This window comes from Lepidochelys kempii, chromosome 24, assembly GCF_965140285.1.
Source record: "Lepidochelys kempii isolate rLepKem1 chromosome 24, rLepKem1.hap1, whole genome shotgun sequence".
In the NCBI taxonomy this organism is placed as follows: Eukaryota; Metazoa; Chordata; order Testudines; family Cheloniidae; genus Lepidochelys; species Lepidochelys kempii.
In genome coordinates this window covers 6179842-6285234 of record NC_136403.1, presented here as the reverse complement: position 1 = coordinate 6285234, position 105393 = coordinate 6179842, and the positions used below count along the sequence as shown (strand labels likewise).

The window sequence follows — 105393 nt, the reverse complement described above, 5'->3', positions numbered from 1 at the left end:
AGCATCGCTCAGTGCTGGCCAGACTCTGCTCTCAGTGAGTCTGACGGGAGTTTTACTGTTTGCGTTAACAGACCAGTGCGGAGTGATTTCTTTTTATTTCACACATACATTCCACCCTTGTGCCTAATCCTGCTTTAAGGAGAGGGCTAGGCCTTGTCAGGTTCGCTTTCTGCTTCTCCAGTGCTAGCATAGTTGAGTGTTTCTGGCACCCAGGAGGAAAAGTTAATTAAGAAGAAACCAGCTCCTCTGTTTTTCATCCCATGAGGTTTAAACTGAATGGAAATGTTTCTGCGCCCATTAGGCGTTGTAGAACTTTGTTTTTATGTAAGTTCCTACACTTCAGGGCTAAAGGACTTGACAGTTCTAACCTTTCCCCCAGACTGATTCTGCTGTAGCTCCTTGATCATGACCCATAGACGCCCCCCCACGCTATCCCTGGGCCCCTACACAGCACTGCCATTTCACCCTAATCCTGACTCACAATTCTTCTCTGCCGATGCCTCCAATCCACAGCTCCCCTGCTATTCAAGTCCTGGGGTTCTTCCCCCCACCCCTCTCCACATGCTGATGCCCTTCAAATACAACCTGCAGCACCCCCTGCTATTCTAGTCCTGGGCCATGAGGCAGCTCTGATGACTCACCTCAATTGTGACTCCCTTGCCTCTGTTTCCCCATCTGTAAGATGGTGATAATACTCCTCTACCGGCTGGGAAGCTTTATGAATGTTTACACAGTATCTGGAGACCCTTGGGTGGAAGTGAAGTTGTTCTAGAAGGGCTCTAGAGGTGATCCTGGCAATTACAGACCAGTAAGTCTAACGTGAGTACTGGGCAAATTAGTTGAAACTGTAGTAAAGAATAAAATTGTCAGACACATAGAAGAACATAAATTGTTGCGCAAAAGTCAACATGGTTTCTGTAAAAGGAGATCGTGTCTTACTAATCTATTAGAGTTCTTTGAGGGGATCAACAAACATGTGGACAAGGGGGATCCAGTGGATATAGTGTACTTAGATTTCCAGAAAGCCTTTGACAAGGTCCCTCACCAAAGGCTCTTATGTAAATTAAGTTGTCATGGGATAAGAGGGAAGATCCTTTCATGGATTGAGAACTGGTTAAAAGACAGGGAACAAAGGGTTTGAATAAATGGTAAATTTTCAGAATGGAGAGGGGTAACTAGTGGTGTTCCCCAAGGGTCAGTCCTAGGACCAATCCTATTCAGCTTATTCATAAATGATCTGGAGAACGGGGTAAACAGCGAGGTGGCAAAGTTTGCAGATGATGCTAAACTGCTCAAGATAGTCAAGACCAAAGCAGACTGTGAAGAACTTCAGAAAGGTCTCACAAAATTAAGTAATTGGGCAACAAAATGGCAAATGAAATTTAATGTGGATAAATGTAAAGTAATGCACATTGGAAAAAATAACCCTAACTATACATACAATATGATGGGGGCTAATTTAACTACAACTAATCAGGAGAAAGATCTTGGAGTCATCGTGGATAGTTCTCTGAAGACATCCATACAGTGTGCAGCAGAAGTCAAAAAAGCAAACGGGATGTTAGGAATCATTAAAAAAGGGATAGAGAATAAGACGGAGAATATCTTATTGCCCTTATATAAATCCATGGTATGCCCACATCTTGAATACTGCGTACAGATGTGGTACGCTCATCTCAAAAAAGATATACTGGCATTAGAAAAGGTTCAGAAAAGGGCAACTAAAATGATTAGGGTTTTGGAACAGGTCCCATATGAGGAGTGATTAAAGAGGTTAGGACTTTTCAGCTTGGAAAAGAGGAGACTAAGGGGGGATACGATGGAGATCTATAAAATCGTGAGTGGTGTGGAGGAAGTGTCTAAGGAAAAGGTATTTACTGGTTCCCATAATATAAGAACTAGGGGCCACCAAATGAAATTAATGGGCAGCAGGTTTAAAACAAATAAAAAGAAGTTCTTCACTCAGTGCACATTCAACCTGTGGAACTCCTTGCCTGAGGAGGTTGTGAAGGCTAGGACTATAACAGGGTTTAAAAGAGAACTGGATAAGTTCATGGAGGTTAAATCCATTAAGGGCTATTAGCCAGGATGGGTAAGGAATGGTGTCCCTAGACTCTGTTTGTCAGAGGGTGGATATGGATGGCAGGAGAGAGATCACTTGATCATTACCTGTTAGGTTCACTCCCTCTGGGGAACCTGGCCCTGGCCACTGTCAATAGACAGGATGCTGGGCTGGATGGACCTTTGGTCTGACCCGGTATGGCCGTTCTTACGTTCTTATGTACTGTGGTTTCCTGCAGCCTGAGAATTTGGTCTTTTCCTCACGTTGCTGTGAACCTCTCTGGTGGAAGAGGAGGGGAAAAGATACTGGTTCCTCTGCCTTACCTCTTCAGTCTAAGGTCTTGCCTGCACAGGAAGGCTTTTTCAGTATCCCCTAAAATGGGAGTTTGTGGGTACCACATGTGTTTGTACCTGCCCGCTCCATGGTTGGGGAGCGGCTGGTCTTACAGAGCTGGAAGAAAGAAAGATACAGATAGTAAGAAGGCAGGCAAGCAGAAGGTAAACAGAGCCCATGGCAGAAATTCAGGGGAAGATGAACTTGGGGCTGGAGAGCACAGGTTTGAGATAGACTGGATGTGTGATGAGAACAGCCAGCAAAGAAAACACGGGAGGAAGAGGACAGCGAGAAAGGACATGCAAGACTGAGGATCTGATGGAAAGAATCTGTCAGTAGTAGTCTGAAAAGGACTGGAACTCCATGGCCTGTGAACTAGTGCCATGGACTGGAAGGAGTGGCAAAGAATTGTGGGCACTTTGATCCTGTATAACCAGGAAAGGCATCAAGAAATGAAGTGATTGTGATACCAGAATAACCCCCGTGTGGACACTCTTGTTCTGGTATAAAGCTTTGTCCATGCATGGAAGTTGTAATGCTTAGCTACACCAGTATAGTTGAAGCTGTAAAATCCCTTAATGTGGAATTCAGTTATATTGGTATAAAGGGAGTTATTCTGGTATAGGTTATCCCCATATGGAAGGGGAATAAGGTACACTGGTATAAGGCACCTTTGTATCAGTGTAGCTGCATCCACACTAGAGGCTGCATTGCTAAAAATTATACCCCTACATTTACATCGGTGCAAAATCTATGTGTGGGCCAGGCCAGTAAGAGTGGCTTTTTTCGGTTTAGTTTATATTTGGGGAGGGGTTTAAGCTAAACTAAAACAGTGTTTCCATCAAGGTTACACCAGCATAACCAACCTGTATAACTAGCTTGGTGTAATTTGGAAAACTTTCTAATAGAAGTATCATCATCATCGAGACAAATTGCAAAGGGATGTAGCCTTCTTGCAGATCAAACACCATCCGGATCGATCTCCAGCTAGGTCCTTCAGGTGGTCTGACTGGATGGTCAATGTATGTCCGTCACTGGCGATCTTATCATGCCTCCAAAGCTTTTAGTGTCCCTGTGATCTCCAGCTGCGTAGCGGCATTCCTGGGCACACATGCTTTGTAATGCGTTTGGTCTTCCATCCTGATAATACTGAGAAAGCTGCCGAAACTGAACTACAGCGGCAGCTGCTGGGTTCAGCTTTGGATGTTCTTGTTGCAGATCTTGTCCTGCCACTGACTGTGGAGAGGCTGATGAAGACGGCAAGAATCATAAACAGCCACCTGGTGTTCTTCAGCCTTGCTCAGCACCCGCGTTTCAGTGCCGTGCCATCGAGCGGCTATACCTGCGGTTCTGTAGATCCACAGCTTCCTAGCAAACCTGATGTCACGGCGTCCCCACAAAGGCTGATGAATAGCCCAGAACGGGGCAGCAACTGGTGCTATACGAACATCCGCATCCTTTGTGCATCCTCTCCCACTCTGACATTGCCCAGGTATTTGGCTGTTGTCACCTGCTCCATGTCCCATCCAGACAGGTTAATGCTGAGCTGTTTATACTCTAGAGCTCCCATGGTAAAGGCCGGGGACTTACTTTTACCTGGATTAATAACCAGACTGATGCATCCTGTTTCTTGCCTGACCAGGTGGGCCATTGGCTGCAGCGACCCACCAATGTGAGCCAACAAGACCATGTCATCAGCGTGTTCGAGATCTCGCTGCAGCTTTCCATTCTGTTATCGAGCTCTTCTGTCAACAAAGCTATCTGCCAAGTCACTGCCTCAGATCCGGCAGGCTTGCTTGATGCCCTGAATCAATGGTCTGACAGAAGCCTATAGAAAGTGCTCATGAAAGTCAACCATCTTCTGCAAAAATAAGCCCCAAGCTGTATAGCACGAATGGTGTCTCGGTACTGAGGCACAGTGCTAATCTATATGGACATTTTTGTGCTGTGGGTGAATCTCTCCTAAGGACAAGGGCTGATCTATGTTACCTAATTATACCAATAGATTATACAGCCCTTCCCCGGTGACATCCACTGAACTTCTGGTACTGGATTAAGTGTGCCCACATGGGCGAGTGGGTTAATGCCAGTGTAACAATGTCCGTTTAAATTCAAACCATAGGTTATACCAGAGAAAAGGTTCCCGTCTCGATGCGGCCTTAAGCTGAGACTCCTCAAATCCATTTCACTTGTGGTCAAAGCTGGGATTTGAACCCAGGGCTGGGGAAGCCATTGCACCAGCCGTCTACCCTATCTCTTCCCACCTGCTTGCACAATTATGCTTCACCGGAGGCCATGTCACCTGCACGGCTGTCACACTGACGGGCAGCAGAGTCTCTGCAGAGACAGTTGTTGAACTGTCAATCATTCGCCAGGCGCTGCAGAGTTGACCTGCTGAGACTGCAGCCATGTGTTCAGGAGTCCTCCAAACTGGCCTTGATGCTGCAGTCTGAGCAGGGTGGATGTGAGTGGCCAGGCAGAGGCGCTGGGATAGTTACCTGCTGCGGTGAACTGACCTTGCTGGTCAGTTTCACCTGCCCCATTTCCCTGGGCTCCCAGGAAGATCGTTCAGTTCAACAGGAAGTCAGTCTCTGGCTTCAGCCCTGCATGAGAACCAAGGCCTTTTTTTTCAGAGGTGGATTTCGCAGCCTGCATAGATCCTGGATGATGTCACACTCCTCCTCTGTGGGGACTGATGGGCCCGCCTTTCCCTGCAGCTCATGCCTAGCTGCACTGCAAGCTTCCTCTTGCACTGCCCCATGTGTGCCCTTCCCCCCCCCGAAATGCAGGCACCAGAGGGGAGTCTGGTCTCTGGGTGGCTGATTCTCCTTGGCGTCTCTACTGAGGGCACTAGCTGAGCTGGCATTTGCAGCAGGAACAGACGCAATGTCTCTCCTGGCTTTGTACCCTGGGGAGGGGCCCTGACTCAGGAAAGCACTTAAGTGTGTGCTAAACTTTAAGCATATGCTTAAGTCCCCCTGGCTTCAGTGAGACTCGCACATGCTTTAGTGCTGTCCAGACTAGAGATATTTTTGTGAGTTGGGTCTCCGCTGGCCAAAGCACATAAGCCATCAGCCCTGGAGTCGTAGTGGCAAGGTGTCCTCTGCTCTGGAATGGCCCAAGTCACAGGGTCAGATTCTTCATTGTCCTGGGTTTTTGAGAGGTAGGATGACATAGTGGTTAGGGCACTAGCCTGGACCGAGGAGAGCTAGGTTCAATTCTCTGCTCTGCCACAGACTCCCTGTATGACCTTGGGCAAGTCACTTAGTCGCTCCGTGCCTTAGTTTCCCCCATCTTTACAATGGGGCTAACAGCACAACTGTAACTCACAGGGGGGTGGCAAGGATAAATTCATCAAAGATTGCGAGGTGCTCAGATACCACGGTAATGGGGGACAGATAAGGACTTTAAATAAATAAACAAACACCTCTTGGGAAGTCTATATGATACATCCCCATTCTGATGCAGTTGCACTTTGCACAGAGGTGAATAACTGTGTCAGGCCAGGGCAATGGAAAATTGGGCCCGATGCGTATGGCTATTCAAAGGCCCCACTCCGTGCTCAGCCCTTTGGATGAGGTTGGTTGGAGTTTGGTTGGCGAAGGTTTGTACAGAGGCCGGTGGAAGTGTCCTTTGTCTGCCATTGGCTCGGGGCGTTCGTTGTTAACCGTTGCTTGTTGTTTGATTATCTTGGCGGGAAAGGCATGTGACCCACGGAGTAGGACACCGCCCAGTGGCTCAGCAGACCTGGATGCTAGTCCCAGCGCTGCCACTGATCAGCTGGGTGACCTTGGGCAAGTCCCCTTCCCCTCTTGTCTATGTCAATGAGACCCCGATCTTGGGGAGTGGGTGGGTGGGAGGGGCATGCTTTGAGTGCTAACATAATACAAACAATATATGTATTTGAAGGAAACTTGATGACTGTTTTATAAATCTACCTAAACAAGGTGTGACTGCTTAGAAAGATCCTCTGAGTTCATGGCTCTTGGGTTTTGAGTAAAGATTGTTTCTTTTAAGCTTGTACAAAGGAGTCAGCCTGGACAGAGGGCTGGGGAAGGTTCTAGGCAGGAGCGGAGCAAGAGATACGGGGGAGCTTCAGGGATGATACCGTTTTACTTATTAAAGTTCCTTGTTCAGTGTTGGAAGAAAGTGTATCTCCCTCTGATGCTTTGTTACCTGAGGCTTGGGATCCAAATAAGATAATTTAAGGAGCTGGCTACTGCCTGCACCACTGCCCTCCCCTGTACATAATTGGAACTGCTTAGCTGTGTGTCATTGGCCCTATACTGCATACAACTAACGGTGATTCTCCTTTAGCTCAAGTGGCAAGGCCCTACACATTTGGCACAGGAGGATTAGAATTCTATCCTTGCTGTTTCTGTGAAGTCCTGAACGGTATCATGGCAGTAACAGTGAAGTCCTCTGTAACCACAGGTTTTTTACAATATTATTTCAGGTTTCAGAGTAGCAGCCGTGTTAGTCTGTATTCGCAAAAAGAAAAGGAGTACTTGTGGCACCTTAGAGACTAACCAATTTATTTGAGCATAAGCTTTTGTGAGCTACAGCTCACTTCATCGGATGCATTCACTGGACTCTTTGCTGTAAACTTTCCCCCGCTTAAAAAACCAACCAACCGAAAAAAAAAACCCCCAAACCCAACCCACTTCCTCCTCTCCAAGGGAAATGAAACACCATAACGAAGAAACTTTGGTGGCTGATTGAAAGGTAAGCCCTACTAATGCCCTGGAAGTTGGAAGGTTGTGGCACTGTTGCAGACCGCAGTTGATCTTCCAAGCCCACTGTGCACCCTGCATTACTCAGGGTTTGTCTCCGCAGCGGGAACTCCAGCGGCAGAGATCCCCATCGTGTCAACTATTCTGCAGCGGCTGAAGGTTTTTTTTCCAGCTCTGTAGGAACTGCCCCTCCCCCAGCGGTGGCACCAAGGTCAACGGAAGGATTATTCCATTGACTCGGCCACCTCTACCCCAGAGGTTAGGTTGGCACAGCTGCAGCGCTCAGGTTGCCTTTTTTGCACCGCAAAGCGATGGAGCTCTGTCAGTCTAAAATGTTTAGTGTGGGCCAGGCCTTAGGCGGTGGCTGTGTGCAGCTCATGCACAGAGGAAGGATAATCCCGCAGTTAGGATGCTAACCTAGGATCTACAAGACTTGGCTTCAATTCCCTGCTTCACTACAGACTCTCTGAGTGACCTTGGGCAAGTCAATTAATCTTTCCGTGCCTCAGTTCTCCATCCTACCTCACTGGAGCGTGGTGAGGATAAAATAACTCCAAGACCGAGCCGCTCGAATACCCCCAGTAACGGGGGCCAGAGAATCTAGATAGTTTAACTCTGCTGTATTGAGATGTGTAATTCAAATGGCTAACATCAAGGATTTGGGTTTGTTTGGTTTTCCTCCCCCCCCACACAAAAAAGCCACTGATTCCTGTTTGAAAAATCACATTTAAATGCAGCGTGCTGTGTCTCTGCGGTTGTGATGGGTTGGGGGGGAAGAGGGAGGGCGAAAAATTGCGATAGGTGACTGCGAGCATCTCCGAGCAAAAACAAACACAAACACAAAGTATCTTTCTGCTGCTGCCATTCCTCCCAGCAAAGCTGTCCAGGGGCAGCTATCAGATGAAACTGACTAATAATACACCATCAGTCAGTCTCACCTCCTTCAGTGCATTTCAGTGAAGCAGGTTAAACTGAAATCTCGTCCCTGACGGAGGCAACCTGATCTTGCAGAACATTCCCACATGGATGGGTAACCGGCTGGGGGAGGCATTCTCTTTTTTTTTCCTGGTTCATTAAAAAAAAAAGACAACCCCTCCTCCTTCTCTGTTTCATTTTCTATAGCAGCCGGTCCTGCCACCACCCTTCCCTGGGCTGTTACAATGGACTCTCCCAATGTTCAGTGTGTGTGTAGAAGGCTGTGATGCTAATGCTCGTTCTGGTACCCATGAGCTATTTCCTTCCTGTATCCCTGCCAGAGCATCCTTCATAATATCACGCGAGACAGATACTTAAAGAGGGCTGTGGCAGAGCGGAGTATAGACCACAGGTAAGGAGGAAAACAAATGTCTTTGTAAAAACAAGGTGCTTTAATTAGTATAATTGGATACATAGTTGTTGATGTAGAAAGGTTTTTTGGGTTTTTTCCCCCCTCCCCCTTTGGTGTAGCCATTTTGTCCTGAAAAACCTTGCCTCTAGGTTTTGTCTGTCTTTTTATTTGTGTATGAGTGTTAATAGCGTCCGGTCATCTCACTTGCCCCGGTTATTCCAGCTATCCTACAGCTTGGAATCTATGCAGATAGATCTTTGGTAGGTTGGGTGATAGGCATCTCATTGGAGGGATGGTTATTTATATCGATGAAACCCACGCGTCTTGAACAGGGGAAGAAATCTGTACCGGATTTGGGAGCGAGTGTATGTGTTGGAAAATGACCTTGGGGACTGTAGATTTAAAAACTCTCATTATCTATTGTCGCCATGGTTTTTGTTGGTCTATGAGGAGGTCTCTAAAAGAACAGAGAATGCCTTCCCCAATGAAGCGAAATCACTTGTTAACTCAAGTCCCAACCCTTTCCAATCCAACCAAACAAATCGTCTTTGGCACATTTGGGATTTATAAGTGTGTGTTTAACTAAACCACTCTTTTAAACCCAGGAGTAAGTACTGTATTGATCAACAGCTCTGATCAAAGAAATGGCAAAAGGAAATGGGTTCAAAAATAAATAACCTTGTCTGGAAACTGCTGATAGTGTTTATTTGCTGAGATGCTCAGCTTAAATCTTGGTACAGATTTTAAATAGCAGCAATGTATTTATATGCGTAGGAGGGTATTTTGGGGGATTCCAACTTTGACGATGAAATGTCTGCTTGTAGATTCTCTTAAAATCAAAACTAGCTCTGGGTTTAAACAGCTTCAATCCTTCATAAACTGCCTTGACACAGCTGCTAAGAATTATGGCTTAGATTATGGCTTTAAAAACCATCATTTCTACCAGGGAGGAGAAGAGCCTATGACCTTGTTCCGATAGATCTAATTACATCTAGATTTCCCCTTCTCCCTTGTCGAGTCCCTAAGTGTACAGCTGCGTCGCAGTAAATATAACTGCCTTGACATGGCTTTAGTGAATATTGAAAGGAAAAAAGGGACTGGTGAGGAGACTGGAGATGGTGTTAGCTGGGTGAGAATGACCTTGTCATAAAGAAGCGGGTCACATTGTTTTCTTCAAGGACGCTAATTTGTTTATTTAAAACTTAGCACCTTTCGTCCCTTCTCGTATTATTTGAGCCCGCATAAAGGAACTTGGATGGGGTTGTTCAGAGAGGGGGAATGGGCATAGGAGGTAATTTGTGTTCGTTAAAAGCACATTGCGTCGTTCATTCAGAAATGAGCTGTTGCCAGCTCTTAGAATCATAGAATATCAGGGTTGGAAGCAGGGCTAACTCCAGGCATCAGCTTTCCAAGCAGGTGCTTGGAGCGGCATTCAAAATGGGGCGGCAATTCGGCGGCAGCCCCGCTGCTCTTCCCGCCGCCGCGGCTTTTGGGCAATTCGGCGGCAACTGCTTGGGGCGGCAAAATTGGTAGAGCTGCCCCTGGTTGGAAGGAACCTCAGGAGGTCATCTAGTCCAACCCCCTGCTCAAAGCAGGACCAATCCCCAGCTAAATCATCCTAGCCAAGGCTTTCTCAAGCTGGGCCTTAAAAACCTCTAAGGATGGAGATTCCACCACCTCCCTAGGTAACCCATTCCAGAGCTTCACCACCCTCCTAGTGAAATAGTTCTCCTAATATCCTACCTAGATCTCCCCCACTGCATCTTGAGACCATTGCTCCTTGTTCTGTCATCTGCCACCACTGAGAACAGCCGAATTCCATCCTCTTTGTAACCCCCCTTCAGGTAGTTGAAGGCTGCTGTCAAATCCCCCCTCATTCTTCTCTTCTGCAGATTTACATTTTTAATAGCTTTTTCGAGTCGGTTTGTGTGAACGTGATCTACCTAGGGTGTGCAGGGATACGTACAATGTGTACGGATGTGACTGTGGCTCGCACACAGAGAATGCAGAGTCAGCACTATCTATTTTTGACTCCCTAGTTTGCATTTAAATCCTGCCTTCTCTCTCACACTCACGCACACACAATCTCTCAGAAGATGCATTATCCCAGCTGTCTGCTTTGTAGGAGCCTGATCCACACACGCACTGGCCCTGCTCTGCAAAATCCCACTGGCCTAGGTCAAGTAACAATTCATCCCCTGCCCTTTAGGTGAGTGAATTACATAGAATCATAGAATATCAGGGTTGGAAGGGACCTCAGGAGGTCATCTAGTCCAACCCCCTGCTCAAAGCAGGACCAATCCCCAACTAAATCATCCCAGCCAGGGCTTTGTCAAGCCTGACCTTAAAAATATCTAAGGAAGGAGAGGTTTCAGAGTAACAGCCGTGTTAGTCTGTATTCGCAAAAAGAAAAGGAGTACTTGTGGCACCTTAGAGACTAACCAATTTATTTGAGCATGAGCTCATGCTCAAATAAATTGGTTAGTCTCTAAGGTGCCACAAGTACTCCTTTTCTTTTTAAGGAAGGAGATTCCACCACCTCCTAGGTAACACTTTCCAGTGTTTCACCACCCTCCTAGTGAAAAAGTTTTCCCTAATATCCAACCTAAACCTCCCCCACTGCAACTTGGTTACCCTTGGTTTCTCCATCCTTCTTGGAAGGGTGGGCAAGTAGATTGCATGGCTGGACGTATAGGTGATGTGGTCAGGCTGCGCTGCTTGCTCCCACATCCAGGGGTGACGGGAGGTGCAGCCATTATTATTTTAGAAGGGCTAATTTTAACTTGAAATCATGCCCCCCCACTCTCTGACACACAGTACATAAATGGCCAGGTCTGTTTCATCCTGCTTGACTTACACTTTTATTCGTGCATTTTTTTCTCTCCCCTTTCCTCCCACCCCATCTCTCTCTCTCACACACACACACACTGTTCTCAGGTGTGTTTGTGCTGCCGAAGATAAAAATAGTCTTTCTGGGGGAAGTGGCTGGCTGGCTGAGAGACTTGGCTGGCTGGCTGAGGGATGCGTTCCTGAATGTATCTTCCCTATTTCCTCCTGAGATCTCACCTTCAAACACATCCCGTGCCAGTGGAGCTGTACCCGTTCATGCCAAGTGGCCCAGGCTGGTTTCTTCATCCTGGCTTGGCTCCCGTTGGCATCAGCAAGAGGTAGGCATGTGTATTGGGCTGGAGCGTTTGACCACTGCTCTGGCAGTGGTTTGATCAGGCCCTGAAGGGAAAGGAGAGTGGGGCAGTGGTTAGAACAGAGTCCTGGGAGTCTCTCTAGCTTTGCCATGATGCTGGGCAAGTCACGCCCTTCTGTGCCTCGGTTTCCTCTTCTGTAAAATGTGGACAGTGACCCCACCCTCACAAGGGGCATTGCGGCCTGAATTCGTTGGTGATTGTAAAGTGTTATGAGCCCCTCAGAGGGAAGTGGCTGGACGGGGCAAAGAACTGCTGTGGCCATTTCTGTAGCATGTCTCCTCCCACTGCCACCGAGTCCCTGCAATCACTCTGGTCCCAGCTTTGTCACTGGGGGTGATCTAAGTGTTTCCTTGGCTGCAGGGGGGATCCTCGGTGAAATCCGTTTGTACGCGTCTCCCTGTCAGACGCATCCCTGCCTAGCGACCCTCTGTAGGGGGCATTCTGCACCCCTCGCTTTCCAGTAGCCTCTGCCAGCAGGCCCTGCAGATCCAGTTACCAGCCTGCTCAGCTGTAGGAAACAAGCAGGCCTGCCTGTGAGACCTGGGGGAAGAGCCCGGCTTAGTTCTGTTCTCTGCAGTCCCTCACAAGCCTGACCTGCCAGCACTGCCCGAAGGGGAACATCATTTGCAATGAATGAGCTGAAGCTTGTGAAGATCTGGGCATTTGCTCGTCTTCCAACCTGCCCTGCACCCCGCCCCCCCAGCAATTCGAGGCACAAACGCTCCGCTCTCTCTAGCTGCCGGCCTGGATTCTGCCGATATTCATTGCTCCTTCAACCTTTTCTGGAAACATCTCCCTGAAAGTGACCGTGAATTAGTATCCTGCCACACACTGGCCTGTCTGTCATCTCCGCAGGGGTCTCAGCACAGCAGGGCGGGATCTGGTCTTCCCGTCCTGCAAACATTTTTGGAGAGGTCGAAAAAAATGTCCCTTGCCAAATCAGGATGAAAAGTCCATCTTGAAAACTTGCGCAAACTGACAGCTTGCAAAAAAAAAAAAAAATCTGGCTTGGGTCAACTGCCACATTTTCATTGTGGTTTTGACCATTGTTACCCCCCTATGCTTTAGCGTTCATTTCAAAACAAAAAAGCTGTTTGTCCAGAAAACGGGAATTTTTCATGTAGAAAAGGTTGAAACTCCCCCCGCCCCGCCCCGCCCCCGCACACACACACACGCTGCCCCTTTCCAAACCGAAACGTTTCTGCTGGAAAAATTGGCATTTTGCTGACAACAACAACGACAAAAAATTAACTGGAAAATTCCCAGCCTGCTCTGGGTTTTTTGGGACTGGCAATGCAGTGGGTGCCCAGATGCATTTCAGAGCCCAGGTCAGGGGCGAGGCTGGGTCACCAGGCAGGGTGCTCTGCTAGAAGAACGAGATGGCGCTGCGACCCCTCTAGGAAAGGCTCTTTGCCAGCACCGCTCCCCCACTGCCTGTCTTATCCACCTGGTAAATGGCCTATATTTTTGCTTGGCTAGGGACAATTTTTATTGCCAACCAGGGCAAAAGGCAGGAGGGCCAGTAGCTGGGCTGGGATGCTTTTGGCTGCCTAAGCAGAGCCCTGCGTGGATACAAAATTGCGGATTGGATGTGGATGCCAAACATGGTTTGTGGATATCTGCAGATTTGCAGGGCTCTGTGCATAAGAGCACTGCCCCTCACTGGGGGGGTTGGGATGAAGCACCTGGAATGGCCATGTCCTTTTCCCTGTGTTAGTCAGCATGGGTGCAGCTTAGGCAGAACTGATCCTATCTAGGTTCGTATCCCATGCCCACCACCGTGGTCTCTGGGTGCCACACACCCAGGTCTCCCAAGGCGGAGTTGGTGTAGATGCTGAGAGCTGGGGAGTAAGGTTGCCAGCCCTCCAGGACTATGTCCTGTGATGAAACCTCCAGGAATATGTCCAATCAAAATTGGCAACCTTAGTGGACGGTGAGCCCTCAGCAGCCCAGCTGCTGTGTCCGGACCAGTCAGTTTCATCCCTGAGCAGCGAAGGGAGCAGGGTATCATGGGGACCTTTATTTAACTGTTTCCTCCATTGCCCTGCACCTCGGGCACCAGTGGAAGCTGGATGTGGGAACACGGCCGCTCTGACCTGGCGATGGCAGACACCCCTCGGCACTGGTGTAAATGGATGCAGGGCATCAGCCCAGTGTGGCTCCGTAAACTTACTCATACCTGGCCCGCAGTGGCAGCAGGGTTGAACCCAGGCCCTCTGGATTTAATGGCACGGGCCACTCCGGCCTGAGCTCAAAGGCCCCTCTCCAGTGTCTCAAGGCTGTAGCAGGCTCTTTGTGGCCCAGGCACCCACCAGAAGGGGACAGGTGGGCGAACCACGCAGTGGCCACAAAATGGTGCCAGGCCAGGCTGTGTGTTATGGGACAGCTGGGCTCAGTTGCTATGCATGCGGGTCACTGCTGGCAGGAGGTGTGTCCCGAGGGCTTGTTCATTTTGTCATGTTTCTGACAGAAAACCCCTCGCCCTCCCGCCAGCCCTCATGTTACTGCGCCTTATGGGGCAGCCCCTTCCACAGGCTGGAGGGGCTGGCGTGATCAGACCATGTGCTGGGGGATGGGCAAGGTGGGGTGACTTTCTCTGTCATGAGGGCAGGGAGTTCTATGGGGGACAGGACCGGGCAGGGGCAGGGAGCTGTGCCTGTGGATCCAGGGCTCCCAGCTTCACAGCTGCCCCATGGCTCAGGGGCTTGGATAGCCCAGGAAGGTCTGTTCTCTCTAGGTTTGACACAACATGAGGGACAACTTACTGGCTGCCCCACTGAATCCATGGGAAGCTGGGTGCTGGGGAACCTGAGAGATGCTGCAAGCTGGCTGCATCACTCAGGGGGACACGGACCCCCTCACTTCCATAAGGCCACTGACTCACTGACCAGGAGGACTAGGCAAGTCCCCTAAAGCAGCTACTGGCCGCGCAATGTGGAAGGGTTAATGCAGCCTCAGGGTTCGGATTAGCTCTGTGACAATCATAGAATCATAGAATACAAGGGTTGGAAGGGACCTCAGGAGGTCATCTAGTCCAACCCCCTGCTCAAAGCAGGACCAATCCCCATTTTTTGCCCCAGATCCCTAAATGGCCCCCTCAAGGATTGAACTCACAACCCTGGGTTTAGCAGGCCAATGCTCAAACCACTGAGCTATCCCTCCCCCCACAAGCAGCCCTTCTTGTGAGCCCAGGGCCTCAAGGGCTCCAAGGTGGCAAAAGCACCATTAAGTCGTGAGCTGGGTTAGGGTCCGGTGAGTCTGTGATCTGTGTTTGCTCCAGGGGCTAGACGGCGATGGCAAAATGCCAGGCTTCCTCTGCTCCGGCTGGTCTCTTGCTCTGGCATCCTTCTCCTAGAGACTTGGGTTTGTAACTGGGGATCGGCTTATGGGTTTGTTGGCCTTCACGCCCCTCCTCGTGGATGTCTCTGTTTCCTATAGCATGACTGGCAGCTTCCTTTAGGAAAAGTGGTGGGATGGCAGGGAGCGGGGCCCTGCAGGGCAGGGTTGGGGTGCTCTGGCACAGCTGGGTGGGTGGGTGGATGGGCCTCCAGGTTGGGATTGAGGGGCAGCGGCAGAGCTGGGGAGCAGGAGGGGGCCCAGAGCTGGCCTGGCTGAGGGCTTGTGGGTTGGGATTCGGGGGGGGGAGCCCAGGTGTGGAACATTAGAGGGGGCTGCAGGTTGGGACTGAGGAGCATTGCAGGGCTCTGCTGCTAGGGAGAGGCCCCTGTGATTCCCAGTATCCTTTAAGAAGCATAGGAAATGAATACCCAGAAATGTGCTTTTAAATGAGGTTCAGCTTGGGAAACAAAGCCAGGCCGGCCTCTTCTCTCTCTCCCCCCGGCCTCCGCCCCGTGCCAGGCTGCAACTGGGCCTGCGACCCTGCTGAGCGCTTCCTGCCATGCCCGGAACTGCTGCAAACCCGGGCCCAGCTGGGTGCATGTGGGGAGAACTAAAGACAATCCCCCCATGAGCATCAGTGGCGGCAGTCATGTCCGCATGAGTGAGATCAGCATCCGCCCAGAGTAGCGCTCTGAGCTGCAGATGTCCTGCCTCTTGAAGATGGTTGCCACCAACCATCTGCCCGTGTGTGGGTCTGGCGGGGCCGTTCTCCCACTGCAGAGTCCAGATCTGCCCCCCACCTCCGCCCCCGGCAAAGGAACGGACCAGAACTGAGCCGAGGGCAATGCCAGCTGGCCCTGGGGGAAGCTCCCTGCTAGGGAGAGCTGTTTGGCTGTGAATTCATGCTGCCAGGGTAGCGGCACATGACTCCTTGGGGAACACAAGCACTGCCAGACTGGCTCCGACCCCAGGTCTGCCTAGCTCAGTGGCTGACAGAGGAAGGGGTAAGAATCCCACAGTAGCAGAGGTGGGATAATCTACCCTCCCAGCCCATGGGTCTCACCCTCATCTGGAATAGGTAACAGTGGGCTCCAGCCCTGAAGCGTGCGCTTCTCGAGAGGTCTGCGCAGCACCCAACAGGGCCCTGGTCTCAGGTGGTGGGGACCTCCAGGTACTGCTGGAATGCCCCTGATAATCCTCCCTCTCCCTCTCCTTCTCCCTCTCTCAACAGTATCTAGGGCACTTGCGGCTTGGGTGAAAGATGTTCCTCCAGGAGTGCTGCTTCCGCCCCCAGGGGAGTTTGGGGGCAGGGGCTGGTTCTGGCTGGCCTGGCTCTTCAACTGGCCCTGTCTCAGAGAGAGAGGCCCTCTCTGTGTTACTGGCTTTTTGGCGAGATAGTATAGGTGTGTGGGGCGGGCTGTGGGCTGGCCAGGGCTTGGGGAGATGGTCCCCTGGGCAGGGAGCTTTCATAGTACCAGAGGGTTAGTAGGGACTGCAAGGATTTGAAGACCGCTACCACGTCCCCCTCCTTCATCTCCTCTTTTCCAAACTAAACATACCCAGTCCCTTCAGCCTTTGCTCCTTCAGCTCTAGCATTCCAGCCCCTGGACCACCTTGGTCGCTCACCTCTGGATCCTTCCCAGTTTCTCTACATCCTTTCTACACAGCGATGACCAGAATTGGATGCAGCCCTCCAGGACTTTCTCTGGTGGCCTGCTGGGGCTGAACTGGCCGCCCCCCGCTTCCCCGCAGCAGCCCCTTCCTGGTGAGGAGAGAGGGCGGCTGCGCATCCTTTAGGGCGCTGCAGGTGTCCCCTGGCAAACAGGCTGGGATCAAGGAGCTGCTGCTCCCTCGCCCGCCATGGTCTGGTGCCAGTGACAAGCGGTGTAAATAGTCACAGGGTGGGGTGGAAAACAGCCCCCTGGAGAAGGGACGTGGCTTGGCCAAGGTCAAACAGCAGGGCCCTGCTGAGTCTCAGGCCGGCGTGCTGCCCGCTAGGGAATCCTTCCTCCCCCATTAGCCATCCCTGCTGTCCGTAGCCGGGTCCTTCCCCCACCCGCTGTCCCCTCTTCTCGATGGGGTGCTCTGTTGATGCTGCCTGTGGCACAGCTTTCCCACTCCTGTAGACATCCTGCTCTGAGGTGACGGCTCGCCAGACTGGCCTGGACAGCACCAAGCCCCACTCCGCTAGGCCCCTGGGCCAGCATGAGGCTGCGAGGGAGCAGGGGGCCAGTTGCCAAGTCCCTGCTTGGAGTCTACAAGCAGGAAACGGGAACTCTTGCCCAGAAGCCATTGACAGCCTTGTTATCTGTGTGTTATCTGGTGCTCTCCGGGCTGTCACCAGGGCTCATCTCCCCGCCCTGGCCAGGTCCCTGATCCCAATCGCGCGTCGGCCTCCCTTGTTGCCGTTTTCCCTCCGACGTAGGACAGCAGGGAGTGAGGCCGGCCTGGCGGCAAACGCGCAGGCTTGAGAGGAGGGAAATCTGGGTTCAAGAAAAGGTTCTGCCCCCGACTGCCTGCGTGATGCTGGGCATGTCTCTTCATCTCGGTTCCCCCTCTGTACGATTCCTCCTCTGCCATGTGCGTGTGAGGCAGAAGAATAGAACCCAGGAGTCCGGAGTCCCTGGACCCCACTATTTCCATCGTGGTCAAGGTACAGTGACTGGGTCATTTTCCCCTGCAGGCTTTTCACAATGCTCCAGCGTCAGCTTGCTAGGGCTTCCCTGCAGGGGCTGAGCTGGGGGGCGTGTGTTGCAAATCGGTTCTCATATACCTCTTGGCCATTCATGAACTATCCCAACCCCCTTCCCCTATGGCTATTGGGCAAGGAGGGTCCTCGGGCCAGCCTAGAAATGATTAAGCCTTGCTCTCTCTGGTCTGCCTGCCGTATAATTTATAATCGGCATATTAAAGTATACAGTGGCAGGTTTATTTCCCACTAGCTTCGGCTGGCACAGAGTCGTTGGCATCTCCATTATGGCCAATTGGTCTGTGATTTGTGTGTAATAGGGTCTTTGTGCCTTGCTGGGATGTTACCGTCCTTTTGCGAAATCCACTTCTTATTCCAATGCAGGGGATCTTCTTCAAGAGGCTTGTCTCGGAAGAATGTCCCAAAGCATCTCCCAAATGTATTGGCCAAGATTCTCACAAGTAGGTAGGGTGAGCTTGAGAGGATCACAGGTCTCTGACTAAGTCACATCTTCAAAGGAAATCAATGGGAATGGGGCGTCTAAATCCCTTTGGGGATCCGGGCCCTGGCTGGTTTTGTAAATCCCATCCTTAAATCCTTATTGAAGCTGCTAAATAAGTCTCCTGATGTTTCAAGTACGGAGTCACCCAGCAGCTCCTATCTGAGGCCAAATGGGGGCTCTTGGGTCCTCAGCACTTCTTAAAATCAGGCCCCTTATTTAGAGACTTAACTGGAGATCTAAGAGCCCAACTTTCACCACCGCTCTTTGAAAAGTTTCCTCCCCCTTAATTAGAAGGCTCAGCCCTGTTAAGCGCTGTCTCTTGAGCCCTGGAATGGCTGCTTAAGGGAAATTGCACTGTAAAATATTGATACGAGCCAGGGATATTGTTTGGGGGGAACCTTGATTATTTACCACAAAAAAAAAAAAATTGTCCTCAGAGTCCTGGTTGCCTGAATCCGGGAGCAACAAACAGCAGGCAATTTCCTTGCTCAGAAATTCCCATGTCTGCCACTCCAGCGAGCACTGTGCCCAAGCATCTCTCTCTCTGCTTCCTCCCAGGATCATGCTCACAACTGCTTCTCCTGCCTCTCTGGCTCCAACACACAAGGCCTTCAAAACTGATAACTTAGCCCTTGCACTTGCAGCTAGGGAATACCAACCCCACCCCCCTTGCTCCCAAGCCCATCAAGCTCAGCTCTGACCTGCCTTGGGCAGTCCTTCCATTGTTTGTAGCTGTCTCGACTACATAAAGGGGCTTAACTGCTCCTTCCATTGATTCTGAAAGGGAGTTCTTGGAACAGCCATGGACTATGTCTGTGAGTGTCAGCTGATGGCACCTTTGAGAATAACTATATATAAATAGTGAGATCTCTCATCCCAATATTAACCTATCTGAACCGTACTTGGCTTGGGAGAGTTTCTGGATAGCTTGGGGATGATCAGAGCTAGATATGGGGATTCTTATATAGACAATATTAATAATCAATTTCCATGCTGCCACAGGTCATCCCCAGCTATGACTCGGCTTTTCCAAGCTAAGCATGATTGGGCTACATTGATCTTTGGATGGTAGATCTCCAAGCAGGACCCTGGTGGCATAGGAAGTGACACTGGTGATGCCGTAGGGGCGCTCTTCCCTTTGGTATGGAGTCAGTGGCTCAGCACGGTGCTAGGGAACTGTGCAGCTGGAGGGGCCACCTGTTTGATGCAGTGGGAGACCAAGATCCTGAGCTCTTGTGGGTGGCTAAAGCCCTGGTGATATGTTAGTGTTTATGAAGCTGACTTCTGGGGCCAGGAAGACAGGGCCTTTTACATTCTGCTGTCCTACATCTCCACTTGCAGTTGTGGTCTCATAGCATTCTTCAATTCCTGTCTCAAATGTGTGCTATGCGGCTGTTAAACAGCCCCTGTGTCCCACCCCAGGGATGTCTGCATTTCCACAGCAGATGGTTTAGAGGCCAAGGCCATTTCATAGCGAAGCAATGGGGCTGAGTTAGCATTGGCCAAGCTCCTTCTGTTTCATGGACAGAAGGTGCTGGTTAAAAGCAAAATACCAGCCAGGCTTTTCAAAAGGAGCACCCAAACACACTGGCAAGACTTGACACCTAAGAGGGGCCTTGTTTTCAGAGGACAGGGCTCAGCACTGTCTGAAAATCCGTCTCTTCCATGGTGTCATAAATTGGACCTCCAAAATTACTAATGACTTGGAATCCTGGCTTGGAGAACATGGGGATCTTTTAAAAGTTATTTATCTGTAATACCGTAACACCTAGGAGTCCCAGCCATGGGCCAGGACCCCATGGTGCTAGGCGCTGTACATGTTCATTGCTATTAGGTGTATTATGGTAGCACCTAAAGCACCAGTCCTGGATCGGGTCCCTGTTATGTTTAGACATAAGCACAGGAAAGTTAGATAAAAACCATGAATACTCTTGGTGGAAGGTTGCCCTGGGACATGACTTTATTACTTAAACTCCAGAATGGTAACACCCAGGGACCCAAAACCAGTGAGAGACAAAGCAGGCTGCTCCCTAAAGTGGAGCAGCACAACTCACCCCACCTTATTCTAAGCTGGCTCTCTGCAGAGCTGACTCTGACTGGACACTTCCCGGCTGAGCCCTCTAGCTTGCAAATTCAAATGATAGCTTGTGATTTTAACACAAATTCAATCTACCACAGAGCCCATGGTGTTAGGCTCTGTAAGGTGGGAAACTGAGGCATGAGTCCACTTAATTTAGGCTTAATCAATTTTCATCTTTATTTATACATTTTCAGACAATTGTCACTTATAGTTTCCGATCATATGTTTATGCCAGACAATAGAGAGAGAAAATGGAACAGGTGCGGACCCAAGTTCTGGGACGCTTTCCTATCCTTCCTGATGGCTGTCTCACTCTCTGGCCTCCAGGCTTTTCCTTCAGTCTCATTTCTTCCGTTTCCGGTCTGGTATTTCTCTGACTTGGGCCCTCTTTCACTTGGTTCTTCTACATTTCCACGTTAGAGTCGTTAGCTTTCCTGCAGCCACCGTTATTTAACATCACACATACCCAGTTCTCCATCGACCCACGTTTTCATGATTTGTTTTTCCATCCTCCCGTCTATGCTGTCTGTAGCAGTGTGGCTGTTTATTGTGCCCGGGGGAGTGTTTGAAAGGGTTTTACTCTTGTTAGCCCCCTCTGGCAGACCCCAGAAGTACTCCACATAGCCTTGTCAACTGCTGGAAATGGTCCACCTTGATTATCACTACAAAAGGTGTTGTTTTTTTTCTCCCCTGCTGGTAATAGCTCACCTTACCTGATAACTCTCACTACAGTGTGTATGGTAACACCCATTGTTTCATGTTCTCTGTGTATATAAAATCACCCTACTGTATTTTCCACTGCATGCATCCGATGAAGTGAGCTGTAGCTCACAAAAGCTTATGCTCAAATAAATTTGTTAGTCTCTAAAGGTGCTACAAGTACTCATAGAATCATAGAATATCAGGGTTGGAAGGGACCTCAGGAGGTCATCTAGTCCAACCCCCTGCTCAAAGCAGGACCCATCCCCAATTAAATCATCCCAGCCAGAGTTTTGTCAAGCCTGACCTTAAAAACTTCTAAGGAAGGAGATTCTACCACCTCCCTAGGTAACGCATTCCAGTGTTTCACCACCCTCCTAGTGAAAAAGTTTTTCCTAATATCCAACCTAAACCTCCCCCACTGCAACTTGAGACCATTACTCCTTGTCCTGTCCTCTTCTACCACTGAGAATAGTCTAGACCATCCTCTCTGGAACCACCTCTCAGGTAGTTGAAAGCAGCTATCAAATCCCCCCTCATTCTTCTCTTCTGCAGACTAAACAATCCCAGTTCCCTCAGCGTCTCCTCATAAGTCATGTGTTCTAGACCCCTAATCATTTTTGTTACCCTTCGCTGGACTCTCTCTAATTTTTCCACATCCTTCTTGTAGTGTGGGGCCCAAAACTGGACACAGTACTCCAGATGAGGCCTCACCAACGTCGAATAGAGGGAAACGATCACGTCCCTCGATCTGCTGGCTATGCCCCTACTTATACATCCCAAAATGCCATTGGCCTTCTTGGCAACAAGGGCACACTGTTGACTCATATCTAGCTTCTTGTCCACCGTCACCCCTAGGTCCTTTTCCGCAGAACTGCTGCCTAGCCATTCGGGCCCGAGTCTGTAGCAGTGCATGGGATTCTTCCATCCTAAGTGCAGGACCCTGCACTTATCCTTATTGAACCTCATCAGATTTCTTTTGGCCCAATCCTCCAATTTGTCTAGGTCCCTCTGTATCCTATGCCTACCTGCCACCGTATCTACCACTTCTCCTAGTTTAGTATCATCCGCAAATTTGCTGAGAGTGCAATCCACACCATCCTCCAGATCATTTATGAAGATATTGAACAAAACCGGCCCCAGGACCGACCCTTGGGGCACTCCACTTGACACCGACTGCCAACTAGACATGGAGCCATTGATCACTACCCGTTGAGCCCGACAATCTAGCCAGCTTTCTACCCACCTTATAGTGCATTCATCCAGCCCGTACTTCTTTAACTTGCTGACAAGAATACTGTGGGAGACCGTGTCAAAAGCTTTGCTAAAGTCAAGAAACAATACATCCACTGCTTTCCCTTCATCCAGAGAACCAGTAATCTCATCATACTCCTTTTCTTTTTGCGGATACAGACTAACACGGCTGCTACTCTGAAATCTATGGCCTATGTTGTGACTCACAGCACCCCTGACTCAGGCTGACTTAATGGCAAATAAAGTTCATGCAAACCTCAGAGTCCTTAACTGCAAAATAATCCAAACCAGTCATCAAGGAAGCCCCCAGTCATGAGCTCCATCTGCTTCTGCCAGCTCTCTCTGGCTGGAGCTTGCCCTTTGGCCCTGCTTCCAAGTTAGTGTTTGTGTGTTCGTTCGTTCGTCCTTTCTCTCTCTCTCAACCAGATACACCCCTGCCCCTTCCTCCTGCCTTTTATATTGGACCACCTGGTTCCCCTCAGGTGGGCCCCATCTTGTAATCAGGGTTGGTTTAGCCCCAAGCTCTCCAGCCTCTGGGCAAGGCACCCTGTTAGTTATTCGAAAGTAAACCACTGACATTCCATCAATATCAAACGAGCGCATCCTCCTCCTTCTTTACCATTCAGCAATTGGCCTCATGTTTTGGTATCATCGTCCGCTCTGCCTGGGTCATCCTCAATTATTCATTGTCATCTTGCTTTTTAGCTACTGCTTCTCACTGTGGTGCCAACAGGAGAGCTCTCGCCCCTCGGCTTAGAGCGTCTTCCTCAAAGTGCTACAACGGAGCAGCTGCCCTGTCAGCGTATTTTAATCATTTTCCAAATGTGGGTTTTCAGGGGACCTCTGCCAACGTCTCGCATCCTGCTTGGCAAACCACTGAAAAGCCTTGTCTGTAATTTTGCCTGTTGCGTTTTTGAGGTCCTTCATTCGACGTTAGGGCCTAGGTATTGAATTGTTCCCCAGCCACGTGGTATTGAATTGAATTGTTCCCCAGCCACGCGGTACAGCCAGCAGCCTCCTCCGCTGGGAACTGGCTCTTGAGAGAGGGAGCACGGATGCCCTTTCCTGCCTGATAACGCCCCCCTCTGTGTTTGTTACCCTCCCAGGACCGTCTCCATCTACTGCCACCCAAGGGAGAATCGCCCAATCGACCTGCCTGGCTGCTCCGGCGTCTCAAGCCTGGATTAAGCGAATGGGTCGCAGTTCAGTGACCTCGACTGGCCACCGTTGGAAAGCTGTGTCCTCCTTGCCCGCCGAAGATTCCCACCGCTGTCCCCTGGCCTGAGGAGACGGGGAGGGGCCCTGCGTGCTCATCCAGGAAGACCTGCCCTCCACCCCCCGCCCCTCGTCAAAGGCGGTTCCCATCCTCTTCTTCCTCACGCCTGTGAGATCTGAAGGTGGGGCGTCGGCCAGGGCAGAGCCATGGATGAGGGGTTCAGGGACCGCACGGCCTTCATCCGAGGGGCAAAGGACATTGCCAAGGAGGTGAAGAAGCATGCCACCAAGAAGATGGGCAAGGGCGTGGATCGCATGCAGGATGAATACACCAAGCGCTCCTACTCCCGCTTCGAGGAGGATGAGGAGGATGAGGATTACCAGCCCCAGGATGGCTACTACCGCGGCGAGTCGGCCAACGACGAGGAAGGGGCCTCCAGCGATGCCACCGAAGGGCATGATGAGGACGACGAGATCTACGAGGGCGAGTACCAGGGCATCCCCCGAAATGAGTCCCTGAAGGCCGGGGACCACCTGGCCGACAACCAGCAGGTGGTGAGCGAGTTCAGAGACTTCGAGGACTTGGAAGGGGACAAGAAGAAGGACAAGGAGGAGCTGGCCCAGCAGTATGAGCTCATCCTGCAGGAGTGCGGCCACGGGCGCTTCCAGTGGACGCTCTACTTTGTGCTGGGGCTGGCCCTCATGGCCGATGGCGTGGAGGTCTTCGTGGTGGGCTTTGTCCTCCCTAGCGCCGAGAAGGACATGTGCTTGTCAGACTCCAACAAAGGCATGCTGGGTAAGTCCTTGGGATGCCAGGAGGGCGGGGGGATGCTGACCCTCGAAGGGGAAAGAGGCATTCTGGGGGATCGTGTTCCCGGAGGGAGCCTAGCCACTATAGGCCCGAAGCAGTGCATGCTGGGAAGGGAGGCAGGGAGATATAGGCACTCCCTTTGGCTCAGTGTGGAGAGGGGTCCTCGTGACTGAAAGTTAGTTTGGCATCCCCACCCCTCTTGGTGTCCTGCTCCCAAATGCACGTGGGAGTGCTCTGCTGTGGAGAGCTGTGTGAAGTCATTTTGAGTGCACAGCACTCTCACGGTTAGCGCATTGCCGGTTCAAGCCAATGTTTTGGGGAGCCCCCCTGGCTACAAAGCCTTTCAGTTGGGTCTGCCCACCACCACCACGACCACCTGCAAGGCTCAGGATTCCATGTGCAGAGAGCCCCCTCACTGTCCCAAGCTCCTATGAGATTAGCGTAATTGGTGTGTGCAGTGGGATAGCGGATGGGGTTTTGCAGAAGCCCCGAGTTGCACTTCCACCAAAATGGGGAGGACGCTGGCTCCGAGTGTGAATTCAGATTATTCTCCCTTCTGGGCTCTCGACTGGTGTGCTGCAGCTCTGTACCATGCTGTTGGGGGCAAAAGTGGTAAAAGTGGCTCCCAGCCCCAGGCAGACCCCTGTTGGTTTAATAGCACAGGTTGAACCCACCATGCACACAGGGCATGGCCAGAATGGGATCCGGGCCCCGATTAGCCAGGCATGTCTGCAATTTGTGTTTTTCTTTTGGCCCATGGCTGCAGGCCACCTTGGAAAGCTGGGAGAGGCTCAAGCAGCTTTCTCTGCCTCTCCCCTAGCACATGGCAACTGGGGAGTGCTGTGCTGTGTGAACCCAGGGTAGTCTTTCTCCACAAGAGTCCTACAAATTGCTTTCCCAGTGGGTGCATTGTACCCTCCTCCCGCCCCTCCAATGGGGGTTTTCATTTTTGGCTCACGTTATTTCTGCAGCAGCTAATGAGCTGCTGTATGTATGTGTGTCTGAGGCATGCCACTGCTCTCTGGCAGATGGAATCGGATCTCCCAAGCTCTGTCTCATAGCCCCTGTACTGCTAACAGCGGACGGGGGTTCTAAAGAGGCAGGGACTTGGTTTTTGGGGTGAGAGGTTGAGTTCTATCTGCCCTGTGCCTTATTGAAATCCACCAAGTCCTTGGTAGTCCTGGATTTGGTTTGTCACGGCTCGTCACCTCTTTGCAGGAGAATCTCAAAGTGTCTTGCAGGTCAGGCCCCGTGATCCATCCCCTAAGGCTGGTCAATATCCTTCCCCTGGGAAGCAGCAAAGTGAAATGACTTTGGTCTCGCATACAGTTAGAGAGCTGGGAATAGGACATAGGGGTCCTGACTCCCACAGGCTGCTGCTCTAATCAGTAGACCTCACACTCCTCCCAGAATTGGGATTGGAACCCAGGAGTCCTGACTCTCAGCCCCTCCCTCGGCTTTGAGACATGCCCACTCTGTCCTGAGTCCGTTGTGTGTCCCTGACTGTCCGTCCTGGTGGCTAAAGGCCAGCAGCTCTCCTCCCAACCCCTGCACAGCCATGAAGATAGGGTCTCGGGAACTAGCTGTCTGGCACCTGGCTCTCTCCTGAGTGTGTCCCTGCGGGCTTTGATTCCTGCTGAGTCAGTGTTGGTGCCCGCGTGACGGGAGCCTGGTGGGAAAGGCCAGTGCAGCTGGGAGACGCAGGCCCAAGGAAGCTGTGAGGGGCGGCAGGGGAGGGAGAGGACGGACCAATATCGATAACTTGTAGATTTGGTCCAGCTTGGGAGGAACCGGCACACCCCCCCCCCCGCCACCTAGAGTGTCTGCTGCCTGAGGTGGGAGAGCCTCCTCCGTGGCCCACAGGCCTTCCTCGCCACGCAGCCTGAGGAGTGAACGTCCCAGACAGAGCCAACAGCCCACCTCGACCCTCTGACACTGGCAGTGTGGCTGGGGAGCCTTGAGGGGTGGGGGCTACCTGTGTCCTGCTGCCACATCTCTGGCTAACTAGAGCATTGGAGTCTGGAGGGGCTTTCAGTCCACAGCTGAATCCGCTGCAAGATTCTTGGCTAGCAGCCCCCGGCTCCAAGACCAGAGGGCACGGGCCAGGGAGGATGCACTGGCTTCCCCTTGGAGGCAGTGTCCCCTAGCGGGTAGAGACGGCATGCCCCAGCTGTGTGGGGGAAGGGGGTACAGCTCCTGAGGCCCCCCCCCAGGAGGCTGTTTCAGGGGACACCCTCCCCCACCCCCCGAGCTGGGTATGACAGTATCCCTGCCTGGGCCAGGCCTTTGCGTTTGGGTTGTATGGAGGTGGTTAGCGGCTCTTTTGGGCCATTGATTTTCTCTTCAGCCCAGACTGAGATCCCAGATCTCCCTCCATGTCCGTGCCTTTGGAGGGGTGAGAGGGCTCCGTCCCCGGTTAGTGCAGCCACGCTTGCTGCTGTCAGAGTTGCACCCTGGTCGCCACCTCCTCTGGGGGATGGGGTGTTGCCTTCCCAGAGCAGGCAGGCAGGGATACGCGGCAGGCAGCTCTGCCGTAACCTAGGAGCCAGGAGAGGAAGCCCCTTGCCCCCTAGGGAAGGGTTCTGGGTAGGTCCCTGGGGGACTAAGGCTGCACTGTCCCTCCAGAATAAGCCTCCCCAGGAGATGGGTCTGTATCGTTATCCCTGCTTTACACATGGGGAAACTGAGGCAGATATTGAGGCGGCAACTTGCCCTAGGTCACCTAGCAAATTGGTGAAGGAGCTGGGAGTAGAAGCCAGGAATCCTGACACCCAGTCCTCTGCGGAAACCACTTGCCCCTACTCCCCTTCTAGAGCTTGGACCAGAACCCCAGGGCCAACTGTCTGCAGCACAGTAGTTGAAGGAGCAATGGGACCTGTGCGGGCAGGGCTCTGCCTGACCCTCGCCACCATAGTGTATCCGTGCCTCAGTCATGAAAGGACTGGTCCTCCCAACCCCCTGTGAGCCATAGTTACAGGTGGGGAAACTGAGGCACAGAGCAGCAAGTGACTTGCTTAAAGTCACGCAGCAAGTTACTGGCAGAGCCGGGACTTGAATGCGGGCCTCTTGAGGGTTAGGGCTGGAGCCCTAACCAGTAGGCCGGCCTTCCTCTCGAGCAGCTCTGCTGCCTGATATGCTGTCCTTTGCTGCCTCCCAGATTCCTTTATGCTGGCCCTGGCTACAAGGAAGGCTCCTGGCTTGGGAGGGAGGGGGCAGCCTGGGGTGGGAGATCCTGTTCCATACAGGCCTGGTCAGTAGCTGTCTCTCCCTAGTGAGGGGCAGAGTGCTGGCCAAAGGATCGAGCGCTGTTGGGTTGGTGTGACGGCCGGAAACAGCAGAGCTTTAAATGAAGTACTGCTCCCCCCACCCCCCCGGAGTGTTACAGCTGGTGAAGCAGAGCATGGGCTGGAGCCCAGGGAGCCAGGGGCGAGGGAGTTCTCGTGCCTTTAAGTCTAGGTTCAATAACTGGGGAAGGGTTCATCCCCCTCGCTTCCTTCGAGGGCGGGCTGTGAGAGGGAGAGTGGTCTAGTGGGGAGAGCAGGAAGGGACCAGGAACCCCAGGACGCCTGGGTTCTAGTCGCCGCTCTGGGAGGGCAGTGGGGTCTAGTGGTTAGGGTCAGGGGCCTGGGTGCCCCTCAATCCCAACCTGCAGCCCCCTGCTGTTCCAGCCCCGGGCTTCCCCCAGACTCCCCGGCTCAGCCCATGTCTTTCCATCCCAACCCCATGTAGGATAAATCCCCGGTGGACTGTGAGGTGCACCCAGATCAATACCCTGATGCCCTAGCCTTGTCCTGCGAGGGATGAGAGTGGACTTCAGTCTTTATGGCCCTTTTTTTGTTTTTCTTTTCTGGTGCCGGTAGCTAGGATTTGTAGCCAGGTCTGTGGAGGCTGCAGCCCTCACCCATGGCACCTGTCAGCTGCTGCCCCCCGTTTCATTTTTGTTTTTTAAGTTCTGTTTGCCTCCAGTAGTTGAGCAAGGCCAATGACCAGGCAAGTAGCTGGTGAGATGAGGTGCTGCTCCGTGGAGTGTCAGGAGGACTCTTGAAAGTCAAACTGCAGTTAGAGCCTGGATCTGGAAGTTAGGACTGCAAGGTTATAGTCTGAGAGGGGAATGGGATCTAGTGGGGAGAGCAGGGTTATTTGGGGAGTCAGGACTCCTGGGTTCTATTCCTGGCTGTGCTACTGTTTCTCCTAAAAGATCTGCTCTCGGAATTATTTTGGAGCTCCTCCCTGGCCTGTGATATACAGGAAATCAGACTAGAGGGGGAAACTGAGGCGCAAAGAGGCCATGTAAGAGGCTGATGCCCTGTAGGATTTGCTCAGTGGCTGGGATGTAGACCAGACCTCTTGCGTCACCCAACAGGCCTGTAGCCCAGGTGGGATTCGCACCCGGATAATAGTGAGGCTAATGACAGCGAAGGGCTCAGGCAAGCACCTCGCTTGGTAGAACCGAGCTGGAAATAGGGGGTGGGGAGCTGGATTTGTAGCTAGGGGGGCTCATGCTCTGAAATCCCTTTGGATGCTGCGGCGGGCAAGAGCTCCCGGCTGGCAGTGACAGTCGGTGACTCCCCCCCTGTGTCGTCGTCCTCCTTCCCCTGCCGTCCTCGAATACCGGCATAATTTAGCCAATGTGAATGGGCCCCCAGCTTATCTCCCTGCACCACTGACAGCCCCTCCAGGCTTCGGCACTGTCGCAAAGAGCTTAGTGGGAATTAAATCCAAATGAAAGCAAGCAGGAGAAAATCTTGCCTGAACGGCTGCGGAGACGAGAAGTGAAGGGGTGGGGCTGCTATAATTGGGGAGAGAGGGGAGGGCAGGAGCCTGGGAACCTGGGGAAGGCCCAGAGCAGCCTGGATTTCAAGCAAGTTTTGTGCTAGAGGCAAGCACAGGATCGACACCCCCCGGCATGTGGCGATTTGAGCAGGCTGCACTGCGGCAAAGCTCGCTCCCCCTCCCACCTCGAGCATGGCCCGTCACAGTCCCGAGCGGGAGCTACCCCCCCTTGAAAGAGCCGTGGAGACTGGGGAGGGAGCCCCCCCCATCTCCCACTTGCGGGGCGCTTAGTCTCCATGGCCCTTTCAATCCTCGGCCGGTCTGCGTAGTCCGTCTGCCGAAGGGCTCTGAGTGGGGGACCTCTCTGTCCTGCTAGGAACTAGAATGAGCCCCAGCAAACTCATCGCATGCAGGCGTCGCCATACGACAGCAGGGCCGACTCTTGGCCATGCCTGTCCCGGGCCTGAGTGTGCAAAGCGCCTTCACCCCATTCCCCCGGCCCCGACCCCAGGAGCTGCTTGGTCACTGCTTGGTGTGGCCCTCTGCAGCTTCCCCTCTGGAGATCCCCAGCTGGGAGAGCTGTTGCTGGCCCCGTGCATGCGTGGGGCAGGGCAGGAGTGCGCGTGCATGGGGGTGTGTGCAAGACGAGCACATGGGCAGGATGTGTAGGATGAGCACACGTGGAGGGATAAGTGCGGGGAGGCATGTGTGTGCCCGTGCCAGGGGCCGGGGGAACATGCTTTTCTCTGTGTGGAACCACGAGGCCGTGCCCAGCTGTGCGGGAGGCTGATTCCCATTAGGGTTTGGCCGGCCCGGCCCCTTGCGTTGCCCCTCCCAGGGTGTTACGGGGACAGTCACTTGCACTGACAGGATCTGGGCTGCAGAGTGGTTGGTCAGGGAAGCTCCTCGCTCTGCCCCGTGCTCCCCATCCTCACAGGACTCCGGCCCTTTTGCTGAACTCACACTGGCAGTGCCCAGCGTGAACTCTGGAAGGACCCTGCCTGGCAGCAGTTGCCAGGAATGTCTAGCTGCTAATTCAGTGCGATTTGCTTGGGCCTCTCTCCTTGGTCCCACTCCCCTCCCAGAGCTGGGAATAGAACCCAGGAGTCCAGTCTCTGGCTCACCCCAGGACTAATAACTGCAGTTCCCTCGCCGCTCACGGTTCCCAGGACACGTGTTCTGATAACAGCCCCAGTCCTGGCCCATGCCTGGCTGTCTGCGCATCCTGAGGACTAATTCCTTAGGCTTTAGGGTCTCCCCCTTTGATAAGCCATCCGCCCGTAACCATGAGGCTGCCAGTCACTGGCATTTTCCCTCATCGGCTCCTCTCTTTCCCCCAGCACCCTTAGCAGCAGCCTGTGCATTTCCTTCCTGAGCTTTGCACTGGGTCTGCACATCTCATTACAGGAGAGTCTGGCTTTATTCTCTGCCTCCCTCGCTGATCCTTCAGGCTTCCCGGAAAAGGCCCATCTCTCATGCCCCCCCCGCCCCCCAGCCACCTCTCCAATGAAAGGGTCTGAGTCAGGGGCGCGGTCAGGACACTGTCTGTCTTCTGAGCATGGTGGGGGGGAGGCTGGGAGCTGTTTCTGCAAAGGGTCAGATCAACTCCACTTCCACCATCGCTCTCAGAGCCCGTGCGCTGGGGGATCTTGGAGCTCTGGCTGAATGTGCTCGGGGGGCCGGGGGGGAGCCGCAGACACACTGCTTGGAAACCGTTCTGCTTCTAACTCACGTTTTCCCTGCGTGTCTCCCTCCGCTCCTCGCTTTACTTGCTGTACCCCAGTATGCTGCAGGAACGGTTACCCCGTAGCCCCAAGCGCAGCTGAGGTGGCTGGGGGCTGTTACTGGCGACCAGCATAGTGTTTGTCTTTAGGGAGGCTGTGCATAAAAAAAAAAGAGTGGCTTGTTCCCTCTCCCCCATTTCTGAGCCCCCAACTCTGGTGGGATTTGGGGGGCACCTCTGTCAGTGTCGAAGAGCTCCTCCGTGCCAGCTGCAGGGCAGAGTGGTGTTGGGATGCCACGCTGCGGTGCTTGCCAGTGCTGAATTCAAACATAAGCATGACCGATAAAGCCAGTGGGTTTGTTACTACTCCCAGCTCACGGGGCGCGGAGGACTGGCCACCTGCAGACCGGCGATCTCTCTTGTGAGCCCTGCAGAGCTGGCTGGTTCTGCGCCCGGGTCCCACCTGGGGCCATGCCCTTGGCAGCTGTTGTGAGCTCAGCAGGCTTAAGTGGCATCGGAATCTGGCTGGGAGACTTCCAACGGGGCCACTTGACCACGGGGCCCTTCCCTTCGACACCATGGCCTGGGCAAGGTGGTGCCAGGAGCGCTATTGTCACATGTGGCTTTGCCCCCGTGTAAGTAGGGGAACCAGGACCCTAAACAGCTGCCTTGCGCTTAAAGGCTCCACGGGCTTAAATGGAAGGGTCAGAGGAAACGGAGCTGGAGAGAGGGGAGCCCCTGCACTGCTCAGCAGTAAATCAGGATGTGCGGGAGTTTGGAGCTGGATTGGTGGAGGAGCCAGGGGGCGAGAAGGAAGAATCTGCCTATTCAGCCCTTGGCTGCTCCTGGTTTGGATCCTCCAGGACTTCATTGTGGAGGCGGCGCCAGGCAGCCGTTGGAAACCAGAGTGGGGGTTTCTTGCCTCCCATGTCAGTGCTCAGTGCAGCATGCAGGGCCGTGGGGATCCCGCGGCAGGTCAACCTGCTGAGCACGGGGGCTGCTACGGACTGAGCCCCGGGGGAACCTGTGAAGCAAGGGGGCAGTCGGTGGAGCCTTGCACACTGGGCGGGACATGTGGCCGTATTGCAAGCTTCTTGGAGGATATGGTAGAGGATCAGCACAGGTCATGTTCACTTTGAATCCTATGCAGGGCAATGCAGCTGGGTTTCCCTGGCATGAAGGGGGAGATGGGCCTCATGAGCCCTGCTCTGGCTGGCGTGTGTATTCTGCAGTGGGAGCTGGGTCCCATCAGCCTGGAGACTTCCAGGTGGATCTGGCAGCTGGGAGCAATACGCTGCTTCCAAGCAGCAAGTAGGGTGGACAGACTCCAGGGCCAGTGGTGGAGGAACCAGATGGGACATGAGTGGGATGCAGCAATGGGGAGCGGAGAGAAGGCCCCCCGCTGCGCCATCTCTGGATTCTGCTGCTGGAGGAAAGGGGTGGCTGAGAGGGGACAGTCCCCATGTCCCATCCCCTGTGCCAGCCGTTTGATTATTTACTGTTTATATTGTGGTAGCATCTAGGAGCCACAATCATGGATCCCTATAGTGTGGGGTGCTGTATGGGGTGTGGCCTGGGACACTTCACACCCCCCCATACGGGGCACTGTACAGGTACATAACAAAGAGCTGAGCCCTACCACAAAGGGCTAACAATCTAAGATGGGAGATTTGCTCCTGGGGCACAGAGCCGAGAGCTCGCAGCGAATCAACATCCCTGCAGCATGGGCACAAAAGGCTGCTCCTGAAGGAAACAAACCAAGCCCGAGCAGACAAGCTCAACCTTTTCCATTAGGGTTGAATGGAAGGGCAATCTCTGCTCTCCTTGTGTGACCCCCCCAGCCTTGAGTTCAATGGCATGGCGCCTGGGTGGAGGAAAGTTTCTGGCTGGAATAAGTGGGAGGGTGGGAGCAGACTGGACAATCTGCTGGAAAATGCCCCTACGGAACAATCCTGCACCAGCCTCGAGGTTCTGCCAGGTCGTTCCATCTCTAATGTCTCTGGCCCTGATTCTCAGGGTACTGTACGTCCGTGCTGCAATCATGGGGTGTGGTCTGAGCTAGCTTCCATCTAGCCAGCCTGAGTACCAATAGCTGTGCAACCACAGCAGCATGGCCTTCGGTTCAAGCCCACTCCAGTACCCTGGCTCCTTGCTCGGATGGCTAGCCTAGGCTGTACCCTGTGTTTCTGCAGCTTCACTGCTATTGGTACCCGAGCCAGCTAGATCAAAGCTCACGCCTCTGCTGCATAGACATACCCCTAGCCACACTCCGGCAGCACAAAGGGGGTGGAAACAGCCCTCTGAGGATCCCACCCCCTTGCGGAGGCCTCCCCAGCTGGTGCAGAGCTGGCATATGGGCCTTGCACCTGCCCTGTTCCCAGCCCCCTGGCATGGGGGTGGATTAGGGGTGTGGCTAGAGAGCACAGCATTATGGGTATCCTTTTGATTCCTATGGGAAACAGAATGTGAGTTAGAGCAGCCCCAAGGCTGCCTGTAATTTACACCAGGGGTTGGACAGAAGCTTGCATGACCCAGAATATGGAGGGGGGGGACATAAGGGGGCTTAGGAGCTCTCTTACCTCCCTGCCCCAAGTGTGGGAAGGGCATGACTATTAATCAGGCTCCCTGGTCCCAAAGCTGCTTGGCTCCTGCCAGCTGTACTCAATCGCTGGAGGCATACGGTTCTTCCTGGCTCCATTTGGAAATGCAGATGCCCCCTTGCCCCGTATGCCCCCTGCCCTGAATCCCCCCCAATCTGTCCAGAAGAAAATCGTTGTGGCTCTTTGCTCTTCCATGGGGCCTGTCACCTTGTATCATGCTGATGCATGGCCCTGTGACTGCAGCTCAAATCGAAATGAAAGGCAGGATAAAAATAGCTGCTTCTCCTCTGCGTGCGCTCTGCCTCCCGGCACTCCACTACTTTGCTGTGGTGGCTGGCTTCCCACCCCGCCAATAAGCCAGTTCTTCCAGCCCAGGACCCCATCTGGACTTTGTCTCCTCGTCAAGGCTGGTTTATGATTTCTCGTTGGGCAATTTTCTCCGTGTTTTAAGTGGATTCAGCATTGGGGAAAGGGCTGGATTGACCAGCCTGGAGACCAGCGCCTCCTATACACACAACTAGGATAGGCATTGGGGTGAGCGTTCCCTGAATACAGCCCGTCATGGCCATGCTCTAAGCCTGCCCTACAGGGTTCACGTTCTGGGCCAGTGCAGTCCCCTTGGGAACCCAGTCTTCCAGCTGGAGCCACCAGCTGCTGCGTGGGCTGGAGAAGGATCAAGACATCACAGATGCTGTTCTAAGGCGTGATCTTTAGGGTAGGGCATGGGTGCCTGTGCTGAAGTTGGCAAGCTTTGTACAGGTTTCCCACTGATTCTCAGGAACAGGATTAGGGTGAAGGGATGTGAGATGTGGACAGCTCAAGCTAGTACTGATCCCTCTGGTGTCTGCAGACATTGAGAGCACCTGCTCTACGTCCTGACACCGGTTTGGTCCAAAGAGCAGCAGCCTCATTCTCCCCATGAATACACTGGTGTAAAACGGGAGTCCTGGGGTTGCAGGAGTCTTTCCGTTGTCACTCTATTGCAAGGGTGACTGGTCCTGCAATCCAATCCTTGAGCCCGGACAGACCCATCCTCAGACCTGCCTGCGTGGATCGATTGCCGGGTTGGGGCCATAGCTTTGGGTTTCCTTTTGAAATGAAAGCTCCTCTGGAAAGGTCAGGGAGTTCAGACTGGGTCAGTTCTGTTGAATGTGTCAATTATCCGGCGAGAAGGGGCCGTTCTGATCATCTCGTCTGCCCTCCTGAATAGCACAGCCTGGAGAACCTCCCCGAGCAATTCCTGCATGGAGCCCGTAACTTCTGGTTGAGCTAGAATGTGTCTCTGAGAAAGAGATGGCCAATCTGGAAGGATGTTGGTAGCTCAGAGAGGGTTCAGAGAAGAGCCACAAGAGTGATTTAAAAGATTAGAAAACCTGGCTTGTAGTGATAGGCTCAATGAGCTGAATCTATTTAGCTTAACAAAGAGACCGTTAAGGGGTGAGTTGATCACAGTCTATAGGCACCTAAGTGGGGAACAAATACTGATACTTGATAATGGGCTCTTCAGTCTGACAAAGGAAGGTCTAACATGAGCCAATGGCTGGAAGCTAAAGCTAGACAAATTCAGACTGGAAATAAGGTGAATGTTTTTAACAGGCAGAGTAATTAACCCTTGGAACAACTCATCCAGGGTTGTGGTGGATTCTCCATCACAGGCCATTTTTAAATCCGGATGAGATGTTTTTCTACAAGATCTGCTCTAGGAATTATTTTGGAGCAATGCTCTGGCAGGTTTTATCCAGGAGGTCAGACTAGATGATCACAGTGGTCCCTTCTGGCCTTGGAGTCTATGCATGTAAAGACCCAAGCGATGGAGAATCCCCCACATCCCTATATGTGGTGTTCCCGGGATTCATCCCCCCACTGTTGAAAAATTTGCACCTTATTTCTAGTCTGCATTTATCTAGCTTCAGGCCGTGTCTACACTATGGGGACTATCCTGGCACAGCTACAGTGCCAGGCTCTGTTGGCATAACCCCATAGTGTAGACCTGAAGCAATGGAAGGGGTTTTTCCACTGGTGTAGGAACACCACCTCCTTGAGCAATGGTAGCTCGGTTGATGGAAGCATTCATCCGTCACCCTAGATGTGTCTACATTGGGGATTAGGTCAGTATAGCTACAGTATCTTGATACTCTTGCTGTGAAACAGGTTTTCCAGGCCTCAGATCATTCTTGTAGCTCTCTTCCAAACCCTTTCCAATTTATCAACATCCTTGTTGAAGTGTGGACACCAGGACTGGCCCCAGTATCCAGCAGCTCTGTGCAAAGAACTGATCTGCAGTGTCTGAAACTGAAAAATTTGGGAAGGGGGCAGGGAACAGTGTCAGGTTGCCCCAGAATGAAAATTTTTCAGATTATTTTTTCGAATGAAATGATCCATTCAACTCATTTTGGGTGGGTTTTGAGTTCTTTAACCTTTTTTTAAAAAAGCTAAAATTGAAGTAAAACTTGAAATGGAAAACCGTTTTGAATTGAAAAATTGAAAAGTTTTGCTTCAAAAATGTGGAAATGAAACATTTCAAAATTTGGGGGGATTTTTTTGGGGGGCAGGGTTGATTGGAACAATTCAATGAATTTGACACAAATTCACAAAAATGTTTGGTTGACGAAAAAAATGCAGATGTTTTTGATCCTGAAACGATTTCAGACGGAAAATTTTCCCCAGGGCTAGTATTGGCTGATGGTCTCACTAATGCCGTATACAATGGTGATAACATGTCTCTGCATCTGCTGAGTATTCTCCAGATTATCCATCCAAGGATTGCATTTTCTCTTGTAACCACCATCTTGCAGCTGGTTCTCCACTATGGCCTTTAAGTCTCTTTCTGAGTCCATCTTTCCCCAATACAGTCCCCAACCCACTACATCCCAGTCCTGATGACCCCGCCTGCCACCAGCCTTGGTGACGCTCTCTGGTTTTTTCATGTTTCGGGGATGGTTTCATGGCTGTAGCCTGGAATTCAGACATTGTAAAGTTGTTACACCACCTTGAGTGATTTATTGCTAATAGTCACAGGCTCAAAGTTACCTCATTGTTTTGCCTCCATCTGGTGTCTCTTGCTTATACTTAGAGTGCAAGCTCTTTGGGGGCAGCGACTGTCTCTTTGTTCTGGGTTTGTACAGCACCTCCCACCATAGGGCCCTGGCCCATCACTGGGGCTCCCAGTCGCTGCCGTGATACAAGACAATTAACACTGACTGTCCCGTGGGGCTTGGAGAATGCATTTTGTGGCTGGAAAATTGGGTTTGCCCTTGTGTCCTTGCATTGGGGAATTGACTTGGCGAAAGTCACCCAGCAGGTCAGCAGCAGACCAGGAATAGGACGCAGGCCAGCGACCTCCCCAGGAGCCCATGCAGACTCTGTAGGTTGCCTTCAGCCCGCTGTCTGGGTGCCGCCTGGTTGCCTTCAGCCCCGCCTGCCACCTGATAGGTGGCTTGTTCCACAGGAGCAGCCAGTGCTTAATTTGGGCCAGGGCTGGCGCCTCTAGGCTTGGCAGTTCATAGACCCGGCGCCTCTGGGCCTGCTGCATCGGTTGGGAACGTAAAAAAAATTGCTTGAATTTCATTAGAAGTTAAATCCTGGGAGTAGCTGCCTGGTGGGGGTGTGAGTGATTCCAGGCTGGGAGAACTGAGGGGCACGTCACTGGAGGGAGAATCTGGGCTCTGGCTCACCACGGGCAGCGATCTGGCAAGCAGCAGCCGCCTGTACTTGCCACGTGTCCGCCTTGGGCAGTGTCCCCTGAATTGACTGTGCAAGGCGAGATCCCCTGCTGTGGGGCAGCCGCGGCATCTCCTGAAAGTGACGTGAAGGGCACAGCGGTGGGGGTCCGGGAGAGCCTGCCAGCTGCCAGGAGGAGTGACTCAGTGTGGGGGGAGGCGGGTTCGTCCTCGCCTCAGGCCGCTCGCGGGGAGAGGAGCTGGGCATGACGCCGATGAGGGTCTGGCCTGCGGAGGTGGGAGGATGTTTCTCTCCCCCGGGCTAGGCCGACAAGCCCAGGCCGCTGCGAGGGCCGAGTTAGCCCTCTCGGCTTTAGCTGCCCGATGGGCCGTGAAATCCCCGGGATGAGGGATCAGGATCGTGCTAATCACACAGGTCGACAGCTGCTGGTCGCTGGGGTGTGAACGTGCCGCTTCGGAGTCCCCGCCCCCCCTGCCACGTCAGGATCGGAGGCTGGGGGTGAAGGGATTCGTTTCCCCTCTGTACTTCGGCGGCTCAGAGCCGCACTGCGACACAACTCCTCCCCCCCCCATGCCCTTGTCTTCCCCTGTGCTCACCCCTACCCTGCAACATTACAGGGACACCCCCTTGCACCCGTGTGCTCTGCCCCCCAACTCAACCCTGCAGCGTGACACTGTCCCCCCTGTTCCCTCCAAGCTCCCCCTGAGCTCAGCCCTGCAGCCTGACATGGTCCCCCCGGCACCCTTATCTGCCCCATGCTCTGCCCCCCAACTCAGCCTGGCAGCATCACAGGAACCTCCCCGCCATCTCCATCTGCACTCAACCCCGCCCCCCCACTCATCTCAGCCCTGAAGTGTGATACTGTGTCCTCTGCTCCCCCATTGCCCCCTTGTGCCCAACCCCCCTGTTCAGTTCTGCAGCATGACACAGTCCCCGCTGCATCCCCTATTTCCCCCCAGGCTCTGCCCCCCCAGCTCAGCTGTACCCCGTAGCACATCGCTCCCCATTTCCCCCTTTCCTCCCTTCCCATCTCCTGCCCTGCCCTGCTCCCAGCTACAGCAGCCCCCTGACTGCCTGGCTCTCAGTGCCCCACAGTGGGTTGGAGGGAGCCCCGTGTGGCCCAGGGCTGCCCCTCATGCCAGTCCCGTTAGCCGGGGCAGCGAGCAGGGCTCCCCTCGCGCCCCCATCCCCCAGCGGCAGAGAAGTGCAGCAAGAAATTAGCCACGGGTTGCTGGGACAGCTTGGGAGATCACAGCCTTTGCTGGAGCGGCGGGTGGGGGTGGGGGCACTGGGAACCACACAGAGCCATCATCCAGAAGAGTGATGGGCTGCCCGCTATGGGAAAGAGGGATCTTCATCTCCTATGAGCTCCTAATTCCTTGGGTTTGGGGTTCAGACACAGCATGGGTGGCAGGACTGCTGGGTTCTCTCCCCTGCTCTGGGAGGGGAGTGGGGTCTCGTGGTTAGAGCAGGGAGGCTGGGCCTCCGGACTCCTGGGTTTTCTCCCCAGCTCTGGGAGAAGCATGGGGTCTAATGCTTAGAGCATGGGGTTGAGAACCCAGGAGTCCTGACTCTTCTTCCCCTCGTTGTCACTGCCTGCCTCCTAGAAGCTGTTGCCCTACCCACCTGCCGCGCTCCACCCCAGCACCTGCTGCTTGGTGTTGGCGGCCGCACAGCGCCTGGACGTGCTCTGCTGAGCCTCGAGGGAGCACTGCAGCCCGGGTATGGGTGGGGGGGCGCTCTAGGCCTGTGCATTACTGCTGACAGGTGCCACTCTGTTTGCTGTGTCCCTCCAGGCCTCATCGTCTACCTGGGCATGATGGTGGGAGCGTTCCTGTGGGGCGGCCTGGCGGATCGGATTGGCCGGAAGCAGTGCCTCCTCATCTCCCTCTCGGTCAACAGCGTCTTCGCCTTCTTCTCCTCTTTCGTGCAAGGTTACGGCACCTTCCTCTTCTGCAGGCTGCTCTCCGGAGTGGGGTAAGGGAGGCCTGGCAGGAGCCAGCCCGCTCGTCCTGGATGCTCTGCCAGGAGGGTGGCGTGTTTACGCCCTCAGATGGGATCCGGTCCCCGAGGGGGCCAAGTGGAAGGTCCACCTCTGACCGCGTCATGGCTGGTGGATCGAAACTGATCCTGAGCCATTTCCAGTCTCTGTGCACCATGTTTTTAGGCGGAGTGGAAAACCCATTTCCTGGAGCTTTTAGAGGCACTGAGGTCTCCTCTGGGCCAGGTCAGAAGCTGGATGGTCTAGTCTGGGGTGCTGGGTGAGTGGTGGTATCCGAAGAGAGGGAGCTAGGTAGACCTGCAGTCAGAGCTGCTACCTGAGAGGCAGTTGGGAGGCCATAGCAGATGGGCCAGAGGCAGAAGGAGAGAAACTGTTATGGCAGAAATGTTATGGCAGAAGGAGGGAAATGTTATGGCAGAAGGAGGGAAACTGGCAGAGATGGACCAGTGGTCAAATGGGTGGGAGCTGGCGGGATGCCAGTAAGGTCTGACCTGAGGTGGCAGGAGGTGGGGATACCAGACTGTATAGATGAGTGGTTTGATCTGGAATGGAAATGTCCCTGGAAATTCTGTAATACTTTCCCATCTGCTCCACCTTGGACATCCTGCCCAGATTCTCACTCCCTCTCCTTTGTCTGACAATCTTAGCACAGCAACTACCAGCTCAGCCAGGGGGCTCTGTCCCCTGTTAGGGTCCCACTTTGAATTCCCGCTGCTCACGGTGATGGAGGAGCCTAGCTGGGAGATCAAAGGTGGCCACTGATATGGAAGGTGCGACTTGAAGTGACTTGTCCAAGGTCACCCAGGAAATCAGTAGCAGGTCCAGAAATTGGACCCAGAAAGCCTGTCTCCCTTCCCCCTCCTCTAAACCCTAAACTCTCTTCTCCCAATGGGTTTATAAACTAAGTTGCCACTTTGCTGATCAAGCTAGCTCCCACATCTGGGCAGGAAAGCAGGTGCCATAATGAATTGAGATGCTAATGCCGCGTGCACCTCTGAATTCCCCTTCTTGGGGAGCACCGCCTGGAATCTGCCAGCAGAAATCTGCTGGTAATTAAGGTAATTAAGAGCAGGCTTCCCCGTGGCTGAGAAAACCAATGCTGTGGAATGAAACGTCCAGACCCAGTGCCGGAATCTGGCCAGCCTGGTGTCTCTGCAATGGATGTAGAACAAGAGCCTGTAATGGGGAATCCCTCCAGTCTGGGATCTCTTTTCCCCCCCCGTTCCGCCCTAAGCAAACACATAATTCATCTAGCCCAGGTATATGACCTGCTCCACCTGTTGCCTATCTAACTTTGTATCCTCCAATACCTGCTGCTATTTTGGATCAGGCTGATGGTGCATCAGGTCTGCTTTCCTGGCTTCAGAGGACGGTGTTAAAACCTCGGCACCTCGCAGTAGGGTGCAGACGAGTCCTTTCTGACCCCCCTCTCCCAGTTGGCAATGAGTTTATGCCTTGAAGCATGAGGATCGCCAGCCCTTGCAGGCTCTCTCCTACTGGAAGTTGTTCTGATCCATGTCTTCTTCCTCCCTTTCCCAGCATCGGGGGCTCAATCCCCATTGTCTTCTCCTACTTCTCGGAGTTCCTAGCTCAGGAGAAGCGAGGCGAGCACCTGAGCTGGCTCTGCATGTTCTGGATGATTGGGGGCATCTATGCATCAGCCATGGCTTGGGCCATCATCCCTCACTATGGTAAGAGAAAAGGGGGACAACTGGTGCTCCCGTCCCCCTTGTGCTGGGAAAGCCACCATTGTTTCTCCCCTCTTGCTCCAGCAAAGATTGTGTTAAAGAATGGGTGGGTCGGGGGGGTGGTAGTAATGGGCAATGGATAGGAATGGCTGAAAATTTTCCATCCAAACTGTTTTCTGCCAAAAAAATTGCTTTTTTACTAAATGATTTTTTTTTTGCAAGAAGTGTCTGCTTCCCTCAGAAAATCCTGTAGTGCCTCAAAGTGGAAACATTTTGATTTAGAAATGCACCATGGTGCATCATGGGAGTTGTAGTTTGGGTGCCTCCTGTCCCCCATTTTCCTTTATGTGCTGGACTCCTGACCTAGACTCCATCTCCCATGATGCACCATGGCTAGGGCTTCTGAAGATGCACCACCTCCCCTTTCCAAGTCGGGGGGAGACTGTGGTACATCATGGGACAGGTAGTCCAGTCAGGCAGCCTGGCCTATAGAGAACAAGGCACCCGAACTACAGCTCCCATGAGGCACCAGAGTGGCATTTCTGAATCGAAATCTTTTGGTATTCAAATTTCTGCTGAAAAATCAAAATTTTCCAGGGGGGAAACCCCACATTTTTTGGACCAGCTTTAGCTCTGTAGCCCCTGCCACTCTGGTTCACACCAGTTGTCACCGTCTAGCTGTCTGCATGGGTTGTGTTTTGCCATCCCAGCCATTCACACGCCCAGGCTGGCAGCCTCAGCAGAGACATCTGGTGAGGCTGAACTCCCCTCTTGCACCTGCTCTGGGCCAGGCCACATTGGTCATACAGGAGCAGAGGGCATGTGTTTAGGGGGCGCTGGCCCCGAAGCTGACTCTGAGACGTACCCAGGCTGGGATGTGGATGCTAACAGCATCCAGGGCTCCTGTGCGTGGGACCAGGGGCTTTGTTATGTGCACTAGGCTGAACTGATTGCAAGATACAGAGTTGGGAAAGAAATTCCCTCACCAAGGGGGCGTGTTGGGGCAGCAGGCGGTCTGGGGTGGCATTTAACCCCCTGAGCACCAGGGTCTGGACTGCTCCAGGGGTGTCAGTCACTGCCTGCCAGCCACTGGGACCCAAGCTCCTCCCCTCCTCCCACACTCTTCCAGTTCCTGACCACGCCCACGGGATGGGAGCCAGCTTGGGTGGGGGAATCGGGGTCATGCTGGCGAGGGCGCTGTGCAGGAAGGGGGGGTGCTGCTGCTTAACGGGGGTAGGCAGGGAAGCCCTAAGGAGGTGGAGGAGGGAGGAAGGGGGCAGGAGTGGAGATGAAGATGCAGCTGCTGCTGACGGGGTGGAAATCTCCCCCCATGCTCCTCCACTTAAGAACCAAAGAACTTAAGAATGGTCACACTGGCCCAGACCAGTGGCCCATCTAGCCCAGTGTCCTGTCTCTGACGATGGCCAGTGCCAGATGCTTCTGGCAATCGGAGGTTTAGGGACACCCTGAGCATGGGGTTGGTCCCTGACCATCGTGGCTAACAGCCATTGCTGGACTTATCCTCCGGGAACTGATCTCATTCTTGTTTGAACCTGGCTGTGGTTTTGGCCTTCACAACATGCCCTGGCAACGAGTTCCACGGGTTGACTGTGTGTTGTGTGAAGTAGCACTTCCTTATGTTGGTTTTAAACCTGCTGCCTATTCATTTCATCTGATGAACCCTAGTTCTTGCATCAGGTGAAGGGGTAAATAACACTTCCCTAGTCACTTTCTCCCATTCATGATTTTATAGACCTCCCTCATATCCCCCCTTAGTCCTCTCTTTTCTATGCTGAACAGACCCAGGCTTTATAGTCTCTCCTCGTATGGAAATCATTCTATTCCCCTAATCGTTTTTGTTGCCTTTCTCTGCACCTTTTCCAATTCTAATCTGTCTTTTTGAGATGGGGTGACCAGAACTGCCCGCAGTATTCAAGGTGTGGGCGCACCATGGAATTATATAGCAGCCCGATGATAGTTTCTGTCTTATTATCTATCCCTTTCCTGACGGTTCCTAATATTCTGTTCACTTTATTGACGGCCGCTGCACATTGAGCGGAGGTTTTCAGAGAACTATCCACAATGACTCCAAGATCTCTCCCGTGAGTGGCAATGGCTAATTTGGACCCCGTCATTTTGTTTGTATAGTTGGGATTAGTTTGTCCAATGTGCTTTATTTTGCATGTATCCGCACTGAATTTCATCTGCCCTTTTGTTGCTCAGTCACCCCGTTCAAGGAGATCCCTTTGTGACTCTCGGCAATCAGCTTTGGATGTAGCTATCTTGAGTTCTACCACTTCCCGCTCCTCCTCTCCTGTTTTTCGCTCCTCTTCTCTTATGCCTCCATCCTGTTCCCCAGGCTGGAGTTTCCAGATGGGCTCCGCATACCAGTTCCACAGCTGGAGGGTCTTTGTCCTGGTCTGCGCCTTCCCCTCTGTCTTCGCCATCGGCGCTCTCACCACCATGCCCGAGAGCCCACGCTTTTTCCTGGAGGTAAAGTCTGTGCAGCTCGATCGGCGGGGAGGGGAGTCAGAAAGGACTCATCTGTGCATGTCCGTGTCTGGGGCCCTGGGCTGGGATGCAGCCGGATCTAAGGCAGAAAGGGGGCACAGGCTGGCTCTGGAGCATGGGGACCAGGTGCTGAACTGGCCTCCAGCTCTGCTCCAACCTCCTGCAGTAGAAACTAGAGACGGGCCAGGAGCAGCCGTCAGATGTGACTATCTGAGACGGGGCTTTGGGGATCACAGCCCTGGGCCTAGCAATGAATCCATCAGCCTCAGCCCTGAACAGGTGCCCCAGGACTGAATCCCCTGCCTTTGCCCTGAATGGGGGCAATGCAGAAAGCTGGTGCTTCCATATGAGCTCTGGGGATGGAGAGATGGCTCCTGTATCCAGGACCTGTCAGTCCCGCAGCACTTATTTCCAAATTAGCAGCCTGGGGCAGGAATGGTGCTTAGAGCCCGCTGGCAGCAGGGGCTGTCCCATGGCTATACTGTTTGCTTGGGCGACTCGTGGCGATGCCCCCGTGCACAGGTGGGGTGGGGCTGGAGGGGGGGTGCAGGGAAGGAAGGGCCATTCTGGCTGCAGCGGTGGGGCATGATACCTGGAGGGCGGCGACATCTGGCTCAGGGCCTGGTCTGAGAGGTGGGCCAGCACTGTGGCGAGGTGTGGGGTGCCTAGGTCAGGGGTTCTCTACCTTTTTCTTTCTGAGACCCCCCACAACATGCTATAAAAACTCCACGGCCCCCCTGTGCCCCAACTGCGTGTAAAAGCGCAGGTGCTGGGGCGAGGGGAGCTGGGGGTGCAGCTGCACCCCCTGGCTTGAAGTGGTTTCCCTTATATCCAGGGTTTACAGTTTGGTTCAGTGGCTCTCAGCACCCCCACTGTACACATTATTCCAGCGCCCCTGTATAAAAGCCAGGGCCGGCATTAGGGGGTAGCAAGCAGGGCAGTGGCCTGGGGCCACACGCCACAGGGGGCCCCCACGAAGCGAAGTTGCTCAGGCTTTGGCTTCGGCCCCAGGTGGCAGGGCTTGGAGCTGGGGGAGCTTCAGCTTTCTGACCTGGGCTGTAGTGAGTCTAATGCCGGCCGTGCTTGGCGGACCCCCTGAAATCTGCTTGGGGGCCCCCCAGGGGGCTTCAGACCCCTGGTTGAGAACAGCTGGCCTAGGTGACCCTAATTCTTAGGGACATCTCCTGCATGGCTGACCTCCCTTCAAGCCAGGACGCATCAGGCAGTGGGGTGCCCCTTGAAGGCTGAGTTGCAGTAGCCCAGGTGCCTGCCCCCTGCACGGCTGCATGGCAGCTGGGTCAGTAGTGGCCTTGGCTTTTGTCTTGCAGAACGGGAAGCACGATGAGGCCTGGATGGTGCTGAAGCAGGTTCACGACACCAACATGCGAGCCAAGGGCCACCCCGAGAGGGTGTTTTCGGTAAGCGCCGCTCAGTCGCTCCCCTTGGCTGCTCTGAGACCTTTAGGCTAGAGGAGCGAGGGGCGAGCCAAGGGAAAATGCTTGTTGGTGGTGACAGAGGAGGGTGTCGTGAGTAGGCTATGGGCTGGGAGTCAGGAGACCTGGGTTTTATTCCTGGCTCTGCTGCTGAGTTTGGACAAATCGCTCCCTCCCTGAGCCTGGGTTCCCCACCTGTAAATAATGACGATGATCCCTAGCTCTTTCCATCAGCAGAGCAGTATCATTATCTCTATTTCACAGCTGGGGAAACTGAGGCACAGAGTGGGGAAGCGACTTGCCCAAAATCACCCAGCAAGCCGGGAATAGAACGTGAGTCTCCTGAGTCCCAGCCCAGTGCTCTATCCGCTAGGCCATTTCCCTAACTCTTGGGGGGGTTGAGAGTCTAAAACCCACTCATGGATTGTGAGGGTAGTATGGTGCCAGCTGCCTCTATTGGGCCATTGGTGGCATAGGCACCCCCTGTGTGGAGGTTGTTAACACTATTTTGGTTTGAAATTATTTCTATTGCCCCATAAATATAACAGGTCCTGCACCATGGGCCCTCAGCAGGGTTGGAACCTGGCATCTTCCACACCAAAGCACAGATCCAGACCCCAACCCCCTGAGCTAAAGGAGTAACTCCGTTAGTTGGTAGCAGTAATAGGCCATTATCCTCTATATGGGCCAGTTGCTAGAGAGTGACGTGCCGGGCCAGCGTCCAACATCTAGGCCGGGATTGGCTCGAATGGGGAGAATCTGAGCCCTAGGATGAGGTGTGCTTGCCGCTGCTAGGAGCTGCCCGGCTGCGGTAGATGGCGCAAAGCAAGGCATGGCAGCTCAGGTGCGGGGGGCGCTGGGCTGTGAAGAGTCTGCAGCATCAAGGCAGAGCGGGGTGGTGAGAGGGAACCAAGGGAGGATGTGAGAGGGGGAGATTCATTCCCAATGTGAGGCACAAAGCCGTGCGGGGTGGAGGGAAAGGAGCGGGGCTGTGGGGGAGAAGACCCGAGGTGCTCCGCTTGGATTTGGTGTGATTAGTGTTTCCAGTGAGCCAGCGAAAGGGGGGTGGGGAGACGTGGGGACTGTTGGGGCAGCAGAAGAGGGGGCGGGGGGTTGAGACGGGGTGTTTGGGGGCAGGAGAAGTACCGCAGGGACAGTGAGGTGAGGCCCCGACTCTCCAGTCTGCATTGCTGCGGCAGCAGGGGCAGAGATCGGGGTGCAACCTGGCACCAGTTCCCCTGGCACGGGGCGATGGGTCTTCGGCTGGTCCGAGGCCCCATGCTGGAGGGGCCGGACCGGCTGACGTCTCTGCCCTCTGAGCTTCCCATGGCCTGTGCTTTATCCCTATCCTGCCATGCCTGGCGTCGGGCCCCACCCTGTGCCAGGGGAATGTCCCCATTCTGCCCCACGCCGCCGGTAACCTGCAGTGCTCGTCTTCCCTCCCGCCTCACAGGTCACCCACATCAAAACCATTAAGCAGGAGGACGAGCTGATTGAGATCCAGCTGGACACCAGCACCTGGTACCGGCGCTGGATGGTTCGGATCCTGAACCTCTTGCAGCAGGTAGGGCCAGCCCCTGGGTGACCGGGACCTTGTCATAAACCCAGGAACTCAGGGGCCAATTCCACCCCTGATCTGAGCTACACCGGGGCTGGATTCAGGCCAGAGGACGGCTCCACCCAGCCAGAATACTCCCCCAGCATGGCCAAGAGCCATGTGAGGCACTTGGCCCTATGTGCTGGGCCCTGGGGGGAAGCGGGGTCCTCCCTCCCCCAAGATGACCAGCTTTATCAGGACGTTTCAGGCAACCTCACAGCACCCCTCTTCGGGGGTCAGAGGTCAAAGCTGAGTGACACCTTGCAAAGTGAAGGGGATTTGCCCAGCGCGGGGCCGGGTGTGTGTCACGACCCCGCTGCCCCTCGGCTCCTCTGCCCAGAGATCCGAGAGCACTGGTCCCACGGCGACTTGGATGTGGTCCCCGTCCCCTCAGGGGGTGATTCAGGCTGGATTTGAACCCGCAGCTGAGCGTTCTCCAAGGGCTGGGCACCTGGCTCATGCGGTAGGGAGTCCCTTACCAGTGTCCTAGTGCGCCCCCCACTCTGCCAAAATCAATGGGGATTCCTGGGGGGTGGGGTCTGCACCCCAGCCCTCTCTGTGCCCATCCCAACCCCCCTGTTGGCCCCTGTCAATGCACATGCATCAGCTCGCCCCATCTGCTGCTGTATTTCTCTCCGTCTCTGTCTTCTTCCTCCATCGTGCCCCCCCATCCCCAGCTGCCCCTGCTGGGAGCTGGGCATGTCCCCGTCTGTGCCCATCCCCCAGCAGAGCTGGCGTGGCGGTGAGTGGTCCCTTCACGCGCCCCGTCTCTCCCTCCTTCAGGTCTGGAGCAACTTCCTGCAGTGCTTTGCTCCCGAGTACCGGCGCGTCACTCTCATGATGATGGCTGTGTGGTTCACCATGTCGTTCAGGTGCAATGGGCGCGGGGACCCCAGGGGGAGGGGTGGGCGAGGGGCCGGAAAGATGATTTCGGCCCCAGTGCTGTTTGCTCTGTGTGACTTGCTGGGTCTGTTTCTTCCTGGCTCTGCTCCTAGTGGGGGAGGGGATTGGCCAGGGTCTCCTCTGAGCCACAAATTATCCCGGGCTCAGTGATGCTTCCCCTTTGCATGGCGCGAAGGCCACAAAGTGCTTTGCAAAAGGTGGAGGAATCCTGTTATGCCCATGCTACGGCCAGGGAAACTGAGGCATGGAAGTGAGGGGGAAGTGACTCCCCAAAGGTCAGGCAGGGTGTCAGTGGTAGAGACAAGAGCGCAACCCAGGAGTCCTGCCTCCCAGCCCCAACCCTGCTCTAACCTCTTGGCTCCACTCCACACAGAGCTGGGACCAAAACCCTGGAGTCCTGGCTTCCAGCTCCCCTTCCACACTCTAACCCCTAGACCCCGCTCCCCACACAGAGCTGGGAACAAAACCCTGGAGTCCCAAGTCCCTGTCTCCTGCTCTAACCACTACACATACTGTCTCTGTTAGGGAGAGATGGTCACGCCCTGGTGTAGATCTTGTGAGGGATGCGAGTATAATCCATGCAGCCTGAAGGAGGGGGACATAAGATGTCGCCACTGGGAAGGGGAATGGGGCGTGCCCAGGGAAGGGATTAATACAATGTGGTTGATGGGGATTTTCCAGCAGCTGGGTATCGACGTTCCCCTGAGCCACTTTGGTGCCTTATCAGACCCCCGCCCCACCCGCTGTAGGGTTGGTGCCCAGGGTCAGAGGACAGCTCTGCAATCCAGAGGGGGTACGCACCCCCTGCTCATGCTGCCTGGCTTCGCATGAGGTCCTCCGTGCACGTCCCTTCTCCCGAGCTCCTTCTACAGCAGCCAGTCGGCGCCGTGCTGTGGTCGGCAGCGGGTCATGCCCAATGGGCTGGCGTCAGCCGCGGTTCTGGTTAGGGCCAGCAGGAGAACAGCTTTTTCAGTTCTCCGGTGGTTCCGAAAAAAGTGTGTCGGGGTCGGGGGGGAGGGACCTGTTTGGGGTAGAACCGAAAATGAAACTTTTCTAACTTTTCGGCAAATCGAAAACTTGGGGCAAAAACCCCAACAGAGCATTTCAATCCGGGTTGGCTCCTGCCTTGAACGCGGGGAGGTGGAGGAGTGTGAGCGTCGGGGCGGGGACAGCTGGGCTGGGGGGTGGGGGCTGAGATCGGGGCAGCAGCATTCTGTCCTTGCTGGGGTCTGGGGAGCTGGGGCGGGGGCTGAGAAAGGAGCTGTGATAGTCAAGGGGAGGAAGGGGCTGAAGAAGATTCCAGCACCGCTCAGGCTGAGGTAACATTTTCAGGGCCTAAACTCCTCGGGCCAGATCCTCACCTGGTGTACATCGGTGCGGACACAGCGGAATGAGGCCGATCCACCCTGGCTGGGGTTCTGGCTCAGCAACTCCTCTGGAGCGGTGGCCAATTTACACCAGCTGGGGATCTGAGTCCAGATCCTTAAAAGTATTTAGGCGCCTAGCTCCCCTTGATTTCAGTCTTGTCATCGCTGTGATTAAATATTTCATTGACTTTAATGAACATGGAGCAATTACCAGCATCATAAGGAGAATCAAAGGCCACCAATTTGCACAGTGGCCCTGCGAGGACAAATCTGCCTCCTTGGCTTTTTTGGGACAAATGAGCTCAGCTGCCAATATCAGCCGAGGCCGCGGGGAGCTGGTGAGGACTCCAATCAGGAACCGTGTCTCTGTAATTGATCTCTGCAAAGTCCTGTCAGTTGGAGCTGGCAGAGAGGTGATTGTCGTGGCGTTCCTCTTGTGCAATCAGGGTCTTGCTTGCGGGCGCAAAGGATTGAGTGTCTTGCTCCTGTTCTAATTCAAGTTAGCTGATTGCCAATTAACTTTAGCAAACTGATCTCTGGACTACTCTGCTAAAGGGTGTTACAGGACAAGCGTGGGTCCGTTATTGAGATGGTTGGATAATTGCTGAGGCCGTGTTCGCGGTGAGCAACACGCCAAGGAATTGGGTGCTGAGTGCTTGCAGCTCCCATGAAATCCACCCGCTGGGCATCTCTGCAAACGGGGCCACAGGCTGTCCTATTCCTGTTGGCGGGATGTCCCCATGCGTTTGCTGTGGGGGCCATGTCGCTTTGATGCGACTGGTCAGTTGGGTTACATGGTATCACATCTTTTCTTCGATTGGATGAGCGAGCATAAAGGCTCCCAGTGCAGACATGGGGGGGTAATCGATTATTTTTTGTCAAGGTCCAAATTTCTTGGTCAAGGTCCAGATTCCAGAGGAAATTATACAAAAATATTAACAATAATGGTGGTAATGAGTAAATACAAAGATTTTGGTGCCTGTTCAAAAGCATCTGGCAGTCCGGCTTTGGCTCGTCTGCCTATTGCCTACCCCTAGGCGGGCAGGGTGAGGAGAGAGGATGGGAGTCAGAGACCCTCCCCACCATGACCCTCCAGTCTCCTCTCAGTCAGAGAGTTCAGATCCGCCTCCAGAACGCCACGTGCTGACCCAAACCAAGACATTTCCCCGCCCTATTGCTGCCAACAAAGGGGGATGGCGCTCAGCTGGCCCCGATTCTCCTTGGCGATGTACAGTGGCTTTGTGTGATGGTAGCTCCCCCATCCCCTGGGCCCACAGCAAGCTCTGGCTCCAAACATCTCTCGTTCTGGTTGGCTTCAAACAAATGAACTGACCCCCTCCCTATAAGCCAGGATCCCCCTGGTGCCGTGCCACTCTCGCGGTGCTCCCCAGCCCCCAGCTGACAAGTCCAGACTCCAACCACGTTCCCCCTGCCTCCCATCCAGCCCGTCGCCCCCACTCCCAGGGCACTGCTGAGCCTTCCCCCCTACCCCTGGCTCGAGTGCTGTGCTTCCTTGCCAGACGCTATTCGCTCAGTGTGGGATCCATCTCGCTCACAGAATCCGCCCTCCTCCTCCCCTGCCAGCTGCTGTTCCCAGAACAGGATTTCATGCTAGGTTTAGCTGCTGTCAGAGAGGCTGGGGGGTGGGGAGGGGGGATGTTTCAGAATGGGAGAGGGGGTGGAAGGGCTATTTGCCGCACTCCTTGACTTTCCCGGCACAGGCCCGGTGCAGCCCGAGCCCTGCCAAAGCTCTTACGCTCCACCTACAGCCGGACGGGCCTCCCCCAGGAGGGAGCTGTGCACAGGGAAAACTGGGAAAGCCGTGCTAACAATGAAAAGCCTTTTCTGCAGCCGCGAGACTTGCTAGGCTGTGGAATAGTCTCTGGCGGAGAGGCGGTGGCTTCCCCGTTGCGTGGGGATTCGCCATTCACGTCCAAGCAGCCCCACTGAGTTTAGCGGCCAGACTTTGACTCTGTGGCTGCTGTAGTTAACTGGCTTCTCTGTTTTCGGCCACCTCAGCAACAGGGCCGTGCAACCGGGGCAGGGTGTCTTGTATCAGAGGGGGCTTGTATCCCAGCACAAAGCCTACATGGCTGGGTCACATCACGTAAAGCCCCACAGAAGTCCATCGGGTTGTCCAGGGTCTGTCTGTCTATCTATCTCTCTATCTATCCCCATACACCCCCCCATCTATCTAATCTATCCCCATACACCCCCTCTATCTATCTATCTATCCATCCCCATACACCCCCTCTATCTATCTATCTATCTATCTATCTATCTATCTATCTATCTATCTATCTATCTATCTATCTATCTATCTATCCCCATACACCCCCTCTATCTATCTATCTATCTATCTATCTATCTATCTATCTATCTATCTATCTATCTATCTATCTATCTATCCCCATACACCCCCCTATCTATCTATCTATCTATCTATCTATCTATCTATCTATCTATCTATCTATCTATCTATCTATCTATCTATCTATCTATCTATCCTCTTTTTGAAAATTAAGAAGAAAGCCTATTAACTCCCCATATGTTGGCAGAAGGCGGGAGCGTGATCCAGTGGCTGGAGTTGGAGCCTGGAGATGGATCAGGACTCCTGGCTTCTGTGTCTGGGAGGGAATTTGCTCCCGTGACTATAGTGTAGGGCTAGGAGTCAGGACTCCTGGGTTCTATTCCCGGCAGTGTTATTGACCGCACCTTGGGAAGGATTTCAGGAAGACTCTGGACTCTAGTAGCTGTCCTTGGTGCTGAAGCATGGAGCTCAGTGCAGAGAATCCGCCATGAGAATCGCTGCAGGAAAGGCCATTTCTTTCTCCCCTTCTCTCGCCCCCTTTTTTTTTGAACACCCCAAGGGCCCCCAGCTATGAAGGGGTTAGTACATTTTCCTGCTGTCTTTAAGCCAACATTACAATCAGCGGGGGGCTCATCTGACTGGTTCAGGGGTCAGTGGGTGGAGGGGGCGGGGGGCCAAGCAGGCCCGGCTGGTGCCTGTGCTCTGGATACACAAAAGATCCCAATCTACAGGGCTGCACTCTTGATGAGCATGCCCGCCCCTCCGCCCCCACAACCCAGCACCTATTTATTTATGCACACCCCACCGAGCCCAGAGACCTCCTCCCACCACTGGCCATCCCCCAATGCAGGGAGAGCCAGGTGCACCCCATTCTATGGGGCAACTATGGGGCCTTCAGGCAGCTGGTTCAAATCCAGCCTTGGATGGCAGAGAGCAACAAGTGTTTGGGGAAAAGGCTTGGTGGGTTTGAGCCCAGATTTAGGGGTGGAGCTCCCCAGTCACAGCCAGCCCCTTGTGGGCAGCCTCAGGACAGAGGCCAAAGACAGAATGGTCCATGGAGAATGGATGCACGCAGAGGCATGCTGTCAGGGCAGCATGCTGGGATAGGTTGTCCTGTTATTAGCTGAGATTTAAGAACCAGATCCAGCACACATTGGAGACAGAGCCCAGGACTGGGACTCGAGAGACCTGGGTCCCTTGTCTGATACTTAGATTGTAAGTCAAGCTGGTTGGGGATTTTTCTGAGAAATCTATTTATGAAAAAAAAAAATTGCAGATTCATGGAAACCGAATCATTCTGCAGGAAAGGGGCAAGGTGACGAATTGCCCAGCTGGGAAAAAAACCCTCAGAAGGATCAAAATGGGATGTTTTGACCTTTTTGAAACCAAAAGTTTAGTTTCCAGTTGGAAACGACTTTTCGTTTGGAAATTTAACTTAATTTATACTTTTTTTAAAAAGTTTTTAAAAAAGAAAAACAAACAGGTCAAAATGGAAATGAAGCATTTCAAAAGATCAAAATGAAGCAGTCTGAGTGACCTGAACTGCAGGGGTTTTGGGTTTTTTTTTCAGTTTGTGAAAAAAAATTGAGATTTCATCTTTTCATCCTGAGTTGAGACCGGAACATTTTTCAAAAATCTCCCAGGAAACCATTTTCAGCGCTAATTGTGAGTGCCTTGGGGCAGAGCCTGAGTTTTGTTCCTTCTTTGTACAGCTCCTAGCACCCTGGGTTCCTGTCCCATGAGTGAGGGTCCTCGTGCTACCATAATGCACCTAATAGCAGTGTACAGCATGAAGCACACTGGGCGCCTGCTCCATGACTTAGGGTGCTAGTGTTACCATAATGCACCTAATAGCAATAACAATGTACAGCTCCTAGCACAATGGGGTCCTAGTACATGACTCAGGCTCCTAGCCACTACAGACAATCAGTACTGATCTCTCTCTCTCTCTCTCTCTGATAGTTACTACGGCTTGACCGTCTGGTTCCCAGACATGATCAAGCATTTACAGAACATCGAATATGCCTCCCGCACCAAGCTTTTCACCCGCGAGAAGGTGGAACACTTCACCTTCAACTTCACCCTGGAGAACCAGATCCACCGCAACGGTGAATACTTCAACGACAAGTGAGTAGTGGGTCGTTCCTCCTCACGCCCAGGGCACTTAGCCAGAGCCCTCTTTGACCCTTGATGGGCCGAGGTGCTGGGGCGGGGAGCAAGGGGACGTGCTCACGGAAAACAACCAGGCATCCCTATACTGGGCAGAGCCTGCAAAGACACTGGGAGGTTGGTGGGGTCTAACATGGCCCCGTGGTTGCAGAGAATGGGCAGCATGTGCCTGCACTGTGGGATAGCGAGCCTAGCCAGTGCTGGGAGGAGGTCTCTGGGCTCGAGAGGAGGGGGGTGCATAAATAAATAGGTGCTGAGGGAAATGCAGCCAGAACCTCACCAGGAGTGCAGCCCTAGAGGTTGGGATCCTTTGTGTATCCAGAACGTGGGCATCAACAGGGCAAGCTTGAACCCCCACCCTACCACACACCAACTCCTACCTTTACGGACCCCCAGAGTCCATGCAAGCCTTGAGTTATCTGCTGTGCCAGTTGCAAATACTTAATTAACTCCCAGTTGTGGCTACTCATCCAATAGGGACTGAACTGAGACCCACCAAACTCATTGCACAGAAGGGTCACCAAACATCCAGTGTCTGGCTTAGCAGGTCCAGAAAACATTTTTGTTCCCCCGTGATGGAGGGAGACCCACATGTCCCACACCCTTTATCCCAGTCGCTCTTGGGTTGCTCAGTCCCTGGGTTCGTCCCTGGTAGGTTCATCGGCCTCAAGCTGAAATCCGTCTCCTTTGAGGACTCCCTGTTTGAGGAGTGCTACTTCGAAGACATCACCTCCAGCAACACCTTCTTCAAGAACTGCTCCTTCATCTCCACTGTCTTCTACAACACAGGTAACTTCCTGCTGCCCTGTAACAAGTCGATGGGCCATCTAGACCAGTGGTTCTCAACCTGGCCCAATCAGCACAGAGCTGCGGCCCATGTGACATTCTCAGGGCCATACAGATAGTATAGGATGCGGCCCACAATGGTAAATAGGTTGAGACCCACTGAGACAGTACCAGACCCACTGGGCCACATTGACTCGCTGGCTTTTAGGTTATGTCTTCACTGTAAAGGTCTGTTTTGAACTTGGGTTCACTGACTCAAGGTAACATAGCAGTACAGCCCTGGCAGTTTGGGTCAGCAGCTCAAATTCAAGTTTACAGGGCAGCCAGGTACTGAACTTGAGACACGAAGTGCAGTTAAAAGCCAAGTTGCCGTGTCTTCACTTCTATTTGAACCCGAGTTAGCTAATGTGGGTTAGTTAACCCATGTTAAGGACGCACCGTATTTTGAAGTGTAGACATGCCCTTAGAGACAGGCTGAAATCTCCAACACTGGACCTTGCTGGCTAATAGTATACCTCACAGGGGAGGTTCCTTCCTGACCGGCCAGCTGGTGGTCAGCTTGTGCCATGGAGCATGAGGATTAATAGCCCTTGTGTTCACTAGCCTAACCAGTGCAGATGCTACATTTGGGGTCCCTTGAAGGGGAGGGCAAGCGACATGAACATGATGGGGGAACAAACAGGGGGCCTGATTCTCCACTGCCCTGGCCCCATCTGCAGCCATTTACACACACTGATGCAAAGGGGGTGTAAAATGCTACCAGGCAGCATCTGGGAACCATTTTGCACTGATGGAAATGGCTGGGCAAGGTTCAGGGCGGAGAAGGATTGGGCCAGGGCTGTTTTGTTTTAGGGCCTTAATTCTCCACCCAGCCCTCTGTGGGGCTAGAGATTGCTGCACTTGCTGTGAGGCTGCTGCTCAATATCCTCTGGGCCGTGCTAATTAGCTGCTTCGCGGTGACTCAGCACTGAATAGACTCTGATGGGCTTTGGGAGGGGAGCCCTAGACAACGAGAGATCAGGCAGCTGGAGCTGCTAACCCACGTATTTTCTGAAAGGCATCAACAAACACTGTTGAAGGGGGAGCAAACAGCTGGTAAATTTATCCCCCCGCCCCAAAAAAGCCATCTTCAGCTGGGACAGACGCTGCTCCAAGGCTGGCCCTGTGTGTGCGAACAAATGACCATTCGTGACTTCTGTGTCCAACCCTCCGTGTATTGCAATGTCGCACTGACTGATTCTGCCCTCTGGTGGGTTGGACCTAGCCATTAAAACCCAGGCGCCCGGCTGTTCATATTGATTAAGAATCCCTGGGCTGGTCTGCAAAACACAAAACTGTTAGTCCCGGTCAAGTTCCCCTTGATTAATGACACTCTGCTGGCTTACAGTTCCCCTGCATTTCTATCTCCACTCCCAGCACTGCTGCATGCTATTGAAAAGCCTCTGTGTTCCACTTCAGAGGGGGCTGCATTTCAGAAGGGGGTGAGCAATCCCTGTGAAGCATTGCTGTGTAGTCCCTAAACAGCAGCCGTGTTCTGTCCCAGAGGTGGCTGCTTTTCAGTGGTGGGTGAGTGTCAGTGTGCGGCATTGCAGTGAGGCCGCTAAACAGCAGCCATGTTGCATATCAGAAGTGGTTTCCTTTTCAGTGCTGGGTCCATCCATTAAGCAGCAGCTGTGGTCCAACCCAGAGGTGGCATGGCTGCATTGCAGAGCTGGGAGAGCATCCCTGTGCAATGCTGATGTGTGGTCATTAAATAGCAGCTGCGCGCCACCTCAGAGGCGGCTGCATCTCAGCCCATCTTCCCGCATCCCCCAGTGCTTGGTGGGAGGGGCAAACAGCCTGCCAATTGCTCTGTAGCTCAGTGCAAGGCCATGCCCAGTGTCGTCTCCTCCCTCTCCACAGACCTGTTTGAGTACAAATTCATCAACACCAAAATCATCAACAGCACCTTCCTGCACAACAAAGAAGGCTGCCAGCTGGACTTCAGCGACGACAACAACGCCTACATGATCTACTTTGTCAGCTTCCTGGGCACCCTGGCCGTGCTGCCAGGGAACATTGTCTCGGCCCTGCTCATGGACAAGATCGGGCGCCTCCGGATGCTGGGTAAGGGGCGGGGATGCTGCCTGGGAACTGGCGGGGGGAGTGGTGGTGGCAGCATGGGGGTATGGATAGTCTGTTCCTTCTGCACTGATCCCCCTGTAGACCCTGGCTGCAGGAGCAAAAATTGACCCCTGCCCCTTTAATCCAGCTTTCCTGTGGCTTGAAGTTGCCTCTGCCCCCTGCTGGCTAGAGAGGGTCTCACCCCTTAACAGAGTCCCCACGCTGGCTGCATGCCTCCTTGGGAGAGCTGGGAAGGAAAGGTTTCCCCAGCCCGTGAGAATTTTTGAGATTTCAAAATTTCCCCCCCATCCAGATTCGGGACGAAAATTTGAAATCTTAAAAATTGTCCCGCACTGAAAATCGGAATATTTTCTTTCCGAAGCCGGTCAGTGACACATTATGTTTCAATCGTTTCAAAATGTTTCGTTTTTATTTCCACCTCTTCTCTTCTGAAAATATGGGTGTTTATCATCAACAAACACTGTTTCAAAATGAAAAGTCCTTTTAAGCTGAAAGACAGAGCTCCACAAACTGTTTGAAATGGGAAATTCATCAGATCTGACCCTTTCCCAAGAACAGGTTCAATTAATCCATTTTCCTACCGAAAAAAAAAAAAAGTTGAGTTGAAAAATTCCCAACTGGCTCTATTCCTTGGCTGATGCTTGAACTGGACCCTCTTGGTCCATAGGCATCAGCCGTTCCCACTGAAACTTTCCCAGGGGAAACTTCTCCATGCAGAGCAGGGGCACAGCTAGGATTTGCAACCCTGCACCATTCGGGCCAGCTGCCCCAGCTGCCTCTTGTAGCCAGAGGGCCTGGCAGAATTGCAGAGTCAGTGGTTTTTGCACCGGCAGAACGAAGGAGCAAAGAGGAAGCTGGTGAGAGATGGTGGGTAGGGCAGGGAGGCTGCAGAAGAGAAGGGCCTTGCACTGGGTTGTGCAGAGGGGATGGTCAGGAGGCCTTGCAGCACCGATGGAGGCTGATGCATAGGAGAAGGCTCTTGCACCAGGCGGGTGATGCTGGCTCTGACCAGGTACAGTTCCAGCGAGGCCTGTACCCGTGCCTAACACGCCTCTCCTCGTCCTGCTGCAGCTGGCTCAAGCGTGATGTCGTGCATCAGCTGCTTCTTCCTGTCGTTCGGGAACAGCGAGTCAGCCATGATTGCCCTGCTCTGCCTTTTCGGGGGGGTCAGCATCGCCTCCTGGAACGCCTTGGATGTGCTGACGGTGGAGCTTTACCCCTCAGACAAAAGGTACAAGTCCCCGCCTCCGTTATCCACCCAAGGCAGAGCAAGTCCTGATCCCGGGACACCCAGTCCAGACATGGGCTGGTCCCATGAAGCCACCTCAGGGTGGCTGAGAAGGAGGAATCCTGGGTCACCGCCGCAATCTGGTAGCTTTGGGGACACAATGCAGTAACGATAAATACTTGTTAGGGCTCGAAGGCCCCTGCATGTTGGGGGGAGGGAAGGTGGCCCAATGGCTAAAGCAGAATGACTGGGAGTCAAGACTCCTGGGTTCTATTCCCAGCCCCAGGAGGAGTGTTTAGTGGTTAGAGCAGAAGCCACTAAACTTAATTTTGCTGGAAAATGCCAATGTGGCAGAGTGAAATCTTGAGCCAAATCAGCCACAGATTTGACCATACCTTTGTTGAACGCCAGCTCTAGGGGATAGAGACACAAAGACCAGGGTTCCCCTGGCTCCCCCCACACCCCGGCTCTGTGGGATGAGCAGCAATGCTCTGGTGCTAGGGTGACCAGATGTCCCGATTTCATAGGGACAGTCCTGATATTTGGGGCTTTGTCTTCTATAGGTGCCCTATTACCCCCAGCCCTTCTCCTGATTTTCCACACTTGCTGTCTGGTCACCCTCTCAGATGCCTAGAGCTGAGGGCGGTTCACAGGGAGGCAGTGTGGCAGGGCTCTTTGCCCCTCCAGCAGTGGGATGGGAAGGTACTTGTCAATTTCACACGAAATTAACTAGAGCCTTCCCTGAGGGCAGCTGGAAAGCCAAAAAGTTCCATTTCAGTTTTTAACAAATGGAATTTTTCCTTAAGCTCGTTTCCATGAAAATTTCCACAGTTTTGACATTTCACCCTGCTTTGGGAGTGCACATTTTGATTAATAAGATTCAGACTTTTCAGCTTGGAAAAGAGATGACTAAGGGGGGGGGATATGATTGAGGTCTATAAAATCATGACGGGTGTGGAGAAAGTGAACAGGAAGTGTTATTTACTCCTTCTCCTAACACAAGAACTGGGGATCACCCAAGGACATTAATGGGCAGCAGGTTTGAAACAAACAAAAGGCAGTATTTCTTCACACAACACACAGTCAACCTTTGGAGCTCTTTGCCAGAGGATGTTGTGAAGGCCAAGACTATAACGGTTCAAAAAAGAACTAGATAAATTCATGAAGGACAGGTCCATCAAGGGCTATTAGCCAGAATGGGCAGGGAGGGTGTCCCTAGCCTCTGTTTGCCAGAAGCTGAGAACGGGGGACAGGGGATGGATCACTTGGTGGTTACCTGTTCTGTTCATTCCCTCTGGGGCACCTGGCATTGGCCACTGTTGAAAGACAGGACACTGGGCTAGATGGACCTTTGGTCTGACCCAGTATGGCTGTCCTTATATTCTTAAAACTGGACACATTTTCACAGAAAGGAAGCCCCCTTCCCTTCTTTTTCAGCCAGTTCTAGTCCCAGCTCTGGGTGGGGAGCGGTGTCTACTGGGCAGAGTAGAGCACTGGGGCACAGGACTCCTGGGGAGTCCTCTTCCCACCTCTGCCTCTGCCTGGCTGCACAGACTTGTCACTTCCTCTTGCTGTACCCCAGTTTTCTCCTCTGTGAATTGGGCACTGACTGTAGATGGCATGGGTGCATTTGACTCTGAGAATGGGACCACTGAGGAGATTTTATGCCAATTCCAATAAGCCTGCCAGCTGGCATCCCCTGCATTTGCAATCGGCTCCCAACCCCTCTCCCTGGCCTGCCAATTTGTTCTGCCCCCCTCCCCGAGATGCCAGGGGTTCCCCATAAACCTTTGTGCTTAGGAAAGGCCCACAAAGGATTCTGGGAGCACATCAATATTTGCATGCGGGGAGAGGGGAGGGAGGCTGCTGCTTTGAGACTGAACATGGACAAGGTATTGTCAATGCAGTCAACTAGAGGGGCGTAAGGGCGCCACCTCCAGGCCAAGCCATGACGCACATCCCTTTCACCTGGTGCTGTGAGTCACTGCAGCTGCCCCCTGCTGACACCGCTAATTGCAGGGGAGAAATCGCACAGGCACAACTGATGCCCAGAGCTGCCAGGTTGGGCCTTGGCTGCCTGGAGGGCCCGTCACTGAGAGCGAAGGGCACTGATTCATGGGCAGCAGGTGGTGGTCTGGGCTGCCCTTGTGCCTGATCCATTTGTGCTCGGCTTTTTGCAGACCCGTAGGAAAAGGGGATCTTTGACTGCAGCTTGCCGAAGGCTGGAAGTAGACAGTAGGAAGGGAGAGGCGGGCAGGTGGCTGAGTACAGAGACTGGGGAGCTGCTCCAGGCATTAAGGCATTAAATGGACCAGACTTTGCTTTAGCAGGGGGTTTGGGGGCTCCTGGAAGGAGGAGCCCCCACACCCAGCAGATCGGGGGGAATGGAAGCTGGGCCCTTGTGCTGACTAGAGGCGGGCTGCAGAGTTTGCAGCTAAAGTTAGAACGCAGGGACTGTCGTTGAAGCATTTTACAGTAGCTTACACCAGACACCGGAGCTTTGTAGTAATCGGTGTTAAATACACTGGGGCGACTGATTTCCTGATAGAAAAATACATGCGAACAGCAGAGCTTTAAACAGAGAGCGAGCGAGAGAGAGAGAGTGTGTGTGTGTGTAAAATAAAACTCCTTTCCCCTCTCCATCATTGGCTGTTATGGGTAGCATCTGCGCCCCAGCTGAGTTCAGGGCCCCATTGTGCCGGGTGCTGTACATATATCGAGAGAGAGGCAGGCCTTGCCACAAAGCGCTCACAGTTGAAATGGCGAAAGGGTGCGAGGGGAAGGGACTTGGCTGAGGTCCTGCAGTAGATCAGTGGCAGAGCCAGGAATAGAATGCAGGGGTCTAGGTTCCCAGGCCACGAGGCTGAAATGCAGTCAGATTACTCTGGACGGCTGCTGCTGTGACCCTGCTTGTTCTCCACCTTTTAGGGAGAAAGGGGCCATTAACCCCCCCCCGCGCACATACCAGCCTTCTCCCCCCGCCCAAACCCTTTAGCTCGCCTCTAACCTCAGCCTCTCTCCCCGCTTCTCCAGGACGACAGCCTTCGGCTTCCTCAATGCCCTCTGCAAGCTGGCGGCCGTCCTGGGCATCAGCAGCTTCACCTCCTTCGTCGGCATCACGAAAGCCGTGCCAATCTTGCTGGCCTCGACCGCGCTGGCCGTGGGCAGTTCGCTAGCGTTGAGGCTGCCGGAGACGCGGGGGCAGGTGTTGCAGTGAGTGGGGCGTACCCCGCCCCTCCCGATTCTCCCCCGCTCCAGGGAGATTAGAGTTGTTAGACACTGTGAAATGTCTGATTTTCTGATTTTGACTATTTTATTTTTTCGCTCCCCCCCCGCCCGGCTCCTCTTCCCTCTTTTTTTGATGTCATTACGTGTGTGAGAATCGGCTCATTCGTTGAGGGAGTCGGGGGAGGAGGGAATAAAACTTGACTGAGAAGGAGAGGGGGGGAAATAACCCCTTTGCACTAAATTCAGGCTGGAAACGGTCCAGCCCCGGCAGTGTGAACTGATTAACTGGGCAGGCGCCAATTGACCTAGCTCCTGATCAGAGCTGGATGCTAGGGGCTAGGGCCAACTCCTCAAGGGGACATCTAATGTCTAGGCACCCTGCCACTGGGCAGTAACCTGGAACCCCTCTGTGGCACTGGCTCTAGGGTGTGTGCTGGTGAACACGTGATCCATTTAATTTTACACACGTGGGTGTAAACGAGTAGTACGTGCAATGTGTGCTCATGGATCTTGGCTGTGTAATATTTTCCGAATCCTCATTTATTTTTTTCATCGGGCACCTGTGGTGTGTGGAGAGCAACGCAAACACCCCCCCCCCACTTCCCTCCCCCCTGCTTTTTCGGGGCCCTTTGAGTCATATGTAAAGTAGCATCGATTTCAGGTGTTAACAAAGCATCCATTTCAGGCTTCTAAACCAGGTTTGCAGGAGCAAATCGGCAGAGCTAAGTGGTTCCTCTGTGTCACGTGAACCGAATTTGAAATCCTGATCCGCACGTGCCCTTGCATCATGTCTCGCTGGTGTCACAAATGTCTGGTCGAGCCACACCAGGCACGGCAGGCATACACCCCTGTCGGCTCTAATGGTATTGGGCATTCATACATTTTGCAGGCAGCAGGTCTAGGCTCTCATCGGCGTGGCAGAAGCTGTGTCAGAGCAGCGGTTCCATCCTTGGCTCTGGTGGGTGGATTGTCCCAATGTGCTGTGCCTCAGTTTCCCCATCTGTAAAACAGGGATCATGATACTGGCATCCTTCTGTTGAGTGCTTTAGAGAAACGGTGCTGTATGTGAGGGCAAAGTAGCATTTTTTTTTCTCCTTTGGACCCACATCAGCTCAGACATCCCTCTGTAACTGGACCGAATTTAACATGCTAATCCAAGGAGATTCCCCTCTTCCAGTTATCCATTGCAGATGAACAAGACAGCAATGCTCAGTTTCTTTTAATATTGTTTATTCAGAGATTTTAAATGTTGTTTTTTCTGTGTGGGGGGAGAAAATTTGACTTTGAAGCTTAGGGATTGTGGTTGTTGTTGTTTTTTTTAATTCTCCCCAAGCCCCTCCCCACAGCGGCCATCCAGAAACACACCTGGGGCTGGGGGTGGGGGGGTGGGAAGGGGTGTGATAGTAGCACCTGTGATTCCCCAAGATGAGATCAAGGCTCCACCATGCTAGGCCAGCAGCCCAGCTGGCCTGAGAGTGACGCTAACCTCTGTCTTGTCTGTGGGTTGCTGCTCATTCCGATTAGGCGTTTCGTGTATTTAATTCTGTAGCCGTCTGTCTCTCTGCCCTCCCCCCATTCCATGGTCGACACCAAGGTCTGGTCTACACTTAAAAGAAATTAGATCGACCCAGCTATGTCGCTCAGGGCCAGGAAAAATCTCGTACCCTGCGTCTCTTACTTAGGTTGACCTAACCCCGGAGGTAGCTGCTCCTAGGAAGAATTCTTCCATCAACCTAGCCCCGGCCTCTCAGGGAGGTGGATTGACCCCATTGATGGAACGTAATGGAAAGCCCTGGTGCAGATGCAGCCTGTTGGCACCGGAAGGGGTTTTCCCATCCATGTAAGAACGCCACCTCCTTGCACGCCGGTAGCAACGTCGATGGAAGCAGTCCTCCCATGCAGTCTTCCGCACGGCACGCAGGGCTGCCGATTTTTCATGTCCTCGACTGATGCAGCTGGCCTGGGGAGGGGGTGCATTTAGCGTCACCCAGCAGGGGCGTTGGGTTGTAGATGTGGGAAAAGAGAGGAAAGCCCATGAGTGCCTAGGGCTCTGTCCCATGTCTCAGCAGGCCCATGATTGTGTTTTGCTACACCCCCACCCCCTCCACCTCCTGTCCTTTTCAGGAACGCTTGCCTATGAATTCACCCTCCGCCTCCAGATTTAATTAACTTGCACCCAGGCCTGCCCAGAGAAGGGGCCCTGATACGTCAGGTTCACTGGGGTCTGCCTCCTCTGATTTCACCCCAGCTATAGACGTTTTGGGAGCCCGCTGTGCTCGGGTCCCCAGGACAATTGTCCCTCTTCTCATTCCTACTCAGGAACAGCTTTGCAAGGCTGCAAACCATGCATCCAGCTCAGAGCAGAGGGGGTTTTTTTGTGGGGGGGGCACTGCTCATTGAAGGGTAGGTCAGTTCCACCCCTTCAGACAGGTCTACCAGGGAAAATGGAGCAATGGCATCTCTTAACCACCAGGGCCACAGGGAGAGTAAGATCCTTGAAAATCTATTACCTTGGATGGTTGCCAGAGGGAACCCCCCAGAGTCTGAGGGCAGCTAAAGCCAGGGGAGGATCAGAACGTAGCACTTAAGGCGCAATGGCTCCACGCAAGCGGGCTCTACTTTTGCAAAACCCAAAGCACCGCGCCTTGCTCATTAGAGACGGGCCAAGCCCCAAAGGCACCCAGAGCCCTTGCCCCAGCTCTGGCTGGCTTTTCTTGCTTTCCTCTTTCCTGCTGCAGATGAAGGCAGAGCTAGGGCGGGAGGAGCAGTGCGGCTGCCCAGGGCTTGGCGTAAGATGCCTCGAAGATTTTTGCTCAGCGCGTGTGTCCAGGACTCACTGGGTGAAGGTATTGCTCGGCTGAAGGAGCAGTGAGGTCAGAGGTATAGAATCATAGAATATCAGGGTTGGAAGGGACCTCAGGAGGTCATCTAGTCCAACCCCCTGCTCAAAGCAGGACCAATCCCCAATTTTTGCCCCAGATCCCTAAATGGCCCCCTCAAGGATTGAACTCACAACCCTGGGTTTAGCAGGCCAACACTCAAACCACTGAGCTACCCCTCCCCCCAAACCCTACCCCCCCAGGTAGTTAGGGGCCACAGGGGGCTATTTTAAAGAAACCCTGTTGTGGGTTGCAAAGGCCCCACACTGATCAGCAGCAGTGGGTGTTGGGTGGAGAACAGCAACCTCGTTGTAGCAGCCATCTAGCGCCATCTATGGGCACAGAGTGGATGCACACCCTGGCCTCCTTCTCCCCTTAGGACCAATGTATGGTTTTTATTCCAAGGTCATGGAGTCAGCTCAAATAAATTGGTTAGTCTCTAAGGTGCCACAAGTACTCCTTTTCTTTTTGGAGTCAGCTGGGTGTCACATGCTGGCCCTTTAATTCTCTGCGCTATAAAGCCAGCACTGTCCAGGAACCAGGAGGCTAAGAAGCTTTCTTGGGGGGGGGGGGCTCCTTTCGCGCACGCGCTGGTTGTAGCTGAGAATTTAAATGTTCTTTAAAACCCCAGCTGACCTGAGGCGGATGTCTCAGCATCTGCCCCATCTTGTAGCTTGGAAACAATGAGGGGAGGATCCCTGCCGTGTCCTTTCTGCTGTCAGCAAGGGGGTAGAGGCACTTGAGTCTGTTCTGACCTTGCGCTGGAAGAGACACAAGCCTGTTGCCTTGCCCAAGAGGGAGGCTTGAGCCCAGATGGCAGGAGAGCGTTTTATGCACATTCACCCACTGAGGTCAATAATATTTAAGTGCGTGCTAGAGGGCCTAAAATCCGGATGGTGAGTGAGTTCCAACCCAGATCTTCAATGAACCTAACCCCCCACCCCTGAACTCTAACAAGCAGCAGGACCTCCAATGGTGGTGTGGAAGGAAATAAGCTTTTTAAAACCAGATCTCTACCTTGCACGGCGACAGTGCAATTCTTAATTTCAAAACATCATAATAATGCCCTGGGCTAAGTCTTTATGCTGCTCTCTGTTACCCTGGGGTAAATCTTGGAGTAAATCCCCATCATACCAGTCTAAGAGAGCAGAATCTGGACTTCAGGGCAACTTTGATTGGAGGAAGTGGGGGGGGGGGAATGTCCAGGTTCTCTGGTTGTATTTTATAACCCATTTGCATAGCAAAGCCCACTAATTGTCACATTGTAGGTTAATCGCTCAATGGGCCCATGAAGGTTCCATGCTTTAATAGCTAGATGTGTCTCTTTGTGTCATCATCCAAAGATCTGAATGGCATGTGGTCCCCGGTGCCCATTAATCTAATTATAGCAGCTGGACACACACACAGCCAAAATTTTTATTTTAAACAAGGGATGAAATTGACCAGCACCTGTGTCGGTTTTGCTGGGGCTCTTTAGTGTAATGCATACCAGCCGAGCTCCAAAACGGGGAATTAAATATCTTGCCTTCGCTGCAGAGCTAAACAGGGAAACACACTGCACGTGGGGAGGGGGCTGTCAGTTTAAGGTCACTTCGGTCTGCATTAGACACAAGAGCTAGGTCGCCAATTCTATTCAGATACGTAGAGAAGCGTGGTGTACACCAAGGGGGGAAACGTCCTGCTGTATCATTTTAAGTGAGAGTTGTATTTTTTTACATTTTAGGAGATATTTAAGAGTAGTATATTTTTCATTATTTATAATTTTATACCAGATCTCAGTTTCCCCTCCTCGCACAAGCTTGGGACCAAGCATACCTGAAAGGAAGCGTTTTTTGTGTCTCTCTTAGCTACCTAGCTCCCCAGCTGGGCTATCTGAGCACATCACAATGTCTAATGCTCACAGCCCTACTGTGCAGCAAGTTACAGGTAGGGAAACTGAGGCCCAGAGAGACAAAGAGTCTGTCTATCCTGTGATCAGAGGAGTGAGTGCAGCATGTGTCGACATAGCCAACCTAGCTGTGATCTGGCTCGCTTGAAAAATAATAGCAATAAAGCTGCAGCACCAGGGGATGTACAAACCCACTCAGCCCCCCCCGGACTGTGCTCTAGCCTTCAGTGCTCCAGTTAGCTGGATTGGGCCTGTCTATCCACGCTGCAGTCATACTGCCGCAGGGAATGTAGACATCCACTAAGTGACTTGCCCATGGTCACACAGGGAATCTGTGGCAGAGGTAGGAATTGAACCTAGCTCAGGCTCCCTAGCCCAGCTAGTACTCTAACCACTGAGCTATCCTTCCTCTACTTCTCTGGCAGCATGAAAGGGCACAATGTTTCTTCCATTAACAAAGCTTAATTAAACAAAGGTGTCATCTTTTATTACAAGCTAAGGATTTGCCCTGGAGAATCAGGGCCGCTGGCCAGGTGGAGGGTGGCATCAGTTTGAGAGTGATTTTTCATCTCGTGCAAAATGCTACGTGGACACAGTTCAGTTTAAACTAGGCTTATTTGGGTTTAGCTTCGGCTGACTGAGAACAGGGTTAACGTAAACTGAACCAGCAGTATCCACACAAGGGTTTGTAGCACTTTAAGAACCAACTTACGTTAAACCCGTGCAGCTGCTATGTAAGAGCTAGGTATTGTCATTATCTTGGGTGTAGACAAGGCCAGGAGCCTCTGGGCCCAATTCTTCAGTGCCTCGTGCCTTGCATCATCATATACAGCTGGGTAAAAGGAACGCATAAAAGGAATGCTCTGATGCGGTGGCACTGCACACCCATCTTGTCACTTGCGCAGTGGGTGCGCACCACTCCCTAGTGAGAAAAGTGGTGATTTGCAGTAAGTGGCTGCACAAGGTGAAAGGAAAGAGGGAATCAGCCCCTGGGCCTCCCATGGTGGCTGATAGCTGGGGGATCAGAGAAAGGACATGCATCAAGCACCTGCATGTAATGGGACTGAGAATTTCCTTCCTGACCCATGCAGCAATCATAGCTCCAGTTCTGAAGCATGACAGTTGATAGATGTTATTTTAGCAGCTAACCACAAGGTGACTGCTGGGTAGCCAGTCCCTTTAATAAAGGTACCAAAAGGCCAAGCACTATAGCAGGACAAAGGCCCCACCTAGGAGGAGGCTCAGATCAATCTACTGGTCCCAACTATGTTGGCTTTTCCACCCCACTGTGAATGGGGCCAGACTGGATTATGATCACACTGTAACCTGAGCCAGAAGGGAGCATGAGTGTAGCCCACACAAGCTCATTTTAAAGGGCTGGTGTAGATGGGAGATTAGAAAACTTGTCACCTAGGCTGCAGCATCAGGACCACCAATGCAACCTGCTCCAGTGAGGAAGGGCTGCAAGGCCCAGTTGATCATCAATGTTTCCCTATCCTAACCAGGCTGTGTTTGCCTCCCTCCTATCGGATCGGCAGGCGCGCTTGACTCATAGCTGCCTAAGCGACGAAGGGGACTGATTTTTAGAAAGATTTAACTCGAGACCCTGGGCTGAGCTTGTTCCTATTCTGGGTTACACGTGTCTCACCGTACAGACAAACCACTCTGGGCCCAAAGCGTGCGGCCGCGATCAGAGGGAATAGCACAGCTGCTGTGGCTGGTCTTGTACCATAATTTACACCAGACTAACCGAACGTTGGCCGGATTTTCAAAAGCACCTGCGTCACTTGGGATCATTTTCAAATGTGACTTTGGAGCCTGAGTTTTATGGCGTTTCAATAGGATTTGGGCTCTTAAGTCACTCAGCTGCTTTTAAAAATTTTACCCCCTCAGCTCCAAAGTCCCATTGTCAGAAGAGACTCATGAGTCAGAGCATCTGAGTTCTGTGCACACAGCTGGGCGTGGGTAAGCGAGCGGATTTGCACAAAGCGTTGCACGCCCACCTTCTGCGCGGTGAGCCGCGTTAAGATGGCTTGACTTGGGTATGCAAAACATAAGGGGGGCGGGGACCAAAATTACTCGTCACTTTTTTCAAAACGTCTCCTAAATCTCTTTGAAAGTCAAGAGGATTTAGGCTCCCAAGGGTTTAAGTCACTTTTGGAAATGGGACTTAGGCACTTATGAAAATATTACCCCCAGTCTCCTTTTAAAAAAAACAATCCTCCTCGTATCACGCTTTTAGTTTAAAAATCTAGTTGCAAACTGGAGCCAAAGACGAGAGGTCAGTAGGAGAGTGACGTTCTAGGCAAGAGGGATTTTTATCTTACTGGAGCAAACTGGTCCCAGGCCGGGGAAGGCCAGCCCCACCCCTGCCCCCTTTTAAAAAAAATTATTTTGAAACGTAAAAGATTTAAAATAGGGATCATTTTGGAAAATGTTAATTGGCTGCTTGAAAAGAAAAGAGGGGAGGGGAGGGGATAAATGTCACAAACATTTTGAAAATGGTCACTTCCCCTTCCCCCCCCGACCCAAAACTGGACCAAACTTAGGTCCCTCCCCAGCTTGGCCCCAGCTCTTCTGCAGGGTCAGCCTGCTGGCCCTGGGCTCCCTATAAGTCACCAGCACCCCAGTCCTCTGAGGTCAACAGAAACTCCCTGTCGTCCCCACAAACCCTGCTGCGATGGCTCGTGCACACCCCCGCCTGCCGGGTGCCTCGCCGGCGTTTGGGAGCAGGAGCGGGAGCACCCCTGGGTGAGCACAGCGCAAGCCACACATGATGTAGGAAAAAGCACGACTCCGGACACATTCTCCCCTGCACCCTGCTGCCACCCAGAGCTGCCGCTTCCGCCTCTCCCCCGCTAACGCTGCCCCTCAGCCCCGACCCCCGGTTCCTCGTTCCCAGCTAACCCCCGAAGGCAAAGCTGCATAGACAATCCAGGAAGTTTTTGGAAAGCGTAGGGGACAATTTCCTGGCGCAAGTGCTAGAGGAGCCAACTAGGGGGGGAGCTTTTCTTGACCTGCTGCTCACAAACCGGGTAGAATTAGTGGGGGAAGCAAAAGTGGATGGGAATCTGGGAGGCAGTGACCATGAGTTGGTTGAGTTCAGGATCCTGACGCAGGGAAGAAAGGTAAGCAGCAGGATACGGACCCTGGACTTCAGGAAAGCAGACTTCGACTCCCTCAGGGAACGGATGGGTAGGATCCCCTGGGGGACTAACATGAAGGGGAAAGGAGTCCAGGAGAGCTGGCTGTATTTCAAGGAATCCCTGTTGAGGTTACAGGGACAAACCATCCCGATGAGTCGAAAGAATAGTAAATATGGCAGGCGACCAGCTTGGCTTAACGGTGAAATCCTAGCAGATCTTAAACATAAAAAAGAAGCTTACAAGAAGTGGAAGGTTGGACATATGACCAGGGAAGAGTATAAAAATATTGCTCGCGCATGTAGGAATGAAATCAGGAGGGCCAAATCGCATCTGGAGCTGCAGCTAGCGAGTGATGTCAAGAGTAACAAGAAGGGTTTCTTCAGGTATGCTGGCAACAAGAAGAAAGCCAAGGAAAGTGTGGGCCCCTTACTGAATGAGGGAGGCAACCTAGTGACAGAGGATGTGGAAAAAGCTAATGTACTCAATGCTTTTTTTGCCTCTGTTTTCACTAACAAGGTCAGCTCCCAGACTGCTGCGCTGGGCATCACAAAATGGGGAAGAGATGGCCAGCCCTCTGTGGAGATAGAGGTGGTTAGGGACTATTTAGAAAAGCTGGACGTGCACAAGTCCATGGGGCCGGACGAGTTGCATCCGAGAGTGCTAAAGGAATTGGCGGCTGTGATTGCAGAGCCATTGGCCATTATCTTTGAAAACTCGTGGCGAACGGGGGAAGTCCCAGATGACTGGAAAAAGGCTAATGTAGTGCCCATCTTTAAAAAAGGGAAGGAGGAGGATCCTGGGAACTACAAGCCAGTCAGCCTCACCTCAGTCCCTGGAAAAATCATGGAGCAGGTCCTCAAAGAATCAATCCTGAAGCACTTACATGAGAGGAAAGTGATCAGGAACAGTCAGCATGGATTCACCAAGGGAAGGTCATGCCTGACTAATCTAATCGCCTTCTATGATGAGATTACTGGTTCTGTGGATGAAGGGAAAGCAGTGGATGTATTGTTTCTTGACTTTAGCAAAGCTTTTGACATGGTCTCCCACAGTATTCTTGTCAGCAAGTTAAAGAAGTATGGGCTGGATGAATGCACTATAAGGTGGGTAGAAAGCTGGCTAGATTGTCGGGCTCAACGGGTAGTGATCAATGGCTCCATGTCTAGTTGGCAGCCGGTGTCAAGTGGAGTGCCCCAGGGGTCGGTCCGGGGGCCGGTTTTGTTCAATATCTTCATAAATGATCTGGAGGATGGTGTGGATTGCACTCTCAGCAAATTTGCGGATGATACTAAACTGGGAGGAGTGGTAGATACATTGGAGGGCAGGGATAGGATACAGAGGGACCTAGACAAATTGGAGGATTGGGCCAAAAGAAATCTGATGAGGTTCAATAAGGATAAGTGCAGGGTCCTGCACTTAGGACGGAAGAACCTAATGCACAGCTACAGACTAGGGACCGAATGGCTCGGCAGCAGTTCTGCGGAAAAGGACCTAGGGGTGACAGTGGACGAGAAGCTGGATATGAATCAGCAGTGTGCCCTTGTTGCCAAGAAAGCCAATGGCATTTTGGGATGTATAAGTAGGGGCATAGCGAGCAGATCGAGGGACGTGATCGTCCCCCTCTATTCGACATTGGTGAGGCCTCATCTGGAGTACTGTGTCCAGTTTTGGGCCCCACACTACAAGAAGGATGTGGATAAATTGGAGAGAGTCCAGCGAAGGGCAACAAAAATGATTAGGGGTCTGGAACACATGACTTATGAGGAGAGGCTGAGGGAACTGGGATTGTTTAGTCTGCAGAAGAGAAGAATGAGGGGGGATTTGATAGCTGTTTTCAACTACCTGAGAGGTGGTTCCAGAGAGGATGGTTCTAGACTATTCTCAGTGGTAGAAGAGGACAGGACAAGGAGTAATGGTCTCAAGTTGCAGTGGGGGAGGTTTAGGTTGGATATTAGGAAAAACTTTTTCACTAGGAGGGTGGTGAAACACTGGAATGCGTTACCTAGGGAGATGGTAGAATCTCCTTCCTTAGAAGTTTTTAAGGTCAGGCTTGACAAAGCCCTGGCTGGGATGATTTAGTTGGGGATTGGTCCTGCTTTGAGCAGGGGGTTGGACTAGATGACCTCCTGAGGTCCCTTCCAACCCTGATATTCTATGATTCTGATTCTAACCCAGGGCAGAACTGGGCCCCTAGGAAGCCAGAAAATACAGATTAGGAGCCTGATTCTCCTTTCCACTGAGGTTACCTTTGCACCATAAAGGAGCCTTAGCTCAACTGATCATCAGGCCTGTATCAGGAACAGCAGCTGCATCACCCAGGCCTGAAGTCTGATCTCGCTTATGCCAATGGAAATGTGACAACTCCAGCAGATGTGCTCTGGGAGGTAGCTCATTGCAACAGCAGCCACGCTCCTCCCTTGGAGGAACAGCAATTGGTGGACCCTGCTGGTGCCTGCTCCATGCGAGCCACGCTGGTCCAGTCACTGATGGTGTGTTTTGAAAGGGAAGGGGTGGGTACATAGAACAGGCCAAACAGGACCGACAGAAAGCTCTGAAATGTACCGATCGCCCAGGGCAACCCTTACTTGACCCTTACATCCTGTTCGATGACACCGTTCGGCGGGTCAGATGCACACACCCCCAACCGCCAAATATTTTTCGACTTTTTTTTTTAAAATGTGTTCATTTCTTCTCAATCAACTAAACCGAAGCAGCAGTCCCAGCTGACGGGAAGTGGGAGGGTTAGGGCAGCACAGGTGTGTTTGGGAGGGGAGGCGTTTGGTCCAGGTGGAGGGGTTTGCAAGAGGTGCTTTGGGGGAAGGGAAGGTGGGTTTTTTCAGAGCCCACAATTGGATTTCCCTCTTTCCCTCTGCGGAGCGGATCGTGGGGTTCCCAGAGCATATTTTAAACGAGCAGCTAAAGTCTTAAAACCAGCAGCTGTTGGGAAAAGCACAAAGGTACCTGCACCAACCTGGGACAAGACCAACCCCAAACCAGCCAGGCTTCCCCTTACACTGGAGCCCAAATCCCCCCCTCATACGCCTTTGGGAATGCCTGGAAAGAAACAGCTGCTGAGTCTCAACCACACGCCCCCACCCCCACGCCAACCAGCATCCTCACTTCAGCCAGACTGATGCATCTTGGCAGAGGGACAAGACAGTTTTTTTTGGGGGGGCTCTGTATAATGAGAGCCGAGCTAGAACCGGGTAAAAGCACAATCATAGAATCGTGGGACCGGAAGGGACCTCGAGAGGTCATCTAATCCAGTCCCCTGCACTCGTGGCAGGCCTAAGTATTTATCTAGACCATCCCTGACCGGTGTTTGTCCAACCTGCTCTCAAAAATCTCCAATGACAGAGATTCCACAACTTCCTTGGGCAATTTATTCCAGTGCTTCACCACCCAGACAGCTAGGAAGTTTTTCCTAATGTCCAGCCTAAACTTCCCTTGCTGCAATTTAAGCCCATGATCATACGTCACCCCTTAACCCTGCTTGGGTGCAGCCTCGCCCAGCGGCTGGGCTAGCACCCAGGGGGCTTCTTAGAAGGATAAAAGCATGTGGGAAGCAAAGAGCTGCAGTCACAATGTCCGTTCCCGTAGCGGGAAGGCCAGACTTTCAGCCCGAGGTCTGCCCCATGATGGGACTGCGTGTCCCCGCCTGGCTTGTTGCCCCCAGCAATGATCAGTCACAAGGGCAGACACAGCATTTCTTCCCTCCCACAGTCCCTTAGTTTAGGGGCTCTCCTGCCATTCTTGGGCGTCCACTGACTCAGACGTTCAGCTGCATGGAAAACGGTCTTCCCGCCCCGTGAATGTGGTCGAGTGTTTAAAGTTTTTGCCACTCCATCTCATGTGGGGATGAAAAGTCAAAATGGCAGAGATTCGCACAGCCAAGCCCTGACGCGATTCGCCAACTGAAATGTTTTTGTCGTGCTACTTTCTGTCCGTGTCCTTTCTCCTCGGCCTTTTTTTCCTTTTTCTTTTTCAAACCTTGTTTTCGGTTTAATGAGCTGAAATGTCCAACCCAAGAGGCAGGGCAAATGGGAACGTGTGGCTTACAAAGCATCGAGTGAAGGGCTTCGATGGTGTTTAAACATTTCCCTCCACCCTGTTCCGAGTCGGGCGAGTCGCCAAACCCAACCCCCTTTCAGCTTTGACAAATCGGCAGGCAGTGACGAAAAACGATTCATCGCAAAATTCCCCGCAGAGGGCGCTGCAAAGCCCTGCGGTCTCACATCTTAACGTGCATGACTGTGCCCAGGTACAGGCCAGATTAACGCCCCAGCAGTTGGCCAAGGCATCCTCCCCTGCCCCATGCAGTTACACCATGCTCCCCACAGGCTGGGAGGCTCCAAATCCTCTGGCCTCCAGGCTGTGGCAAGCATTTCGTGTGCACAGTCTTCGGAAGTGCCCTCACACGGAGGATGCCGCACAGGAAACCCCTTCCAAACCAAGCACTCGGAGTGATCCTAGATTTGATCGTCTCATCTGACTTCCTGCAAAGCATGGGGCAGAGAAACCCCTCAGTCAAGGATTCTCCAGGACTTGAGGCTGAGCTGAGTCAGATCTTTTGGCGAGACCATCCAGTGCTGATGTACTCTGCCATAGCCCTGTCTCGATTTTTAAGGCAAAACGCCCATGGGGAAGATCTGCCTGCATAGAGCATGCAAGGGAGCATTCTAGGTCTTACATTGCCCCTCGCACAAGAGCATTCGGATGGGGTAGCGTTTTGACACCCAATCTGCCCTGTAGGACAGGCTGCCTTCGCTGCAAAAACTGCTCTGGTTTCACATCTCCAGGGGAAGTCTTGGTGGATGAAGCCACAGGTAGTTTGTTTTACCCTGATGTCGCTAATCAAGGTCAGTGCTACACCCTCCACCTGGGGGATTTCCCTGCTAGCTGCCTCATCTCCTCTTGGGTTTTGCATCGAGATGCAACAAACTACTTGTTTTTGGCAGTAAAGAGCGTGCGAGCCGGTGCAATGGGTCCGTACAACGTGCATCAGTGCTGGTTTGAATTCAGCAACTCCCCTCCCCCCAAAAAATCCAACACCCCAAAATAAAACCTCCCCCATCAGTTTACACCCTGGGCTCTCATAACTAATCCCGTGCAGAAAGGATCCTTCACTGATAGCAAGCAGATCCAGAGCTGGTTCCACGTGACCTGCGCCAGCCCGAAGCAATCAAACAGCACAACCCATCCTGTTTTTCTACGTACCCGTCTCTCTCGCTCTTTCCATTCTTCGGTGTAGCTGGTCTTTCTAAGAGAACATGCGTAGTACTGTCCGTATGCAACCCTGTGCTGTGGTGTAGTTTGTAGATGTTTGTAAAGAACCACAAAAATGTACAAAAAAAAAACCCCTCCCCTCCAAAAATCAAGCAAACTAATAATTCAGCTGTGGTCTTTGGTTTGTCCATTTTGTATAAAACAGAGTGATTAGATATGACAGTTATTTTAAATGTCATGCTGGGAAAAAAATCAACTAAAAATATATAAGGTGCTGGGAATGGGGAGGGGGAAGGCCGTGTGTCGGGTTTGTTTGGCTGGTAAAGGCCATTGTGCCCCCTGCTGGCTCAGTGACCGTTTTTTCCAGCGCTATGAACGACTATTCCACAAAAATCAATGTAAAAAGATTAAAAGATTAAAAAAAACCCAGCTGCCTCGGAGTTTGGTTTGGGCTGGGGGATGGTTTTAGGGGTGCTGGGAAATAAACGGGTTTGTGCCCCTTTTCATTTGCACACAGGGGGTGTACGGAACTGGGGGGAGCGGGACAGATCTTATGACAATGGCCAGCAGGGAATATAATGCAAGATGATTCACCCCGCCTGTGTTTCCACTCGTGGGACTGAGAGCAGAATCTCCCCAGTTCTTCAGAGTTGCACAGTCATGGACAAATCATTTTTATTTCCTAATCGGATTCAGCTAGCGACCCGGCCAAGAAAAACATCCTCCAATGGTCCCAAAGGAGAAAGATAACGAGAGCTTCAAAACTTCCCAGGCCCTGTAACGTCCGGGAGCTTTCCAGCCAAGTATCTGAGCCAATTGACGAAGAGTGAACATTCCAAACCGCAAACACACAGTCCAGACCTCGCTCATTTTGTCACCAGTGTGCCTGCTTACGCTAAGCCTTGCCCTAAGAGTTATGGGGAAAACCCAACTGGGCTGCTACAGATCAGCTTTCTGCCTGGATTTTAGCTCCAAACTGAGTTTTTAGTGGGGAGGGTGTAAAAAATACAAAACAAAAAGACTCAAGATCAGGATAACTTTGAGATCAAACAAACATCCCTATGAAGTCTGGGGTGGGGTGGGGGAGTTTCCGGCCCCAACAGTGTTTTGAATGTTTCCCTGTGTTGTTTTTAACCCCAACATCCCAGCCTTGTGCTAGCACAGGAGAAGTAGAGGGCAAAAGTGACATCCTCCAACTGGCGGGGGGATGGACACTCTCATGGTCACAAAACCAACCAGTCTATTTTCCATTGCCCCAAGCTGAACACATTGCAAAACAAAGCAGAAATGATGAAAAGTAACATTGAAACGAAGCAGAAATGATGAAGATTCTTTCAACCCCTAATTTCTGTTTTCCTCTGTGCAGCTGCTATACCCCAGCTAGGGATTAATTATTACCATTATTCACCTGCTGTCTGTGTGGATGCAGAGTTCATAGCTGATGGCAGAAACGACTTCCCTCTCATGGCCTTACATATATTTCAGTAGCCCAGCAGAGCCAGCCCAAGCCAAAGGGCTTCTACGAGACTTGCAGGGCCAGCTCGGAGACAGGACGGGGGAAGCGAGAGTTTATTCTGGCTCCAACATCCTCCACAGAACTATTAACTGTGTTCCAATGACCGTCCCAAACTGCATTCCCGGTCACGAGGGGCAGGGTCTGCTCGGCAGAATTCTTGTCGCTGCAGACGATGCGCACGGGGAAAAAAAAAAACCAAACCAGCATGTCGCAGTTTCCCGAGTGAAATAAAGATTTTGCAGCTGCAAACTCAACCTGGGTCAACCAAATCCAGAGACATGATGTCATTGCTTTCCAGTGTGAAACCGTTCTTTGCTCAGTCAAGAGCTTTATTAACAACACAAGGACCCCCACTCCCCCGCACTTTAAATGCACGGCACTGAGCTTTTTAAAGCCACTGGAGAGATTTCGGGCACCCAGTCTCCATTAAAAATAAGGCTTCCCAAATCTCCCCCAGCTTTCCAGACACAGCTACCATGAACACATGCGTTCGCGCCCGTCGGGAGCCCAGTCTGCCAGCCCGACCCGCCAGCCCGACCCTCCTGCTACCATGAAAGCAGAGGAGCCAGGGATATTTCACACGACCAACCGAGAAACCGATAACCCGCGGCCAAGAGCAAGGGGCAGGCAGAGTCTGGGGCTGACCCTGGTGGACTCTTGGCATTGGTGGTGCAAGCCCAGCCTGTGAATGTCCCCACTTCCAGCACTAGGCAGCTTTGCAAGGCTCTGGACGTGGTCACAATGTGAGCATCAGAGTCACCCTGGGGAGTGAGCCAACACAACACAACACAACACAACCCAATCCCGTCCCGTGCCCCCCGCCCCCCCGCTGTCCCTCAGGGTCACCCCTGACTGCCCAGTTTGGTTGCCATCTGCGGGTCGTGCTTGGATCCCCCGAGGCACCCTGGACTCTGGCTCACGCTCTGGTTCTCTTCCCACTGCTGGGGGGTCTTGGCTTGGATGGAGAGGGCATGGACGGGCCCGGCCAGTTCCGCCTGGAGGATCTCATTCACCAGCCGGTGGCGCTGGAGCAGGGGCAGGCCGGCGAAGCGCGGGCTGGCGATCACCACCTTGAAGTGGGTCTCGGAGCCCCGGGGCACAGCGTGCATGGAGCTCTCGTTGAGCACCTCCAGGTGCACCGGCTGCAGGGCCTGCAGGAGCTTGGTGCGAATGGACGACTCCACTGGCTTCTCCTCCATGGTGGGACCAGCTGTCGAGTACCCAAAGCTGGGGGCTGGCCGAGGGAGGGCTTGGCGAAGGAGGCGGGCGGGGAGCATCCGGAGCGGGGGGGGACAGCGCCCCAAGGCTGCAACACAGTGCGGGGGGGGAGGGACAGACTGAGACAACATCCCCTGGTACAGCATCGGCTGCCTGCTGATTTGGAGGATAAGGGGCAGCTGTGCATGGGGAGGGCCGAGCCTGCTATCAGGAGGGGGAGCACAGGGGGCAAGAGAACGCAGGGGGGCATGAAGGGTGAGCATAACGACAGCCTGGGATTTGGATTTGGGGGGGGCAGGGGGATATTTCATGCAGGGCAGGGGGAGAACCTAGGAGGGGAGCCTGCATGCAGGGCGGGGGAGAGCCCAGGTTTGCCTGGAGGGAGAGGGAGCCTGGGTTTGCAACTGGGGGGCGTGATTTGCATGCTGGAGGGGATGATCCTGAGTCTACATGGTAGGGAGATCCTGGGTTGGTGGGGCTGGGGGGAAGGGGGGGGCTTGTAATGGGGCGGGGCTACCCCAGCTCCCAGGCTTGGCTCATCCTCGCCTGCCCCTACCTGGGCTTCTCCGCAGGGACCCGCAGCCGCTCCCGTGCTCAGGCCTCCAGTCACCTTCCCGCGGCCCCAGCCTCCGGGCACTTGCGGGCAGGACTTTGCATCCTGGGAAATGTAGTTCCCTCCCCTCCAGAACATGGGCGGGAGAGCGAGCGAGAACTACAGCTCCCAGGAGGCCTTTCGCCAGCCCGCCTGCATTTCTCCCCCGCCTATTCCCCAGGTGCACTCTGGGAATTGTAGTTCTGTCGGCAACCTGCCCAGGGCACCCCCTGCTCCACTGACCCCAGTGAGGCAGCAAAGCCGGCCTACAATCCACCCCAGGCTGCCCTGGCTCACCCCCCTGCACCCTGGGTGTCCCTGGGGAAAGGATGGAGCCATGCCTGGTTGCTGACCCCATAAGAACGGCCATACTGGGTCAGACCAAAGGTCCATCTGGCCCAGTATCTGCGACAGTGGCCAACGCCAGGTGCCCCAGAGGGAATGAACAGAACAGGTGATCATCAAGTGATCCCCCCCTTGGCCCCAGCCTCCCCCAGGGCACCGTGTCAGGATGAATTGCACCCTCTGTCTAGAGTTGGGTTACATTTTTCCGATAAAACTTCGGGGGGCAAAAAATGCAGATTAGTCAACGCCGGAACATTTCATGCATTAGGGCCAGCTTTGCCGAATTGTTTATGATGCGGGGGGCGGGGAGGGGGGGCTAAAAAAATCCTGAAAAAAATCAGAATGTTTCATTTTGGTGTTTTCTGAACAAAGCCTTGTGGTTTTTGTTTTGTTTTTTAACTTTTTGTCTCGAACTTTCCTTTAATTGTATTTTTGAAACAATCAGAAACATTTAAAAATGCTCAAAATTGAAATTTTTCATTTTGGGTCAGAGGAAACGTTTTCTTTGACCCCAAATGATTTTTTTAAAAACTTTCTGATTCACTGAAAAATTTCAAAAAATTTGATTTCTTTTTTTTTCTTTTCTTTCTTTCTTTTTTTTTTCTTTTTTTTTTTGCCTCTGATTTTCCGAAAATTGCCAGTGACCTGAACAATGCGCGGGTGGGCACAGCTCTCCCTCTGATGCTGGGGGAAGAATGCTGCCATTCCGATCTGGTAGCAGATTACACACACTTTGCACGGGCATAAAAAATACCCATGAGGGACGATGGCCAAAGAGTTCCTAAGAGGTGGCCGTGTCCTGCTCTCCTGTCTGAGCTGTAGTCTAACATCTCCCCACTGGGAGGAGCCATAGCCCACACGTTTTACTTCAAGTCACAACTCGCCCAAGCTTTAGAGGTGCTCTGCAGGACACGGGCCCACCTAAGAGCAAGGGAGGGTTGAGCTAAATGGATCGGAACCAGGTGACACGTTGCTGCTTTGCAACCCTGCTCCAGGGAGAAACTGGGTGATGCATCTATCTGAAAGTAAAGGCTATTTTAGTTTTTGCTGCTAAAGGATCTGCCGGGTTTCTGCAAAGTTCCGACTAGCTCCACTGAAGGCATCAAAGCCAATGGGCCTGATTCTCATTTACCGTCCCGTCCCTCAAAGGTATTTAAGCGCCTCGCTCCCATTGAAATCAATGGGCTTCAGGCCAATTTAGACTTTTCGGGAACGCAAAGGGAAAGGGCCTACATGTAACTGAAGATGATGCTGTGCCTGTTTACACCAGCTGAGGCTCGAGCCCAGGCAATCCAGATTCAGTGACCCACAAAGTCCAGGGAACTTCCAGTTCGGCTCCCACTTCTGCAGCTCGATCTTGATAAGAGGGTGAAGCAAACAGCTCAGTTTCCCTGCAATCTGGATCCGAGCTCTGCCTCGCAGGCTCATTTCAGAGCAAGGCAAGCGAATGCAAACTGCATTGAACCGTCAGCGCCGGGTGCATGGGGGCCAGATTCGGGGAGGGTGCTCGTTTGCAATGAGCCGTCCCTAACACAGAGTTCCCTGCGCACACTGGCTCTCCACCTGTCTACCAACCCCAAACCGCCACCACCACCAGCCCTTGACAACTCACAGGCCGGGTGGCAATTGACGAGGCCATCTGCCTCCTGGATCGGGCCCTCCTGATGGTTCTTGGCCAGGCCCCTTTGGACTCAGTCCTAGGAGAACTGATTGATGGGAAGCAAAGACCAGGCATGCAACACCCTCCCTCCCCTGCCTCTCAGCGAAAGACTCTAATCACCTTTAATGATGAGCTAGCTCAGGTCCAGGGCAGTCGGCATCCTCTGGCATATCTCACAGGGCCTTGTGGGCAGGTCAGTCCCTTGACCCAGGGGCAGGAGGGGAAAGGAACATGAGCCTGATACTAGGTGTGTGCCAGAGGGGCGAGGACCGGTCCCATCGGAGCTCCCTCTCCCTCCCCTTGTTCTTCATTATTTGTGATGAATTAATCAGCTCGCCCTCTCGAGTGCATGTTACAGGTCCCACGCTGGGCCTAACCGGCAGCTGAAGTGAGCCTTTTACAGCCGCTGCTAGGGCGCTCTGGCCATTTGTCCTTTTAGCTTTGGGGATCCCTAGTTCAGTCCCTGCTATGCCACAGCAGAGACGAGACAAGGTGCAGACCCGTAGCAAATGGGAGAGCAGTGCCTGTTGCTGGCTTGCTGGCAGCCTTGCGATGCCTGGCCTCTTTCATTGCCTGCTGCTCCCTACAATTCCCCTGTTTCCCCCCTCCCCCCTATCCCCCCCACGTGGCTAAAAGGGCCTTGTCAGGCAAGGAAGAAACAGGCGGCTGTCACTGGGCCACGGTGGACAGATTAGTGGGAAATCGGGCGTGCTCCTGGAATCGGCTGGGTTAGGGTTGGATGTTCCCTGTGATCCAATCTAGCTCATCCCTATCAGGTACCAGCCCAGGAGCCTTCCCTATACTCTATTCCAGGGCCAGTGTGCTATTGCCTAGGCCAGGTCTGAGCAGGTGGCAGGGTGGATTCTTCAGTCTTTCCCGCACAGCGTGAACTCCGGTGGGCATCAGGAGCAGCCTCATTCAGCAAGGGGTGAATGATCCCCAGGAGGGCTGACCATGGAGTTGGGCAGGGGAGAATGGGCTGATCAGCAGGCTTTGGCCTCCCTCCTCCTGCAGGAGGGTCCAGGGAGTGTTCACGGCTGTTGGCTTGGAAGCCCCTGCATGAAGGAATGTGTCCACCTGGCAGCCAGAGCTCAGCCTTGCTGTCAGCAGATGCTGGGCACGTTCTGGTCAAGTGAGTCAAGACAAGGTGACAGAAGATGAGAAAAGGAAGAGGGAAGGGAGGATGTGCGCGCGTGGGGTTGCCAGCGTCTGTGCATGAGTGTCACTTGGCGGGTCCTGGCACAAAGGGTGTGTGTGTGTGAGCACATATGCACACACGTGTGTGCCCACCTCTGTCTTCTGTACCAGATGAGTGTGTGCAGAAGTGTACAGAGGCATGTGCGAGTGTGCGAGTGTACCTGGGTGTGCACACAGCCTGGCCATCCTTGAGCTCGCCAGGTGTGTGAATGTGCCCTTTGCACATGCCTGTGTATTTGCACGTGTCTATGCACTGGGCATGCTTGTCAGCATGTACATGTTGGCCCTTGGCTGGGCAGGTTACAGCAGAGGTGACTACGTAGGTATCTGCACAAGCATGCTTGGGAGGGGTAGGGGGTGCACTGAGTGTGTAAGTCAGGCACCGCTTCCCCCTCTAGCCCCGCTGCCTTTGCAGCAGGCTGACCAGCTCGGGGATGGGGGCGGGGAGCAGGACCTTTGAAAGCCCCTCGACCTCTGCTGGGAACGGGGCCTTTTCATCCGGGCCCCTAAATGGACAGGCCTTTTCCACACTCGCATTGTAGCCCGGGCTCCCTACTGCACCTGCCATTCAAAGCCCCGGAGGGGTCCAGGCAGCCTCAAACAGGCCCATTCTTCCCCTGGATTAAGGGCCAGTGTTAGCAGCCAGCGGCGTGTGAGCCCGTCCCACCCCGCTCTTGTTTGGGCTGCGTGGCCACGGGCTAGGAGCACAAAGCCCCAGCAGGGCAGGGGCCGGGTCTTTTACTAAGTGACTTTGGGATTAAGGGGTGAGTTAAAAGGCCCTTTAGGGAGAAAGCCGCCCAGGCTGCCCTGTGGGCAAACAACGGGCCCCGGGGAGTGTCTGGCAGGGCAGGGGGCTTCCCGCACTGGATCGGGCATGGACCAGGCCAGTCAGGTCTCCTCTCTCTCCCTGCTGTGACTGATGGAACCGCTGAGCCTCACCTCCCCCGCCCTCAACCCTATGCTCCATGTTGGACCCCTGAGCCCTCCCCAACCTGTTGCACACAACTCACTGCACTGGACTGGACCAATGCACCCCCCCCCCCAATCTATTGCATTGGATCAGACCAAAGAGCGCCCCCCCCCCCCCCCGCATTGCAGTGAATTGGACCAACAAGCCCCTGCAACCCACTGCACTTCATCAGGCTAATGAGCCCCTGCCCCAGCACAGTGCATGGGATCAGACCCATGAACACCTCTCCCAATCCACTGCATTGGATCATAGCAATGAGTCCCCCCACCCATCCACTGTATTGGAGTGGACCAATGAATGTCCCTCAACCCACTGCACTGGATCAGCCCAATGAGCCCCTCTCCCAACCCACTGCACTGGATCAGCCCAATGAGCCCCTCTCCCAACCCACTGCATGGATCAGCCCAATGAGCCCCTTCCGCAACCCACTGCATGGATCAGCCCAATGAGCCCCCCCTCCCAACCCAGAGCACTGCACATAACTGGGATCAGCATCTCTGCTCTCCGGTGCTTCTCTGCAGGGAACCCTGGAGCTGTGCGAAGTTCATTCCTCCTCAGTTTTCTCCTCTCTCTCGCCTCTGTTTCCTTCCCATTTAACTTCCTGCCCAAGGAAGGAGGAGAGAAGCCAAGACCTGAGCTGTCTCTTGGTTTTGTGTTTGTCCAGCCCCTAGCACCACAGGGTCCTGGCCCACGTCCCTCGCTGGAGGGAGAGAGCACTGTCCCCTTACTCCCCAGAGACAGTGGGGCTGACGCTCATTCACACTAGGGCCCCTTCACACCACTTTGGCCTTGACCCTGCCTTAAAGTGCATGTCACAGACATGCAACCACTAGGTGCTGCGGTGGGGGCAAGCCCGTACGTGGGACACAGGGGATCTGGGTTCAATTCCTGGCTCTGCTCCAGGCACCCTCTGTGGCCTTGACTATGTGGCCTCTCTGCGGATCACCTCCCCACCCTGTAAAAGGGAGTCACGGCGCTTGCGGCCACGAGATGGTTTATTCTGACCTCCAGCATCTCCACACTAAACCCAACCACTGAAATTAGACCACAGGAGACTAGCCCGCTATGTGCCATGGGCAGAGAACAGGAGGGACCAAGGCGCACCAGGGACCGAGGCCCCCGCAGTGGCCAGGAAATAATTATGTGAGATACACCCAGATAAACTTGCACCCTACGCTGTAAAGGAGGCAAACTCCCGCCCTCAAGGTCCCTGCTAATCTGACCTGGGAGAAATTCCTTCCTGATCCCAGCTACGGTGATCAGTGAGACCCTGAGCATCAGACACGCCAAAAATGCAGCAGTTGGGCTTGGTTTTGGCTTTATTGGCTTGTGAGTGGCTTATTGGCTAGTTTTTGGCTTGTAGATTTTTTGGCTTGTTGTTTGTTGTAGCTTGTTGCTTCTTTTTTTTGATCAGCTCCCAGCAAGCAGGGGCAAGGGGGGGACAGAGTCGGGCTGCACAGCGGGCTCACCACAGTCCGAGACTGCACACCGGGGGGATCTAGTCACACAGAGTGTTGGGCTTCTTAAGGATTGGCTTGTTTTGGCCTTGTTTTGAAATGGGATTAGCCTGTTTTTTTGGCTGATTGTGAAAGTCAGGGTGCTTGTTTACAGTGTGAAAGTTGGCAACTGTGCTGAACGTGTGAGCAAGAGCCACTCCGCCAGGCACCAGAGAGAGAGGGAGGGACTGCACAGTACCACCGCAGAGCCCTGTCCGATCTCCCACCCCCCAGCCATGGCCATCCTGGAGGCGTCAGGGGAAGGATAGGGGCTGGAGGAGGTAGACGCCTGTTTGAACGCCCCTTCCCCGCTATAAATGAGAGTCCGTCCCGCAAAATGTCCCGTTAGCTTGTCTCTGCCGTAAACGCATCACTGCCCTGAGCGTGTTATTAACGCGGCGGACCCTAGCTGGGGCTGTAACCCACTCGGATCATGTGTGCACCGGGGCTGTCATGCGCAGTCACCCGTGGGGTACCACCGCGAAAAGCATCGCGGCTGGGCAAGGGGATGCCGAGGTACAGCTGTGACCGTGACGGCGGTAACTGTACCCGGGCTGGTGGGGGGAAACTCATCTCATTTCCTTCCCAGAGCAGTAAATCTGTCTCCTCCGGCAAGGGGCAAAGCAGCTCGGGAGTTGGGTGTCTGCGTTCGCCAATGCGTGTCCTGAAACCGGATCCATCGCGGGTGGGAAACCAGGGAAGCAGCAAATATTTCTCTCCTCCTCCGCCGGCCTGTCGCTCCCCCTTTCTGCTTGTATTGTGGCCTTGCACAGCTGACTTGTATCCTGGGGGAGGAGTGACAGCTGTGCCTTCAAAGAGCCCTAAATGAAATAGAAACAAACGCACCCAGAGCACAGGAAGCTCCTTTACCCCAGTGGGTGATGTGTGGTCTCAGCCGTGCACGTATGCATGGGGGGGAGTTTCTGTATATGAGCATATGCTCATGGGTAGGTGTATATGCAGGTACGAGCATGTGCATAGATTTGTGCAGTGCACGCGTGTGGGCATACATGTACGTTTGCACAGATGTGCCTGTCCCATGATGCGTGGGCACACAGGTAAAAGTGCGCACGCATGGGCCGCTGTGTGTGCCCCGATCTGTGAGCGTACGTTTGCATACATATGCCTGCCTCCACGGGTGCCTGTGTACATATGACTTTGTGCATACCCGTCTACACGTACATGTGTGTTGGCCGGTTTGAGTTGAAAGCTACTTAGACAATTTAATCCCCCTCTGTCCTAGCTCCAGCCACGAAACCTTTCCCCATTGACCCCCGGATTTTCACACGCGCTCAGCACACAGGTGAAAATTCAGAACATGTTGCCCATCGGGGTGTCTGAGCCCATTGGAAAATCTTTATTCAGGAATCTAAAGAGTGCTGGGCTTCTCTGAGAATGCAGCCCCTGAGAGCGGGTGTTGAGCCTGTCTGAAAATCCGGCCCTAGCTCCTCATTTGCTGATTAAATCTCCTTTGGGTCTCTCTCCTTCTGTGATGGTCGCTCTCCCCACCCCCTGTCTCTTCCCCACCTCCACCCAGGGCAGGCTTTGAGCGTGTGTGGGAGATGGGCTTCTGATGACCCTGTGGTCTGACCTCACAGACCCCAGCTCTGGAAAGTGCATTAACTTGTCGCGGGTTGTAGTGTCAGGGGTCGGCAGGGCAGGGGGCGGTGACGGGGTCTGTTCCTTGCGAGAGCCAGCGTTGGTTACGTTGGCGAGCGGCATTGCCTGGGACAAGCACCCTTGCATAGGAGCGGGTGCTTCATCTCCCAGCGGCTTGGGATGGAATGCAATACCGGGGCTTTAACCTGTAATGACCAATGCTTTTCTCCTTTGGGGGCGGGGGGAAGCAATTATTGCAGAATTCCCTGGTCCATTACTTGTTCACGAGTCCCAGCTAACACCCTCCAAAGAGAGGCAAATGCTGAGCTAAGCCCATTCCCTTCTTATACTTCCAAATCCTCTTCTGGCACCTCTTCCATCTCCCCCTCCCGACCCCGCTGCCTCAATTCTTCAAGGGCCGGAGAACCCGGCCTGGTTTTTAGGAACCATCTGACCACTCGCTGACCCCTTCTTTTGAAACCCCTCCCGCCAGCAGAGGAGAGAACAGCTAGAGGTCAGAGGGCTGAAGCTGCTGCTAAAACGGTCCTCCGAAATCATTTCGCCTGCCAGAAAGTATCAAAGCGACAGGGACGGGGCGACCCCGGAGCGGGACGGGGGGGGCCCACGGGGCTGCTGAATGGCAGCAGTGTTTGCTCTCCTGAGGCGGGGGCGGGTTGCGCGGGGTTAATATAGTCTTGCCATATGGGCTACAAATGTTCATTAAGTACTTAAACAACTGGAGGAGACGCAGGTTCCTTTCTCAAGCAGGGATCATGTCAGGCACTTAGTCACCGCCTCAAATTAGCTGGCTGATCCGCCAGTGAATAGGGTCTCCAGAGGAGTGGGAGGGGGGCAAAGTGTGAGGGTTAAAGGAACTCCCCTCGCCCCTTTTGCATCCCCATCAAACAGCCACTGCGGGGCTGTGACAGGCTCTGGCCCTGAATCCTCTCCCTGCCCCGCCCCCGATCCCAAAGCCAGCAATGGGCAGATTATCTTCCAGCGCCCCCCCATCAGTGGTACTTGGGGGCAAGGGGTAGTGAGAGCAGTTAGCGCCTGCCCTGAGCCACGTCACTGCATCCAGAGCATGGCGGGGGGTTGGAGCCAGGTATTTGATCAAGCCCCAGTTGATCCTTCAAGGCTAAACTTTTCCAAAGAGGCTTCTGATTTTTAGAGAGTGTCTCCATTTTTTTGCTGGAGGGGGGGAGGGAAGAACCAACTTGAGACACCCAGGGCCGACTTGGCAGAGGGGCCGTGCACCTCTGGGTCCCATTGACTCTGGGGTGCTGCTGTGAAATCAGTCGAGGGATCTTTTGCAATCTCACAAGTTGTCAGGACTTTGGTTTTTGGGAGGGGGGGTGACTCAGAGGAGCAAGTGCCGCCCACCCCACTCCCTGCAATCCAGCGCCCCGTTGTGCTGCCCTGGGGCAGCACTGACTCAGAGGGGAGAGCGCCCCCTACTGACTCACCTAGACTGCGTTCGTTAATTGTTTGTCAATTCTTCTTACGATATTAATGACCGTCGCACCTAGGAGCCTTCGTCACGGACTAGGAGCCCATGGTGTTAGGTGCTGTACAGTGGCAGTGACAGACCGTGCCCCAAAGAGCAGACAACTAGGACAGCAAGTGGAGGCAGAGACAGATGGGGAAGTGCCAGGTAACTAGGAGATTATACTGACGGGCAGTGGCCACGGCACACCGGCTAACCCTTGTCAATGTATTTGCAGGCTCTGCGGCAAAGACGGTGCTGTCGGTTGGTGGAGGTTAATGGGGAGTGCCTCCCACGCGTGAGGGGCAGCGCAGGAGAATGCGCAGAGGGGCTTTCTTTGGCAATGTAACAAGTGGGCGATGGAGGCTGGCGTCGCCGGCTCGGTGGGAGACGAGAGGTAGCTGGGGGGACAGGCCAGGGAGGGCCTTGAAAGTGGAGACAAGAATAATCCCTAGCTCTTATCTAGTGCTGTTCATCAGCAGATCTCCAAGCACTTTACCCAGACGAGCACTATCATTATCTCCATTGTACGGATAGGGAAACTGAGGCCCAGGGCAGGGAAGTGACTTGCAAGAGGTCATCCAGCAGGCCAATGGCAAAGCTAGGACTAGAACCCTGGTCTCCTGCAGTCCCATCCAGTGCCCTACCACTGATGTGATAGAGAAGGGCCGGTCCCTGTTGCTCTCCCCTCCCGCCACAGCCCCATCTGGGTTAGTGTCTGCAGGTTTGAGCCTCATGCAGGCTGGGGGATGAGAGGGTTAGGTTTCCAGTCAGTGCACATGCCGGCAGCAATTACCAGGGCCTGGGGATGATCGGCCAGGTGGCCGTGGCGAAGCAATCCCTGCTCCAAGTAGAGAGTGTCAAGCAAACAGGTCCCAACCTCTCACGCCTTGCAATGCACCTACGGGCTATTAGCCAGGAATCCGCCCGCCAGCCGGCCCCTAATGCTTGACCTGCTTGACTGGATTTTTGTAGTACTGCCTGACCAGGATGATTGATAAATAAGGCTGCGAGCCTTTCACACAGGTCACGGATTCCGTGACTTTCTGGGACCTCTGTGACTTCTGCAGCGGCTGGTGCGGCTGACCCCGGGGCCACAGGAGCAGCTGCAGCGGCCCCGGGGCCAGCCACACCGGCCACTGCTCGGGCGACTCCAGGCAGCTGGACCTGGGCGCTGCCCCCCCAGGATCAGCACCGTCCCCAGAAGCGCCCCCGACCCAGCACCTAAGATTTAGTTAGGGGTATTTTTAGTAAAAGTCATGGATAGGTCACCAGCCCGTGATGCCAGGATTGCCAGGGAGACAGATGGGAGATCACAGGTGCACACACATACACATATGTGAGGACATGCACAAACACACAAACACACAAACACACAAACACACTTTGCACGCACAGGTATGCGCACACACATAACATACTCTGTGCGCACACAGGCTTGTATACACATACACTCCTATGCATGCATACGTACACACAACACACTTGTGTTCACACGCATATGCACATACACACATGGTTGTATAGACACACACATACACGTTGTGACAGGGTCAGGCCAGATGGCTACAAGAGAGTGGTCAAAGGCAGATACATTAGTTCCAGGTTAAACAGGTCCCTTTTCCCTGGGTAAGATAACAGAGACTGTTCCGGAGCACTCAGGAACTTTCTAGAACTAATTAAGGCAGGCAGGCTAATTAGGACCCCTGTAGCCAATTGGGAAGCTGCTAGAATTAATTAAGGCTAATCAGGACACCTGGTTTAAAAAGGCTGTCACTCCAGTTAGTGAGGTGTGTGCATAAGGAGCTGGGAGTGAGAGGGCGTGCTGCTGGAGGACTGAGGGGTACAAGCGTTAACAGACCCCAGGAGGAAGGTCCTGTGGTGAGGATAAAGAAGGTGTTGGGAGGAGGCCAAGGGGAAGTAGCCCAGGGAGTTGTCGCTGTCACACAGCTGTTCCAGGAGGCACTCTCGACAGCTGCATTCCACAGGGCCCTGGGCTGGAACCCGGGGTAGCGGGCGGGCCCGGGTTCCCCCAAATCCTCCCAACTCCTGACCCAACACAGGAGCTTCCACCAGAGGGGAAGGTCTCTGAGCTGGTCCCCAACCCACATGGTGGATCAGCAGAGACTGCGGGGATTGTTCACGAAAGTGGCCAAGCTGAGGGCTGCTCTGAATCTCTGAGGTGAGCAAAATCCGCCAATAAGCGCAGGACCCCCCCCCAAGGTAGAGGAGGAACTTTGTCACAACATGAACACACACACACGGGTGTACACACACACACACACACACACACATACTTGTATGCACACACGTCCCCCCTACGTGTGCACACACACATACACACACACACACACACCTCGTATGCACACACAGTCATTTGCGTGTACTCACACACCCTTTGCAACAGGCTGCCCCCTGGTTACCTCTCCGCCCAGAACGGCTGCTCAAACTTTCCCTACTAAAAATCTTAAAAATCCTGGCCCCGGTTCTCAGTCACACTTGGGCCCTGCCAGGCCATTCTGGCAGCGCCATGGGGCCTTAAAGTGGTCAGAAACGACCTCCCCACGCAGATGCCTTCTTAGCTGGAGTGGAGCCGGCATAAGCGCCTTGCTCCCACCAGCAGAAGGGGTGGATCAGGGGCGTCGGGTGGGCCAGAATATGCCGCACTAATGCGGCTACTCTTTGCTTCTAGGGGCCCATGGGGGACCATGGGCACTGAGGGTAAAATAGAGCAGCCCTGAGGTGGAGAGAGAGAGAGAGAGAGATAAGGTATATGAGGATAGATAGATAGATAGATAGATAGATAGATAAATAGAAAGAAAGGATATTTTGTTATCCATAAGTATTTCTGATTGGGTTGAATCAATCTTTCTCAACCTATGAGATGCTCCCAAAGCATTCCCCCGACTAGTCGTTATTTGCTCATTCCTGATGTGCAATTGGTCACCAAAATCACATGGCGCTGTTTCTGCTCCCTCATTGGACAACTGAACCATTTTAAAATTGGGGAATAATGAGCAGCAAATGACATTTTCTGTGCTACAAGCCATCAAGGCGGCTAATATTCATGAAGGCTTCAGGAGCCCTCGACATTCTCACAGGTGCCTGGCAGCCGCCAGAATACAACCCTTCGACTCACAACAAAATGGACTCAGCGCCTTGATCTGCCAACCCCACATGTTCCAAAATCATCAATACAGTGGACTCCAAAGGTAATGAACGTAATTCAACAAGATTTAATTTAATTCAGTAAGGTTTGTCCAGGATATTGCAGGATATTTTCAAAACTGTCACAAGCTGCCCCAAAACTCATTAAAATTGAGCAAATGTAGGGTCCTATATATTTGTCTTCAGCTCCTAGAGGTTTTATGGGTCACATTTTCTAATGTCTCTGCAGCCACAAGGGCTAGAAATATACTTAAAAAAGAAAAGAAAAGAAAGAAAGCTGAAATTCTCACATAATAACATGATTCCAGTTGGGGGCCTTCAAAATCTCAATACCTGTGATAACATCATGACAGAGGACAACACTACTGTAAAGTTCATGCCGTACACACAAAGAAGTTGGATAAAAACATAGATTCTGTTGCTGGAATGAATAACACAATATTATTTCTTCGAATTCAGAATGATAATACACAAGAACCCCAAAACACAGAGAGAGAAAACAGGCTGCTCTCTAACACAGAGAGACTCATCTCACCCCATCTTAATTTAAGGCTGGCTCTTTCCAAACCGACTCTGCTCTCACACTTTGCTACGGAGCGCTCGAGCCTGCAAGCCAAGCAGCAAAGCCCTCCTGGTATTAAAGCAGTAGCTTGTAATGCCAATGTGGTCCTCAATACACCACAACTGCAAACCCAGTCTAAAATCAATCATCCCTTTTACGCTGCTGTCATTTATTTCATTCCTCCTGGCAGCATTGCCTCTTTCTGCTCTCTCTATCCTTGCCCTCCAAATTATACAGGTTCTCCATTGCGCTGCACTTGTGCCTCAGTTTACACCCCATCCCCAGTGTTGTAAATAACTACATTACTGGGGCTGAGAGCAGAATCCAAATTTACACCAGTGGGGCAGAGAGCAGAAACTTGTGGTCCCCCCGCTTTTTTTTTAATCTTATTCTGGAGAGCATGTGCAGTGTTCTTGAAAGCTGCTCTCACTTTCACCATCTCCTTTATCCCACTGATTTAAGGCTCTACGCCTTATCTCTCGTGGTTCCTATTTTTTGGTGAGCACCAATTCTGTATGTAGCGAGAATCAGCCTTGGCTGGGGAAAGGTGTCCTGCTAGCATCGTGCAGATCCACAGCAATCCATCATTTCTGATTTCTATTCCTGTCATTCCGAGAGGCCACAGCCCATCGCGCTCGGAGCTGCACACGCATCGTCAGAGACAGTCCCTTGTGATCTAATGCGTGGCTTTTCAAAGAGCCTTCAGCAACCAACTCCTTGGGTTTCCTTCGAGCATCGCCAGCCTAAAACAGACAAGGAATGCATTGTGCCTTTTGCCCTTTATGCAAGCAAAACAATACAAAGACACCCACGCATTGGGTGCTTACGAAACACACGTGAACAGAGCGGTCCTTAACTACATGTGTACTGCTGCTCTGGCTGGTTTCTGGCCGCTTCTCCAAGCCAAGAACACAGCAAGTGCCACTAGATGGCTCACAAACTATGTGAAGAGAGGCCATCCCGAACCTGCACACTGCAGACTGGGAGAAGAAACAGATGCAGGGAGAAGAGGAGAAGCAACTTGCTTGGGTGACACAGCACAGACGGGACTGGAACCCAAATGTCCCAATTCCTAAGTGATTGCACTATCCACTAGGCAACACTGCCTCTCAATTTACCTGGTGTTTTTTTTATATACAGCCTGTCTAGCCATCAGGCTCTGGCAGCCTGGTGCAGCGTGGGTAGGGCTGCTCACGGGGCTGGACACTGATGCTGCGGGGATGTGCTGCCATGTGGGAGGCAGAGCCGGTATTTCTCCTTCTCTGGTATCTTCAGGTGTTGCTGAGCTCAGAGAAAAAAAACAAACCCCTCAGCCGAGGGGGGAGGTGAGCAGGCCGTGGGGGCTCTGCCTCCCTGGGGCAGCTGGAATGCAGGGCTGTGGAATGCACAGAAGGCATGACCGAGCATGTCATGCAAAGGGCACCGGGGGTTGCGACCTTTGCCGGGACCGGGGGGAGGAGGGAATGGAGGAGAGCGGGGAAGACAAGGGAGCCCCTTGTTTCGTTTCTGACAACAAGGCGGGTTATTCTGTGGGAGGACAGGATCATGTGCCGGGCCGGGGGGGGTGGGGGGGGGGGGCGACTGAGCCACAAGGAAGCCCGGCACGCGCAGCTACCAGGAGTAATCGCCCACGCTGGCGGCTGTGAAACCGATGCATTCAGGGAGGCAAATGGGACATTGGGAGGCAGAAGGGCCAGAAGACACAGGCCCCGGGAATTGTGGGACAGCACTGGAGGACTATCCAAACATGAGCTTTAGCTACGTCCTCACTGCAAAGTGACCTGGCTGGGCTCGTACCTGTACCCCTGGATGAGCCAGCCAGCCCGTGGGCAGATGGGGTGCAGGCATGTCTCAGAGGGCTTTGTGTGCGGATTGTGGGATGTGTGTCAGAGCCCGTATCCACACACACTACAGAGTAGACACACCTTAGGTTGTGACACAGGCCTGTACTTGGGTCTGGGTCTGGACCCGCGTCCACACGGCTGCATTTAGTGCACTAGCATACGTCTGTCTGCTCGGGCTGGGAGGCCCTCCCTAGCTGCAGTGTAGACACACCCTTGGCGGCGAAGCAGCTGCAGGGCTGAGAAATCCCATCCGAACGGAGAAGCAGGGAGTTGGAGTGACTCGAACCCAGGACACGTGCATGCAGCAGTCAGGCTGGGTCACCGTTGGGGTGGTTGCTAGCTTGGAGGAGATTAACCTTCAGGAGCTTCCGTCCCCCGTGGAAAGGCGTCCAGTCTGGAGCACAGGAAAGAGGGGACCCCCCAGTGACTCCAATGGAGTGACACTGATTGATGCCAGATGGGGTCAGGGCCCATTGAGTTAAAAGGGAAATAACAGCATCACAGAGGACTGAGACCTCTCTAGTCAGTTTCCCTACAGTCCAGTCCACAGGGATCCGTTTTAAAAATCCTACCCCTGCCTGTATGTGGGTCGATCCCACATCTCACCACCAGCAAGTTTTGCCCAACATTGGGGATCTATTTTCCTGTCATTCATTCAATCCTTAACCCTTTGTTGTCCCCTTGTGGGTAATGGGCTGCAGCCAGGCACTCTTCCCTTGTCCCCTCAGCACAGAAATCTAAGCGACGGGGCTGGGGTGGGGTCAGGGAGAGGCCCTGGGAATTTTCCCAAGCTCTGCCAATTACCAAACCACCTGTTGCTGAATAACTTAACCCTGAAGTCCAGTCGCTCAGCATGGCTCTGGCTTCACCTGTTCTGGGGAGGGGCAGGGGTCTAGAGACCACTCAGTGGTTTCCAATAGCACAAAGGGGCTGTGAGGTGAGATGGATAATTTGGGCAGATGATGGCCCACTCCCTTTCCAGAGTATCTGAGAAACTGCCCGGCTGGTCAGAAATTTTTCGTTGACATTTTTTTCAGTGGCAAATGCAGTTTTTGTTGAAACTGAAACTGTTGGAAAACGCGTCAGTGGTGGCAAAGTTGCATCTTGAAACCCCCCCCCCCCCCGAAATGAAACATTTTGATAACATCCCACCTTCCTGTTTCGACATTTGCCTGAAAGGACCCTTTCAATTTTCCCTTTGAAATGAAATTCATCCATTCTAAAAAAACCAAAAAAAAACAAAGAAAACCACCGCCCATTTTAGAAAGTTTTCAAAGGCCAGAATTGGAACCAAAACCCACTTTCTCTTGGAAGTGCATGTCATGGATAATTCTGACATTTTGTTATTTTCATAGAAATGGACAGGAAGAAACCTCAACAGGATGTTTACTCCGCCTCCTTGTGCTGAGGCCGGACCAAGAATACCTAGACCATCCCTAACAGGTGTTTGTCTAACTTGGTCCTTAAAACCGCCCATGCCACAACCTCCCTAGGACGTCTAGTCCAGTGCTTAACTATCCTTAGAAACTGCTTCCTGAGCTCTAACCTATGGCTAGCTCCCTAATCCCTGAACCGTTCCATTTCTTAATTGGAAACAGTTCGAAATTGCAGCGTATCCTGTGAAATGGAAAATCTGGTTCCTGGCCCACTCCACTAGCCAATCAGTTCAAGCTGTGTGGTAGCCAACAGTCCCTTCCACGACGGGGGTAGCCAGGCCGGGAATTTAGAGAGACCTCATGAGGGCGGAGAAGAGGCCAGGACTAGCCACCGCAATAAGTGAGGATGTGCCATAGCCACAAGCAGGAGGTGTGATTCAAAGGTGTGATTCAGATCAAAGCTAGCTTGAGTGATGATAGCCGCGAAGCCATGGCAGCGTGGGCTACCCTCCATGGCGTAGTACAGCCCCACCCAGGACCCTCCTGCTTGCAGTGTAGACACACCCTGAGAGAGAAACGGGAAAGGCTGGGATTAGCCCCCAGGCCACGTGCTCTGCGTCCTAAGCAGATGGCAGAGCTGAGCAGGGGTCTGATGCGGCCGTGGTCCTGTGGACTGGGGGATACACGGGGTGTAGTATGAATGCTCCAGGAAGTGGGGGTCTAGTTGGGTGGTAAGGAATGGAAGCCAGTGGCCGGACTGCTCTTGGGCAAACATCCCAGGCCTATATGCACGTAACACCGGCCTCTCTGCTTGCTGAGCAAAGATCTCTTTCCTGCAACTCTGCCTGCCCACCGCACGGCTTGTTGCTAATGAGCCCGGAGGGCCGGGGCTGGGAGAAAGGACAGTTTCTCGTCGCCATCACCACATCAGCAGCGTGAAAGGGTGAACGCCGCTTGCTAAGCCGTTGCTGACACACGACCCTCCTGTTTCCTTGTCAGCCAGGGAGTTAATTATGAGGATAAAAATATTGCCAGGGCCGGCGTCACCGGGCGGGATTGATCTGTTCCTGCGCTGACCTTGCGTCCTGGCTCCCCGGCCACCAGAGTCCCCTCTCCGCCTCTTGTTTGTTTTGGCACTTTTCTGGGATCAACAGCCCCTCCCTCCTGCTGCTCCCGCAGAGAGGGGTCTGGAAAGGTTAGCCCAGCGGGGACTCCGAGCCCTGGGAAGTCTGAGTCACAGCCCTACTCCGGGCGCCAGCCTCTTTGGCAGATGGCTCTAGAGTGGGAGAGGCCACCAGGGTGGGGGTGAAGTTAAGGCTAAACAGGGCTTGACTCTACCTAAACATCAGGGTCCCAGGGACAGCACTAAATACTACCATTGGCATGAGAGTGGCTGAGATGAGGGCCCCTTTGTGCCAGAGCAGGAGACAGTGGCTCCCCCCTGGGGTCCGTCTGCTCTGCAAGAAAAGGTGTGATTGTAGCAGGGGCAGGCGTACCTGGGGGGTAGCTTTAAATCTAGTTAGCGCAGGTTACAAGAGCAATGTAGACGTGGCAGCACGGGCTGGCCACCGGAGAACAAGTCCAGGGTTCTTGGGTACACACACAGGCTGCTAGCCGGCGCTTCCACGTCTACATTGCTCCTGGAACCCGTGCTAGCTGGATTAAAGCACACACGGGTACTCCTACCTGTGCTACATCACCCATGCTTGCAGTGTAGACATACCCGAAGATTTCCATTCCCCGCCCCCCCATTTCACAGGTGAGGAACCAAGACGCACAGGATATATCTACACTGCAAAAAAACCCACCCCGCATCAGTGAAGCTCAGAGTCTGGGTGGGTCTCAGAGTCCGGGCTCCAGCCTGAGCCCAAAGGTCCACGCCCCTTTCTCCCCATAGCAGGAGTCCAAGTCAGCTGACTCGGGCTCTGAGATGCCCTTCAACGCGTCTTTTTTGCAACATGGACGTCCCCAGAGGGTAATTCTACCCTGCAGCTGGGAGCGAGGCTTCCACCTGCCTGGAGACAGGCTGGCACTAGCTGGGCTCACACTCGTATGCTAAATAGAGCAGCATGGCCAGCTGGCTGCCAGGGCACCTTCTCCATCACCTTCCCCTCCTGCTCCACCAGTACGGGATCACCCATTCTCTCCAAAATGCTTGGTCTTCCAGGCCAGCCCAAGGAATTGGACTCAGAGAGGGGTTCCTGTCCCATGTCCCATGGGGAACTTTGGTGTATGGATCCCACCCACTCCCTTTCCATAGGGACAGCCCCACTGATGGGGCAAACCACCAGTCCAAACTGCTCCTTGGCTTCCTGATCATGTGCAGGATGCTGTTCTGCCTCTAGATGTCTCTGTGGGCTGTTTAGGGTTCCAGGCCGGGCATGGTCCCTGGTTGACAACAGAGACCCAAGGTGGGACTTGAACTGCGTAGAAACCTGTTTGTGGTTGATTTTTTTTTTTTTACTAACCAGCTCCTGTCCCAGGCGGACCGTCATTCCAGTTCCCAGGACAGGCAGCATCCTTGGACTGTCCCCCACCCTCTCTGATTGTGACGATCCTCGCTCATTAAGACACTGCTACAGTGTGTTTTAAAGGGTTTTACCATTGGAACATGGTTGAGTAGATATGACACAGGATTGGCAGTGAAGCGATCTGCGTTTCTTTCTTAGTTCTGCCACTGACTCACCAGATGTCCAGGGCACTCCACGTCTCTCTGTGCCTCAGTTTCCTCCATCTAAACCTTGCAGCTCCTTATATCAGGCTGATTCGACAATCCCAGATCAGAACCATCCTGAACTCCTAGGGGGGCTGGATCTTAGTTTTGGGGGGCTCCTTAAACAGGCGCTATTGAAGACGATCCTGTTTCTTTAACCCCCACTCCCTGTGTACGCTGCACTAGTTCTGCCCTCCGAGTTCAGCTGGCTCCTTGGGATCCCTGAAAACTTTCCTTCCCTCCCTCAGCTCCGGCCAAGTGTTAACTTGAGGTGTCAGCCCAGGTCATAAATTACAGCTGGATCCCATTCTTCTGCCTGGGCCTGACCCAGACGTGACACCAACCCTGTCTTGCATTGCTCAGGGCTGAGGCAGTTGTTGCTGTCATGTACCAGCCCCCTTTATCGGGAGAGAGCCAAGGGATTGTTTTCATTCCATCGGGGGCTTGGTCATTCTGCGGGTCACCCAGGGCGGTCGGTTGAAAACCGGGTCTGCCCCCACCCCCGATCCCCCCACCAACGCTCTTCCGGCCTTTAAAAACACAGCACGAAATCCGCCATCCATCACGCTGTGCGTCCGACAGCCCGGTTCAGGTGGGAATGTGGTGTGTGGGTTTCTATTTATGGCTGGTTCCGGAGGAGGATGGGGTCCATCCCTAGAGGCCCGTTCGGGACCAGGAGGCTGGGAAGCGTCTTGTGTCTGAAGGCGCCGCGGTCAGGCGGCGGTGGAGAGCGGGGGAGGAATTGGAGTGAGGATCAGGGAGGACGGGACGGGTTCCAGGTGTACAGACACCGTCACCCCTAGGCCCGCGTTGGTCTGGGGCTGTAAGCTGCTCCTATCAGACGGCCCCGGGTGATATGAATTTGGGAGGTCCCAGCCCAGCTCCAAGGGAGACAGGCCTCCGTATCACCCATTGCAGTGAGCAGGCCTGCCCATGTTAGCATGTCAGCAGCAGGGGGTGAAGCTAGCTCGTCGTTCTGTGGATACACAGAGGGCCCAGGATGTAAAAATGACAGAGGACCCTATCCTGGGAGAGAGCTGGGAGCCCTCAACTCCAGATGAGGTTGGCAGGAGCAGATGGGGAGGGCAGCTTTTCAAGCACATCACATGGCGTGGCAGCTAGGAGGTTAGACTGGGACTCAAGAGACATTGCTTCTCGGCCACTCCTCCGCTTGGGCAAGGTACCCCAACTCCCCATGTGGTGTCTGCTGGGCCTCTTTGGGTTGTGAGCTCCATGGGGCAGGGGTTCTCTCTCGCCCCGCGCAAGAGGATGATTGGTTTTCTTGTTATGTGCATTCCAATCAGCCCTTCTGGACCCGATCCCCAGCTGGCGTGAGACGCTGTAGCCCAACAAAGACAAACATGGTGGCCCACCCCTCTCTGAGCCATTGTTCCAGGTGGCCTGCAGACTCAGTGTCCCCGGGTGCGCAGGTCCTTTTTGAGAGTTGGGGCTCAGTCTCACCTGTGCCAGGTGTAGCCCACCTCCCTAGGCGATGGGAATGAGTTTGGGGGTAATGTGATGGGAGCATGTGACTCAGAACCAGGCCTGCCAACAGTTATAACGGGCAGCCTGAGTTCAGATACAGTGAGGGAGGTTGATCTCTCAATCAATCAATCAATCAATCAATCAATCAATCAATCAACCAACCAATCACAGTGTCTCTATACCTATCTAGTGATCTGATTTGGAGAAATAAAATGCAACCCTAAAGAAAAGAGGCTGAAATTCTGTTACCGTTGGGAGTGTTATTTAATGCCTGGGCTAGGAGAGTCGGCCAACCAGCTTACACTCGGACAACAGTCCAGGCGGGCAGAACACGTGCTTCCCTGCACAGAGAGATCACTTCACCCACCACAGCAATGCAGCCACCTCTGAGCTCAAATGCGGCAGGGGACGTCTACGCTGCGACTGGAGGCATGCCCGCAGCATGGCTAGGCATACCTGGACTACCCCAGCGAAAAATAGCCACGGAGCCACCTCTGAACCCTGGGTACATACTCACCCTGTGAGCTCATGCCAGGGTCCGGGCTGCCCCGTCTTCGCTGCTATTTTTAGCCGTGCTAGCTAGATTAAAGCTAGCCCAGGTAGGCCTCCCCGAGCCGCTGTCGCCTCTCCAAAAGCAGTGCAGACATACCCGCCTGATTGAACAGCTGTGCTAGGCAAGATTTTAGGACAGGAAGTGAAGCAGAATCCTGACTCCACCTATTGAGTTCCGGGAGTGCGCCCACCCACATCTGAAGGGGAGGAGCTACTGAACCTGGGGCTCAAGAATCCTGTATCCAAATGAGCCTGCATATAACTGTGATCACCACCCCCCACCCCCACCCCCAGCCCTGTTGCTACCTACATGCATTTTCCCCCCTTCTGCACTTTGACCGGGTCGCCCAAACAGGGATCAAAACGGGGCCGTGGCTAAAGGAAACATCACGTGATCTCCTGTGACATGCCAGCCATGAACTGCCGCAGATAAAAGGATCCGGCTGTTGTCCCGTATTTCAATGCAGGACTCTGCAGAGAAGACAGGCTTGCTCCTTCTTAGCTTACCGTGCCGTTCCCTGCCGTCAGCATCTGCCAGTCTTTGTACCAGGCTTGCCTGGTCAGCGGGATGTAACAACGGCTAGGGTGCCAGCCCGGGGCCAGCTACAGGTTGCGTATCTTATCGGAGGCCGGGTAGAAAACCACCAAGCGACGCCAAGTGCATAAAGAACAAGGTGCTGGTTGCTTTAAACCCAGGGATTTGGGGGGTCCCTCATTTCAAAGAGGGGTGGGGAGGAAAAGGATCTCTTGCCATTTTACAAAGCTCGGTGATATTTTTCACAGGCCTCGTCAGACTGGATCGGACCCAAGGTCCATCCAGTTCAGTAGCCTGTCTCCCGCAGTAACCTGTCCCCCCCAGTAGCCTGCTTCAGGGGGGTCAATTATTAGGATGCTACTCTTGGCTGTGGAGACCTGGGTTCACTTCCTGCTGTGTTACAAACTTAATTGTTCCATGCCTCAGTTTCCCCATCTATAGATGGGAATAATAATATTTTCTTTTCCATCTTTGTCTACTCTGACCATGAGCGCTTCCAGGCAGGGACTCTGTCTTGCTATTCAGTGGGGCAGTTTCTAGTATGACAAGCCCCTGATCTGAGCAGCAGCCCCTAAGTGGGCTCAGGTAATACAAATAGTGATGCACTTTTCATACCACTCAGTGTAACAAAGAACCCCCCTGTGAGAGGAGTGGTGGTCAGCTAGCGGGCTTGGACCCAATCCCTCTAGAGCTAAGAGCATGAACAGCCACTGCTTGAGCTCCGGGAACACTCCAGACAGTGACACTCAGAAACCTTTGGTCTAACCCTAGGGAGAGACAACGAGGCATATGGTGTAAGGGCAGGTTGCATGCTCCCACCAGCCAGAGAAGCTGGTAGGGTGACCTGATGTCCCGATTTTATACAGACAGTCCCGATATTTGGGGCTTTGTCTTCTGTAGGTGCCTATTAGCCCCCAACCCCAAGTCCCGATTTTTCACACTTGCTGTCTGGTCACCCTAGAAGCTGGTCCCGTGCAAATCTCCATCTGGACCATCAGGCTGTGTTTGCACTCCAGATTCTATGCTGGCAGAGACCCCTAGTGTAGACACAGCCTCCATCGACAGTCTGCTGGCATAGGACCATCACTTCCCCGAATAACAGCACCTGCATTTCCCCTGCGGGGTTTGTCAGCAATGCTACGTCAATAGGGGTGTGGGGTTTTTTCAGACCCTGACTGACACAGCTACGCCGGTGTAAGTTTTAAGCATAGACCAGGCCTCATTTGTAACAATACCCGGTGGGGCTGTCTGCAGGGATGGGACCTGGGACACCGGGCTAGAAAAGCACGTGCAGGCAGTTGTCGACAGAATGGACTCTTTAGTTACTCAGACGACACCGGGACCAGTGCCTAGGAAATACTGGGATGAATTGTACGGCAATTTCAAATGCCTGTGATGGACTGCTTCCGAATCCACCAGCAGCACCCTGCCAGCACCATCCCCCCCAGACTAGCCCCCCAGTCCCACATCCCTGCTGCTTCGTCCGTCTGTCCTACCTGCAATATTTATTCTCCCCAGCTCGGCTACAGCCTCTGTGGGCAGCGAACGCCCCATCTTCCTCGCGCCCTACATAGGTTTTATTTTCCCATTTGGCTGCCCCACGTCGCGCCTATCAGCCCTTGCAATTGCTTTCTCACCCCATCCATTATCGGACTGAGATGTGCGAATAGTTCTCTGTTTCTCTAAGATATGATACGGTGACGATTCCCTGTCAGGAATAATGGATCAAGATTAGTGGTACAATTGCTTTTTAAAGGGAGCGACCCTGTACACTGCTACACTTTCCCTCTGCTTGGCAAGGGAGCGGTAAGAGATTAGTGTGTGCCCCCCCCCGTGGCAAATACACAGGCTTCTTGATAAATGCGTGTATAATCCGTGAGCAGAGCGGCTGCTAAAATCTCATGCATTCCTTTGAAAAATTGAAAAAACAAAAATACATCTTGCATCTTTAACTTCATAGGCATACAGGGATCTCTTTCCCCACTATGGAAACGCAGCCTCCCCTAGAATGAAGAGCAGAAGCTGATTAACAGCACAAAGCAATGCTGTACTGTGATGCCTTTGCCTGCTGCTGAGGTGCAGACACCTCTGGGGTGGGACGCAGCAGCTGCATAACTGTACACAGCAATGCTGTGCTGGATTCCTTTTGCCTGCTGCTGAAATGCAGCCCCCTGCAGGGTGGAGTGTTGCAGCTGTTTAATGGCATACAGCAACATCGCCATGGGATCTTTTCACCTGCTGCTGAAACGCAGCCACCTCTGGGGTGGATCGCTGAAGAATTATAACAGCGCACAGTAATAGCTTAGGATAAGAGTGAAACATACCATGTCCATTTGAAAATTCTGTGGGAGGAAATTTAGGAAGGCAGAATGTAAAATCCTCTTTTCTTGGTAAAGATACAGAGATTCTTGGCACCTAAAACCATAGTGACAGATGCCTTAGTGATAGAGAGAAAATAACAGATTTCCACCTGCAAGGAGGAAGCATTTCCTTTTGATTAAAAAATTCAGGGGACCAACTGAGGCAGCAGTGTTTATAGTGCACTGGACTGAGACTCAGGAGTTCTGCATGCTCGTCCCCACTCTGCCACTGACCAGCTGTGTGACCATGGGGAAGTCACTTAATCTCGCTACGTACAAGTTCCCCATCTGTTAAAGGGGGATAACCATTCTTTCTTTGTTGTGGCTGTTTAGACTGTTAACTTTTCAGGACAGGGACTGCTTTGCAATCGACTAATGGACATCACTCTATAAGAGCTAGATATTTATTATGATGATGATTATTTTATGTCTGTACAGCACCTAGCACAATGGAGTCCTCAGTCTCATTTGGAGCCTCTAGGCTCATAATACTACTAATTGCATGGCAACAGCTCATTGCAAATTCACCAAACCAGGACTCCGGATATTCTTTCCATGCGACACCTGGGCTCAGAGCCTGCAAACACGCATTGAACTTTACACACGTTGACTTGCACAGGAGGATTCATGTGTATGAAGTTAAGCCTGCCCGTAAGTGCTTGTCAGTTATAAAAGCATGAGCAAACAATCATCAGACAGACTCACTACGGGTTCCATGGAAGTTGGGAGCCTAAAGACAGTTGAGGAACTGGGCCTGTTGCCCTGGCTTGGATTATCACTACATAGCCTTTGTCACCTTCTAGTCTTCTCATTCAACACTATTTTTCTTCACCATCTCACCATCGAGGGAATGAGAGCTTTCTCCTCTGCAACCATTGCTGTCTGGAGCTGCCCACCTGTGTGTCTCTACCTCCAGGATTCTCCACTGACAGACAGTTTCTGGAGCCTGCTTCTTAATTTCTCTCTCTCTGCATTGTTTAACCCTGTGACACCTGGGAGTGAAAGACGCTGTCCAACAGAAGGCCCCAAGGCTGCTTGTGAAGTGCATCAAGTTCCTTATGCGTGCAAGCGTTTGCAGGATTGGAGACTTAAACCAGTCTGGGATGAGCTCTCTGCGTTACCTTCTCTAACCCTAATGAAAAGGGAATCCTTAGTTCTATTTTTTCGCCTCCTGGCAAATTATATTGCATGTGTGCGCGGGGGAGGAATCGCTCCAAAAATATCAGGCCAATTTTTCGAACAAGCTCAGCCCCCACAGTTGGGCCCAGGCTTTGCAAGAGCCCATCTCTCTTTTAGGCACCTAAATAAGTGGGGAGGTTTTCCAAAGAGCGGTGTTCTTGAGGAAGTCTGCCCATTGCTGTCTCAGAGAGAAGTGCTGGGAGCTTTGAGAACAGAGCCCTTATTTAGGATTCCGGACAGTCTCCGTCTTTGGGACAAATTTAAGGGCATGCTGAACTTTAAGCATGTTCTGACCTCCCATTGAAGTCATTTGCTTCACTGCAAGCAGGCCAGCATACCCAGCATGCAAACACTCCTCAAACGGAGACTTGGGCATGTGTGCCGAATGAGTGATGGGCACATTCAAAAGGACATCCTCTGTGGTGACTTGCCATCTGGACAAAGACACAAAGGATGCCCACAATTGCATTTCAAGGATGCATGCAAGCGAGATCTCAAAGAAATGGACCTGGATGTGGACAACTGGGAAGATCATCGAATCATAGCACTGGAAGGGACCGTGAGAGGTCATCTAGTCCAGTCTCTGCACTCATGGCAGGACTAAGTATTATCTAGATCATCCCTGACAGGTGTTTGTTTAACCTGCTCTTAAAAATCTCCAATGACGGAGATTCCACAACCTCCCTAGGCAATTTATTCCCGTGCTTCACCACCCTGACAGGAAGTTTCTCCTAATGTCCAACCTAAACCTCCCTTGCTGCAATTTAAGCCCATTGCTTCTTGTCCTAACCTCAGAGGTTAAGAAGAACCATTTTTCTCCATCCTCATAACATCCTTTTATGTACTTGAAAACTGTTCTCATGTCCCCTTTCAGTCTTCTCTTCTCCAGACTAAACAAACCAAATTTTTTCAATATTCCCTCACAAGTCATGTTTTCTAGACCTTTAATCATTTTTGTTGCTCTTCTGTGGACTTTTTCCAATTTGTCTGCATCCTTCCTGAAATGTGGTGCCCAGAACTGAACACAATACTCCAGCTGAGGCCTAATCAGAGCGGAGCACAGCGAAGAATTACTTCTCGTTTCTTGCTTACAACATTCCTGCTAATACATTCCAGAACGGTGTTCGCTTTTTTTGCAACAGGGTTACCCTGTTGACTCATATTTAGCTTATGGTCCACTACGACCCCCAGATTCCTTTTCAGCAGTACTCCTTCCTAGGCAGTCATTTCCCATTTTGAGCGCAGCCTTTGGAACCAAGAGCTTAATAAAGGTCTCCGGAGTTACGAGAGGAAGCTGGCCAGTTTAGCAGAGGAGAAAAGAGCTCACAGAAGGCAGAGCCCAAAGGGTCGAAACATCACCTTTAAATATGACAGATGCTGCAGAGACTGTCTCTGTCGAGTGAGTCTCTTCAGCCAGGGCCGTTGCTGCCATAAAACCAACTGAGTAAATCTTTACCTCTCAGGGGTGCATACCCATGGTCTCTCGAAACAGAAGGATGCCTACTAACTGTTGTCCTAAACAGGGATAGGTTTAAGTACATGCTTAAGCACTGTCCTAAATCAAGGCATTAGGAGGTCAGATTTACCAACAGGATCAGCACTCAGAATTGGGGTTTGATTTTCTAAAGAGCTCAGGCATCAGAATAAGTGACTGGATTTTCAACTCATGGAGTGTTTAGCGCTTGGGAATATCTAGCTCCAATTGTGGGTGCTGGACACTTGAAAATGTAGCCCGGGGCTCTTTGGAAAATCTTGTTCTTACAAAGGAGGGGTTGGGGGAAATACAAATAACCAAGTGAAGTTAAAAGGCTGGCTGGAAAAATCAGGTTTTTTAAATCTTCAAGTAAGTTCCTCCTCCTCCAACCTAATTCAAAGCTGAAGTCACACCTGAGGGAGTGAATCACCCTGAAAGCTGAGACCACCCTCCCCCCTCGACTTTATAAATCAGCCAACGGCCCTTGGAAGTTCTGACCTCAATACAAGGATTTCATTCCATCTTGAGGTAAAAGGTAATGAATTTTTCCTAAAAGGGAACCCCAAGCAAATTTATGGAGCTGATGGCCCTCTGGCCCTGCAGAGAATGAATAATGAAATTTCAAGTGAACGGTTTTATGAGCAATTATAGGAAACAGCTTATTTACAGTCTCCTTTGACCAACCACATAGCTTAAAAGGATCCTGGAGATGTGTGTGTATCTTAAAGACATCACTGACTGTTGAGTTCGAACGAGTCCCTTATGTTCTTAAAGGGGCACTCCAAAGCCAGATCCTCAGCTCGTGTAAATCAGTGTAACTCCATCAGTGGAGAACCTTGCTGATCCACACCAGATGAGGATCTGGCCTGAGAAGATTAAGCCTCAGATGGAAGGTTTGTTCGTTTTTAAGTTTTGAAAGAAACAAATGGGAATGAAAGTGGTTTCCTGGCATTTTCTTGGAAAAGAGAAAAAATGGGATTGGAAACAGTTCTGAGCCCGACCCTGCATTTCGATTCATACAGACAGCCCCTCTTAAGTGAAGGAAGGTGTAGATCTGATCACAGGATCGGGACCATAGCTTGCATTTGTGCCTTCCTGGGAATCCAAGCTCAACAGAATCTTGGTAGCATGTGAGGAAAGTCAGAAAGTGACACTGACCAGAAGCAAAAAGAAAAAGAAAGAAAGAAAGAAAGAAAGAAAGAAAGAAAGAAAGAAAGAAAGAAAGAAAGAAAGAAAGAAAGAAAGAAAGAAAGAAAGAAAGAAAGAAATTGACCAGTTTGTGAATTTAATTGTTCTAAGTTCATGTCAGGGGGATATTGCCTCTTGATTTCAAACCAAACCATTGAAACAATCAGAACCCCCACCCCACACAGACACATAGAGAATCCATTGTTTCCATTTTTACACTGAACTGCGGCAGACTTTGGGAATTTCATCAGCGCTGTGTACATGCTGGTGCAGTGCAGACAAAGCTCAGAGTTACACACCTCACTACTGAGTCCCCTGGGCCTGATCCTCCAATGTCCTGCCCCTTGCCCAGTTATTTACACCAGCGCCAGGCAAGTGTAAAATGCTGCCTTTCTGATTTGCCCTCACTGCAGATGGGTGTCGATGACTACACGAGGTGCCAGGCAATGATGAATCAGGCTCTCAGTGTCTTGATTTAAAGAGTTTCTGGTAACTATGGACACAACAAGTATAATTATCGGCCACTTAACGATGCAATCAAGACATTGAAGCAATCCTGAGCAAAGCTAAATATATCTATTTAGACACATGTGTATGATATATAGATATGTTTGCTGGACTGCAAAACCAGAGTTCCTTTTCCCACCACATGGAATGTGGCTAGTTTAACAGGGGAGCCCTTTAGATTTCCTGTGACCTGGGAGCACAAGCGCATTGCATCCTGGTGCTCAACCAAAATTAGAGCCCCAGATGGTGATTTACAGTCAAAAACTGTAAGGTGAGAAGCGAGCTCCATTCCAGCTCTAAGTTAAAGTGACAGCATTTCCAGTTCAGTAAGGCCAGACTAGTCAAAAGAGCTGACAGAGAACTCTGGATGATGCTCTTGAGAATCCATCCTGCTGCAGTGCTGCCAACTCTCAAGATCTTTTCACAAGCCTTGCAATATTTTGTGCTTTTCTTAAAGCCCCAGCTCCCGGATTCATGTGATTACGTGGGAATCATTTTTTTTAAAGTGAGTTTCTAGCACTCACAATTGTGAAGGGAAGCCAGAAAACATGTAGTGAGCATGACTCCAATTACTAAATTTTAAAAAGGGCGGGGGAGGGCAAAAAAAAAGAACCCAACATTTATTATTATTTTGGTAAAATCTCTTGATTTTTAAGCCAATCTCTGGATTTTTTTGGAGCCCAACTCATGGTTTTTGAGCAATTGGGATTAGCAAAGCTTCCATTGGCTCCCAGGTTTGACCTGACTCTCCATTGCCTTTGTGTAGTAATTTGCACCACTGCAGTCTAGGGATGATAATATTTTGCACCCACTTTGCACTAGTGTAAATGACAGCATAAGGTGGACAACCAGACCATTTAA

The 105393-nt window shown here is 52.8% G+C and overlaps 2 protein-coding genes across 2 annotated transcripts; one reads left to right on the top strand and one right to left on the bottom strand.

Moving 5' to 3' along the window:
* Positions 1-8349: 8349 nt before the first annotated feature.
* Positions 8350-68751, top strand: SV2A (synaptic vesicle glycoprotein 2A). Its single transcript, XM_073322870.2, has 13 exons — positions 8350-8455; positions 23328-24232; positions 38821-39001; positions 40566-40717; positions 43074-43207; positions 44554-44643; positions 46112-46222; positions 47039-47127; positions 52799-52963; positions 53661-53794; positions 55694-55897; positions 56987-57146; positions 60177-68751. The coding sequence occupies exons 2-13, from the start codon at positions 23644-23646 to the stop codon at positions 60358-60360; spliced, it is 2193 nt and encodes a 730-aa protein (XP_073178971.1). The 5' UTR covers positions 8350-8455; positions 23328-23643; the 3' UTR covers positions 60361-68751.
* Positions 68752-75317: 6566 nt separating this feature from the next.
* On the bottom strand, positions 75318-76897 carry BOLA1 (bolA family member 1). Its single transcript, XM_073322960.2, has 2 exons — positions 76801-76897; positions 75318-76332 (listed from the first exon to the last, which is right to left on the bottom strand). The coding sequence occupies exon 2, from the start codon at positions 76301-76303 to the stop codon at positions 75869-75871; it is 435 nt and encodes a 144-aa protein (XP_073179061.2). The 5' UTR covers positions 76304-76332; positions 76801-76897; the 3' UTR covers positions 75318-75868.
* Between the last annotated feature and the right edge of the window lie 28496 nt (positions 76898-105393).

Coding starts and splice junctions, on each gene's coding strand:
- BOLA1 (XM_073322960.2), bottom strand. CDS start 76,303: ATGCTCCCCGCCCGCCTCCTTCGCCAAGCCCTCCCTCGGCCAGCCCCC.
- SV2A (XM_073322870.2), top strand. CDS start 23,644: ATGGATGAGGGGTTCAGGGACCGCACGGCCTTCATCCGAGGGGCAAAG. Junction 39,002..40,565: donor AGGCTGCTCTCCGGAGTGGG/GTAAGGGAGGCC, acceptor TCCCTTTCCCAG/CATCGGGGGCTCAATCCCCA. Junction 57,147..60,176: donor CTTTACCCCTCAGACAAAAG/GTACAAGTCCCC, acceptor CCGCTTCTCCAG/GACGACAGCCTTCGGCTTCC.